The sequence below is a fragment of the Maylandia zebra genome, linkage group LG9 (genome assembly GCF_041146795.1).
Source record: "Maylandia zebra isolate NMK-2024a linkage group LG9, Mzebra_GT3a, whole genome shotgun sequence".
Classification (NCBI taxonomy): Eukaryota; Metazoa; Chordata; class Actinopteri; order Cichliformes; family Cichlidae; genus Maylandia; species Maylandia zebra.
The window spans coordinates 14,267,848-14,375,443 of NC_135175.1; the positions used below are offsets into that span (position 1 = coordinate 14,267,848).

The window sequence follows — 107,596 nt, forward strand, 5'->3', positions numbered from 1 at the left end:
AGTGGAAATATTTGACCACTTTAGCAAAAACCAAACACATTATGTCAACACAAGCACCTACCACATGCCAACTCACGGCCAAGCACAGTGGTGTAGGGATGATGATTTGGGCACTTTACAGTCATTGTGTCAACCATGAACTCTACAGTATACCAAAGTATTCTAGAGTCAAATATAAGGCTGTCTGTCTGGCAACTAAAGCTTGGCTCGTGCAACAGGATAATGATCCCAACAGTGGCGGTCCTAGCCTGTTTGGCGCCCCGGGCGAACACTCCCTCTGGTGGAGTTTAGTCTGTTACTGTTACTGTTTTTACCATTTCTCTTTGGAGCAACTGTAACCCACATTATTTCCTTAGGGATTAATGAAGTATTCTGATTCTGATTCTGATTGTTTCAGGATGACCTGCCATTATCCAATGACACATCTGCTTACCTGTATCTTTTGCTCGTTTCTCCTCCTCTTCTTTTCTCTTTTTTCTAAACTGAGGACCTGATGGCTTTGAACTTTTCTTGTCCATCTTCCATTGGTTTTAATTTTGCACTGCAGTATGAACACAAATCCCCCAACTCGAGGATCACCACAACATAACCTAATAGACCTACACCTTAGTTCACAGATTCACTTTGTCTAAGGTTTATTTCTGGGATTTCACACAACCCAGGATTCAGATCATGAATACATAATGGGCTTGGATTTACAATATTATGAATGAAATGTGCTCTATCATCAGAGACCCCAGTCACCCATCACATGGACTCTTCACCCTCCTGCCCTCTGGGAGGCGCTACAGGAGCCTCCGGACTAAGACCACCAGGTACCGGAACAGCTTCTTCCCCACAGCTGTCAGACTCCTGAACTCTGCCTCCTGACATCTGACCCACGTTAACTCATGGACTGAACATACACACACACACACAATGGACAACTGTACCCTCAAACACACAATAATAACATGGAGTGAACCACCACTCACAACCACTAGCACTTTATATAGCCTCTGTAGAAATTATCCACACCCTCACTTACCTTAACTGCACTACTGTATAGCTCTGTGTAAACAATCATTCTGTACATACGATAATTTTTAACCCTACAACTGTTTACAACTTGCATAGTTCCCATTTCTGTATAACTGTATATCTCAGATTTCTGTAAAGTTATTTATTTCATATTCTGTATAGTTTTTCATATTTATATCCTGTTCATATCCTGTACATAGCTTGTACTCACTACAGCCTGTACATACTTATAGTTATAGAATATTCACAACATACTTCATACCGTGTACATTATAACATACCATAATAGACCCATTTCTGTAATATACTCACATATCTATATTATTGCTAATATATATTGTAATATATCTATATCACTAAGCACTTCTGGATGGATGCAAACTGCATTTCGTTGCCCTGTACCTGTGCATGTGCAATGACAATAAAGTTGAATTCTATTCTATTCTATTCTATTCTATTCTATCTGGAAGCAGCAGGTCTCTCCTCCCCTTTCGACGGGTTGTGTGTGAGATAATCAAACTGTAAATTATAAATTTTAAATTGTTATTGATCCCTTTACTCCTGGTCCTAAAGTGTATGTTTATTTTCTTACTCTTCTTATATATATTGTTTGTTTACTTGCACTGCTGTAACTGGAGCCTCGTCGTCTCGTCTCTCTACATACTGGACTGTATGTAGCAGAGATGACAATAAAGTTTACTTTGACTTCAGCAGCGAGCAGGCGCACCGAGGGCTCTCGCGCTCACTTTTCGCATATAGAATTTCAAAAAAACATCGGTGCAAATTATAAGTCTGTATCATAATGTCTCGTGTTTTCGTGTTTGTTGTTTTGTTTTGTTTTTATTGTTTTATTTTGCGAGTTGGTTATTAGATGCTGCTCCAGCCAGCCAGAGAATCCCCCGCCGCCCCGCCCTCTCCTCCCTGTGCCGCAAGCAGCAGGCGCACCTCGCAAACGGAGGGCGCCCTTACTCCCAGCAAATGAGCGATAGCAAACCGATCGGTGCCTATGCCATTCCCAATATGCGCTGGCTGATGTCGGGGCAGCATGAGTATGAGAATTTTTTTTTTTTTTGCAGATGCCCATGAATCCGGCCCCCACCACGATGCCGCCCCGGGCAAATGCCCGTGTCGCCCGTATCAAAAACCGCTACTGGATCCCAAGCACAACGGCTGCAAAAGGATAAGAAGGTGTGACCGAGTCAAAGTTAAGTCAAGCTGACTGAAATGCTGTGGCGAGACCTTGAGAGAGCTGTGCATAAAAGAATGCACAGAAACCTCAATGAAGTGAAGCACAGTTGCAAAGAAGAGTGGGCCAAAATCCCTCTGCAACAATGTGTGAGACTGATAAAGTCAGAGAGAAAGTGATTACGTCATGTTATTGCTGTTAAAGATGGTTCTACAAAACACTGAATCACCGGGCAAACTTAGTTTTTAACAGGGCTGCATGAATTCAGAAATGCATGTTAAATTATCACCTTAATGGTAAGAAAATTTTAGTGTCATCTGGCTCTTCTGGTATGTGCATTACTTGCTGTGCGCAGTATGAAACAATATACATAATACGGTGCACTAATGGAAAGACGAGACGCATCACTGATGTATCATACAAACCAACAGTAGTGGAAAAATTAAGTCAATGCAGAAAACTTACATTCTATCTGAAGGCCATCAGATAGCAATAATTGTGGCTACTGAAATATTTACATTTCTATAGAAGTGTATTGAAGAGCCAATGAGCATGAAGCAGAGCTTATCACGTTTTTTGTTTTGTTTTTTGCAACCAAAATGGTGACATAGGAAACGCTCATCTCAAGGCTTCAAAACAGATCTTCATTAACCAGTGGGTGGCCTCACAGCAGCTACACCCATACCCACCCTAAAAGACAGATGGATGGATCGTGTGGTTCATGTGTTTCGTCCATATGTTGTCATTTCAATCAGACAAAATTATATCACTTTTATTTTAAAAGTGTATTTGTTTTGCCAGTTGTAAATCTAAAATGTTTACAGTGGTAAAGCCGCTGCACACTGAAGTTAAGTGTGCGGCTTAATAAACTTGGCAAAAAACTTAATTTCATGCCTCTATGGTTTAGTGCACTTTGGATAGATCAGAGATTGGATGTGTCAGCAGCTTAGGGAATTCATGTCAGTTTTTCTGTGGTCTGTACTCCAGCTCGCTGCATACTAAAACACCAGTGTGTTCAAAATTAGGAACATCAAACTGGGACAGCATCCAAAGTTCCTACTTTTACTGGAGTTTGTATTTTTGACCTTGAAGTGTTCCTTTTATCCTAATTTCCAGCTCAATAATTTGATTCTTGGACTCTAATGAAATTGCATGATTCGCAGTTCAAAATTCTCCTTATTTTTCTTATGGCGTGCCTTGGTGCAGCCTCTCAGTTCATCCTCCAGTCATTTAAAGTCAATTTTCTTCTGATTGGCTGCTTCTCAGAGAGCGTAGATATAATCAGCAGGCAGTTGTCTTCTTATAGCTACACTATTTTTTCACTTAGATTATTTGTCTCTGTCACCCTACAGAGCAGAGAGTAGAAAGAATTGCCAGAAGCTGTGTCAGAAAGTCTGAAACCTGAGCTTTGGACTCACAGCCATTACTTGTACATATGCTGAGCTCATTATTTGAAACTGCATACACACATTCAGACACCTTTCAGATCATAGATGACACAAATATATATTTAAAAAAGACGCATTAAATAACGAAGGCAGGTTTTATTTGGAATCTGGCGCCACACAGACGAGCGGAGCAGCCTCTGCTCAGACTGATGCAACTAAAGATGGATTTATTTCACAGGAGAAAATGTATGTGGACCATGGGATCATTGACAGTGAGAGCGTGTGAAGGTAAAGGGATAAAGATTGTTAAAACAGTCAATTAAAAGAAACATTTAAAGGCAAACTAAAGAGGGAAGATTTAGTCGTGAGGCTGAGGCTTCTTAGAAATCGACTTAAATGTTTGCACTGGGTTTTGTTGTGTTAAAATCATTAATTATGCCTACACTTTGCACATCATATATTTAGGAAATAAAGACTTCAAAGACGGGCTTTTTTAGTAGTCAATAAACCGAAAGCAACATAAGTTCACCTGTTCCATCACAAATGTTTTTTAAAAAGATCACACAATAAATGATGAACCAGTTTTTTCAAGAGAAATTTGAAATTTAATGAAGGGAAGTTCTTGTTTCCACAGACAACAGCTTCAGTGAGACACAGTGTGTAGGTGCTGGCAAAGAGATGCCACTTTAAAGACAAATAAAACAAGCAGCGTTTTGCTCGGTTTGACTCGAGGCTGGTGAGGACTGTCCAAAAATAGGCAGATGAAGCAGGTACATTAAATTAAACCCCTATCGAAAAGAATTCAGTTCGACGCATCGGGGTGTATGTTCACCAGAGTTGAGCAACGATGGAGAGGAGATGCACATACAGTAGAGAGCACAGGCAGAGAGCATGACTATACAATAAGAGGTCTCAGCGTCAGTCCATAGCTTGAGAACCCCTGTTTGTGAATAACAGCTGTATTTTAGTCAACAGTATCTGATAAGTTACACTGTTTTAAAACAGTCTTTTGGGGCTCAGCTACACACACAAGAAATTCAAGTCCCACAGTGTCGCCTTCTCTTTGGGCAGTGTATCCTTTCCAGTGGTTAAAGTCCATTCAGATAGTCATCAACAAGCATAAACTTTGTATCTCTTGAAATGACAGTCTGGCCTTTTTCCTTTTTACCTCTTCCAACAAATCACACAGTATCATGTTAATATATTTAACAGCAATGTCCTTGGGGAGTCGTACATCCCACCAGTTCAGAGGTCAATCACTGACTTTGATGCTTGTTGAGTGCTTTGGCCTTCAAAAGTGATACAGTGCTGTAACAAGATCAAAAGTCTGTATCCATGAGGTTTAAGAATGCATCCAAGATTTGGTCATTTTTCCGCTGGTCAAATTACCCCATGACAAATAAACAAACAAAATCCTCTGCATCTCAGAGGAACAGTTCAACCTTTTTGGGAAATGCTTATTTACGTTCTTGTCAAGAATCAGATGTGTTGTCTTAGAATAAAAAAGTTACAGCCATCTACTGGTTAGCTTAGCATAAATACAGGAAACACTCCACACGGATCCGCACAAGAACTCTACGTACAAGGCCATGCATCACTCACTACCTCACACACTTCCTTAATCCAGGCAAACTCCAGTGTCAAAGTTGTGGTTTTATTAGGTTTAACTGAATGATATGGTGTTATGTATTAATCACTGGATTTTGTTTTCATCCATGTTTGAGCTACACTAAGGTAACCAGCATCCACCTGTACTCACCACGCAGACATGAGAGCGGTATTATCGTTCTCTGGAAGAAAGCAATAAAACGCATCCCCTTCAGCTTCTACTCGATATGGACACATTCAACATTGAACAGTTGAATAATAGACGATCCAAAATGTGGGAAAAGTACATATAATATACAAAAATATTAAAGAAAACACTACTTTGCTCTACCATTGGTTCCTTCATTTCTACAACAAGTTGAGGTGGTTTGCAGTGCCACTTACAGGATAATTTGGCCAACAGAAACAGTCCTCTGTGCGCTCCTGTGTTGTGTACAGTATTTACTTAGTGAAGAGACTGGGACGTTAAATTCAGTCCATTACTCCCATCTCTTCCATAGTCGTGCCCTAAGCCAGGATGTCACTCCGCTTGCTGCACCAGACCACCAGGCCAATCATGGCCAAGGTGAGGAAAACGGGGATGAGGATGAGGATGGTGAGGGTGTCGTCCGGGGGATCCAACCACACCGGCTGGTCTATGGTGCAGTTGGAAAAAAAGTGCTTGTGTATGTGGATGATGTAGCGCTCCACCAGCGGATTGGGCCAGTAGCAGTCGACGATCTGGGACTTTGTCTCTGTGCAGAGGGTGAAGAGGTGGTACTCACTGAGGAGAAAGACAGGAGAAGGAAATGTAAAAGAGGAGGAGAAAGTCATGACTCTTAGTTATAAGCATGAAAATATTAAAATACATAACACAGATGGCCTCCCTCCTTCCTATCATAGCTCAGAAGTACATTACTTATTCTACTGCTGTTACTCTTAGGAGCGCACCGGCATTTAAACCCTTCTGTGGTTTAGCTAGTAATAACCTTAGCATCAGCAATTTGGTATGTAATCCATCATAGTGATTGGGTACACGCTGCTTTTTCTGGCCCACTACCTTCTCTATTTCACCAGGAGCTTTTTAAAAACTCAGAGCTCTGCTTTGACGAATACATTGAGCCATTTCTAATCCCTCGTTCTCCGTCCTGCATTCTCTATCAAAGAGGTCCAGCTTCTTTTCTCATGACACACTGAGAGCTGCTCCTATCCTCAGCAGGTGAACATTAAACCGAGCGACAGTATTCCCACGCTCCCTGCTGATCCGAAACTGATTTGTCATGTTTCGATGATGTGGATCTGACACTCTATGTTATTAAAACTTACAGACTGGCTGGTAAAAAAGACTGTGCAATGGTTCATGAACCAAGCACTATTGTTGCAGTCGCTTCTCAAAATACTATACTAGCAACTGTGAGCTGTCATGTCATTAGCTACAGCAGTACTGCGAACAGTTTCATATTTTTGCTTCCTAATTGATGTCACTTTTATAATTATTTTCCAAAAAACTTTGTTCTGTCGTTTTGGCACCACTTCTGCTTTGTTCAGATTTATTTTTAAACTGTATAATGCATTAATTATGGCATCTTATGCAATATTAGCGTGGGACTTATATAGCCTGGGGAATCATTTGAAATAACTGCACAGGTCATCAGCGATCCTAATGACGAAACTGCACTGCCAGTTACCCACTATATTAAGCTCGTGCTTAATTGTGGTTTTAATATAGAATCAGAATCTTGATGATTTGAGGACAAGTTTTTGTTTTTCATCTGATTTTCTGAGGCCACCAAAGTGAATATATACTCTACACTGCATGTATGTTTAAAGTTGCGAGGCAGCTGAGCTTTCTTTTTCTTGATGTGCAGTCTTGTGAAAAACTCATCGCAGCCATGACAAAGTAGTTTGTAGAGCCACCTTTAGCAGAAAGAAAATGAAGTAAGAGTTCTCCACCGTGCTGACAGTCGGTATGAGGTGTTTGTGCTAATGTGTCTTCAGCTTGGTGTTCACCGACTGTGATGTTGGGCATTATAGTCAAACATCTCCACTTTGGTTTTGTCTGTCCAAAGAACATTCTTCCAGAAGTCTTGTAGTTTGTTCAAATACAGCTTTGCAAACCTAAGCTGTGCTGCCATGGTCTCTTTAGAGGGACTCCTGGCACCCTTTACAAATAAGCCATACTTTGTTCAGTCTTTTTCTGGTTGTGCTGTCATGAACTTTAACATTTAATATGCAGAGGACTGCAGTCTGAATTGTAGCTCTTGGGTTTTTTGCAATATCTCTGAACATTGCACAGTCTGACCTTTGGGTGAATTTGTTGAAACACTCAGTCCTGGGAAGATTGCACCATTGCCAAAACATCTGCTCTCATAGAGGTGCTCACACTTGCTAATGATCACCGAATCAAGTGTATTTGATTAGCACCGACTGGCTGCTGCTTACCCTCATAGTTCCTGTGGAATCATGTAGTCACGTAGTGTCCAATGAATGCTTAGTAGTGCATGTGCATGTGTGAGTGCGAGTGCATGTGATTTGAGAACATTGAAAGTCCACTGACAAAAACCGAAACACATGAACATTAGTGCTGACAGTAAATCTCTGAAATACAAGGTAACATCAGCAACATTATGTCAAACTGCTACACAGATTTACCAGCCTGCCACAGGACAACAGCCAAGAGCAGGAACAAGGGCTCATTAATGTGCTATCTAACATTTAGACCGCTTCACCCTGCTGCCCTGTTTATAGCACATATAAGTTCGGTTCTGACGTCAAGCTGCAGCCATTGTTTTCTGAATGCCCTTTGCTTAAGTGCCACAAATCAAATAAGCCCTGCTGCCTGTGTGTTTACACTGTGTATAGATGCATATAGTGCGCTGCAAGCAGGGCAAGAAGGCACCACATGTCAGATAAGACGAGTGCCCTGTCAAATCTGAACTCAGCAGCAGTATATTATTGGAGGGCCATAAGCTCATATGTTATGTTTGAAAGTTACTAACTCTTTAGAAATATCTGCAGATGCAGTTATTGTGATTAGATTGATTGTGGTAAGATACTGGGAGTCATTAAGGCTTACGAAACTGATGCTTTTAAAATAAAATGTGTTTTACGCCACTGGCAGAAGAACCTGAGAACGTGATGGCAGAGAAAAGGCTTTGATGATTGGAGAAAACACAAAGGCAGAGAGTACAAGAGCTATTAGACAGAAGTGATCAAAATGCAGACTGAAACCGTAGGGAACAGCAGACTTTTGAAACTGTTCCCAGATGTAACGCACAGCAACATGTTTTTAAACTCTCATCCACATGGGATCATCGGTTACGAGGGTAGAAAAAAATAGTTTGATCTGATTCACAGCTGATGTCCCAATGATTGCATAACCATGGAGATGACTACACACAAATGTGAATACACAATATAACCAAACACACTCACGTGTGACGATACAGATAGTTGTATACCCACATGACAGTTTTGAGACTGCAGACAGATACTGAAAATTGCTGGTAGTTGGTACCAGTTGGAGTATTTTAATGCCGAGACATAAAGCTTCACTAACTGTGTTATTCTAATTCTTTCCCTGAGATATTGTTAAGCCCCGAGAAAAATCCAGGCCCATAAATCAATTTGAACGTTTAGCTCTGAAAGGCAATAGCTTGTAATTTGTTAAATAGTAAGGAGACTCCACATATTCACATTTCTAAATGTTGTTACAGGGTTTTTTAATATATTTAATAGTGTGTATTATTACACTCAAGACAAGGAAAGTGGGGGAAAATAGCTTCCAGTAAGTTTTAAACCATTGTAAGTTTTAAGATTTCCTGCTAACTACTTCCTCTTACTTTTTAAAACATCAGGTAGTCTCCCCAAAGCTACACAGGCTGCCAGTTGTTTGACAAAATAAAAGGTATCTCTTACATAATAATGCAATAATTATTGTAGCTTCTAAATGTCCAAAGTGAGCAAGAAGTGCGGCAGAGTACCTGCAAACTCTTCAATAAACATAGTTTGAGTCACACAGCTTTCCAGTTACTGGGCTTATACAGTTGCTTAGATTTCTGTCACACTTACATGTTTCAGATCATCAAATACATTTTAATATTAGTCAAAGAAAACCTGAGTAAATAGAAAAAAGCAATCCAAAAGCACCTGTCCCTGTGTGATCAACGGTGTGTGATTTTTTTGGGAAAGGTGAGTTCAACTGTCACGCAGGCCTGATTACTGTCAGACCTGCTGAATCAAGAAATCACTTGAAAATAACCTGTGTGACAAACTGAAGCAGGCTAAAAGCTCTTCAAAACTAAAAAAAAATCTCACAAGACATCCAAAGAAACAGCTGGGAAACAAAGTCTATCAGTCTGGAAAAGGTTACAAAGCCAATTTTAAGGTTTTGGGACTTTAGTGAGCCACAGTGAGAGAAATTATCCACCAATGGAGAATACCCGGAACGATGGTGAACCTACTAACCTAATAAAATTACTTCAACTCATCCAGGAGGGCACAAAAAACCCAGAACAACATCGAAAGAACTGCAAGCCTCACTTTCCTCAGAGTCAGAATTATACAACAGTAAGGAAGAGACTGGGCACAAATGGCATCAAGGAGAAAAAACACTGCTCACCAAAAAGAACCCAAACGCTCGTCTCACATTTGAAAAAAACATCTTGATGATTCCTCAAGATGTTGGGGGAAATATTGTGTGGACTGATGAGACTTAAGTTCAACTTTTTGGAAGTTTTGACTCCAGTTAAATCTGGAGTAAAACTAAAAGCATTTCAGAAAAGGAACATCATAATAACAGTCGAACACGGTGGCAGTAGCGTGATGGTCTGAGGCTTCTGTGCTGCTTCAGGACCTGGTTGACTTACTGTAATTGATGGAACCGTGAATTCTGCTCTCTGCCTGAAGGAGAATGTCCGACTATTAGTTTGTGCCATGAAGCTCAAGCACACTTGGCTTATGCAGCAGGATAATGATAAAAAACACACCAGCAAGTTATCAAAGGACTCTAATTAACAGATTTCAATCAACTATAAAATAATAAAGTCCACCTCAGAGTGATTAAAAAAAAACAAATCAACCAGGCTTTAGAGTGGTCCAGTGAAAGTCTGTACTTAAATCAAACTGAGATACTTTGACATCACCTTAAAGAGGCTGTTCAGTGTGGCTAAATTAAAATAAATCTCCAGTGAAGATTTGGCCAAAATTCCTCCACAGTGATGTGAAAGATTCAGGTGTTTTGACACAGCATCATGTAGGTTTGGGTAGTTTTTTGTTGTGTTTTTTCCTTAAATGAAATCATCATTTAAAAACAGCGCCTTGCATTTACTCAGGTTATCTATGACGGACAGTAAAAGTTATTTGATTATCTGAAACATTTAAATGTGACAAACATGAACAAAAGTAAGAAATTGTTTTTTTGTACTTTTTACCTCGCTGCACTTCACACACATATTTGGAGCATAAGAAAACTCTTAAAATATTGCCGTTAACTATTTGTGTAATAACTTTTTTTTCTTCCAAAGACTGGGATTTTATAATGAGGCATTTCCTTTTTCCAAAGAAAACCCCTAATATGAATTCTTTATTCCTCTGGCTCCATGAAGGATGACTCCTCTGATTAACAATAGCTCACCAGACAAAGAAAGTTGACCTTCACCATTTATATGGTCAAATACATGTAATATATGGAAAGGACATCTTTAGGAAATTAATGTTTGATTTTTTTTTCCAGAGCCATTTTGATAATATGAAAGGTCTTATTATAACCTTCTGGCCAATGTCTTGAAGAATACTTTTCTATCAAACCAAGAGGTAGTTGAAGCATTTACTTTCAATAGAGTTAATAATACACAGCTACAACGACCGCAATTAAAACTTAATCAAGAACCTATTTTGTTATTTATGCACTGCGAAGGATCCAAAGACTGTTATTAAAGACAGGTGACTGATCCATACTTGGACATTGTGTTGTGCAAACATCTAATGCAATGCTGTTTCAACATTTGTAAAAAAAAAAAATTACATTTTTACTGCTGAGTGGTGAATAGTTGTAGTTCTTTGGTGATTTCACAAGAGTGACAAGGTAGCTATTAAATTAAGCAAGAACTTAAAGTCTCAGTGAAACGACAGGCTTGTTCATTTTCTTCATTCAGATGTTTTTAAATCAGGAGAAAAGAGGGAAAGGCAAATCATAGAAATATGACAGTTACATTATTCATGTTTGAACGAAAAGAAGTGTACTCCACCACCTACACATAAAAACACCCTTTTCAGCTTAACAAGGTGCAGGAAAGGCTGTTGCTCTTTGTCCACGCTGCCTTACCACAGAGAGGTGGAGATGAGCTACTACTACCTCCACCCCCACCAAAACCTTAATAAAGAGTCAACAAAGAGCTGCCTTTGAAGTGCACAGCTGACACTTTTCCACCTGTCAAATTCATGGCAGATGTTAGAAAATGTGTTTTGTTTCTGTCTTAACACAACTTGACATTTGACTTAGACTTACATTTTGCAACTTGAGAGCTCCTTTGGTCAAAGGGGAGAAACGATGTAACAATATTTAAACAGCTTCACCTTTTCATGGACTTCAAATGAGTTTAACCGTTCCCAGTCCTCTCTCTTCACTCTCCAGAAGGCTCACAGCTGTTGGTATCAGTGGTGTGTTATGACAATATAACCCACTTAGAATAAGGTTTCCTCATCTAAACGGTCTATCGCTTATCATTAGTAGCAGCCCGGAAAAAAAGAAAACCTCTGATGACTTTAGAGCAGCATCTGTTCCACACAAAGACCAAACACAACGGTGAATTCATTATTAGAGGTCCAGACCATCACCGCTGTTCCTGTGTGCACAACATTAAGTCTTACAGTACGGATTCTCCCAGAGCCGTAAACTGCTCGGGGCAGAAAATTAATATGTTATTAGAAGTAAATGATTGAAGTGCATAAATGCACGCACAGTACACACAGCCTCTCAGTGGTCTATCCATGCCCTTCTCTGTGACCTGACAAGCTTGTACTGTCTCATTTCAAACAATAACAGTTGTGCTGGCTGAGTGAGTGGCCAGCAGCAATCACTGCAGAGAGGCACGGCTCATTTGTCAAATGGAGGAAGCTCTGCAGGGGTCACCGCTTGTTTAAACATGAGGCCGCTCGCTCTCCGAGCTCGATCCCTCTCACCACTTTCTGGCTCCGCTCGTGTCGTCCCTCTCTCCCTCTCTCGCTTTCTCTCTCATTCTTATCGCCTACTTCCAGGCTCCAAAGTACACTGCTGCTGAGAAAGTCATTTTATCCTTCACTGTCATGTAAATGAACTGCCGTACACAAATGAATCGTCTCGTAAAATATGGACTCACACAGGAAAAGATTATGGAAAGGCAAAATAAGGCAAAGTGATTTCATCTCTCTATCACTCTTATATGTCAGACATCACTGGCAGATCAGATTTAGGATTAAAGTGACTTCGACTCTTAAAAAAATCAATTTCTACATCCTTCAGTTTAAGTGAGCACGACTGGAACAGCAACGGGTGAGCAAAATAAGAAGAAACCAGACATTACGCCACCCATCCTGCACTTCAGATTTAAAATAGCACTTGAAAGGATCTGCTAAAAAAACACTATTTAAGCTTTTTTTATTCAGAGACAACTTCCCTGATCAAAACACACAAGCTAATTATAGCCTTTAAATAATGAATTTGGCTCGTTTCCAGCCCGTGTCGTATTGTGTCTGGTTTACAGTCAGGAGTTTTCATTGTGAAACCGGTCAGAGGGTTTTGACACTGAGCCAGGGGAGCTGTTAGCTTGACTCACCATTATAACTTTAATTTAATGGATTTAGATGCAAATGATTATTTTGATTCATCCATTTCCTGCCATTTATGTGGGTTCGGGGTCGGGGGTCGGCAGCCTAAGCAGAGACCCCTAGACTCCCTATTCCCAGCCACTTTCTCCAGCTCATCCAGGGAGACACCAAATCAAGCAGCTTTGTTGTCCTGGGTATGCACTAGGACTCCTGCCAGTACGACATGGTAGAAACATCTTATCTAGGAGCCATCCTGGACAGATGCCCGAAGCACCTCAGCTGGCTCTTCATTGTGTGGAGGAGTAGCAGCATGAATGATCAAGCTCCTCCCCATGTCTCTAAGGACGAGCCCATCACAGGAATCTAATTTCAGCTGCTTGTATCCACAGTCTCCTTCTTTTGGTCACCACCCACAGCTTGTGACTGTGAGTGAGGGTAGGGTGTAGATCAACCTTCTCTTCACAACAACAGACACAACATGCACATTACTGCAGAGGCTTTACTATTCCTATTATCTCCCTTATTCACTCACTTGTAAACAAAACCTCGAGATACTTAAACTCCTCTACCTGGTGCAGCAACTCATTCCCAACACCAAGTGAGCAACAAACCACCTCATTGTAAAAAAGAAGAGAACAGATCCTCAACGCCTCAGCTGCACCTAGAAATTCTGTCCATAAAAGTTGAACAAAATGACAAAGGGCAGCCTGATAGAGTCCAACACCCATCAAAAAATAGTGACTGAGAGTTATAGCTGGGATTTCAAACCAAGTTCTTGCTACAGTTTAAAAAGAACTAGATCATCTGCAACACACAAAACAGAACTGGTCCAGTGTTTGGGTCTCCCTGAAGTTACAACACACTCTACATATTATCTTCTAGAACCACCACCCAAGTCTACCAGTCCAGAGGCACCACCCACAACTTCTGTAAGATGGTGCGACCAAGTCAGCCCCACGACATCCAGAGCCTTAAGAAACTCAGGAAGAGTCTCATAAACCCCCGGGGTTCGTTCAGGAGTTGTTTAACTGGGCCTAGACTCTGTTTTCTCTACAGAGGCTGTATCAGTGGGAATGAGGAGATCATTGAAGTCACCGCCTGGCTATGTCCTCAGGTTATGTCAGCAGCACTCTATCCCCCACTGTGAGCAAATTATTAATTTAAAATGTTTCTCTTGTTAAACCAGTAAATCCACAGTTTCTAAGTTCTAAATAAAATGAAATTAAATACAGCGTTGGTTTGTTGGTTTTGGTTCTTTAGCTACTAATGGCCACATTTGTATTAAGAACATCAGCAGTCATGTTTTGTCAGTCTGTTAACTGGTGCTGAGCAGTTCATGAGAGCCGCAGTAGTGAAGCTGAACAATAATGTGAAGGAAATCCAAAAGAAAAAGCCAAAACTGTCTGACTGAGGGACTGAAGAATCCAGTTATAAGTCTTTGTGGGAGGCTTCTTTCACAACTGTCTACAAGCTACTTGTACAGCCAATTTGAATTTAAGTTAAGTTGCTTTTTAAATTAATTTCTATGTCCAATCTTCAACATGAAAAAAGAAAAAGTCTTCAACGGAGCACAATTTGACAAAGCCATCCTGATTTGTTAATCAGGACTCTGCAGCCAACAGCACAAATATATTTTGCTTCAGGAAAATCACCATGAAGCTCTGACAAGTCTTCCAAGAAAAACAGAGAGAAAACGATTTAAAATGGAAAACACAGGATATGACCAGTTGGTGAAGGTGGTGGCCCTTATTCCCAGAAATCTTGCCTCATATCAGTGACTCAGACCATTATTTAGACTCCGGTGTGTGTGTGTTATTATGCAAGATACCGGTCTTATAGCTGACTCCTGCGCCTTCAGCCTCTGCAGTTGTTGTAAAGGGAGGGGGGCAAAGACTGCAAGAGGTCAAAGGTCAGAGAAAGGAATGAGATGGAAAAGCTGGATAAAGACAGATGCAGACGGGTGGTCAGGACTTTTTCTTTTTTTTTTAAAAAACACCAAAAAAAACCCAGCTCCAGCTTTGGAGGCATGCCTCCAACGGCTCTCCAACCCACAGACATTCAACCAGCTGCAGAAGGCCGAGATGGATTACAGTCTATCTGTCTGAGTGTTGTTGTTTTTTTTTTGGAAATTGGCATCAATGCACAGCTAACAGCTCACCAACTGAAATTACAAGTATACAGCACTCTGACAGGAAGAGAACAATAGTGGAGAAAAAGAGGAATGATAAAGATAAAAGCTTTAAAATGTGGGTGGCTTTTTGGTGTCCAGATGTATTTTATCATTAGCAGCTGCTTTGTGCAAAATGACAAATATCCTCTGGCATACCTTGTAAAAGCAGCTTCCAGTGCGCTTTCCGGAGCGCACATGTGCTATTTTGTCATTGTCAAATTAAGGTTGCGCTAATGTAAGGCGACACTTTCATTTACTCCAAAGATGTGCGTCCGTAGCAGAGAGTGTCCACTATTCTCAAGATCACCACTTCGTTTTAGGCGAGCGGGAAGAATTTATGACCTCAGTCTTTAAAAAGAGGAAATCTTTCCTCTGTTAAGAGAAATGATAATTAACAAACAAATCTATAATAAAAAGCACAAATTTATTAATTTACAATTATATAAGAGGCAGGCAAACAGGTGCAGGGCTGAATCTCCTTGGGAACATATGGGAGGAGAACAAGTGCTTAGGATGAGCCATTTGGGGATTCTACAAAAACAGATCCAGCTGCGATAAATTCCTTAACCTGCGATTAAAACTGAACTTGTGTGTGTCAAACACACACAAATACTGTGTGTGTTTGACACACACAGTATTTGTGTGTGTCAAACACACACAAATACTGTGTGTGTCAAAATTAATGCCTGAGATACTTGATGCACATAAGTGCACGACTATGCAGAATGCTGAAGAAATACTGGCAGACATTAAACGTGCACAGATACTCAGCATTACCACCATCAACTCACTGATTACAGGTTGATTGATATAGTTTGACACAAATATTGCAGCTCCCTCTCACTTGCTTGCAGGTCTTCAAGCAAAAGGGTCCATAATTCCTTCTTTTATATCCTCCAGTCTTTGCAGGCTCTGATCGTTTTTTTTCCTGTAACCACACTAAACTGTAGGTCATTACTAGCTGGACGGATGCTGCACAGACGTTTCTTTACCTCAGCGATGACGGCTGCAGCCCGTCTAGCTTATGTTACATAAATAAAACAACAGTAGAGCTTTTTAGATCCCTTGCAGATGGTTTTTGATGTACATTATACACTTGTGACCCTTTACTTTTTTCTTTGCTTGTTTCTACAATTTAATGGCAGTTTTGTATTAAATCAGCTTAACATCATCCAATGCTCCTCGCACAGCATATACACAACTTTGTTTTCGTTGCCAGCCTCAGATTTTATTCCCGCTAGGCTTATCAGTAGTTTCCCTTTTTCGACAGGAGTCCTTCATTGTGTCACAGCATAGGCATGTTTTTAGTGGCCAGCAGGGGGCGACTTGTGCTACTGGAAAAATAAAAGAAGTCGAGCTGTAAAGAAATCTACGAGAAAATAATGCTTCTGCTCACTTGATTTATGACTTCAGTAAACATTTTCCTGATGAGTTTGGGTTTTGTGATTAAATAAAACATTATGATCTTTTTTATAAATTCTGACCCCTTACTGTGTGGTCCAACTGTAAGTATAAAGTTTCTATATTTGAAGACTTTAAATGTGTTAAAGTTAATTTATTTAGTCTTAATCTACTTTTATAAAGAATAAAATTGGGGCTACAGATATCTCTGTTCCATTTGTTTGTTGCTCTCACTGTGAACTGACTTCGCCTGCAACCTGCTAACAGCCTATCAGCGTCAGTCTTCAAATGCGGTGGTACCTGATGAAGTGTGTGAGGTTACACCAGTTCTGTGGATCTATGTGAGTCATGTCCTCCTTGAATCCCTCTCCACAGACCTCCACCTCCCACTGCAGACGGGACTCGTTGCAGACTTTCCTCACCCGCGGGGGAGTGGGCTCTGTGCTGAAACTGTCGGAAGCTGAGAGGAAAGACAGCAGAAGACAAAAGTCCTGTTTTGTGTGCGTGACTTTGGAAAAACTGAACAATAACTGAGATGAAGCATGGTAAAGATGGACGCTCATGCTTGTTTGGTTTGTGTTCATGTATCGTTTATGAGCTGTCTCATGTTCTGTCATCAGCTGAACCATCACATTCAATATGTCTCATTTGAACTGTTTTTGCTGACCCAACTGTTACTGTCCTTCTTACTGATGCATGAATAGATGCTCGGATAAATGGATGGATATTCTCACCTGACAGTCCTCTCATCATCCCGACATTGACTGTAAAGAAAACCAAACAAGAACACGATTAGAATAAATTCATTTCTACACTCTCCCTGTTGTTTCTTAACTATGACCTTTGACCTTCCCCGCTTGTTATTCCATCTTCTGCGTATGGTCACATATGTCATTGTTTTTGCTACAGAGCATGTGACCCATGTCTGGACTCTATAAGGTCATCATAGCGCTTGTTAATATTCAGCGAAAGTGAACTGTGGCGCTTTTTAAGTACACAAAGGTGAATTACATTTTTACCGTTGCGCACTCTTTTTTCTTTTTCTTTTTTACTTTATTTCTTGAACGTTTTTGAGCACTTTTGAACCAGTGTCTTAACAGTTATCAGTCTCACCTTTTCAAAGTTTTGAAGGAAACATATTGAATGTCAGGACCAACTTATTTGAAGACGTTGTTGTACGAAGGGCTTGACTTTAACATCACACTCCTATAAGTGGCTATGTCCAAGGCAGAGGTCAGAGGTCAGCAGCTTTTACTATGAATAGAATTATTTTTAACCAAAGTTCTGTATTCATATATGAGGTATATTGCACCATCGGCCCCTCTGGCCATCACCAGTAGGCGGTAGGTGAAGTGTCTTGCCCAAGGAGCTGGGGATCAAACCGGCAACCTTTCGGTTACGAGATGAGCTTCCCAACCCTTGGACCACGGTCGCCCGTTACAATAACAGTAACAGTAACATTACAATAACACAATGTTTTCTTGCATTTATGGTAAAAAGTAAGAAAACTTCTCTTAGTTGCTTAGGCGATCGATTTCACACAAGAAATCCGCCGGATTTCACACAAGACTGATGTAAGTCTCTCAGTTCATGTTTCCTCACAGTCTTGGGAGTCTTTTGTGTGTTGCACAAATATTTTAATCACTATGCTACGGAGGTGCTAGGATGACAGGCAGAGAAACAGGGGAATTAAATCTAATATGATGTGTAAGCCCGCTCTGAAACATGGTGGCTGTAAAGCTGTGCAGGTCGTTGTGAGTAGCTGTACTTGTGCAAATGACTCATATTAAACTGAGCACATTTTAGTATTACATAGAAGTTCAGGCCTGTAAACACAGATATCTCGCTGTTCTTGGAACATCTTTCCACATTTACTGCACATCAAGCATAACAGTAAGCCAGCAGTGTCGGCAGTGAAAGCAAACAAATCTTCACACATGCTCTTATTTTCTTAATTCTCCTCCACAATTTATTGTTTTCATATTTGTGCTTCAATGACTTTTCCTTAATTAAAGAAACCTATTATCATTTTCTAATATTTACCTAATGATCTTATACTCAACACACGTGGATATTATTTCGCTTTATTAGCAATGTTCCCTCTATCTTGGCATTTCCTTTAAAATCTATTTCATGTTTCACTTTGGTTTTCTTTTTGGTGTTCTTCATATTTATTGTTTCTCAGTCTTTCAGTGAATTTCCAGAAGTCTAAAAGACAAAAGACAAAAGACAAAAATAAGCAGAGACAAATGCAAACTAACATCTGAAGCCAGGTATCTCAGTGACACCCTGCAGTACAATAGTGCACAAGGGATAAACTTCTATTTCCCTTCCTTCTTTTTTTCATCCTGTGACTTTCCGATTCAGAATCCTGCACAGGGCTGCCCATTTTTACTCCAGCAGCATGAGGAATGACCAAAGCTAAACATGCTGCTGCGCAGGAAGGCACAGCTCCCTTTGAAGTCTCCTGCTTACAAAGCAGTGGATCAGTTTAAGAGACACCCCGGAGGGAAAAGATTGTTACCAAGTTAGCATGCTAAATATAGAAACTGCTATGTTTGAGCATGTAAGGATATTCAGATTTGTGGGATTGTCAGGGTTTTTTTTCCTAGTGTGTGTGTTCTTTTTAAATACTGTGGTTAGTACCTGTAAATGGATACAGCTGCAGGGTCCAGTTAGCAGAATATTTAATGAAAATGTTTCTGCAGGTAGTTCTGAGCACACAGCAGTGTTTTATGGCAAATTCTCACGTTACCGACACCTACAGGTTAAAGTTGAGCTGCACTGTGATGACACTTTTATGGCCGTATGAGGTGCACCCAACAGCAAGACTGGATTTTTTTTAAACTGACTTATCAGTGCAGATTCGTTAGAGTAATACTTTTTTCTTTTCTTTTTTTATAATCCATCAAAAATTGTTTAACATGTATGACCTTCACTGCCAGGGTAATATTTTTCTTAACATTCTTCTCTGCTCCACTCCAGAGATTTCCCCAAAAACCTTGAAAAGGTTTCAACACAAATGTTCAAAAAACTCTGCCTCCTTTGGTGATGTTTCATTAACATAATAAGAGTAAAAGATGCAATAAAGACATTCAAGTCAAGATTTGTGTGTGTGTGTGTGTGTGTGTGTGTGTGTGTGTGTGTGTGTGTGTGTGTGTGTGTGTGTGTTGGGGGGGAGCTCTATATCGTAACAGCTCACTGGACTGTCACTCCCAGATTTCTCAGACTGGATCCAAAGACAGTCACAGACTCTGGCCAACAATCCCCCAGCTAATGCCGGTCAAGTCCATCACTGTTATAAGAAAATCAGAGAAGTGTGAAGTTGCAAATAGAGACAGAAAATCATTTTTCATCATCCTCCAAGCCATCAGCTCACCAAGCAACTCCTTTATGTCTACAGATCAATACATCAAATCAAATAATATGTACAGAGCACAATAAAAAACTCTTTGAAACTTCCCCTCTCTGATTTCAAAGCTTGGCTTTCAGCCCTCATGTTCCCACAGGTCTCCTCTTGCATTTCATTATTCCCACCATGCCGGCATATCCTAAAAATAACATTCTCTGTATAACACTCAACATAAATACATAGAGTACATAATCTGCTGTGCAGCAAACTCAATCCCTCGTAACACATATGAGCTCTGTGTTCGATTCACACTTAAAACCACTCGGAAAGTTACATTTTCCAAAATGCACAATAACATACACGTTATTGTGAAGCCTCAACCCGCTGAACTCAAACTTAATCAAGTTGCTTGGTGAATAAATCCAACCAGCGAGAGACAATGAAAGTGAAAACCAAGCAAAAACAGAACAAATAAGCGAAGACACAGAGCTCCAACACGGGGAGCGGAACTGCAAACAAACTGACTTACTCCTCCACTAACCCTCCGATCCCCATATCCAATATCGACAATTACCCCATATTGTCACGGCTGCTGCTTCGAAGCCTGCCGTGCCTGCAGTGTGACAGAAGGGTAGTATTTGATTCTCTGGGATGAGAACACTTTGGAAACCAGTGCACTTCTGCATTAATCAATCTGCTTCAAATCCTCATACCTGAAGTGGATGGAAATTACTGGCAGAAGCCATGTAAATGGAAACAATGAGTATGTTTTGGTATACCACTGCTAATTTTACTCGCTTATTAATTGAGTAATAATCTGTAATATTGTAAATCTGTGCAGTTTTACTCATTTGACTAGTCTGGTTTTTAATATAATGCCTCAAGCCACCTAAAGGAACTTTACTGTGCTGTAAGATAAAGACCCCACAATATAAAAGTGAAAATGAGACAGAAACCTGGCTCAGGGAGGGGCAGCCATGTGAGCTGCTGGGGATGAGGTGAAAGAGAAGGAAAAAAAGGAGACAGGACCAAATACACACTACAGGAGGCATCTGCTTCATTTAAGACTGCTTCAGTAGCTGGTATCAGTTTACACACATGCAGGTGTTCTTCTCATTTCCATAATATCATTTGTACATGCCGCTGTCAAATAAGCCAAAGAGAAGTCCAGAATAACTTCTGAGTTATTAAGGAATTCAAGCTGGATGGAGGATCTGACGAACCTGCAGCCAACAAGCTAACAGCAGGTCTCCCTCCAGTAAGCGCTCAGGGTAACAGCAGGAGAAGGTCTGAGAGTAAATCCCCTGTATCAGCTTTATGAACTGGAAACACAAGAGAATTGGCATCATGACTACATGTGTGCATGAGAGATTTGGATGTTATGTAATGATTCGTGATTATGAATTATAGCAGCTTAGTGAATTTCTCGTCCTGGCATTTGACAGATAAACAAACTCAGTATTAGATTTAAAAGGCAGATGAAATACTGCCAGAGTGGCTTTGAACAACCCCCCCCCCCCCCCAAGATTTTTATTACTTGTTTGGGAACATCTTATTTGCAGCAAAACAGACCACAGAGCAACATTAGCTGCATTTGGAGCCAGCTCATGAGTTTTAAAAAGTTCCTATCACATTTTGGGAAATAGGAATCAAGACTGCTGTCAGCTTTTTAGTTTAAGTAGAGCATAAACTAATAAGCTTCTTCTCATCTAAACCTAATATTTCTTCTTTTAGCAGCTTAATGCCCCATTTTATTCACCTGCTTGATGCGGGGCAGGCAGGTTGATGAGAGCGTTTTTAGTGAACACAATTAGCTAACAGATGCTAAACTGAGCTGTAAAGCAGTGACTCATTTTACCGCTAATTATCTAAGCCAACAACAGTGAATTTTTAAAGTTTGAATCCAGATGACTCTGTGGAGCAGTTGGGCACATGTGTAGAAAAGTGCAGACTTTGAAAAACAAATTGGAAGTGAAGCATACCAACGGGTTCTTCTCCACTTCTGCAAAGGGGATGAATAGAAGCAATGCAAAATACAAAATACTGTACTGGCTGTAAGATGTAGAGCGTGTGAAGTGTACACATGCCGAGATGAATTTCTTTTATGTGCAGACTTACTAAAGATTACTCTGACTCTGTAACTGTGTGAAACTGAAGGAGCTGAGCTGTGAACCTCGTATGTCTGACAGCCTGTGTTCATCATACATGCAAATGGAACATTTCAGCAGAAATCTATTTATCATTAATTCTTTTATTCACAGCCTCTCATTACAGACAATCGAATCGTTAAATGTCTCATCAGTCACACATGCAATGATAGTAATGCATTCATTCACTCAACCAGCCGCTTGCCTGTTTTCACCCCATTCATCAACCCTTCAGGTTGCACTTCACAGAGGTTCACCGGGGCTACGACTGCTGCTGATGAGAGCCAGCTTGTCAGGACAAGCGGCACACACACACTTGTATGCTAATGAGGCCTTTCCTGGTTGCTGTGGATGGAGCTGGTCAAACATCAGACACAGATCATCACAATATAATCAAATCAATGCGGTTATGAACAAAGTCAAAGAATCACAGAGTATAAAGCATTTGTCACAGTTGCAACTAAAATAGGCAGTTACATCCTTAAAGGTACAGTAAGTCATTTTAAAGTTTCACTTCTACATCTTCCTACAAACTGATGCATTCTCATAAACTTCGAATGCGTGCATTAAAAATACATAGGAGCAGGCGCCAGCTTGTGGACGCTGTATTCCCAAAGCCGCCATCTTGAATACAGAGCCCGAGGTGGACATCGCTGTTCTGTCTAATTGTGTTTTATCTATGTATCTAGTGTACGGCCACACGTGTAGTGTCTTTATAAATCATGTTTTCATTTAAAGATCAAAGTATGACCATTTAACATTTATTCACGTATATTTTCATCATCTCTTTCTTATTATGGCTTTCTCCTCCTCCTCTTCATCTGCCCCTTCCTTCAACACTGCTGTTGTTCCTCCCTGATTTCCACCTCATCCTCTTCCTCCTCTTCTATCTCAAGCTTCATCTCCTGAACTGAAATCACAGCTTCACTGACTCGCAAGCTCGTATCGAACCCCTTTCACAAAGTTTTACAGCCTCCTCCAGAGTAAATAGATGTGCACACACATTGAGAGAGATGTAAACAACAGTGGACCAGAAGTCTACATTCACCACCGAACGGCAGCCACAGTTGTTTGTCCTATAGCGGCCACCATAGATAAGATTATTCAGAAAACAGAATTCATTTGATTGCAACCTATTGTCATCTACTGCTAAGATTTTACACACTGTGCCTTTAAAATCAATGAACACGTGAAGTGATAGATTATTTTTTTTCACCTATTAACTTGGGGAAGCAAAGCAGACGTACATTAGTGGTATTCTTCCAGGATAAACTGTTTACTAAGTGCAATACAGCTACAGAGCCATCTGACAGCATTGTCTGCAGAGCACCTCGGCTAAACTGCTAAATGCTATCAAGCTAACAGTAAACCATGTGGAAAGCAACAAATTCATTCAACATTCAAGTAGTATACCTTTGTAGTATACCATCTTTGAGTGTTTCAACAGATTCAGCAACTCACACAATTCACTTCACCTGAATATTTTTTACATTTGCTCCTCACCTCATTTGCTTCATGTTTCTATTACCGTGACATGAATATGCTTTAAGCAATTAGCTTCATATCAGCAATTAATATCGGTCATGCATTTCTGTTGTTCACTACTTGAAAATAAATCTCTCCCCTCACTCATTACAGTGAGTCACTTCTTCACCTCTGGCATGTCTCTTCAAAGTCTTGGCCACGGTAGGCCTCAGACCCAGTTAGCTTCCAGCCAATCCACCCCAGCAGGTCACTGCATGCTTTATTCTTACTGGCTACAGTCAAGAGATGCTTTTAAGTCACAAGTGGACTAACAAACTAATGTGAAAATAAAGGAGTGGACACAGTTTCATTTACTGCCCCTTTAATTTGGAAATGCAGCAAAGCTGTTATTTATAGCTAATAATAACCAACTAGCTGAAAAGACACAGGCACCAAACATAAATGTAATAAAACTGGGATAATTAAGTCTGAGCATGTTCCTTGTTGTACAGCCAAAGGAATTAGCCATAAGGCAGAATATTCATTAAATTCTCCGCATGTGGGGGTTTAAATTAGCAAAATGCTAACAGGGTGCAATTATTAGCTTTCCTTTCTTTAACTTAATGTTATAAGCAATGATCATTAAATACTTGTTTTGCCATCACAGTTTCAACTGCTTTTTATCCTTTTTTTTACCTCCTGCTCTCAAACCAAAAGGCAACTACATAAAAACAGCATTAAGAGAGTAAATTATGCAGGCAAAGCTGAGTTATTTTGAAGTGTGAGAGTAATAAATGGAAGTGTTAGCAGGTGGTGGTTGACAGCTGAGCATTGGTTGGCTCAGTCTGTGCTGTCATCTACTATCTGTTAGATTATATAAATATAGGTGAGAAGAAATATAAGATGAAATAAAGTAGATGAGCTGCCAAAACTGTCCAGAAAGATTTAAACCATAGCCGGAAGTGATAGGGATTAAATAAAAATCAGTCTTATTTTAGTTCCTCCTCATCATTATCACTGGGACAGAAAGGTAATGAGTTTTTTTTAAGAGATAATTAGGTTAATTTCACGACATGACAAAAAACCTTCTGTTAGTTTGAACACAGGGAAAGATTATATAATGCATCCTAAACAGGAAATTAGGGAAACCTTGTCTGACTCTGTATCTATGCCTGCAGCTATATTGTGTCCTGTTTTTTGTTTTGTTTTTTTTGTTTTTTTTATCTCATCAGAGAAATTTAAAAGGGAAACAAATCAAGTGTCCTCTTTGTCATGCTCTCTATCTACTGCAAGATGCCTCGCCTTTCTTTCCATGCAGCAGATAAATGGTTCGAGATGCTGAGGTTTGTAAAGATAGATGTAGAGGAAGAGGGAAAAGACAGGACAAAGGGTGACTAAGAGCGATGAAAAGACAAGTGAAATGCGCCCTGGCCAACCAACGATGGGGATTTGTGCACAATTAACTTGGGGTAAACAAGATTGGACAGGAGTGTGCCGGTTTAGGTCAGTGGGATGAGCAGACAACTATATGCCGAATGACTGAGAGCAACCGGCCCGGGTTGGAGTTTGACTCCCAGTCCTTTGCTGCATGTCTTCCTTCACTTTTCTGTCAGTTTTCACTGTACCTGTCCAAAAGAGAAGAAGCCCCAAAATCTTTTTTTTAAATAAGATTGGACAGAAGCACACAGCTGGAAGCATACTTGAAAGATTATATATGTATATGCTAATTATAATGGGCCTACAATAGAACCCTGAGGTACGCCCTTGAACAATAAACTAGATGTATTGATTTGCTGGCTAATCAATTCCCAACCTCCCTGCTTTAAACCAACCCAGCAAAAGATTTCAGACAAATTCACACCCGAACTCGTACAGTATTAAGTTGTTCAATTTAAAAGCTGCTTCTGGTGCTGAGTGCTGTAAAAACACAGTGAAAACCCGTTCAGTGTTTCTGTGGAAAAAAACCACTAAAGGTAGATGAGGTGAACCAAGTAAAATTTGCGTGTCTGAATAATTTTGAGTCTTATTCTTATCTGCAAACACCATTTAGTATGCATGACTGAATGATGTTTGCACCCTCTCTACTCTTTGAAGAGACTTTGAAGATCTCTCACTTTTTGGCTTTTCAAGGCATGCCGCCCCCCTGTGTTCACCAGCTGCAGGAAAAACAACTAATGCAAGCTAGATCAATGAGCACATAACACTCAGAAGGAAAATGTCTGTTTAGTTTGCTGTGACTTCTAAGGAAGAAGCAAGAGGTTAGTGGATTTTTTTTTTTTTTTAATTTTAAGATCAGAGATCTGTGAAAACAGTTATTTTCTGATTTTTCTTTAAATTATAATCAGTGTAGAAACAAATTTGGCAAAATCAAAAGTTAGTTGGGGTTGGGGGAGGGGGTAAAGCAGTAGTCCAACAGATGGTCCAAAATTAAAGCCACCTGTTTTTGGGAAATACTTCTTCCCTGTTTGGTCTTCCTTCTGTGCTAAGATCCAGGAGAGCAGCTCCTCAAACAGTGACTGAGGTTATCGTGCCAAGGTCACCAAGACAGCTGTGGAGGTGATAGCTTTTCCTTCACTTAAATAGAAAGCTTTTTAACTACAGCAGAAGCAATCTTAAAGTGAAGGCCAGAAATGGAGCTGAGATTTGAGCAAACACTGAGGAAATGGATGGAACGGGGATTTCTGTCAAATGCTTTAAGTAACATTTGCTCCCATTATTGTTGAATGAATTCTGAGACCTTTGGATCCTTCCTATAGTCAAACAAAACTTGGGGAACAAACAGATTGAGATGATTAGTAGCCTCAAATGCAGTGCTAGCACAAGTGTTTGTGCCAAGAGGATGTTGCTACTTATCTCCAACCCTCTTTCCTGATTTAGTTTATTTTCTCTTTGACTCAGAAGGTTACCCACACATTGGTTGTTTCCCTTTGGTTTCCAGAAAGCTTCCCCCAACTACTGGCAGCGCTTTTTGACTGTGATAAAAAAAAATTTAAGATACTAAAGCCAATGTGCCAGAAGTACTTCTCCTTCTTCCTGAAATTAATGCTGACCTGTTCTCAGAGCAGAAACCAGAATTTGTAATCCATTAACACTGATTTCCCTAGCCCTTTCCAGCAGTAATAACTGTGACACACAGACAGACACGCTGTCAATCATTCTTATTATCGCTGGAGCTGTGTGACCTTCTAACAGGCAGCTGGAGTGCAGTGGCAATTGTGGGGTACTGATCCAACAAAAAGGCAATGGGAGGATGTTGTTGTAATAGAAAGGCTGACCTGTTTGGGTCATGTGAAGTCACACCACAAAAAACTCCAAAAGAAAAGCTGTCCTGGTGAGTTTTTTTTGGCGCTCCATTGTGTGATCCCTGGGATAAACTGTGAGACAGTAAATCCTGTATCGATTTTGCTCAGTGCGTGCTGTGTCTGAGAAACTGGCCTTTTATAGCAGACACAGAGAGTTTATGCTCCCTACACTGTTTTTTTCATATTTCATTAATAAGTTCAGAGTATATATTTACTTGAAGTGAAAGTGCGGATTCAATTCTGTGCCAAGGTCCTTTTTTATTTGTCACTCACTCATTATACACTGCAGATTTTTCAATATTTCATTGTTAGCCTCCAAAATGCATTTTACTCTCGCCGCTGGAAATTTCACAGACGGCGTTCTGCACCGGTGGTGACCTTCGCACTAAAAGTTGACCTCGACTGGCTGATATTTTAAGTATTTCCACATTCATTTTCTGTTTAAAATTGTCCCATATGAAAACAGGGGACTGTTTTCAAACAGGTTTATTCAAGGATTTCTAATTAATTGCCTCAAGGCAACGGTCATAGTGATTTGGTGTTATATAAATAATAAAATTGATAAAACTGAAAAAGCTGAAGCTGCTGGCCAAACATCCATAGAGTTGACAGTGATAATTGTCTGTTGGTCTGTTAATATGACATTATACACAGTTTGAGCCACATGACCTGTTTGAGCTCTAAACGTTGTAATTACATGTTCTCTTAAAGGGAACTCAGAGGTTGCCAGTATAAACTCCTAACTCAAAAAATCAGCGGATGAGACTACCTGCCATATGTCTCTTACCTTTTTCCGCTTTATGCTTCCGCTCTTCCTCGTTAATTAATAACTTGAGCAATAACTTTGTTGCAGCTAGTTTGAAAATTCTTGTTTGCAATTATGAACTCATATCCATCAAATATTGGTTGCCATATTTGGAGACATCGCTCAAAGCACAACGTGGCATCTGTCAATGACAGGAGGGTTCCTGCTAAAGTAAAATAAATCTGGATTTCTCAGCAGTCAACCATTGAAGCCAGCTGCTGCTGCTGCTGCTGTTGCAGAAGGCTCAGAATTGATGAAAAGCTTCAGATGTTTATTGCAGATCTGAAAATGCCCTGGCAGACACACATGTGACTTTTTTATGGATTCAGCTTTCTTTGGAAAGCCTTTTCTTTCCCAGTCAAAGGAAATCATTTTACACCGAGAAGTGAAATTGCAAAAAATGGTGATCAGTTTCTATTCTCACTCGGCCCCCATTGGAACAAGCCTTAGGGATTTATAGTGAGGCACAGCCAGAGTGACAGACTGCTGAGTGATTATTATGCACCTACCAGCTGAAGTGCCAGGTGAGGCAAACAGAAATTAATTCAGTGACTCTGTCAAGGAGACTAAACAATAGAGATGTTGGCAGAAAAAACCACTGGGGAGTTTGAAAAGGAACAAATGAGGTAAATTTGAAGGGAGGTGATTGTTCAAATGTTGGCACCATTTCTTTCTGGATCCCAAACTGGTTTTTCATGGCTAAAATTAAACAAGAGCAAAGATTAGAAAGTAATACTGTTAGAGCCCGACCCATTTGGCTGATTTTATCGGCCAATAGCAGCTTTGCTGGTTCGGCATTTATAACAGACGTTAAATGAAAATTTAAAAATCAAAGAAGAGAATGACTGTAAAAACAAAAATATGTAAAAACACCTTTTACCACCAGAGTGCACTGAGCAACCTGTTGGAAACACATATTTGGCACAAACAGGATAACCAGCTGATCCGAGCAGATTCTGGCGAAGCGCAAACCAGTGAATAAAAACATTATAAATGTTGAGAAAATCTGTTTATGTTTATTGTATATGACAAAAACGAAAATATTGGTCAATATCTTGTAATATTAGATTTTTAAATCAACAAATATGGATATCAGTCTTAAAAATCACCTCTCTATAACTGCTTCTTCACTTCAGTACAGATTAAACCCAGGGGGGGTTTCCACTCTCCTAACGGGTCTGAACTGTTTCCCCTAACTGATGGAAACTGATGGAGTTATGGAAACTCCCATCCAAATATCCATCCATCATTTTTTCAACTTTCCGAAACTGACCCGTGATTCCCACCCACTTCAAGCCATGCCTGGACAGCACTACATGGGTGAGAAAACAAGCTAAAATGCTTCCACTCCTGGTGAGACTGTTTACAGAAGGTATAAATAATTGGTCTGACAACACAAGCTGTTTCTCTGCTCCCACCATAACCCCGTCTAGGCTTGAGAAGGAGTGTCCAGGCTGTTTCTATCAAGAGTGGAGTCTTCCCTCTGAGGGGATCTGAGGGTCAAGCAGGAGGGAGAGGAAGACGAGACTGGAGAATGAGACAGATGTGCAAGACACAGAGGAACTCTGGGTACTTGGCAAACAAAAGCAGGAAGATGAGGAGGAGAAGAGGGGGACTACTGGATGGCCAGGACGGAGACAGACAGAAATAAAATACCAGTGATGGAGAAGGGAGAAACCATGACAAGGGATTTTCCGCAGATAAATGCTCTTCTTACCCTTCCCATTATACTGTTTGTATAAATGTAGGGCACCAGCAGTTGAGGTGGTGGAGCAGCATGTTGTGGGTGAATGTGAGACACTGCAATGGGCTTCTGGGGTAACGGCTCTATATAAATGCAGTCCATTTACCATGTGGAGAGGAAAATTACAGCCAGGCTTCAACAGAAAACGGGCCCCTATGGGGGCAATCTGTCGATGAGCTATCACGGCTTGTTTGTGGGAGCGCCGAGCATTCGACATTTCTGTCTGTCGGGGAATATCTAAATGAAGTGCTTTCATTTAAAGTGGACCCACTGTGCTTTTCCTCATTTTCTGCCATATATACAGTGTGACAATTGTGGATGCTTACATTAAACAAAGTTTCAAATAGTGAGGTCAGTGAATGTACGATAAATCCACTGAGCCGAACACTGAAGCTTCAGATGGATCCAAACACGCCACCGATCGACAGGTTATCCTCCTCTTTGATATCTGTGATGTCATTTATGATGAAGATATTCTTAATAGCTTGGACAGTCTCGGTCGTTGTGTCCTTGGGCAAGACACTTCACCCGTTGCCTACTGGTGGTGGTCAGAGGGCCCGGTGGCGCCAGTGTCCGGCAGCCTCGCCTCTGTCAGTGCGCCCCAGGGTGGCTGTGGCTACAATGTAGCTTGCCATCACCAGTGTGTGAATGTGTGTGTGAATGGGTGGATGACTGGATATGTAAAGCGCTTTGGGGTCCTTAGGGACTAGTAAAGCGCTATATAAATACAGGCCATTTACCATTTACCATTAATATGGTTGTCACACAGATCTGGAGTTTTTCCTTCACTCTGTCACTAAGTGCTTGCTCAGAGAGTGTCATTTGAATGTCGGAGGATTTCTCTGTATTATTAAAACTGAACTCAATGAACTGTAAATCATACAAAGTTACTGTAACAGAGTCCAAGACTAAAATAAAAGTTATGCCCAAAGTGCTGAGTTTAGCTGTTTGATTACATAAAACGTGTCCATTTAATTTTCGTACATAAGTAAAATGTTACATTTTATGGAATCTATTCAAATGAAATGTAATCGGTTAGTAATAAACTGAGTTTATATCAAGTGCGTTTTCCTTAATGATTTTATTTTTGAGTTTATATAGTTCAGCTGCATTTTACTCAGAAGTATTGCTCCACGTGTGTTGAGGGTGAAGGATATTTTTGAGTGCAGATCTACTTCAAATGCTTTATTTTCAGCTTACATGAGCATTAAGAGTTGTGCCCTTACACAGATCATCAGTGCAAGCTGCTGGTTATGGATGGATGCTGACGGGAAGATGGATGTGATGATTAAAAAAATCTGGGAACACGCAGAAACAGCACAACTGCTCTTCTTCAATTGTAAAACCCACACTAGAATTCAGACTTCCATCTGTTTTTCCTCACTCTACAACCTCAGACAAGCATTTAATTTCAAAACTACAAAGATTCAAACAGCCTGAAGCCACTTTGTGTCTTCTTATTTGAAGAAAGACAAAACCAGCGTCACACCATCGGGACACATCAGCCACTTTCTGTCGGGTTTGAAACAAACGTCAAATGGCATGGAGACGGAAAACAGTTGCATAGATACAAAGAACAAGACAAAGCTGTAAATCCAGAGGTCTGCTGAAAAAAACCCACCTCTACTTCCCAAATAAAAGTCCAAAATTGGCTCAGTGACAAATCTGAGATCTCTGGCCCCATGATGAGATTCAAACAGGTACTCATGCTCGAGCTAACTGAGTGTTTTAAATTCAATTTTCTCTCCCCTTCAGTCAGAATGGGAAAAAAAGTTGCACTTTTTCTCAAATGTCCAAAGTTGTTGAAGGACTGCAGCAGTAAACACACACACACACAGCAGAGATCTGTGGTAAACATGTCAACTTGTCCTGGCCATTAATTAGAGCCCTTTGGCACCGTCTTTGCAGTAAGAAGCCAGCACACAGCAGAGGACTGCATTACCACGGTGACTGTGGCCAAAATCTCATCCTGGATGTGATGGATATACAGCTGGACAGATAAATAGACATATGACGTGAAGAAATTATGTGTACATCCAGACAAATCCCTTTATTAAATTCCTCCATCAATCCTTGTAATTTAGAAAATGCTGTGACACGGTGGTGAGCTATGTCAGCATCCAATCAGTGATTTACACAGTGCTGAAGAAAGCCAGATTAACATTTAGCCTCGTTCCCCACAGATTATATTAAAGGGCTGCAGCTGTAAAAAGCTCTCTTTCTGTCAGCTGGTTGTCCAGGACTGTGAGAGACCTCTGCCATGGACAGTGCCAAAAAAAATGCTCATCTGTCTGCCTGAGAGACAGGAGGGTGTAAGAGAAAGGACAGCAGAAGAGGCACAGAGGGGAAAACACAGGCAGAGAGAAAGTTTGTCATGTGAAACCCAGAGTCACTCTATCACAACTTTAAATTGAGAGGCTTAGTCAGAGGCTCGGCACAGACCGGAGTGCTCTGAGGGTATTAATGAATCCAAGACCTTTAATGATCATCTTTCTTAGTGCCCGGTACCTCAGAGAGCGATGGCACGAGTGCAGGAGTCCTTCTGCAAAAGTGTTCAATTAAAAGTTAGCCGAATCAAATTCTGAATGCAAATACGGCTGGCCACTTAGCTTATAATAACCAATTATGTATTATGAATGAATATTAATGCAGTGGACTGCTGGGTGCTGAAAACACAGGAACGTTAAGCTGACTGCTGTGAAAAATTATTCATTATATTTCCCATTTAATGTTACTTTACAAAAGAAAGCCTGACTGTTGCATGTGCTAAAGCCCCAGTGCCCACACATTACACCTGTATATGTTAGCTTTAGAAACACAACATTTAGACACATTTAGGCTCCAGCCATGCCATCTTTTCAGTGAAGCCTACCAGTGTGTGGGTTAGTGAGCAGACTATTCAGGAGTCCTCTTGTTAGCTAAAAAACAAATATTTATTAATATGTAGGAAATAGAAGGAAATTCTAGAATTTAAAATTTACTAATGCCAACTGATGCCTGAAAAGATGAATCCCATCATTGTAGAGCATGACTAAAGCAAACTGACATGAGGAGCTGAACAAGGACAGTGCAGAACTTCTACTTGAACTTTGCAATTAGATCAGTGAAATAATCTGCGTACTTCAATACCTCAGTTAAGAAACTTTAAAAAGTCTTTAGATATACTGGGAGCACACGTAAGTTTTACTGGGGATGTACAGGTCAGTGGGAAATCTGCACTGTAACTTTGTCATATCCGCAAACCCATCTGAAACCCTTAACCATAACCTACAGCCTGGCCTTGACATGCACCTCCCAAGAAATGTGACTACACATTAATTACACATAATCTCGCGTGAAAATGCCGACATTAAACGTCCTCGCTGAACTTGTGGGTTCAGAATGGGATTCAACAAATCATTACAGTGGTTACTTCTATCATTTATATACAGTCTACGACACAAATTTGTATCAAATAATTAAGGCAAATTAAACATAAAGCATGAGCTTTTCCTTCATTTTGTGTGCCAGGTTTCTATTGGCCAATCGCATCCTCATCACCGCCCGAGCGGCACAAACCATCGGGAATAACTTCAGAGGTCGTTGTCACATCCTGTCTGAAAGCCCTTTAAGGGACCGGACAGACATTAAGCAGGTCTGAACATTAAAAGCAAAGCCCTCCCCAGCATTATTAATATTAATAAACTCCTCTTTACTACAAGAAAAACTCAGCTGTGGACTCCAGTAACTCTACAAGACTCCAAATGGAAAGGTCAGAATAGGGTTTTAAAATATGTCGAACAGAATCAGAGAAATCATCATTTTCATTTCACAATCTTCTTCCTTGTCAGAAGCTGACAGATAACCCCACACACACACACACACACACACACACCGCTGCAAATAAGCCACGGGGGGCTCTGTTGCAGACTTGTGTTACGCAAGCCGGGGATAATTTATTCTCCAGGTTTTGCTTCAAGTAGAAATGAAATGAGGAGGGAGATGAAGAGTTCTTGTGAGGTTTCTTGGCTCTGCGTCCACGACCACAGATTTCTTCTCCTTTTTTTGGCCATTTTGAAACTCATTCTGATTCAAGTGGCAGCACTCGAGGGGTTTCATCAGACTTCTTTCACGTGTCCAGTTCTCACTGCACAACTGAAGCTGACTTTGATTACTTTGACTGAAATCTTTCCCTGTACATAGTTTAATGGCAGTAGCCAAAATCATCACAAATACAACAAAACTACTATAAGACAAAGTTTGATTGACCATAAAACTTTACCCAATCCCTGTTCAAGGCCCTCTTCCTCTATAACATTTCTAAACTGTCTCTTCCCTTTCTAATGTCTTAGATCTGCACGATACAACAGTTTGTGATATCATCAGCATCGCAGATCTTGCAGGCCTTGTGAATGATCCCTTCTCACAGCTGCTGCAAACCCCTTTCTGTGCTGAAGAAACCTAAACAAACAGCTTCGACACAAGCAAACAGCCATGCTTCCTTTCAGGCTCTGGTGAACTGTCCTAAAGATGTACAGTTATGGTTGGAGATAAGCTTCCTCAATCTGAACAAAACCAACAGAGAAATTATTTACTTCCAGCAATCCAGCCTGTTAGATGGGTATGACAGCTAAGACAGGCCTCTCAACGTGTTACTGCCACATGTCACTGCTGTGATTTTTCACTGTGCTTTAAAATCCGATGAACAGATTAGATCTGTTGTTAAGACAAGTGTATTTCAAAGGCTCTTCTGTAAGGTGAGGTACGCCTCCAAGCAACATGACTTTGAGAGAGTAATTCATGCTTTTATTACCTCTTGATTAGACTATTGTAATCCTTTAGATGTTGGCTCAGTTGTGACTTTGTCAACTGCATTATATAAAGAGCACTAAGGTCTACAACTAGCTGGTCTAAAATATTCCTAGATCCAAGTTTAAAAGCAGAAGCGACAGAGGCTTTTCTTGTGTCACATAAGAGCTGCTCAGTCTCTCAATCACTTTAAAACACTGTTAAAAACCAGTTTACCGGTTCTAGTTCAGCAGTCTTGTTTTATTTGATTTTTGTACAACTTGTACAGAACAATGTGCTATAGAAATAAACTGTATGTATTTTTACTAAGTGACTGGGCGACTGAAAATATTTTGTCCTCTGTGGATAAAATGGCACATTGTCATTAAGCCTGGCTTCAGTAACTGGTGTCGGTCTATCATTACACATTCAGCTTACTTCCCATTTCCAGTCGAGCTCATTAGAGCCGGATCTGCAGGCGAGAAACCTTCCCTCTGTCCGGTCTCCAGGTAACTCTGCCCTCTTGCTGTGTAGCTGTGAAACAAGCAGCAATGACGGCTGCTGTAAATATTAGCTAATGAGCTGCTGGTTTGCAGTCCTCATATTATTTGACCTGCAGGAGCTTTTGTGCCTCAAAGAGCACATCGAGCTTTTCTTCATCTCCATTAAGCTTCAGTCCTCAATCGTGCAGTTTTTCCTGTGGGGCTGCATCATTTAGATCGGTGAGAAGGAAAACATTTCAGCATTTTTACTACATGATAACCTTTATGTTTACTTGTTTCATCTATGAATCACTAATGCACATGTAAATAGGTTCTTTGAGTGAAAAACCTTAAAGAGACAGACATGACTAATGGGTCCATCACCAACACTGCACAGTAGCCCGGACTCAGGAAGACCTCGGCATTAGACTTTGATATGAGCAGGATGAGCGGGGAGACAAAGTTCAAGCCCCTCATGGTGCATGAAACTTTAACAGGCATCTGAAAGATTAACAACACTCTGAACACGCTGTCACCGCTGTTACAGCTGAGCAGTAACAGCGACTCGTTCACGAGCAAAACTGAAAGCTTTCTCACACCATCGGTTTTCACTCAAACGTGCCCTTTCCTGAGTATAATGACGTCAGATTAACCCGGCAGAGGACTGCAGCGTCGGACAGTCTTATGACACTTCACCTGTGGGAACAGCTGGTGTGTCTCACCATTGTAACCGATATTTTTCTTAACAAATCTCATAAAAAGATGAAAACTAGCAGCGTGTTACTGTCAAGCTTGAGGCCATTCATCTCTGCTAAGGACACGGGATTATTTTTAAATTGGCTGGATCTTGTGAAAAGCATATATTTCAAAACATGTTTGTTTTTTTTTCACAACCTTGTTTTAAGGCAATACCATGATATCAAATAAGCCAGTGAGCTTTTAATAGCCACACTTAGCTTCAGAAATAAGAGGTTGGGGTTTTTTTGGTAAACGGACTGGTTCTTATATAGTGCTTTTCTACTCTGTATGTAACATGGCTCATTCATGAAAGCACATAGAGTACTTTTCTAAGTGTAAGAGCTCTCTGCCTTAAAGCCATGCACATCAAATGTTTCAGTATCTTCCCCATGTAGACTACAGAGCCAGGGATCTAACTACCAAACTTCCAACTTGCTTACCCCATTCATACTTTCTCACTGCGAAGGAAAACACCTCAGAGCTCTCCTTCTCCTGAACCACCCACAGTCTTGCAGCACCTGGTATCCCCAGGCTGTCTCCCATCCTAGTACTAACCAGGCGCAACACTGCTTAGCTTCTGGGACCAGCTTCACCATGGTGAAGCGGCTTTAATCAGAGCACATCATTTTCAAAATCAGTCAAGTCAACTCAAATCCAACAGCTGGCTTTGGCTTTTTGTGGAATATGTTGACAAGAAAACAAAAACAAGCTTAATTTTTTTTTATTCACCCCAGGGATGAAACAAATATTTCAGCCTAAGCCTGGTCTAAGCTGAGTTTGGCTTTGCTGACTGCTCCCACCCTTGATGACACTGACCAGTGGCAGTGGCATTTATTTGTTCTGTCACGTCAGTTTTGCACTAGTAAAATGTTCGAAGATAGTGTGAGCTAGAGCTGAGGGAGCCTGTAAAAACATGGTTATTGTTGGTTCCCTGTCAGTGAATGGTGAGAAAATACTGTAATGAAAATATGCTTCCTCTTTTTTTGCCTTAAGTTGCATTTTCCTTTATTCCTTATTTGCTTCAGCAGTCAGCATTAATAAAAATGACTTCTCTTGATTCCTAAACAGCAGTGAATGTCTGCCTCGTCTAGATGATAAGACAGCAGCCGCATGCATTAAAAAAAGAGCTCCATGCTATAATCTCCCAGCAGGTCTATGAATAGCATTTTAAAAGAGCTTTAAAACACATCTTCACAGCATTTTTTTCTTCGTTTCTTCTTCTTCTTCACATGGTGCTGAAACAGAGGGGCCCCGGGGCTTTTTCCCCTCACTGTCAGAAAGTATGAATAACTGTTTACTGGGCTTAGCAGATGCCTCACAGTCAGGGGGAATCACTCTCTTTCTGCAGCACAGATGGGGACCCTCTCCTCTACTTTCGGCTGCACCCAATACGCCAGACCTCCACTAAAAGAAAACAATTGGTGGCAACTCAGTGCAGTGTGTTCGGGTTTTCTTTGAACGCACGGCATCTGCTTTCTCTCCCTAATAGGGAGCTTGATGGGAAAATCTTTTGGTGCAGACAAGAGCTGTCACAGGAAACCGCTGCTGTGCGTCCTTACATCATGGGAATATAACTTGTTGTAGCAGCATCTGCGGCTATTCCGCCATCTCTCCAGTCTGAGTGCATGCATAATAATATTTATTTTTCTTTGGCTTTTTATTGCAGCAGACTGGGAATTTTGGAAGGATGATCTTGTCAGAAAATGTCCATCTAAGTTTTTCTTGGCCTTACAGCCCTGACAGCTGTTACATGGCAGAGGTCCAGGGGACTGTGGGCTGAAGGTCCTGGCAAGACACTGACCACATCCTTCAGCATACAGCAAGCTTAACTGGCATTAAAATGTCATTAAAAAGAACTTTCTGCAGTGTGTTAGACACAGCTTTTTTCTTTTATCCACCTCAGGTGTACAGAGGTAGCTACTAGAAAAGAAGTCCTTAAAAATCAAAACCTGGGTATTTTCAGTGAGTGTCAAGATGGTGCCAAAACAATATAACAGCTCAATAGATCGTGGAAAGAGTCTCTGCAACTGAACTCCTCTTCATCACCGAGTCATTATGTGGATTATACCTCCCTGATTTTGATTGTTATAGGTTATAGGCTGTCAAAAGGGCTCCGTCACAACAGCAGGTTATTGAGGTTCACATTATAACTGATGGCAGCCACCACTGAGCACTCTGTCAGTACAGAGCAAAACGCAACCCATCCATCAGAACATCTACATTTGGCACCCCACGGAAACCTGATTTCATACATGATTTTATTGTACCAGAAAAAGAAATAAAAAAAACACTGGCCCTGATATATAGGTCAGGTCTGTCCACTGGGGCATGATGCCGTGATGCAACACTGCTTATCCTCCCTTCAGTGCATGAGTTATGAGATATGATAGATGTTCCTGACACTTCCTAGAGAAGAGACTGTGTACGCTCTGCAGCTGGGCAGTGCAGAGGAGCGCATTAATATAACAGACCAACGCAGGGGTATTTGCATTTGCAGGTGTAAATGTGCAGCACGGAATCAGAGAATAGCATCCTGCTCCAGTGCGCATATATGAAGATACATGGAAAACAACTCTGGCTGCAAAGAGCTGTTTTTATGTGAAGCAATTTCTGTTACAGCTCAGACAGGATGAGGAGGAGATTTCAATGATAGTTAAATAAAAACAGTCAATCAAATACTCACTTAAAACCCCAACAACAAAAAGTTTCAGCACCGCGAACTCATTTATATCCATCACGCTGCGAGAATCCAGTCAGCCTTGAACGAAAGCTCAGCTGCAGCTCCGCGGAAATGTACATTTGAAGCGATCCATACTTGAAATTATCCCAAAAGAGCGAGTTCCTTCATGCTGTCAGAGAAGAAGGGTGTTTTTTAAGGGGGGAAGAAAAGGCGCAAGAAAAAAAAAAAGAAGAAAAATAAAGAAATTAAAAGAAAGAAATCAGATGCCAGAGCGCGATTATGGACTGTCCTCGTGATGATCGCGGAGCTTCTCTGTGCCGTCAGGAGTCAGAACTCAGGACCGTAAACCCGTCCTGCATCCTCGGGAGGGAGGGGAGGGGCGCAGTCACACCGGATCACACAGTGGTTACCAATTAATTCTCAGCAGGCGACTGGAGACATTTAAAAGTGAGACGCGGAATTGTAGTTGATATGTAAATGACATAAGGATTCATCAGGAGCAAATAAAAGCAGGTCACCTCCCCACCACCATCTCTCCAATAATAGGCCTATTCTGTATTTGAACGCATGCTCACATAATGCGGCTTAAAAGAGCTTTCATAGTCTTTTCAAATGAAATGAAATAGTCATATTTGTACGTTTTAATTATCGTGTAGCTCCGATGGTCTAAATGTTGCTCCACTTTAGGTCACAACGACCCAAACTTTCTTTCGATGAAGCAATACTGACCTCGTATGGTTTCTTTTCACACTGCACTATCAATCAGTCTGCCTGGATTAAAAACAGAAAATGATTAAAGCCTTGTGTAACATTAAGATTACGCAACAGCCGAGCGCACTCAAATTCAAATTAAACATGTCCTGATTGTGTTTGGATTTAAAGGATTTTGACGGAAAGCCCTTTTGCCTCCCCCCATTTAGTCTATTTAACAAAGTGGATCAGCCAGTTTAATTAGAATAGAGTATTGGCATTGCTCTGTAGTTAACTGTTAAGGTCTAACAGTAGCTCTGTTTTGCAAGCTTAAGGTGCAGTAAATTATTTTTTAGACTATAAAAAATAGTTATTGCACTCATAAATATAACCTGATTACTGTCTTCTAAAAAACTGATGGATTGTCTCTAAATCTATCTCTAAAATTAGAAATATCCTGTCTCAGAGTGACGACTCACGGACCGGTACCGGTCCGAGGCCCGGGGGTTGAGGACCGCTGTATTAATAGACCTCTCTGCATTGAATCATATCTGTTATTAACCTCTGTCTCTCTTCCACAGCATGTATTTGTCCTGCTTTTCTTCTCTCGCCCCAACCGGTCGCAGCAGATGGCCGCCCCTCCCTGAGCCTGGTTCTGCCGGAGGTTTCTTCCTGTTAAAAGGGAGTTTTTCCTTCCCACTGTCGCCAAAGTGCTTGCTCATAGCGGGTCATATGATTGTTGGGTTTTTCTCTGTATCTATGAAGCGTCTTGAGGCGACTTTTGTTGTGATTTGGCGCTATATAAATTGAATTGAATTGAATTGAATTGTCATAAGCTTATTATTAATCCATTGAAAATACATAGGAGTAGGCACGGTTTGTAGATGCCATGTTAAATATAGTGGTCAAAATGGATATCTGCTTACTTATGTTTTATGTATTCGGCTAGAGACTGGCGACCAATATCCTCGTTATTGTGTCATTTATAAATACACATATGTTTATCCATCTATTACTGTTACACCGTGAGCAGCTATCACTGCTGCTACGTCACTGAGAGCAACAATCATAGTCAGAATTTTGGTATTTATGAAGGAAGATTAATGCTATAACAATGATGAATTAAGTACTTGTTAATGCCTTATTAATACCCTAGTAAAGCTGAATAGTGTGACATTATTATAAACGCCTACCCAGTTTGATTTAATTCTCACATCAAATGAGAGTTTATTTGCTACGTGCCCAACAACGGTAGCTCTATTTCAAATAAAATTTGTGCTGGATAAAAGCATCTAGCAGAGGCTAACAGCTGCAAAAATATCAGTTTTGACCTACAGGAAAATGTAGGATATCCTCAACAGCTCACCTCACCGCTGCTGTCATTGGATAGAAGTGAGCTTCACTGACTCATCAACTGGGACTCCTTTCACAAAGGTTTACAGCCTCCTCCAGAGTAAATAGACGTGGGCAAATACTGCGAGCTGAGGTAAACAGCAGACTGACAACCGAACTCACTACAGATGAATGGCAGCCAGTTATTTGTCCTACAGCAACTACTGTAGATAGGATTATGCACTTGGCAGGGGTAAGAAAAAAGAACTTAGCTGACAGTGAACTACTAACATCTAGTGGTGAGATTTTTCACATTGCACCTTTAATTTATAGTGAAACTGGTTCTACTCTGTTGAGGTTTTAGCCCACTAACCAGACCTTTTGCAGCTTATTTTCATATTTTGCTTTTGGTTTTACGTTGATTGACACCAGTAAATTTACATTTTCACTTTGATCCTTGTACAAACAACAACCTCCTGCATTCCTTCTCACATGGGCAACAAAATGTTGCAACAATAGTGTGGCAGAGCAGGAAGATGGTGCTGTTATCCATGCAGAAACTGTTTCTGGCAGTTGGTGTGAAAGCTGTGAGCCTGAAAGGACGAACAATGAATCAACAAAAAACCAGAAAAGCCACATGTGAAATGATTTTGCAAAGAAATAGAAAGAGAAAACTGTTGAGTGAGAGAACAAATAACCCAGAACACCTCTTTGGAAAAACCCAAGGACTGACTGCAACAGGAAAATGACTGCAATACTATTTTTCAAAGAAATTGAAAGAATAAACCTAAGTGTGTGTTTTTGTATCATAAATAACCTCAAATGGAGAGTTAGGCATTGTTTGGCACTGATCCGATATCAAGTGAATACAAGGCCAGAATTCTCAGAGATACCAAATCCTTTATCCTATAAAGCCTGCTCATATAGGGGAGAGCAATGTGTCAGGATTTGTGAGATGAATCATCATCAGTTTGCAAATTTCTGAACACATTTTACCGACCACAAAATCACTGTTGCTTTTACTTCTCACAACAATTAGTTAACCACACCTTTTAGCTTTTCATGCATTTTGAAACTTGTTAATTAAATGTGCTATAGGCTATAAATACAATAGACGTGACATCACACAATAGTGTCAGTTTGAAGTATATTTTCTTCATTTCCAAAAAAAAACCTATTTAATGTAACACAGTTCAGTGGGCTACATACTGGGTTTAGAAACAATGAATCAATCCTATCTGATACCAATACCAGGTTAGTAACAATGCTGTCATATCTGGATCAATCTGCTCCACCTCTACCACATAGCACAAGGTCTGCAGAATGCAGGGGTGCGTTCAGCAGTTTGGGCATGGGGGGCTCCACCTTAGATTAGTTTGAAGACATTTTTATGGACATTTGTAATGTTAGGCCAATTAAGCAGGATTATGACTTTCAAGTAAAAATTAAATGTTGCCAACTGTACTGTAATCCAATTTTTCTACTGTACACTCTTTTTCTGATCAGCTATTCAGATTTCTCTTTCTTCTTTGTACTGTCACCCCATTACAAAATAATCCTGCAAACGCCCCTGACAGAGGGCCTTGTAAAAGTACTTTCCTTCTTTGTTCAAAGGTGTGCCTCCAGGGCATGCTGCCAGGAAGCATTAATGGCAGTTTTTTCCTCAAAGTGACCAGAGAAGGAAATGATCCAAGTGGGTGACGTTTCTAGATAAGAGCCTCAGCAGCAGGTCTGTTTGCCCGGGCTCATTTGCCCGCCGCTCACCTGTTCGTCACGGGAAGAGTTGACCTTTAACCAGCAGTGAGTGGTTCTCCCGGTCACGGGTACCTGGGCTGTTCTCATGGGAAATTTGGACTAAATTCCGCACCAAATTTTTAAGATGTTCTCTAAATCCAGTCTGAATGCTGAAGGCTTACTTAACCGGTTAAAATAGGATGTCAACAAGTGACGCAGGAGAGCTCAGAGTTGTAGGAGGAGAGACAGCTACGCCTCTGTACGGGACACCACCAGCAGCAGCAGCAACAAGGACACGGGCTACAACTGCAAGGTAGGTGGAAAGCTCCCGAAAGTCAACTTTACCAACCACCCTGTGTTTATCTAGTATTTATGAGGCTTTTAAAACGACATGTTAGCCGCTCCTGTATGCCGTGTTAGCCTCGTTTTGCCTTTTTAACTGCGAAGCGAGAGGAAAGAGAAGCCTCCGTGCCAAACCGCGTTTAAAAAACATCTATTTTTACAGAAGCAGCGGTGTGCTTGAAACGCACAAACACCTCACAGCCGAGAGAAACGTTGTGAACATTTATCACATTATTGCATCGTATTCGGCACTGAGATATTTCACTCGTTTCGCCATTTATACGTGGTTTACAGCTGCTTCGCGCCCACCTGCTGCTTTAAACAGAGTAAAGAGGCGGGTGGAACTTTTTGAAGAGAAGTAATATCAGTGATTATTGTGTGTTATGTGCTGTTCTGTATAAATGACGACTTCATATTGATGTAACGACCGTGTAAAGCTCCGTTGGGGTGGTTGGATGCAGGGCGTTAGAGTTTTGAACAGGATTTGGTTGGTGACACGCTCTTTTTCTTACTCATGAAACGTGACACGACTGGGCTCAAGCATATTTCTAAAGACTGAGTGCAGAATGTAATGAAAGGAGCTTTTGAGCATAGGATTTATGCTTCTTCCTTTTTTACTGAATGCACTTATGAATTCACTGCGCTATCAAGCTGAGCTGCCTTTTATATCGTGTGTGGGTGCATGCCTTTGTCATTGACTAAACTAAACCACACACTGTGGCATCATCAGTGTTGTACTTCTGTGCAGCTCAGCTTCTCAGTCTTAACAGGCGAGCTCATACATGCACACCCAGGCCCAGAGTTCACTCTGAGGCACACACACTCCTGCTGCCTGTGCATGTCCACGGCTCTGCCTCTGTTTATCTCCACATCCTCCTGCTAATTCCTCCTAAGTCTATCCACTCTGTTCCTACCTATGGGCTGAAAAATAAACAACACCACTGGAAATCTGACAGGGACTCGAGGCGTGGCAGCAAAAGAACAAGTCTCACTTTGTCTCGGCCAACTTTGCATGCAGGCAAAGTGATTAAGTTGTCTTTAGGTGAACCTGAAATAGAAGTTTGAGGTGTAAATCATTTGCCGGAGTTGGAGCATCACATGTGATTGTCAGTGCTGAGTTCACACCCACACTTGGATCCTTGCGGTTATGTAAGTGTTAGTTGGCAGATATGGACACACACCCACAGCAAAGCTGACCTAAAGTGAAGGGAACACACCAACATAATTTTACGAGCGTCTCTGTGCACAACACTGTGGCTCAAAGAGTCTCTCACGGATTACAATTGCATTACTCATCAGCTCGCAAAGCCATCAAAACAAACAGAGTCCCAATTCACAGCACGGGGTAGCACAAGCATTGTGCATCTGCAGACAGGGGATCAGAGGTCGCTGATGCCTACACATGAGGTTATAGATTTATTATTTCATGCATTTACACGGTCATCCTGGACAGTTTATAACAACTCAGCTAAACTGAAAAAGAAATTGCTAATTTGTCTTCTTGTTAGCAAAAAAAAATACACCATCTGTAAGTTGAATAAGCAATTTGAATAACTGCAATTGAAAATAACTTCAGTTATTCAACATGGATTCAAATCCATCTGGTTTTTAACCAGAGCATGCTACCAAGATTTAGTTCAGTAAAGACGTTTTCAAGTCATATTTTCAAAAGTACCAATACTAAGCATTTGGCATTTCTTCCATCTTGAGTTGTTCACATTTGGAGCGTTTCGTGGCTGAACAAAACTACCCAGTGACAGCTGGGGATGTGTGAAGACTTGCCACAGTTTTTTTTAATTATTCAAAGACAATAACGTAGGAATGCACAAATTGTGAAATTCTGAGGCAGTACGTGTTTTTTGTAGGACAGCCAATATCTGACGCCAATAGCAATAATTTTTCCAGTCATTTAATTTTGTGAAAAACGAAGAAATAAATTGTAAAAAAATAAAATAAAATTCACAGCTGAAATACAAGTCGAGATGATTGGGATTTCTGAATAGGACGCCTCAGGGATGCCTCGTAGGTGAGGTATTTCAGCATGTCTTAACACATATTCTTGTATCAATCAGCAGCCGGACCGATTTTAGCCAGAACTGATATCCAGGACGCGCTCAATTAACAGAGGAAATAACTACCTTAGTATTGAGTTATTACATGTCAGCAATTCCATCTACTGAAAGGGAACAGTGAAAATTTAGCCCGTGACAACGCCATGTCTAACCCTACTGTATCCCTGGCTAATCAAATTATGCAGTTTATGTTTTTGTTGAATTTATTGAATTGTTCTCCTAAGTCAGGGGTGTCAAACACAAGGCCCAGGGACCAAGCAATGACTCCAATTTGTCCCACAGAAAAGCTTTAAAAACATTTCTGTTATTTATTTATTTACATTGGGTTAAAAAAAACATTTTCAGTGATTCACAAACATTTTCTTTAATAATTATATATATTTTATTATAATTATAATTGCAATTTTATACATTTGTTTACGATTTAAGCACCAAAGAATCATGCTGACAGATTTCTTTCATTTATTGCATCACCATTTCTCAAAATTGTATTTATTTTTCCTATATTATCTTGTGTTTTCTATTTTAATATAAAGGACCTTGGTGTAACTGTTGCTGTGAATAATTTGTGAATAAGTCCGACCCATTTAAGATCAATGTAGGGTGTATGTGATGATGAGTTTGATGTCCTTGTCCTAACTCTTGGCCATCAGGGAACAAACAAAATATCCATTCAAAGTGGCACCAAAGTCCACGTACATCATTTTTCAGTTTGTTTCAGTTAATGGAGCTACGTGGTGGTAGCGGTCTGGAGGCACCGCAGTGCTCAATCGATTTCATGATTACTTCAGCAGTTTGTGTGACTGCAGCCGTCAGGCTGTACCTTCGTCCTCAGGTGGACAAATCAGCACATGTTTATGTAACCACGGAGCTAGTGATGCAGATAATGATTAAAAGAAAAGCCATATACCTTTCACTAGTCACATAAATTAAAAATATACTTTCTAAATTGGGTCTTGTGCTTGTGATCACTAATCACAGACCTGTCACTTATCAACCAGGGCTCTTACAGGTTGATAAGCACTGACAGAGCCGTGATGTGGGAAGAGTTCTGCAGCTGGTTGGGGTTCACTGAAGGTGTGTTATCTTTGGCTCTGAAATGCTGTAGAAGAGCGCGAAGATCTCCTTCCCTGCCTTCCTCATTTCTCTCCGCTCCTCTCTCATGTCATGTCGTGGCAGGCTTTTATAATCTCCTCCCAGCACTCTAATGAGGCCAATGAGTGGCCCCTGAAGGCAAGGTGGATAGTGAGAGCTACAGCTTTCTATGATGTGCCATGTTATTACAAAAAAAAAAATCAAAGGGCTTCATTTTGTGATCACAAAAAGCACCACAGGTTAGATAAAGACTCCTAAGCAACAATTTCCATCCACTTCCAAACTGCTGAATGCAATAAAAATAGAGAAAGTGATCCCAGAATGTCCTGTAAGAGATAATTGTTGCCATTTCGTTTGTTCTGTTTACCGAACAAAGGTTGCAGCGACACGTACATTTCTGTTTCAGTAACCGCCTCATCTTTGTTCTGGTGTCATCATCGTGATCGGTAGTTGGCACGCCAGCGTGGGTTCAGCGTTGGGTTGCGGCAGTAAATGTGCATATGCATGTTTGAGTGAGTGGGTGTGTTAGCTCTGTACCCTGGTTGTAACAGAAAGTGTGGAACGAGATGCCGAATAGTTATATAACCACTGCTTATCGGTCCAGCACTGCCGGAATGATGAGATGAGAGAAGCACGGCTGCTTGAATTTCCTTCAGTTCTCAGTTTGATTTCATGCTGCGGAAACTAGATTACAGCGGACCAAACAATAATAATAATACGGCTCTTTTTCAGTTTTAGACTTTTGAGTGGACAGGAAAAGATGTTGTAGATGGAACTACACACCGACAGTGACGATCTCTTTTTGCGTAAAAAAAATAAAGGACATAATTTGCATTTGGAAATAGGTGATAAATCATCATTGGAATGCTAAGCAAATCGCAAATTGTTAAAAAAATTGCAATAATATCATAAAGTTGGTAAAAATATTGCAGTATTACTGTGTCTGGTGATGCTGCTTTTAGTCATCATCATACTAAAGGGGGGAATCACATCGCTTCTTTATTTTTGAGTATGTACGTAGTTTTAGGGTTTTGTGTGAAATCCAGTTTAGGATAAATTCTTCTTAACTTCCTGTGACTGCTGGTGGGTAGATATGAAACCACTGATGGAGCTGTTGAAAAAAAGTACGTAGTTATCTTTATCTTTTTTTGAAGGAGAACAAGGAAGGCTGTGTTTCTGCAGAGCCCGTTCTCGGTGTGACAGAGATGAACAGACATTATTACTAAAAAATGTTTCAAAGTGTTGAGTTTGCGCAGAGAGAAAATGCTCAACGCAAAAATTGAATAATCGAGTTCAAGTTTAGTTATTTTGCATCAAGTTTTTATTTGTTCATTTACTTATTTATTTATTTTTAGAGAACAACAAGATGAAACATTTGGTGAAACATTCAAGCAGGAGGAACGCCATGGTGACAAACGCCCAGCTGAGCAGTTCTCTCACCAATCAGCAATCACACAGAAGGAAACACACAAAGGTGAAACGTGCATCTGACATTTAAGCTATAGCTCTTAAAAAGTTGAGTCAAGAATCTCTTCTGTTTTGGGTTTCAGCTGTAAACACCTCATAATCACTGAATTCTGAATGTGTTGCAGCACTAAGAAAGGACCAAACTTCTTCCTGTGGTGATGCAGATATCCAGTTCCAGCAGTCCAGCTTCACCTCCTGCCACGTCCTCAGACTCTCCACTAATCCAGGCATAAAACACAGCAAGAGTTTATACAGGTAAGCAAGGGAAGGGATACATTTACTGACTGGCCTTGATTACTGATTCATTTAGACACTTTGTTTCTGGAGCACACGTCAGTGAACAGTCTGTTCTGCTCTGGCATTCAGGACAGCATCCCATAATCATGTTACTCCCCATCTGTCTGTATGATAGGGCTGCAACAATTTGTCACTATAATTGATGACGTCGGTTATAAAAATTAATCTGGACAAAATCTTATTGTCGACACATCATACACAAATACCTTCTAAATGTGTTTTTGTAACGAGCTCCCTGGAGCTATGACATCAACTATGAATGGTTCAGCTTTAGAGAGCTAATTTAGTGTGTCGCATTTATACCTTGTTTATGTAAATGATTGTACAGTAGTGTTTATGTTAGCCTACCTGTCAGAAACTTCCCATGGATGATGCTTGCCACGTGGACACAGTTTTTCAGTTTTGTTAGCTAATGAGTGAAATGTGATAGTAAAGCATTAAACAGGATTAGCTACTCTGCCTCCTAGTTTGTTTGTTTGTTTTCTCAAATTAAAATGAGCATTTATTCTGGATAGTAAACCTTTTCCATCTAACGTTAGGTTGCTAATCTGTGGGTTGGACCGTATCAGTAATTAATTATACATATAATCAGTAAAGAGTATAAATGGCTTCGAATACTACACAATCTGAGACACTATGCTATCTAACCAAATTATTAGTTATTATTAATTAGTGATTTCTAATTCTGTATTGTTCTGTTTTACTAGTATTAAGCAAAGGTGTATAGATGAGTTTGTCCTGTAAAGAGGCTCACTGCACCTCTGGCTGAAGTCTTGACAGAGAGCATCTTTAGCATGATTAGCATGGGACGAGACAACAGGGTGACCTCACAGGTGGACAGACTTGAGCAGGTGAGGTACTAGAACCTAGAACAGGAGGTTTGTCAACATGAAGGGGAGAAAAGAGTTATTGAAATAATCATTGACTAATCAAAGAAAAATTAGCAGATTAGTTGACTACCAAAATAATCTTTAGTTGCAGCCCCTACTGTATGACATTAACAAGTGTGGAAAACTGGTGTAGAAACCACAATCTTCAAGCTCATACACAGCCCTGCATCCTATTGTAGATTTATTATGTGAAAAGTGCAGCTGCACAAGAATTTAAACAGTATTGTGATGGATAGTTGCTTTGCAACGTGGAAACATTTTTTTTACTTAAGTAAAAGCTATATAACTTGATCTATAATGCAATATTACACAAATTACACAAATATAGATTTCCTGTAAATACTTAAATGAAGCAAAAGTTTTTAAGGGAGGGACGAGTGCCACCCTATTTCAGACACACCCATGGGCGGAGCCTTCAGAGTTTGAAATGACTGAGACATATCAGAGAACCCTGGGATTTGATTCCTTGTGTGTTTTGAGGTGTATCGCTGCTGAACTGATCTTCCCTACATTTTTTTCCAAGTGTGTCTCCTAATAAGCGGTAAATCTACATCTCACAAACTGTTTCTGAGGTCTGCAAAGAGGAACGCCGGCCACTGATCACATTTTAATCACTCGATTTACAACATCCTGTCAATCAGTAAACGAGCTGTGTCTGCATTCTTTAGTCTGAGACAAAGGACCTGGAAGAGTCAAGTGTTTGCATAAACGCGGACGTACGCTTAATAAAGTGTGTTAGCTTATGTCTCAGTAGTACGAATGCATTGTTTTTCTTGTTTTAAAATATTTTAAACAGTGTTTCCTCTGGAATTCGGAAGAAGAGAAGATGTGTAGCTCTTGCAATCCTATGTGTGGAAGTCTGTATTTACATTCTCAAAGTCAATGTGACATGTTTTATTAATCATCTACCTGTGGTTTCATTTGTTATACAGAGAAACGTCCTTAAATCAGTCATGCAGGAGAATCTGAGGTTATTTTAGGTGAAACTTGTTGCCTTGGTTTTGCCTCAGGAAAATATTTACCTTTTCTATAGTTTAATCTAACATTATATAATAACTGCTTATAACATTGTGTCAGAGGTTTTTATTAGAATAAGATAAGCCTGTCTCAGATCAAACACGCTTTATTGGTTATGTCAAAGCCACACCCCCTTTCACTGTGTACTAGTTACCTGCGTTCATGTCAGTCCAACATGGCCTTATATAGACAACTTGTGTGTGAACTGTACTTGTACAACGTGTTCCACATCAATTTAAAAAAGTAAGTAAGTGTTTGCATGATTGCTTAGTAGGTGTGACTTTAGTTTACATCTGCCGGTGAGAAAGTTGTGTTTAGAGACGGTGATTGATGTGAGGAATGCGAACGTTCCCGTCGATTGGCATTGCTGTGGCAAATTCTAGATTTAATCCCTCTAATGTTTCATTCAAAACAGTTGGACCGTCTGACATTCAGAAATGAGACTTGTAGCAGAAATTAAGAAAAATTAAGTTTACACTGCACATTCACCACTAACAAAATCAAAGATTGCCCCAGTTGTGTGTGTCTTTGTATGCAACAAAATTTGCACTGCAACACTAAAAAAGTGCATTATTTTAGAAAGTTGTGACAATGTCTCAGTTTCCTTTTTCACAGAACTGTCGCAGCTGCAGCATGCACCCAGAAATCTAATACACTGTGTCTTCTCTTTGTATCAACAGATTGATTGAACCACAGCGATTTGAGATCAAGGACAGCAGTTTTCAGGTAAAGACTACAGTCTAATAGAATCAAGCACATTACACACACGCACAGTGTAAACCTGATATAGACCAAATGTGAAATTGCAAACTTTGCTCCCACTGATCCAGAATCCAGAATCTAATCAAAAGTACAGATCAGAAGTTTAAAGTGTTTAAAAATCTTTGAAAAGTCACATAAAGCAATGGTGACACCATGTTAAAAATATGGTTTTAGATTCATTGTTATTTTAACAGTTATAAGTGACAGGGTGTGTTTGTGTTCCTTGTGAGTGTGTTTCCCTGCTAATCTTTCATGTCTTTCAAGATAACCTGTTTGTCAAGGATCTCTTAAATAACTACTGCATGGGAACAGACACTCAAGAAAAGCTTGGGCCTCAGTGCAGGCAATTTAAAATTCTGAAAAGCCGCTACCATTGATCACTAGCTGTCAAAGTTAGAAAGCTTTTTACATTCCTGTGCACAGAATTTGCATTGGTATAATATGATAAGCCCAAATTTAATGTGAATATGAAAATCATTGGACTTTAATGATACAGCTAGGCAAATGCAAATATATGTTATTGAATATTCTAGTATGGGTCATAGGAATTGTTTTGTAGAACTTTTTTTATTTATATTATAAATATTATAAAGTTTAAAGTATTAAGATTTTAATTGTTGGTGATGGCAGGTGTTCAGAAAATTGTAATTTAGTATGCAAAAAGTGGGTCCTGTCAGTAAAAGTTTTTATTTTAACAGATTAATGGAAGAACGTCTGCATCACAAACCTCTATAGAGGCACCCAGCATCTATCGATTGTCAGAGGTAATACCATTTCCAGCCAAGGAGAAAGACAAGGTCATCACTGCTGATTGCAATGAACTGGAGATTACCAGGGACTTGAGCAGAACTCAGGCTTGTTCAAATAGTGACTTTGGGACACATAAGCTTAATGCCTTGCACAGACTTCCATTTGGATCACAACCAAGGACTTACACTGGATCTCTAACTCGAGCTGAGTCAGAGGGAAATATACAGGACCGTACAAAAGGCCTTGCAGACCGTCTTCAGGAATTATCTGACCCGCCCAGAACTATGTTGTCTTCCTCCATGGTCACGGTTCTCGCTCCTCACTGGAGTGGCCGACTGCGACGTTCCAAAAGATTTGATGGAACCGGCAGCTCTGAAGCCCAGGGAAATACGCAAGATGTGACAGGTGCTGCAGCAAACCGTGGTTTTCAGCAGACTCGAAGCCAACATGGTGTGGAGAGGGGGTTTACAGGTGGACTGGGAACCCAACTGAGGCCCCCATTTTCAGATCTCAGGAGGAACACAGTGGACTGGTCAACTAAAAGTGATCCTTTGAGCTTGGAATCTAAAAGGGAAATGATTAAAACTGTTTCTTTGGACGTGAACTCTGGAAGGATGGACAATAGAAAAATAGACAGAGGTTCTTTAAGCGCTTTAGCTACCAGTGCCTCTGTATCGCAGAGCCAAAATGAACAAAGGCAAAATCCACAAACTGTCCATCAAGGCGGACACTCATCTTCAAGCTCCAAACCAACAACCAGCAACGTACTTCTTTCTTTAAGGAGAGGCAACATCGGTGGCAAGAATCTCTCACAGAGCTTTCTCAATAATAATGAACAAGAGAGGCCAAAGCCGCTCCTCTCTCCATCATCTATTTCTTACAGGACAACTGAAACTAGCCCTGTCCTTTCCCCATCACCCTCCAGCCTGAGAGAGCAGAGCACCTCTGACAGGTTCATCTTTGCACCTTTACCAGTGGACAAAAATGCAGACGGCAAACCCTTTGTCCAACAGTCTCAGACAATAAATAGGATTCAGTCCAGTCTCACATCCTCACAGACATTTTTAGGTAAAGGACCATCAGAAAGTCAACAGAACTACAGGGACAGAAGTAAAACTCTATTTTCAGAGACCCCAGTCTCCTTGTCCAGACAGCCCCCATTTGACTCTTCTGCCCAAGTGAAAACCCAGTCCTTTCCTAAAAGGACCACGCTGAAACAAACTTCCTGGTGGAAGCAAGTTACCCAGGAAAGCAGTTTCCCTTTCACCCCAAAAGACACAACCAACAACAAAGACAAGCCAAACACAACCTTAATTCCACCCTCCAATAATAATAGTGACATGACATCTCCAAGTCAGCCTGATAACAAAAGCAGGGGTAGTCCGGTCAACAACAACAGAGACAACAATAACACAGCAGAGTCAGTTTGCACAGGTAATATGAACCTTTTTATGAGGGCACAGGGAGGAACTCACCATCTCGGACAAAGAAATGCTGGGAATTCACCTGACTGTGATTTGCACAGGTCTGTCAAGGACCAGTATAGCTCAAATGTAAACAACAGAGAATACCCAAAGCCGCACAGTGTGCCAGATGTTTTGTCTAGTTCTAAAATTAGCAGAGCTACAGCACAAACAACACTGTGTCAACCTAAAGATCCAGGCAAATATGATTTAACCGATAGTTCATATACAGCAAATATGTCTGAGTTACCATCTGCTTTGCAAAATCCCAGGAGCTCAGATACACCCACAGAGAGCAGCAGCAAGTACAAAAATAATTATTTCCCACCAAAACCCAACAACACCTCCATGCCTCCTCACAGCATAGACTCACACAGGTTTATCAGCACACCGCTCTCTCTTGATATCACCAGTACTGTCAATGGTAAAGTTCATACATGCCAAAATGCCTCTGGTCCCCAAACCTCAAAAATGAAAAGTAGTCCTTCCTACCATTCTCAGTCTGTTCCTTCTCAGACCAATATTCATACCTCGGCATATGCAACCTCCACTGGCTCTTTGTCCCAGAAAACAAAATTTACCAACATTTCCTCTGCCACACCTCTTGGATTTGAAAGAAGTTATGCTTCCATTCCTAAACCTTTCCACCCTAAAAGTATGTCCAGTCTGATTTCCACAGTCGGTTCTGTCTCCAAAAAAGACTATAGCGCCACTGCTTCCAACTCTTCTTCCTCTGCCACTGGCAGCCACCCTGTAGCCACCACTGCCTCAAGTTCTTCCCTTCTCAGTCCTGCTGTCACCTCTGCCGTTACCTCTCCTACCTCTGCCACTGTCTCCACTCTCCTAACGCCTCCTGCAACCCCAGTTATTACCAACTCCACTTCAGAAACTTCAAGCCCTAAAAAAGAGGGGAAATATTCCAGCAGCTTAGAGAAAGAGCCAAAGAAACTTGAGAAAAAGAAAGTGAGAAGAGTGACATGGGATGACTCAGTGGATCTGCAACAGTCAGAGTCCATCGCTGTGGAGAAGCCAGAGTCGTCAGAAGTCCAAGCGACCCCTCAAGCTACATCTAAGCACATGCGAAATGCTCCATCCATCTTCTCCTTTCTGAGATTGAGCAGTTCAACAAGTTCTTCTGTTTGTCCCCCTAAACCCAAGACCTCCAGCATTGAGGTGGAAAAACCAGGAAAGTATAGATCCTTATCATCTGACTCGGCTGATTTAGCATTCAGGGAGTTTGAGCGAAGCAAGCAAAGAGCTGGTGATACTATGATTTTTTACCAGGGAAGACAGGACTTGCCCACACCAAGGCATGAAAGGACACTATCAGTGGAATCTGGCACAGTTCAGTGCCGTACTTCAGCTCCTCTCTCCCTCCCTCCTGACTTTTCAAGTGGCTATAAGGTTCGTTATAGCTCTCCTCCTTACTCCACGCTCATGTCCGCAAGGATGACACAAGGGGAGACAAAGACGAGAACGACCAGACCAACCCTCTTCTCACAACCCTCCCAGTCAAATTACACCCCACATCTCTCTGTAAATACTGACCCAGTTTCAGTCATGACCTTATCCACATCCAAACCTCCTATGTCACCTCCTAGACCCTCCCTTTCCTTGTCCTTACCCTTCCAAAAGAAACCTCCCAAACAAGAAAGTCCAAATGTTGAGGTTTCAGAAGCTGATCGAGCAAGCAACAATAACAGCGGAGATAAAGGCCAAGAGCGAAAGCTATTACTTGTAGACAACAGAATTCACATCAGACCTCCTTCCCTGCAAGGTGATAAGGCAGACGGCTCCACATATGTAACTGAGACACTGGTTTACAGCCTTAAATCCAAAGTAGATGCATCAACAGCCGCAAAAAACACCACACCTAATGCTTTACAGCATACCAATAACACGCCGGTTTCCATGGAGACCAAATTTAGTCAACAGTCCCTGACAGGGCAGAGTATAGGAGCAGCAGGTGAACCATGTCGTCATTCAGGTCAGAGCTCCAACAGCAGCAGCTCAACAGAGAGTCAGTCCCGGGAGACAGAAGACTCCAGCAAAAGCATGAAGGAGACTATAATGGGGAAAAGCAGGTTTTTCTCAGTGGACGTTAATAATGAACAAAACACAAAGAGAAGCCGATTTGCACTGAAGAAGAGCGTCAGTACACCAAACTCCAGTTTGACAAGGTCAGAGTCAGACAGGGCCAAGAGTAACAACAAAGTAGACCAAGTCTTTAGCAAACTAAAGCAAAAATTAAGCACAAGATGGTCAACCTCACAAGCACCTTCTGTTAGCGGATCGAGCGATGTGAGTGTTGAGAGTAGCAAAATTCCAGAGGAAACAGTGCCAGAGAAAGTAATGGTGCTGAACGACAATCAGGAAACAGAGGCTTCGAACAGGTGGACGCAAGATAGATACATTCTGATACCGTCCTCGGCTGCTGGAAACACAAAAGTTGGAAATCAGCATTCCAGCTGGACCGAAAAATCATCTCTAGAAACAGACCGTGACATGCAAAATGCTTGTGCAGAACAAATTTCTGAAAAGAAAGGCCCAGTTTATCTGACGGTCCACGGTCCAACAGTTGACCAGTTAGACCTTGAACAAGACCAAGTAGATTATAAAGCAACAAGCCTCTCTTCCAGAGATCCAAGTCCCAGTAGAAGTCCAGCTTTTCCAGCTTCATTCAGGAGATCCACACCTAGTCCCAGGAGTCCATTCTCTCCCTTCTCCTCTCTTTCACCAATGTCCCCATTTTCCTCGTCTGATGTAACAGACGACAGCGTCTTCTACAGCCCAAAGCTGCACCGCCGCAGAGAATGCTCCTCTCCGTGCGAGCACGGAGAAGGGATCAGCTTGGGAGTTCCGAGAAAAAGCCGGGCATCCGTAGGTCCTCCATGTGTGAGCCCAGGACATGACAAGGAAAACTTGGCATCCTCTTATGCAGACTTAAAGTATGGCATTGAGCCTGGGAAGTCCTTTTCTGTGAGTTCTGTTCTCTCCAGTCGACCCTCTGGACCGGGACGTATTTCCACAGGATCCAGATTCATGAGTGTGGGTGACCTCTCTCAGTCTGCCTTTTCTTGTGGAGGTAATAGTGGAGATTTGGATCAGTGGTCTGTCAAATCCGATTGGAGCACAGTGTATGACTTTCAGGCTTCTGAAGATGGTCGAAAATCATATTTCCCAAGTGATCCTGGTAAAATGCGATCAAGATCTTTGCCTCGATCGCTGACCAGGTGCTTGGCAAACTGGAGCTCTGGAGACTCTCCTCAACATGTAAATGCTACAGCTTCCAAGCCTGCTCACCTCCGGAGTCCAAACATGAACATTTGCCAGTTTGTGTGGGATGCAGAGGCCCCACCCACTCCTCCTCCAACACCTCCTCTGTCACCAGTGTCCAGGCGCATGTCCAAAGCACCCAGCCTTTCCTCTCCGACCTTTCCTAGCTCGCCAGGAGTACTACATCCAGGGGACAGCCAGTCCAGGGGGCATTTGCCCTCCAGAGGTTATGTATCCAGCCTCAGCACCTTTGATGAGTCATCAGACAGCAGCTCGGACACAACAACTGATGACGAATACTACTTAGAAACAGATGATGAGGGAGAAAAAGAGACAGAACTGTAAAAGCAGAACAAGTGCTTTAAAAATGCAAGTTTCTGAAACATCCATGAGGGAGGGGATAAAGGAGGTGCTGTAATCTTTTGGTGTGTAATGACATCTGCATCTCTCCTGCTTTTGTTTTTTTGTTTTGTGTTTTTTCACTCTGTTGAGACCTGAGCTCAGTCGGGACACCAGGTATCCTGCATGATTTGGTTTTCGGAAGTGGTTGTTGTGGTCAGGGTAAAAATATACACAATACAAGTAAGCATGGATTATCAGCATAAGTTTAAATACGTTTTAAGTATGTACCATATGTTGTATTTGAATGCAGACCTGTAATTCCTGGATAACAAATAGACATTTATAGTTTGAGTGTCGCATGGCATTAGTGAGGTATATGCTGTATCTTTGTAGTTGTTTCAAAGAACAAACTACTCTGTAAGCTTAGGCTTTTTGCACAAGTCTTTAGGTTTGCATTTCATCCTAGTAGGTAGCAATAAGTACTGAGGTAACGTGGATAAATGTGCTGTCATATGATATTCCATCATCTCTGTTCTGCTATGTTTAAGAAATGAAATTAGTTTTTGGTAAATGTTCTAATCGTAAAGCTGATATTTTCTTAGCACTTGTTTTGTTTTTCAAAACAGGAAGAGTTTTGATTTTTTTTGTACTTAGGGATGAAATATAATCTTGATATGATTAACATTTGTTTTCACCCTTATAAAGTGCTCTATACGGTGCCTGCTCTTATTTGCACAGTGATAAATTCTTAATATATCTATTTTATAAATAAATGTAATATTTCTAACAAGACCTGATGTTTTGGGGATTTCTCATCACCTTGGTTACACTTTTGTTGTTATGTCAGATTATATAACCATCATCGGCATGATTTGTCCTTGAGTCATTAGTTTTGTCCATTGCAGTGCTCGCATGCTTTAAGTGAAAAGGTATGTTGATAATTGGTATGACAAAAGATTTGGTTGTGAATTCCAGTCTGTAGGGAACGTCAGTGATCAAATCAATCACAGCGCTTTGGTGGATGCTAATTTCTTAAAATAATGTGTGCTCTAGGTGGGGCTGTTCAACGGTCGCACATTGTTCAAGCGGGTGTTTCCTTTTGTTGTCAACACACTGTGTGTTGATCATTAGATAAAACATCCATTAGAGTTCTTGCTGGCAGTGTACTTGTATCCCAGACTTCCTCTCCCATGCATGTCGAATTTTTCCCGGAGAGACTCTCACTAAGATGCCACAATCTGCTTTGTGTTATTAGCCATGACATCACCAGGGAAGGGCATGGCTGCTTCACGTCGTGTGTCATACTCTTCAGAGCAGTTGAATGTGGTTTTCCATCTTATGTCTTAAAAGGGGAAAGTGTAAAAAGGAGGTGAAACAACAGCCTCGCCCAGAGCAAAGTCAGGCCTAGAACTCTCTGATAAAGACACAGATAGGAGTCTAACTGATAAAGTTTAAATTAGTATTAAAGTGCTGAATCAGGCTGTTGCACATGGGAGTGTACCGGAGGAAGTGTAATTGTACACCAAAGGTGTAAAGGGTCAGTATCTACAGCAATCAATGTTTTCGTTTTTTTAGATGTTCAGTACAGGGGGCTGTATTTATATTGGACTTCCTTAGCCTCACAGACCACACAAAGACTTTTAGACTGACTATGGAAAGAGAGCACCCCAAGGAAGCCCACACAGAGCTCACCACTGCACCACCATTATGAAGTTTACGCCCCCAATGTAGGCCCGCATGAAAGTCTGGGATCTGCAATGGAAAAATGGAGATCTGAGTCACTGTAGGCATCTCGACACTCAGAGTGCCTGCCGGCTGTTTGGTATGAGAGCTGCAGATCACACGTGAGAGCAGTATTAGGTTGCACCTGACAATAAACAAACATGTTTTGGTCTCTTTAATATGAAGCTCCAGCATGGACGCAGCCATGTTGGCATCAAACAGGAGAATGTTTTGTTACTGCAGGTGCAGCTATTCAGCAGAGGTTAACAAACGAGAAGGACTGCTTTGGAAACGGTTTCAGTTACAATAATGTTTTTTCTTCTATTGTTTTCTTTATGAGATTATGTTGTAAGGTAGGTAACCTTTATATCATGTAATTAATACATTTACTTTGACCCTATTATATCATCAATATTGTAACCCTCATGACAAGCAGTCTGTTTTTGAAGTATTTCCACTCATTGTTTTTTCTGTTTTACTTGGATTCAGGTAGAATTTAAGATTTATTCACAAATTCACCCTAAACTTTGTAGTTTAGAAAATTTAGAGAGGAAAAAAAATGTTTTACTTCATTTCCTCCTTCAGTATCATGGAGAAATGAGTCCATGTTATTTGGCTATCCAGTGGTGATTATGTGCTCTTCATTTCATGCACTGCTTTATGTGCGAGACTGCAGCGCCCTCTGGGGGAGTCATCTGTTACTGTTAGAAAGAAATGCCATGAAGTCGTAAGATAAGCATGGCCGTTATCGTGCTATAGTTGGATCACAGGTGAGCAAAGACACGCTTTAGTTTATGAGCAGAATAAACTTGAGGTTCAAAGTTCAAGTTCATCCAGAGACTTAATATTTAAATCTTCACTGCCGATGCATAACTAAAAAGAAGTTTATTCGATTTCTTTTTATTGGTCGTGTCTGACTAGCTGTGCTGTTTTTACAAGTCTGCACTCTTATTTTCTTATATTTCAGAAACATCCAAAGGTTTGTGGAGGCTCGAAGACTAACTCAGTTGTCGTTTCACGGTTGTGTTACTGTGGTGGAGGTTTTGCATGCTTTTAACTGTATTATACAAATACACAGCAGAGAATAGTGGTGCATTCAGAACTCGTTTATTCTTTATTGCACTCAGGCTACATGGACAATAAGAGCTACAGCACTACATTTTAACTGCAGCCATGAAAACCCGGTGAGTGGTGGGTTTACTCTTCTCCTTTCTGTAAAGACAGAAACGATGATCACATTTTAAAGTGTTTTCTGTTTGTTTTCAAAAGAATTACAGCTTTTTAAATAAAATGTTGGACCTATTTTGCATGACTGACCTTAGCTCCGGAGTCACGGCTCTTCGCTCTCAGCTTGTTGACCTGAGACTCTGCTATGTCGGCCCGCTCCCCTGCTTCCTCCAGCTCGTGCTGCAACTTGCGCAGCTTGCTAAGGTTTGCATTGGACTGCTCCTCCTGAAAATGAAGACAGGAGTATGTAACTCCAGTGGAGGCTCATCCATGAATATTCCATAAATAAAGCTTCTATAATTTTGCTTACAGCCTCCTCTGCAGCCCTCTTGTAGGATTTCACTTTCAGCTGCAGTTTATCCACCAGGTCCTGCAGGCGGTTCAGATTCTTCTTGTCCTCCTCAGTCTGTTAAATCATTACACAGGACGTGCTGCTCATTATACCAGAACCTTTATTTATTTTTTGCATCACAGAGGAACAGAGCCTGGAGTTTACCTGGTAGGTCAACTCTTTGATGCGCCGCTCATACTTCCGGATGCCCTTCACAGAGTCGCTGCTTTTCCTTTGCTCAATTTCCAACTCATTTTCCAGCTCTCTCACCTGGAAAAGAAGCCATCAATTTATCCTTTGTAAGACTGTTAAAGTCACCAACTCCTCTATTTTACAGCACTCCAAGTTCTGAAACATTTACCCTGGACTCCAGCTTCTGGACCTGCTTCTTTCCACCTTTCATAGCTATCTGCTCGGCCTCATCCAGGCGGTGCTGCAGATCTTTGATGGTTTGCTCCATGTTTTTCTTCATACGCTCCAGGTGGGCACTGGTGTCTTGCTCCTTCTTCAGCTCCTCCGCCATCATGGCAGCATCAGTAACGGCCTTCTTTGCCTTCTCCTCAGCATTTCTGCATTCCTGCACAGCCTCCTCCACCTCATTCTGAAGCTGAGCTGTGTCACTCTCCAGCTTCTTCTTTTGGTTCAAGAGGCTGGTGTTCTGCCGGGAGAATCAGGCAGCTTTAGCATGCAATATTATCTTGCAGGATAGCGTTTGCAGTGTTGCAGACATACCTGCGAGTGCAGCAGCTGAACTCGCTCGCTGACATCCAGCAGCTCCTGCTCGGCCAGCTTCCGACCCCGTTCGGTCTGCTCCACCAAAGCCCTCAGCTCATCGAGCTCAGCCTGCATCAGGTTGTTACGTCTCTCCACGATGGCAATGTTCTCCTTCAGGTCATCATTGGCACGGAGAGCTTCATCCAGCTGCAGCTGTGAGTCCTGTCGTGATAGAATTTAAAATGATAACATTTTCCAAAAATGTATCTCAGGCTTTATCTTGTTTCTCGGTTTAAAAATGCAAGTAAGTAACTGAAGCATCACCTTCAGGTGAGCGTGGACTCCCTTGAGCTGCTTCTGAGCCTCTGCTGCCTGCCTGTTAGCCTGGCTCAGTTGGATCTCCATCTCATTTAGATCCCCCTCCATCTTCTTCTTTAGTCTAAGAGCCTCGTTTCTGCTGCGAATCTCAGCCTCCAGCGAGCTCTGCAGAGTGTCCGTCACCCTCTGATGGTTTCGCTTGGCCTGCTCCATCTCCTCGTCCTTCTCCGTCAGCTTGCGCTCCATGTCAGCTTTCATTTGATTGAACTCCAGCTGAGCTCGAAGGATCTTACCCTCTTCATGCTCAAGGGTACCCTGTCGGAAATAGTAGATGATGGTCTCTCTCTCATAGCATTCGGAGTGAGAAAATTTAAGAAAGGCAATAAAGCTCATCCATAAAGTCATATTTAAAAAAGAAAAAATCACCTCAGCTTCCTCCAGAGCAGTGTGTATCTCTGCCTTCTCTTGCTCCAGCTGTTTGCGGATCTTCTCCAGCTCATGGATGTTTTTTCCTCCCTCACCAAGTTGCTCAGTCAGGTCAGAAATTTCCTCTGTAGAGCAAAGATTCATTTAGTGGTACCATTTACTCTGTCCACTGCCACGTGAAAGGATAAATCGTGTTCAAATGATATCTTCCAACCTTGGAGATTCTTGTTTTCTCGTTTCATGGTCTCCAGATGTTCCAGAGCCTCTTCATAGGAGTTCTTCAATTTGAAGAGTTCAGTGCTGAGAGAACGAGCATCCTTCTGGGCACCTTCCAGCTCAGCTTGAGACTCCTCATACTTCTGCTTCCACTCAGCAAGGACCTGAGTGAATACCACAAAAAGTAGTTCATTTTATATGTTCAATTTTTAGTGGCATGCTAGTTTTTCTTTCTCGTGTGATGTTACCTTGTCAAAGTTTCTTTGCTTCTTGTCCAGAGCAGCAGCAGCAGCATTAGATCTCTCCACATCCACCATCAGATCCTCGATTTCACCCTGAAGCCTGTGTTTGGTTTTCTCCAGGGAGGAGCATTTTGCATTAGCAGCTTCCACAGCTTCCTCAGCATCCTGTAACCGTTGAGCTAGCTTTTTCCTAATAACAAACATACAACAGAAGTTTCAGATCATCACAGATAAGATGGATAAGATACTAATAAGATATCACAGGGAATTCATACTGAGTCCTTACTTTGCTTCTTCCAGCTCCTCTGTCCTTTGGATGGCATCAGTTTCATACTTGGTTCTCCACTGAGCCACCTCAGAGTTGGCTTTGGACATGCTGCGTTGGAGCTCAGCTTTGGCTTCCTGCTCTTCCTCAAACTGCTCCCTCAGCAAATCACAGTCATGGCGAGCAGACTGCACTGCATGGGCAAGTGCATTCTTGGCCTAGGATCAAGCAGTAGTAAGTCAAGTCATTTTGCCAGTAGATATTTAGTTTTGTATTTAAAAAGAAACAGTTCTTGAATACCTTGACTTCCTCCTCCAGCTGCCTCTTGAGGTCTTCAATCTGCTGGGTATATGAGAGCTTCGCTCTGGTCAGCTGGGACACCAAAGAGTTCTTCTCCTCCAGCTGCCTGGTGAGCTCACCTGCAAAATGAGGGTTTATTTTAGTTTTTTTCTCTCACTCCTATCCCCATTGTTCCGAATGTAATGGTGCTCTAGCAACTTGGACCTCTTTAGTTACCATTTTCAGTTTGAAACTTTGCTTTTTGCATTGTGAAGTCATTGATGGAACGTTGGGCCTCCTCTGATTTTGTCTTGTATTCGCTCACTTGATCCTCCAGAGTGCGACACATTTTCTCCAGGTTGCTCTGAGTGAAAGGATTTCCATATTAGAATGTAAGCTGTTATATCAACATGTACCATTATACCACGAATCACATTAGGAAAGCTATTGTTTCCTTATTTACACCAGTAAGATTGTCAGCAAGTTAGAGCTAAACCCAAGACAGTTAGCCTAGCTTAGCATTAAAACTGTAAGCTGGTAAACTTAGCATAACAATGTGCTGAATTACACACTGATCACAGAAGGCTAATGGGCCTGTAATGACAATGTAAGCATGCTAACTTGTTAAGAAAAAAGTTTTACTATATAAGTTTGGTTTGTCACCGCAATAATCACAACTGAAGAAAAAATACAGAGGCTAAGGGAACTGGTGTCAGTTTTGGAGGGAGACTGTTTAAACACCATCTTAAACAGCCATCATAAACCAAAGTACTGAACATGTCAATATGGGTTGACCTGCTTATGCTTATGCAATCAGTGTATAAACACTCTTATGTAACTTAAGTCACTAATATTAAAATTGAAAATGCTCATCACATTGATATAAGAGTGATTTTGATCTTTAGGGGTTACATTTAGTAAGACAAATTAAATTTTTACAAAAAAAGACAGCAAAAAATGTAAAACATTGTCAAAAAACCATTTGTTTGCTTTGGACATCTTACTTTAGCTTTGGCAAGCTGCTCCATGTTGGAGACGACGTCATCCAGCTCCAGTTTGAGCTCGCTCTTCTCTTTCTCCAGCTTCTGCTTGACTCTTTGCAAGTTGTCGATCTGCTCACCCAGATCAGCCACGCTGTCGGCATTCTTCTTTCTCAGTGCGGCAGCAGTGGCTTCATGGTGCAGAGTGGCCTCCTCAAGGTCCCTGCGCATCTTCTGGAACTCGGCCTCCCTCTTCTTGTTCACCTCGATCTGGGCAGCGGTGGCTCCTCCAGCCTCCTCCAGCCTTTCGCTGATCTCCTCCAGCTCCCTGGCCAAGTCAGCCCTCTGTTTCTCCACCTTGGCCCGGGCAGCTCGCTCTGCCTCCAGTTCTTCCTCTAGCTCCTCAATGCGGGCCTTGATTGAATTTACCAGATTCATTAAAAAAATTAATATAGGACTCACAAAATAAAGACAAAATAAGACATAAATAAAAACCCGCTGTTACCTGTAACTCCTTCAGTTTCTTCTGGAGCTGAGCACTCATTGCCTGCTCATCCTCAATTTTACTGAGATGCTGACTAATTTCAAAATCCTTCCTACATTCAATGACAGTGTTTTAGAATTAGTAAGCAGCTTTTTTTTGTCAAACAGTGGGTTATTTCTGTGATTTTTAAAGTGTAGTGTTACTTTTTGAGTTTTTCCTCTAGCTGCTGCTTGTCATTCTCCAGATCCATTATGTTTTCTTGGGTTAGCTTCAGGTCCCCTTCCAGTTTTCTCTTGGCTCTTTCTAAATCCATCCTCACCTTCTTCTCTTGTTCCAATGATCCTTCAAGCTAAAGGGCAAAAGAGTTACTCCATAATCTCATTGCAAGAATTTGACAGCTTATCTCAGTGAAATATCTGCGTTTAATAGGCTTACGTCATCGACTTGCTGCTCCAGCTTGACTTTGGCCTTGGTCAGAGAGTTGACTTTGTCTTCCTCACTCTGCAAGTCATCCAGCGTTTGCTGGTGGGCCTCCTGAAGAGCTTTCTTCTCTTTGGTCAGCTTAGCAATGATTTCATCCAAAGCTGCCATTTCTTCAGTCAGATTTTTCACCTTAGAATAAGATCACAGAAAGAGTATTTACTCTGGTACATGGAGACGTTTTTCACCACATAAAAACTCTTTTAAACGCCAATGAATGATTTGTAGTCCATCCATGATAACAATAATCTGTGGACATTGACGTGACAATTCCACCTCATAGCTGAAGACAATCAGTATCAGCATTCATTCAAATATGTGTTTATGGCAACCGGATCAAAGTCCAGTGATACTCGCTATCAAATCCAAACTATTTTAGTTTTAGAATAAAGAACAGTTAGTCTGAGACTCTATAACACTGAGCTAAAGGGTGGTAAAATACTCATCATTATAAGTCGTTTTATATTTTGTGAACATGATTGGATGTGTTTCATACCTTGTTCTCAGTGGCATGCTTTTCCTTTTCCACTTTAGACAGAGTCAGCTCTAAATCATCAATGTCCTTCTTAAGCTCTGAACACTCATCCTCCAGCTTCCTTTTCTTAGCAGTTAGCTCTGCATTCATCTCCTCTTCATCCTCGAGTCTCTCTGTCAGCTCTTTGACTTTAGCCTCAAGCTGAATCTTGCTCTTAATCAGACCCTCACAGCGCTCCTCAGCATCTGAAAGATTGTCTTGCTCCTAAATGCAAGAAATTAAACAGTATTGTTATTTATTACAGTTATGTATCACGTCCACGTACGTTTTAGATGACTAATGTATCTTACAGATTGGACTTGGAGCTGTAAGTCATTCTTCTCTTGGAGAAGGGTGACCATTTTTTCCTCCAGCTCCTTCTTGCGGGCTTCAGATTTGGCATATGCCTCTTTGAGCTTTGTAAACTCCTCTTTCATGTTTGCCATCTCCTTCTCAGTCTCAGCTGATTTCAGCAGAGGTTTAATCTTAAAGAACATCTTCATCCAGGGCCAATTTTTGACGCCCATGAAGGCACGAATGTTCCACTGGATCACGAGTAAGGCATCCCTGTGGGATGTATCAGACAGTTCAAGTTCATTTTTATCTTAATGTAATGTTATCTTCATGTTAAATATGAAGACTTTGGCACCAACCTGCGCTCAACAATTTTCTGGAACTCAATCCTGGCGAGCAGTCCTCTGGATCTTGCTTGAATTCCAGTAATGATGAGAGCGAGGCGATCATCTCTCATCTCTTCAAGAACACCAAGCAGACCAGCTTTGAAGAACACCTGATAGTGACAGAGTGGTTTTCATTGTTTTTTTACTGCACAGAAAAAAAGTTCAGCCTTTTCTTTGTTAATATAGCTGGCGAAACAAACCTTCGTGTGCCCCAGCTTGTACTGCTCGTGATCAATATCCAATGACCCCAGAAGTTTTTCTGAGGCTTTTTTGTTGTCAATGAACTGCCCTTCAGGAATAGCACTGGGGTTCAAGATGCGATATCTGAAACGATACAGCCATAGCATTATTACAATAACTGAATGAAGTGGAAAAAAAATAAAGAAGAATAACAATAGGAAGGCAAACAACCCAAAGTGTGGGGTTACAATGTGTTTCCCAGCATTTGCCAGCAGCGCCAGAGAACAGGATTTCTGAAAGTTAGTGTTTTTGTCTAAAAGCCCCTTGAGAAGGGAAACTACAATGTTGCAAACAATTGCTAAAAGCAACCAATAGGGAAAACGTGTCAACCTTAAGCTGCCAGGGGAAAAACGTTTAAGGACTAGAAATATATGAAAACCTTCTATCGCTGCTATTGTACAAAAGAACAACAGATGATGTTTTTCTTGCCTTTGTTTGAAGTCTCCATACTGAATCCTGTTGGGAAATCCCTTCCTGCAGATCCTGATCCCTTCCAGCACACCGTTACAGCGTAGCTGGTGCATGACCAGAGGATTCTCCATCGCCCCAGGAGTCTTGGTCTCATTGGGGATGATGCAGCGCACAAAATGAGGGTGAGTTGACCTGAGGTTGGTCATGAGTTTATTCAGATTCTCCTGTAAAAGTAAGAAGGAAATCATCAGTAGGTCCGCACTGTAGGCTAAACCTACAAAACCTTCCCAACTTTAGGCATTTTTTACCCTGTGCAGCGCAGACACAGTCTGGAAGGAAGAACCTTTCTTCTTTCCTCCCTTTCCCTTGCCTCCTCCATCTTGGGCTGCATGGAGTTACAAGTTATATAAATATCACTGTGATTTTCTTAAATAATGGAAAATTTACAGAGCAAAAAACCCAAAAGTGCTTACTGGACTCTGCACCCGCATACCCCATGAACAGCATTGAGAGTAACTTCAGAGTGGACTTCTGATAGAGTCCAACCACGGTCTCATTGAGCGGGTCCTTGTTCTTCTCCAGCCAGTTAGTGATGTTGTAGTCAACAGTACCAGCATAGTGGATGAGAGAGAAATGAGCCTCTGCTTTTCCTTTAATAACTCTGGGCTTCTGGAAGTTGGGACTTTTACCCAGATGGTTGTCATACAACTTGGCTTTGAATGTCGAATCTGAAGCTTTGGGGAACATGCACTCCTCTTCAAGGATGGACATGATGCCCATGGGCTTTAATAAAGGATGGATAAGATGTTAGACTATTATACACAAAAGCTGTCAAAATGACCAAGTTTGAACACACCAACCTTTTCAATGAGTTCAATGCAGGCTGCCAAGTCCATGCCAAAGTCAATGAACTCCCAAACGATGCCCTCTTTCTTGTACTCTTCTTGCTCCAGTACAAACATGTGATGGTTGAAGAACTGCTGCAGCTTCTCATTGGTGTAGTTGATGCAAAGCTGCTCGAAGGTGTTGAACTAAAAAAGTGAGAGTCAGATTTCATATACATTATACAGGAAGGACATTTTTCCATAAATATTGTGTAAGATGTCCTTAAACCCTTTAACACTCACATCAAAGATCTCAAATCCAGCAATATCAAGCACACCAATGAAGTACTGACGAGGTTGTTTGGTATCCAGAGATTGATTGATTCTCACCACCATCCACAAGAACATTTTCTCGTACACTGACTTGGCCAGAGCACCGATAGAGTAGTACACCTTAAAAAAAGAAAACATGAAAGCAATGAAATCAAAGTTTAAATTTGTTGTATTCTTTAAGTACTCACAGAACTGTGAGGTTCCTTTTATTTCATCTCACCTGCTGCACACTTTGACCTTTGGTGACCCACTCGTTGCCTACTTTAACTCTTGGGTGGCACAGCCCCTTGATGAGGTCAGCAGAGTTTAGGCCCATAAGATATGCCGCTTTGTCGACATCTGTAAACGGATGTTGTATTAAAGCATTATTTTCTGTAGTTATACTGTTATATAGTTACACTGCTGAGGTTTTATTTCTGTTCTGACCCTCAGTGCCATCAGGCTCCGCTTGTTCTTCTCGCTGCTTCTGTTTGAATTTCATGTTTCCATAATGCATGATGGCACCGGTCAGCTTGTAAATGCCATTCTTCTCCTCTTGGGTGAAGCCCAGGACATCAAAAGCTTCCTAAAACAAGAAAATTGCATTTCCGTTTGTTATTGCTGAATATGTATATAGATTTGAGGATTTGTATTTTCCACTATGCTCTGTTTCACTCACATCAGTAGCCATCAGCTCTTCAGAATCATTGATAGAAGCTACGGTTGTTTCTCCTTGGGAGATGTAGGCGTAGTCATAGGGGTTGTTGGTGATCAACAGCATTTCTGCCAGAGAAAAGAAAGATTGCAATCTATGTGACTACGTTCTGCTTTATTCTGGTATGGACAGTGGATAAAAAGACAGGAATTACACATAGAATACACGGGTAGTTTGCAGTGGGAAAATACAGCCATGCTATTGGATCTGATCCTGACCACTTGGATTTTGGATCACCCTTCTACCCAGCCTATTATTCAGCACTCACCCAGCAGCTCTGGTTTCTGCTGGGACAGAATCTGGTAGAAGATGTGATAGTCCCGCTCAGCCTTGAGCTGATAGGTGACACGAGACTTCTCCAGCAAATCTATAAAAGAAAAAAAATGTAAAGGTAGAACAGTAATTGAATGCCACTTTGTTGAAACCTACAGGAAATCTCATCAAAATAGGAAACTAGAAAACAAAGTTAATGTAATTAAGTAGAACACATAGTGTGCTCTAAACACAGCACCATGCAAATCTTGAAAAAATTATTTGGATTATGATGATGTCACAGCATACTCACATGTCTCAATGTCAGCAGAAGACAATTTTCCACTGACTCCGAAGTGGATTCGAATAAATTTACCCTGTGAGGATATGTAGGATTGAACCCAGTGAGGACAGTGAAGAATGAAGAGGATATCCAGGATTTTGTAAAGCCTGCCTGAAATGTTCACTTAACTCACTGTTGGTGTTTTGTACTCTGTACTTAAATGTGTTGACATTTGTTAGCATAAAGAATGAAAGTGGAGCTGGCATGAACTGTAGAGCAGTTCCCTCAAAACAAGTGAACTCACAAATCTGGAGGAGTTGTCATTCCTGATGGTCTTGGCATTTCCAAACGCCTCCAGAGCAGGATTGGCCTGGATGATCTGATCCTCCAGGGTGCCCTGCAGATGTAAAGCATAGAAAGTTTTAGTCATCTAAACTGTATTTATAACGCTTTCAAAATATCACATCACACCGACCTTTTTCTCCTGTTTTTCATCCTTCTTGCCAGAAACCGCTGCAATGCTGGCAAAGTACTGGATGACTCTCTTGGTGTTCACAGTCTTTCCTGCACCAGATTCTCCACTGGGGACAAAAACCAGTGAGCTTGTGAGACATCTCTGTAACAGCTTAAACACAGTCTTGATAATAAAAAAAAAAGATCTGGTTATCGGGACTGACTTACGTGATAAGGATTGACTGGTTTTCTCTGTCTGCAAGATTTATGAGAATAAATGTTAGAAGTTATCTTTTTAAATGTCTCAGAGAGACCGTTACAAAGTCCTGTATACAAGGTGAACATACCAGCAAGCATATACTGGTAGGCATTGTCAGAGATGGAGTAGATGTGAGGAGGAGCTTCACTCCTCTTCTTTCCTCTGTAGGCAGCGACCACCGACTTATCGTACACTGGCAGCCACTTGTAGGGGTTGACAGTTACACAGAACAGTCCTGAGTAGGTCTGTGGAAGAAGATTTACGCAAGTTTTATTTGGTTTCTTTTAGATTAAGCTACAGATTCCATGCTATGCAGATATCTCCGGGCTTGTGGTTACTACTCACGTAGATCATCCACGCTGCGTAACGCTCTTTGAGGTTAAACAGCACAGCAGGTTCATGGAGGAAGGTGAACATCGCCATGTCCTCAATCTTATCGAACTTTGGCGGGTTCTGAGGATGGATATCTGCCTCCTTATGGGTGACGGTCTAAAAGGGTTTAACAAAAAGCTTAAATCAAACTGTAAAACCCGTCAGGGGTGTAAGTTCATAATCTCAACTAATGTTTCAGTTTTTATTCAGCTGGTGTAAATATGACACACTAACCTTTCCAAACTCAGTTTCAACGGTAACTTTGTCACCGTCCCTGCTCATGACTGAGGCTTTGACGTACTCCACCTCGGGGTCGGGTACAAAACAAAACTTTTTCATGTCGAAAGGTCTGGTCTGAGCTTCCAAACGCTCCTTCTCCGACTTTCTCAGGAAGGAAGCTGCCGACCCAAACTCCGCCATGATGGCGTCACTTGACATCCTGAAAGCTGCGAGGCAAGAGTGTGGGTTTAAAAGCGTGTTGGTTACATCTTTCTTGGATGGTATTGGGAGAATTTGTAAGCTGATTTAATTGTAATGTATTTCTGCAAATAGTTTAAAGGTAATAATTAGTAATTATATCATAAAAATGTTGTTAACTAAGAACTACGACCACAAGCTACAGTAGTACAGACATAAATGTCATTCTGAGTCTAGTATAACTTTGTTTTGAAACAGGAAAAGCATGGAGCTGTTTACCTGTTTTCTCTTCCTTTCCCTTGATGAAAGTTTACTGGGTCTCTAGAAAGACAAGACGACAAAAGGAAATGCATTTTCAGTACATGTCCTTATAGTTATGTTATTATAAAATGTGTGTATGCTTACCTGTAGATGGTGTGATTCTGTCCATTCTCCCGTCTCTCTGACCTCCTCTTTTTATACATCCAGGAGGCAGTGCCTCAGCACACAGCCGCCCTAAAAGGCATGATGCCAGAACACAAAGGGATCAAAAAAGAAACACCTGTATTTGGAGATAAAGGTGTGGACAAATATAGCCATCGGCTATTGTAGCCGAAGCTTAATTAGCTTGTCCTCTATCAGCATCTGTTTTAGTTCTGTCCTTCAATTGTGAGAAAAGCAAGAAAATCACTTAAAAAAAACATTAAAAATAGCTCTGACTCTTATATGAATCATTTATGTTATTTTCATTATATTAAACCCATTTCCACACATTTTATTGTCTTAAATGAGAATCATTGACTCATGTTTTTTTGTTATTAAAGTCTAAATTCTGTTATTAGTTTCTTACGTGCCTCGTCACTGCTACTGTAAGCACTGTCTGCGTGTCTTGTGACTGTGGTATTGTCTTCTATTGTCCTGGAGGACAAAGATAAACCCTGTGAATTTTTGACTTGGATTCCTTCTGGTAGTCCTTTGCCTCCCAGTGGGCCTCAGATGACCCTCCTCCATCTATAGTAAAAGGTCGGGAGTGACAGCTGCTTGCTTTCAACGGTCTAAGTGGCCATGCTGTAAGGAAATACATTTAGCACACAAAGGACACTTACTACCTCCCCCATATAGGCGTTACTAATGACACCGCAGCCAGTGCTGTAAATAAGTGTCACATTAGCAAGAGAAGATCCTTAAATCACACGTTTATTGAATGGACCACCTGAAGCCCTCCTCAAGAAGCACAAAACCTTTCGACATTAACAACTTCACACTTTGAGGTTCACCGTGACCTTGTGGGTCTTGACAGTTGGCTGTCTGCACCCAGCGCACCACTCCTCGGCACATCGCAGGCGGTGCTGAGTTTCATTCCCAGCTGTCTTGTGTCCTTCTGCAGTCAACACTTATGAGGAAGCTTGACAGGCCTTCCTATACGCAGCAGCCGCCCTGGTGGGTTGTTCGAGCTGCTGCTTGAACATACAATGAGCAGCCGAAACATCAAAGCCTGACAGGTGACGTGAATAGCGTCAGTGTTAAAGTGCATTGTTGTGGATGTTACTTGATTACCCAACTAAGCATTGTTGCAAACCAAACATACACACACAAACCTGAAGGACATTGTACCAAAAAGGAAAAACAGAAGAAATTTTCATGAAAATTCAAGGAACACAACAAAGAGCTGTAGGCCCACACTCCCCAGATCCCAGTCCAATCAGGCATAGAGATGCACTCTGCAGCCCACAGCACCCAGCAGGCTCGATGCCAACAAACTGGTGCTAGACACCACATGACAGGTACATTGTTCATCAGTCAGAATAATATTACACATGTTCTTGCTCCTCTTGTTCTGCAGATTAAAGGCCTCTAATCAGAATTTCAGGTGTCTATGAAGCATGCATTTTTTAAGATAGTGAAAGTGCTGGTAAGCATTTTACATAAATTCATCATGAATGTCATGATAACTTTGGTAACTTTATACAAACACTCACTTAAATCTTTTAATTAAGGGTGCTGAACGTTGCACATTGCCTGTTAACTTTATCTTAGTGATCATGATCGACTACAACTCGTAGTGTTTCTTTAAAAAAAAGGATTGGTTGGCAGCACTCATTGGATTGACCAACACTCAGAAACATGCAAAAGTCCAATGAAACCAGTGAAGATCTAAGAGGGAGAATTGTAGATGCACAAAAGTTTGGATGGTCTCTATGTGCCATTTCTTCTTCACTGAAGAAGAAGCTCCTGCTTCAAGCTCGACTGAAATTTGCGACTGCCCACATGGACGAGGCAAATGGCTCGTGGAGAAAAGATTTATGGTCAGACCAGACAAAGGTTAAGCTATTTGGCCATAATGGCAAGAGGTATGTTTGGAGAAGTAAAGGTGATGTTTTCAGTCCTAAATACACTGTACCAACTGTCAAGCATGGTGGTGGTCCTGTTTTGCTGCCACTGGTACATTGCACATTGCAAGTGGATGGAATAATAAAAACAGGAATACCACCAAATTCTTGAGCTTCAACACCTCAAATCAAACGCTAAATAGTTTAACCACAACCAATGTTGGGTATTCCAAGAGGACAAAGATCTCAAACTCAAACCAAAACTGTTTTAGGATGGATAAAACAGGCTAACATTAAGCTTCTCTAATGGCCTTCCCAAAGCCCCGACCTCAACCCCTTTGAAAATGTGTCAACTGCAATCATTCCACCCTATGACATTCCTGCCCACGACACTTCTCCAGTCCATCTTTAATAACCTGAAAAGTTGGTTGATTCCCACCTGACTCCAGTCTTTAAACTCTGTTATTTTTATTTTGCTTTACTGTCAAGGAATATACAGTGCCAGCATACTACAAGTGGAATACAATAAATATACATCAGGTTTACTATTAGTTGCTGCTTCCCCAGCACAATAATCTTGAAAACAAAGTGGGCAAGTGTTTATAGCCTGTTGTTTTCTTCCTTTTGTCCTTGAGCTCTGAGATGGCAGCATGACGTTCATAAAGCCTCTACAAATGTCACTGGCACCGAAACTGACAGCCAAGGCATAGTGGCACACGATGTCAGACTTACTTAGATCCTCACACTCACTGGCTTTGTGCCATTTCTCTCCACTTTGCATAACAATCTAGCTAAAAGAGGAGTCGATGAGATACAAAAAAGAATCTGTTTTATATTCAAGTCGAGCTTTTGTTCATTTTTCTGCATGTTCACACTCTAAATCCAATCCAAATTTGAGTGTGAGCATTATCGTGTTTGCAGCTGTTGTTCGGCAAGGCCAGGTCACCACCCTATATACTGGTACCGTAACTGCTACTTCGTTCTGTCACCCCCACGCTTCATCTTGTTGGCCTGACATTGTTTCCTTCCATTTACCCTTGAGGACAAAGATAAACCTGTGAAATTGTTTTGGGATTCCTTCTGCCGAGCTTAAGTCAAAGCAGGCACTCCATACGGCCACAGCCCCTCTCAACAGTGACGCAAACCATCGTGTGTGTGAGCGCGTGAGTCCTTTTCAGTAATCATCACAGCCTCTTGAGTAAAAGATCAGTTTCTGTCATTGTAAAGATAAATACCTGATATGATCATGGTGGAGAAATCGTTTGAATTCACAAGTGTCTGCTGCTGTCACCAGGATCACAAGAAGTATTTCTTCACCGTGCAAAGTGTGAGACTGTCTACACAGTGATAATTTCTCTTAGACTTAGAGAAGGAATCTTCTCTTCCAAGACCCCTGCACTGTATAACAAGACTCTTTCAACACTTGAATGCTCCACATTCAAGGGCCTCACCTCAAGTAGTCTTATTAGCCCTTACATAATGTTCCCTGTCAGTTCCACACTCAGCTCTCAGCTGTCCTGTACTGTTTGAAGGGTCAGCTAACATGCTCTGATGTTCTCCTTACATCAGCTACCTTGGCTGTCTGCTTTATGTACAGCAGCTTCAACTTCACCTTGTAATGCACCTGAGTGATGATACAGTGGGGCAAAAAAGTATTTAGTCAGCCACCGATTGTACAAGTTCCCCGACTTAAAATGATGTCAGAGGTCAGTAATTTGCACCAGAGGTACACTTCAACTGTGAGAGACAGAATGTGAAAAAAAAATCCATGAATCCACATGGTAGGATTTGTAAAGAATTTATTCGTAAATTAGGGTGGAAAATAAGTATTTGGTCACCTCAAACAAGGAAAATCTCTGGCTCTCACAGACCTGTAACGTCTTCTGTAAGAAGCTTTTCTGTCCCCCACTCGTTACCTGTATGAATGGCACCTGTTTGAACTCATCATCTGTATAAAAGACACCTGTCCACAGCCTCAAACAGTCAGACTCCAAACTCCGCCATGGCCAAGACCAAAGAGCTTTCGAAGGACACCAGGAAAAGTATTGTAGACCTGCACCAGACTGGGAAGAGTGAATCTACAATAGGCAAGCAGCTTGGTGTGAAAAAATCAACTGTGGGAGCAATCATCAGAAAATAGAAGACATACAAGACCACTGATAATCTCCCTTGATCTGGGGCTCCACGCAAGATCTCATCCCGTGGGGTCAAAATGATCATGAGAACGGTGAGCAAAGATCCCAGAACCACACGGGGGGACCTGGTGAATGACCTGCAGAGAGCTGGGACCAAAGTAACAAAGGTCACCATCAGTAACACACTACAACGGCAGGGAATCAAATCCCGCAGTGCCAGACGTGTTCCGCTGCTGAAGCCAGTGCATGTCCAGGCCCGTCTGAAGTTTGCCAGAGAGCACATGGATGATACAGCAGAGGATTGGGAGAATGTCATGTGGTCAGATGAAACCAAAGTAGAACTTTTTGGTATAAACTCAACTCGTCGTGTTTGGAGGAAGAAGAATACTGAGTTGCATCCCAAGAACACCATACCTACTGTGAAGCATGGGGGTGGAAACATCATGCTATGGGGCTGTTTTTCTGCCAAGGGGACAGGACGACTGATCCGTGTTAAGGACAGAATGAATGGGGCCATGTATCGTGAGATTTTGAGCCAAAACCTCCTTCCATCAGTGAGAACTTTGAAGATGAAACGAGGCTGGGTCTTCCAACATGACAATGATCCAAAACACACCGCCCAGGCAACAAAGGAGTGGCTCCGTAAGAAGCATTTGAAAGTCCTGGAGTGGCCTAGCCAGTCTCCAGACCTCAACCCCATAGAAAATCTGTGGCGGGAGTTGAAAGTCCGGCGACAGCCCCAAAACATCACTGCTCTCGAGAAGATCTGCATGGAGGAATGGGCCAAAATACCAGCTACTGTGTGTGCAAACCTGGTAAAGACCTATAGTAAACGTTTGACCTCTGTTATTGCCAACAAAGGTTATGTTACAAAGTATTGAGTTGTATTTTTGTTATTGACCAAATACTTATTTTCCACCCTGATTTACGAATAAATTCTTTACAAATCCTACCATGTGGATTCATGGATTTTTTTTTCACATTCTGTCTCTCACAGTTGAAGTGTACCTCTGGTGCAAATTACTGACCTCTGTCATCATTTTAGGTGGGGGAACTTGTACAATCGGTGGCTGACTAAATACTTTTTTGCCCCACTGTATACAGTTGTTTGGAGATAATACAGGATGTCAGAACAGGGACTAGGAGTGAAGGTTGTCAGGTCTCCAGTTTTCCAGTGGAATTTAGCTGCTTTAGGCATATTAAATATTTCCTTTTTGGGATGTATTTCATTTACATATCTATTATTTTCTTAAACACCAATGACATTAGATACTTTATGTAACCTTTTGTTGTCTAAGTCTTCAAGAATGAAAACCCCAACTGGAACACTAGGTGATCAGAATATATTATTTTTGTTTATAATAATAATGGATACTTTATTGATCCCCATGGGGAAATTACTTGTTTTTCTCTGCATTTGACCCATTCACTCAGTGAAGCAGTGGGCAGCCCACTAAGCAGGCGCCCGGGGAGCAGTGTGTAGGGACGGTACCTTGCTCAGGGGTACCTCAGGGTAGCCGTTAAGTGGATTCGAACCGCCGACCTTCCGATCATGGGGCGACCACTTTACCTACTGAGCTATCCCTGCCCCTTTATCAATATTCTTACCAAGTCTTAGCAATTAGGGAACTAAGAGCACATCAAAAACTTGCTGTTTTTTGAAAGTCCTTATTTTGCCATCCTCCAGATTACAGGGCTATGATCTATGATGAAGTTTGGAGGCTTAAACCCCAACAAACTTTGCACAAACACAAACACCTGCATGACATTTATACTGGCAATATCTAACTCACAATACCAACTCTGAGTATCCATTCAGTTAAAAGGGCAGGGATAGCTCAGTAGGTAGAGTGGTGGCCCCATGATCGGAAGGTTGGGGGTTCGACTCCACTGAACGGCTACCCTGAGGTACCCCTGAGCAAGGTACCATCCCTACACACTGCTCCCCGGGCGCTGAACTGGTGGCTGCCCACTGCTTCACTGGGTGAATGGGTTAAATGCAGAGGAACTATTTCCCTATTCTAAAGGGATGTCAAATGCTGTCATTTTTCTGTAAAGCAAATTTACCTTGCCTTTAGGTATAAATAAAGTTACCTTACCTTACCTTATTTTTCTTTAACTGTTATTGATTAAGAACAGCAGGTGCATGAGATCCCAGCTTTACTGGGTGAAAGGCAAAATCTGGATGGATCACCAGTCCACCACAACGCTAACACAAAGTAGTCCAACTGCAAGTGGTGTTATCAATCTGATCCCAAGTAAATACAGGGCGAGTGTTGCCAATAACAATACAGATAGCATTATTATTGACTACTAAAGGCAGCTTGTGTAGGGCAGAGCCATGTGAAGGACTTATGAGAAGAATTATCAATTTGTATGCCACTGTCATTTTTACTTTTCACAATATTTGCCAAATATTCAACAAATAAACTTTTTCATCTTTTGCCAGATAAAAAATCTGCTATAGTGCATCCTACAGAAATGCACTGCAATTGTTTGTCCATTTGGAAGAACTAAGTAGTGAAAAGAAGTGAGCAGTGGGAATGTGCAGTCACTTTATGAGGTGATAACGTGGTCCTGCGCAGGTGGAGAGAGGATGACAACCCGTGTTCCCCATCTTGCCCTGAGTTCTTCATAAGACAGCGTTAACAGTGTATGTTTAGAGCAGCACTCTAACCTTGAGGGCATTGTTGCACTACAAGGGTGGAACATACCAATCTTTGTTAAGATCCTCAACCTCAGCTGTCATCATAGGCCTCTGGTGCCGGAGCTGTCTGTCTGCAGAGACAGACTGAGCCAGGTGACGTGCTCAGAGACGACTTCCTTTCTGCGGCTGCACTGAGATGCATGTGAACTGAGATTGGGTATGACAGAGTATTAGGGCCACATTAGTTAGAAAACTATATTGCTGATCATTTCGAGACTAAAGTCGAAAATGTATTTTGAGAAAAAAGTTGAAATGTGGAGATTACCTTTGTTGATTCAAGAAAAAATTGCACACTTGCTGTACACTCTACAAATGCCTTGTTTAGGTGATTTAGTGAAACAAATCGATCCTCTTTATTGGGTGTAACCATCGACAACCTTTCATCTGTCCATTATAATCCATTTCCAGCTTTTATGGTTTTAAAAGCAGGTCTGTTCACAAACCAGAACCTGATCAACAGCACTGCATCCCATCATATTCACACAGTTTCTAAAGTTGTATTTTGCCATTTTGATACTATAATGAAACCCATAAAGGCTGATGCTCCACACACTCAATAAACTACATTTATTGCTCTTTTTTTAAATTCAGCATGACAGCTGTTGTAGCTGTGCTAAAGTGATTGGAAAGATATTTTTCTACTGATCAAGTCAGATTAGGAAGCAGTGTTTCTTTTAAAACCCAAGTGTTTTTGTTCTGAGAAATGAAGCCTGTTCCACTCAGCAAGCTGCTCTGCTGCACAGCTCAGCCAGATGACAAATGCATTTAAGACCGCAGTCAAGCCGACAAGGGCTGAGGCTCCATCCAGCCAAATGCATTGCTTTTTTAATCAGCACAGGTATCAATTAGCCGTGATGAACTTTGAGAGGCAACACAAACACTGTCTCTGTCTCTTTGGTCGACATTCCACAAAAAAATCATTCACGTGTCATTTGAAACATTTATGATCAGTTTCAGAATTAAAATGTGTTTTTCTGTTAGTACACAAGACCGTTTCTAATGGGTCATAACAAAAATCTTTTGATTTGATTTTCCTGTTACTAACATTAAATACTTCAATGTAAAATGTGTTTGTGCTTTCAGAATAAATTATGATTTTAAAAAATGCTGTAACTGATAAGAGTGGCTCACTCTTGGAACATCTCCATCTTGTGGTCACAGATTGCATTTGTGCTGATCTGAGGAGGAGCTTTCTGACAGATTTGTTGATGAAATAAGTGGAATATTTGGTCCCATGCACATCATAGGTCTACAATAACAAACAGTTCAAATTAAAATAGCCAGTTTGCAGCTTTAAAAATCAGTGTTTTATAGTAAAAATGAGAGTTTAAAAAGACTTAAACTGATCCATCACCCTGTCCAGACACCTTAAAGGACCCAGAGGATTAACAAGTTGTTGAGAGGCTAGATGACGATAGCTGTCACTGTCCAAGGAAACAACTTACAATGTGCTAATTGTGAATAATGTAAAGGGATTTCTTAGCAGGATCATGTTGTATCACTTGAGAAAGTCTTTCAATGCCACAAATTCACACCTCGGGTTTAGCTTTGACCTGGCCTCCCAACAATGTCTCAGCTGTCTGCATGCTTCTTTGTAGCCTTATACATGAAAACACTGCATTGTGGTATACTGAAGAGAGGGCTGTGTTTGACTTGGGATTTTAACAGATGTTGAGGGTTTTTTTTATTTATATATATTTTTTCATTTTATATGTTTAAATTTTCATCAGGCTAAACACACTAATAGGAAGAATATCATATCCCCAGGCAAAACGAAGCCCTGAACCTGCATTCTCGCTTTAAGCCACCAGATGGCGATAGCCGTGGTTGCAAAAAGACTTGGTCCTGTAGACGTCTAAAGGGGAGAATAGCTTTTCTCTCTTGACCTCTGTAAACATTTTCCTGCTGAGCTGACCATTCTTCCAGAAGCACATGTGTGAGCTCAGACTCTGACACTTGATGAGAAGGCCTGGCTCGCACTCTCCGCTCTAATTCATCCTAAAGGTGTTCTGTCAGGTTGAGGTCAGGACTCTGTGCAGGCCAGTCAAGTTCTTCCACATCAAACTTGCCTTAATGGACCTTGCTTTGTGCACTGGTGTGCAGTCGTGAAGGAACAGGAAGGGGCCGTCCTCAAACTGTTCCCACGAAGTTGGGAGTATAAATTGTCTAAAATGTCTTGGTATGATGAAGTAGCAAGAGTTCTTTTCACTGGAGCTGAGGGATGAGTCCAGCTCCTGAAAAATATTATTATTATTGATGCAGGAATAAACAACAAGTTACCGTTTCAACGAATTTTAGGGTGTCTTCCTCTCTCTTACATGCACATTTATTAAAATTATTACAAACATAGAACAGTCTTGCCAAGAGGGGTCACCGGGGGGAGCAGCACATTTTTTGGGGGGGTGGGCATATTTAGAAGTGAGGAAGTTGCACCTGGACAGGTTTGGATGGGTGAGTGAGAGCTGCTGCTACCAGATGTGTCTTAGGGCTGCAGGAGCAAAAACTGCTATTCAGAAGAGAAAGAATGTGTCAGTTCACTGAAAATTACATTTTACACTAATAATTTAATTTCTCTGTATTACATTTTAAATGCAAGTACTTCCAGTTGAGTTTGCACTCTTTGCAGTGTCAGATGGTTTACAGAAAGACATGACAGTAAGTGACCCAGCCCAACTTCTGTAAAGAAGAGCAAAGCTAAGACCTTAAACATTAAAAATTTTTATTATCAACTTAGAATGTTAGTTGTGTCCGATGCTTTATGAGCTTTTGGACCGTAGTTCTGACACGTCTGACTTTCAGCAGCTCTTATTCACTGAATGAGCTGTTGCCATTCTTCCTTTCACTGAAGCGTAACTCGAGCTGGCTTTTTGACGATCTCCTTGCTATTGTCCTCGATGACAGATAACTCACAGAGTCTCAGTGATGCCTGTCAGAGATGCCCATCTAGCAGTTATGAATAAAACTTAAAGTCTATTCACAGCTTTTATCTAAAAATTGTACCATGTATACCAGTGCGTACATTTTAAAGTTTTTTTCATAATAGAAGTGAATGAATAAATACAGAAAATGTAGATGATAAAATCGACATTGAATAGCTTCTGATTCCATTTTATTTGCTTTCCTTTTCAGATTTTTGTAGGAATTTTGGCTTCTTCTAATATTCTGTTATCATTTTTAGTTTGCATGTCCTGCCTCTAACTAAAGAAGACCAACTATATACTGCATAGACTCATAAAGACCAAACCCTTACACTATAAAGTATATTGTGTCTCATGCTATCATCTTATGTGCCCTTGCTACTCGTTCTTTCTCATCATAGATGGGTGGTCAGCCTCCTGGAGAGCGTCGCTTCTAAGCCAGCTGGCAGATCAGATTTTCAGAGACGGCGAGAGGTCTTTCCAAAACAGATCAGAGAGATTAAACAGCAATTCACACTGAGATATGATCAGGCCACCGCTTTATGTGCCGTCACCCTTCGCAAAATATAGACCCAGCAGAAATAGTCATGTAGACTGATGAGTTTACATTAATGGAAAAATGTTTTATACCTATAATCACATCATTCAGTTAAACATCAAATTTAAGACTGTGTGTGTATTTCATTGTTTTTCTATGTACCGAGAATGAAAATCGCACCAAATGTCAGAACAGTAAGGCTGAAATAATCACTCAGTTTTCACTAAAGACCATCGCTTTATTTTCACGACTTGATTACTCAGCCACTTATTTAATTTGCTTAGTCAAGCAGCACAAAGAGACAACATCTGTTATACAACCCTGCGTATAATGGGGATTACAACGATTCATTCATATTTTAATCAAACTTTGTTTGCTTAGGTTAGCTGATAATCCTTTCTATCCGCATTTCAAGAAAATCAGTTTTCCACACATCCATTTTACAAATATGCCTCCAAAATGTGTACAGAATAGGAAACGTGGATCATTGGGGTATTGATTTGGATATAGATAAACCCAAAAAGCCTTGTTAGCAACTGTGACGGGGAATATGTGAATAATATGACACCAAGAAACCTCTAGGCCAACTAAACCCAGAGTTACATGACCTCTAAAACATCATGGAGCACAGGACGAGGACAACATGCATGAAAAAGGAGATGCTGAAATTCCTGCAGAACAAAGAAGAACGGACAGGAAGAAACTTTCAAAGTGATTCTTCAAATGAAGTGTATACATCAAGGTTGCCCGAGTCAAAACTGCTCACATCATACGTTTTTTAATCAGTTTTATTTGACATGAAATCAGGCTATAGTTAATTGCATCACACTCATCATTGAACACATCATCAATGTTGTCAGACATAACATTATTCGACCCAAGTTAATCATAGTGATAATAATTATCAGTGTATAAGTGTTAGGATTTGAGTGCAACGTACACAGGAAAAGAAAAAAGATGTACCAAAGGCTGACGGGGAAAGAGACCATCAGCTGAGGTGTGCGTCCTTCATAATTAGTGCTCAGAGTCCAAATTAACCAAAACCTCCATCCTGTTTAAAATCACACACACACACAGATTCACACAGGTGTGAACTTGAGGGGGGAAAATACACTCATACACACACGGTTGAATTTGTGCCATACGTGATACGGCTTCAGCCAGCATACTAGAGACTGAAAACCTCGCAGGAGCGTGCTTGAGGAGGAGGAGTCAGGGGTTAATTTGGAGCTCCGGGGCCCTCTGCAACTCCCATTCAAATCCAATGGAGTGTAATCATCAGGTCCTTTCTCCAGCATGAATAAACATTCATTTAAAAATAACAGACGACCTCCATCATAACTCCACGTTCAGCTTCAGAAAAAATAAAGTAAGTGTGCCGTTTAAAGCACGTTTAAAAACTTCTACTAGAGTTTGTGGTACCCGTCTGTTCTCTTACAGCTGAGACTGGTCATCTAGAGACGTATTGACTATTAGCTTCTGAGGACATACATAAAAAAAGCCCTTCAGTGATTTCAGACATGCAGATAGGAATGTTGTGACGGTCAACAGCTTGACTGTTATTGAATAATGACACCAGAGAATGGAAGGTTCATTCCATGTCAACCCAGTTTAGCTTAATGCTTCTGGATAATTTACTAATTAAGCTTAAGAACAACATAAATATAAACAGACATATAAACACCGCTGGCTCCAGGCCAGAGTCAGTGAGTGGATTTCCACCATTTGTTCTCTGCTCAGAGAAGTTTTAGCCTTTGTTCCAAATATTTATAATAGCTGACTTGTTATTCCCTTGATTTTGAAGACTTCAATCAAATGATTCAACATTATTTTAAAAAAAAAAAAAAAAAAAAGGAAGAGAGAAAAAAGATTCAAAGTGCTTTTCCTCACTGCATAGCATACTGTACTGTAAGGATCCAGCCACAGGGTCTGCTTTAACACAACTCAGATGCCCCAGGAAGTTAAAGAAACTAACTCTAGAGTATTTACAAGGCGTTTAACCCCAACAATCCTGTCAAGTGTTACATCACACATCTGAGAACTGTGGTTCCTCCTCCGCTCGGAGAGCTAGACGGTTTTACGACAAAGGTCACAGAAAATGGTACAAAACTGACTTTTGTACAGCTCTGAGGACATGTTGTGTCGTCATACGCAGCAAACACACGCAAAAAAAAAGAAAACAAACACATGATTCCAGGTTAAAACAAATGCTAGGAATAACCGACGACCACTCTTCAAGTCAAATATGCTAAGCAGCTAGCATCTCTGTGATGGACACACTCAGGATGGAGGATGGCGTGCAGCAGTGGGTGCTGGTGTGTTTCACGCGGCGGGGGCGGGAGCCGCCGTCCGGCCAGAAAGAGATGGAGATGCGTGTGAAGATTGTGTGTCTTCACAAGGACATTAACACACATCTGAACGGCGGGAAAAAGAGAAACACGAAGATGACGGCAGCTCCACCCAATCGCTAACGTCTGTAGCGATGATATGTTAAAAAGCTGAAAGTCTGATCGCTGTCATCAGTGTCGTGGATGCTGATCGGTGATGATCTGTTGCAGCCCTTTTCTCTCCGTCGCTCTGGGTTACCTATTAGGTTTTTATATTGCTTTGTCTGTCCTCTACATGAACATGATTGATGAAAAATGTCCTGGCTGTAAAAGTGAGTGGTGTTAACAGAGTGTATTTTAGGTCTCTGGGTTGGGGGTCGCCAGCAGCGGCACATTGTCCCGTCTCCTCCTGCCCAGCGGGGGGCGTCTGTACTGCTCACCGTCGGCCAGCGTCTGGGGCAGTGGCTTCCTCTTGCTCTCGGGCAGCAGCAGGATGGACAGCACGGCCAGCAGAGCCAGAGAGGAGTAGACGACGTGGTGCAGGAAGTAGCCGTAGTGGTTTCGCAGGTCCATGAGAGGGGAGCTGAGACGGCCCACGCAGCCCAGAGCGAGCACGGCTCCTACACCGCTCCCTCTGCACACACACACACACACACACACAGTTAACTGACAAGATTTACTTACACTTAATACAATTTCTGCTTATCTTTTCATCAATTATCATTTTTAATAATAATAATAATAATAATAATGGATTGCATTTATATAGCGCTTTTCTAGGCACCCAAAGCGCTTTACAATTCCACTATTCATTCACACACTGGTGCAGGCAAACCACAGTTGTAGCCACAGCTGCCCTGGAGCAGACTGACAGAAGCGAGGCTGCCATATCGCGCTATCGGCCCCTCTGAGGAACACCAGTAGGCGGTAGGTGAAGTGTCTTGCCCAAGGACACAACGACCAGGACAGAGAGAGCTGGGGGATCAAACCGGCAACCTTCCGGTTACAGATGAGCTTCCCAAAACCCCTGAACCACAGTCGTCCCATTTTTCCAGTTTTCTTTAATGGTAGTTTCTTTAATGGTAAACATGGTGACTCAGTTAAGCCTTTTGTTGATGACTAGGTTCAGCTGTTGTGTTAGCCCAAGCTTATTGTAGTTAATTACAACTAAACTAAATGTGAAAAAAACATTTTAAGTCAAAAATAAAATAAAAAAATTTGAAAAAGAATCTAAAATTAAAATTTTGTGAACTTAAAAACTTCTTAGTTTTAGTATCTGTTAGTTTGGCCAAATTTATTATCCCACCTTGCCTCATGAGGCTGCCACGCTCGCGATTATTGAGATTTTCAAACAGTGTGTTTTTTGTTATGCCTGTACTGATGTTCCTAAATCTTGCCTCTGGTATGACACATTAATACTTGATAAATAAATAAACAAATAAATAAGCAAAAAATAAATAAAACTAAAGGCTAAACTGAAATGACTAAAGCTGCTCTGGAAACCAATTAAATTTAAGTGAATTAAAACAAAAAGTCAAAAACGAAAGAAAAAATATTTACAAAATGCAAAACGCACAGCTATAATAACTATAAAGATTTGATGAACCCAAACTCATTAAAAGTCTCAGCTTATTACATCTGTTACAAATAATGATTTTTTTTTAGGGGGAACCGATGCGTCCTTTTCAGGCCTCGGGGAGGTTTTCGGAGCAGGTCGTCCTTCCCGTCGTCTGTTGGGCGCTGATTGTTTTGCCCTCACACAGAGTTAGAAACGATGCTTGTTTGTAGATCTCACTGTACTTCAAAGTATTCTCATCTCTCTTCTCCACAAAGTCAATTATTTTCTTAGATAACAGATCGATTTTTTTATACTAAATCTGGAAAAATACTTCCATTGTTTTTGAAACTCCTCCTACTTAGAAAGACAGCTGTTGTTGTGGTATCAAATTGTTTAATTTCCTCTCTTTAACATTTGCTGCATTTCACATGTTGTGATTCATTCTGGCAGCCCGCACACGCTCTTACTGACAGAAAAACATCAACGCCTTCTACGCTGGCATTTCTTTTTCACCTACACTACAAGAAGGACAACATCGTAGTAAAAGAGCTGCAGAGTGACTGTAGAGTGCTGCTGTGTTACCTGATGATGGTAGGCATGACCTCTGCAGTGAAGAGGATGCAGAGGGAGGCGGTGGCTTGGGAAGAGAAGAGACCCAGCACTGAGAAAATCGTGATGGCCGTCTCACTGAGATCTAACAGGGAGGAGGAGAGCAGGGATAACCTTTGAGGTGTAGCATTTCTACCATGCATCTATTATGACATTAGTTTTTCTAATTTATGAATCAAACTGCAACATCTTGCTTCCATGAGCCTTTGCAGATCATAGGGACCAATAAACATCCACTGAGAGGATCCACAACACTCACCACTGTCCTCTCAGGCTTTGATGCATGATTAAAGCTCAGGGCCGGACACAGCTTTGACTTTGCTGTCACTGCAGTGTCCTACATAAACTGAAAGCCATACTCGGTTTCAGCCACAAGGGGGAGACCAAGATTTGGGCAACAGCAGATTTTCCATAGACAATGTTGTCGAGGGGGAGCAAAAATTAAAAAACACAGGTCGGGTTTTTCCATTAACAGGGCTGAGTGGTTTGCTCCTAATACACTTCATAATGCCTGAAGTGAGAGCAGTAGGATGTGTGAGAGGGATGGATCCAACATGGCCCCAGAATCAGCATCAACTTAAATTCCAGTCAGGATTTGAACAAACAAAGATTTTAATCCGAACATAATGGCTCTCTAACAGCAGGGTACTGAAGTGAAACTGTGCCCACCTTGACTTTTATTAATAGCCTTCCTTACTTGACTCTAGATTTACTTGGAGAAAACTATTCTGCTACCAAGTAAAGCCGGCTTACACTCCATGAGTCCCAGGAGGATCAAAGAGGCCAGCCCCGTCATCGTCATGGAGAGAAGCAGGATGCCGCGGCGACCGCACCTGTCTACGGTCATCCAAAGCAACAGCCAGGCTCCACCGCCTGCACACACAGAGAGCAGGTACGTCCAATAGAAGCTGGGGGCGGTGCCCCTGACGTCACCTCGGAAAGAGCTGTAACAGTGACTAATGCCGTGAGAGATGAATCTGAGGGAGGAAGGGCAGAGAAACAAAAGAGTAAGCACTCGTGTTTCCAAACAGGTTTTAAATAGAAAAGATGAGCGAGCAAAGGTGAGTCTCGCAGCACTTTAAGCATGAAATATGAGGCAGCGGCAGCCAGAGCTGTAAATGAGACACTGCGCAAACACAAAGGAGTGACTCCAAACTGCTGCGTTGCTGAAATAATGTCAGGAGTGTGAGATGACTTACGAGGTGAAGCCGAGCACGCACATGTTCTTCCAGATGTTCCTGCTGTGGAAGAGCTCAGGGAAGGACAGGTGGGGCTTTGAGGAGGGGGCTGGCTCTGAATCCAGCTCTGCAGAGGAGAAAAGAAAAATGACAGTCGGGTAACACAGACGAGGACGGCCTGACCTGGTTGCTCGCTGATCAATCGCTCGCTGTCAGCTTATTACTAGGGGGAAAAGAGACGTGCAGGAGGACACGCGTGGAGTCTCAATCTGGCCATAAGGAGGCCATTTAATAAACCGTACAATTACAGTAGGAACCACAGTGATGTGTTCATTACATTAGCATTTGTAAGCTGTGCAGAAATGTTTAATAAAGGATCCAGAACATGAGACAATTTAACTGTAAGTCAACAGCCAGCTGTGAGGTTTAAGAGGAAAGTCTAAGAGAAAGTGTCTCGTTGATGTCAGAGATCAGAGGAGTTCAGCCAGACTGCTCTGAGTTGATATGAAGGAAACTGAAGCTCAAATAACCGCTCATTACAACCAAGGTACGCAGAAGAGCATCTGAATACAGCTAAGAGCAGCAAACTGAGATTACAATTGACAAAGCTCAGCAAAACTGCCTGCTCTCATGGGACGGGATTTCTGCCGTCACATACAGAGGGACGTGTCCGAATTTGATGTAAACATATACACATCGATCCGTCCTGCCTTGTGGTGATGATGTAATGGTGTAAAGGATATTTTCTTGGCACACTTTGGACCCCTTAGTAGCAAGTGAGCATGCCTGAGTATTGCTGCTGACCCCGTCTATTCCAGAGTGTCTGACGGCTACTGATGGCTGCTTATCGCAGGACCACGTCACAAAGCTGAGAACATCTGAGAACGTCTCAGACTGGCTTCCTGAACATGAAACATGAGTTCACTGTCGTTAAATGGCCTGCACAGTCACTGCAGTCTAACAGACAAACATGCACGTTTGGCTTGTGGTAAAACTGGAAATTCGCATCATGGTTGTGCAGCCGACAAATATGCAGTTATCAGCCAATCAGGAACACTGAGTGTGTAAAAGCATAGGACTAAGTGGAGAGAGAAATTCAAGGCCTTTAATGGATCATATGAAACAAATGAAACATGATGTTCTTCATCACATCATACTGCTACACTTTTTCCGACTGCAGCGAGACCTCACTACAGAACTGTGTCCTTGATCTGTGTCTGCCGCTCACAGACGTCAGCTATAAAAACATACAGGGAGTGCAGAATTATTAGGCAAATGAGTATTTTGTCCACATCATCCTCTTCATGCATGTTGTCTTACTCCAAGCTGTATAGGCTCGAAAGCCTACTACCAATTAAGCATATTAGGTGATGTGCATCTCTGTAATGAGAAGGGGTGTGGTCTAATGACATCAACACCCTATATCAGGTGTGCATAATTATTAGGCAACGTCCTTTCCTTTGGCAAAATGGGTCAAAAGAAGGACTTGACAGGCTCAGAAAAGTCAAAAATAGTGAGATATCTTGCAGAGGGATGCAGCAGTCTCAAAATTGCAAAGCTTCTGAAGCGTGATCATCGAACAATCAAGCGTTTCATTCAAAATAGTCAACAGGGTCGCAAGAAGCGTGTGGAAAAACCAAGGCGCAAAATAACTGCCCATGAACTGAGAAAAGTCAAGCATGCAGCTGCCAAGATGCCACTTGCCACCAGTTTGGCAATATTTCAGAGCTGCAACATCACTGGAGTGCCCAAAAGCACAAGGTGTGCAATACTCAGAGACATGGCCAAGGTAAGAAAGGCTGAAAGACGACCACCACTGAACAAGACACACAAGCTGAAACGTCAAGACTGGGCCAAGAAATATCTCAAGACTGGTTTTTCTAAGGTTTTATGGACTGATGAAATGAGAGTGAGTCTTGATGGGCCCGTGGCTGGATTGGTAAAGGGCAGAGAGCTCCAGTCCGACTCAAATGCCAGCAAGGTGGAGTACTGGTTTGGGCTGGTATCATCAAAGATGAGTTTGTGGGGCCTTTTCGGGTTGAGGATGGAGTCAAGCTCAACTCCCAGTCCTACTGCCAGTTTCTGGAAGACACCTTCTTCAAGCAGTGGTACAGGAAGAAGTCTGCATCCTTCAAGAAAAACATGATTTTCATGCAGGACAATGCTCCATCACATGCGTCCAAGTACTCCACAGCGTGGCTGGCAAGAAAGGGTATAAAAGAAGAAAAACTAATGACATGGCCTCCTTGTTCACCTGATCTGAACCCCATTGAGAACCTGTGGTCCATCATCAAATGTGAGATTTACAAGGAGGGAAAACAGTACACCTCCCTGAACAGTGTCTGGGAGGCTGTGGTTGCTGCTGCACGCAATGTTGATGGTGAACAGATCAAAACACTGACAGAATCCATGGATGGCAGGCTTTTGAGTGTCCTTGCAAAGAAAGGTGGCTATATTGGTCGCTGATTTGTTTTTGTTTTGTTTTTGAATGTCAGAAATGTATATTTGTGAATGTGGAGATGTTATATTGGTTTCACTGGTAAAAATAAATAATTGAAATGGGTATACATTTGTTTTTTGTTAAGTTGCCTAATAATTATGCACAGTAATAGTCACCTGCACACACAGATATCCCCCTAAAATAGCTAAAACTAAAAACAAACTAAAACTACTTCCAAAAACATTAAACTTTGATATTAATGAGTTTTTTGGGTTCATTGAGAACATGGTTGTTGTTCAATAATAAAATTATTCCTCAAAAATACAATTTGCCTAATAATTCTGCACTCCCTGTAGTTCAGTCTTATTGTTAACTTTGATATGCCAATCATGTGTAGGTGGTGCCGTGAAGGATTATTTTATAGCATGTCCTTACAGCACATCTTTATCATCTTGTTGTGATAAATATAGGTCAGAGTTATGTAAGCCTCATCTAGCCTCAGGTGCTGAGATACTTCTCCAGGAGAGAAACACGGCCAGCAAATACATTCACACCATTTCTCTTTAAGACTTGTTGCTACATGAAACATTTCCGCACGTCATCAGTATTCCTGAGTGTCCTTCCTGCTAGCGTGACAGCATTACAGTAACCACCCAAATAAATCCCCATTTTAATTTGATCTGAACTGTAATCACAACAAAAGGGGATGTTCTTTGATCACTTTATCTGTGAATGAGAGCTCGACATAAAAGAATATGGACAAATTTAGGTTAAAAGCTTTGTGGGGGGTTTTAATACACTCAGAATGGAAACATAAAATGTAGATTTTGCAACTATTAACAACTATCAACCTCAGTACAGCTAATGCTAGCAGAACACAGAGGTCACTGAACAGTGCAAAGTTGACACTACGTAGCTGGAAACATTTGACATGTAAACAGTGGCAGAGCTCAGTGGTCGCCTGGCCTTAGGCCATCTTTTAACAGCAAGTCATTACGTCCCATTATGTTTCCATTTTAATGCAGGAACCATCCGCTCTTAATAAATCATGAATAGTAATTGAGCATCATTACCGCTCTTGGAAGTGGTGCGTGAGAGGGTCATATACATTGAAACACACGGCCACAGTTATTCCATGAATAATGCAGGCTTCGTAAGCCGAGCGCCTGGCGCTGAACCCTGCAGTGAGGTAAAGTGGGAATTTGTTCTCCGTTTACAGAACGAGGATCTAACGTCAGTGCTGCAAACACACCTGTGAAGCTCTCGTCGTCCCTCACGTCTCTGTTGGAGTTTCTTCTCTCGCTGAATGCATTCATGTCTGAAGATCGCTCCGACAGAAGGAGCCAGCGAGGAGATTCTGGAAACACCCCAGGAACTCTGCAGGAGGAGGAGGAATATACTTTAACTCTTTGATCTCAGGTGACCTTTACTCAGCACTAAAACTATTTAGAAGCTTTAAGGTTTTGTTGCTTTCACCTGAATTTGCTGCTTCAGTATAAAAACTAACCAGCACGGGTCACAAAGAAGCAAAGTTCTATAATCCTCTCTTATTAAAACCTGCAATTCACTGCCAGTAATCTTTTTATAATCTCTGATAATGCGGTATGTTACCCAGATCTGAGAGGGACTGCGGACCTTAAACAAAGGAGCTCTAATATGTTCTGACACCAGCTCAGTGTGAAAAGGGGATTGGAATCAATACCATCTAACAAAGCTTTTAATAAGTCAGCTGGCATCAAGGCACTACGCAAAACCACTCCCAGGTTCCTTCATGATTCAGAAAGTGAAAGCCTGAGTAAAAATAACAAGAGACACATTCCTACCCGTAGCTGAGAAAGAGTGTTAGTGGGGCGGACCCAGCTCCCAGCAGGCCCCTCCAAGATTGGCACCCGAGGGCCACGGCCAGCAGCAGCAGCTCCCCGGCTACAGTCGTCAGGCCAGCCAGCGTGGTGGCCATCAGCCTGAGAGACGGCTCACACAGCTCCAGACCTGAACAAACAACACAATGTCAAAGCTAACTAATCTTTTATTTACACTTTTCAGATTCTGAAAGGTTAAACATTAAAAAAAAACAAGAGAATATAAATATCATGTGCCCCAAAACTTGGTTCCATTGAAATATAATGCAAGCTAGAAGAAGTAGATTTGATCACTAGGCCTCATTAGCGGCACAAGGAAAAGGAGAGAGGAATTACTGAATTGAGACTCTCTGAGATTTTAGGTGAAGTTCAAGTAGGTGACTGTACTGTGGAGGAAACCATCTGTGCATGACTGTTTGCATATTACAGTGTTTGTTCCTGTGTGATGATCCGTGGGTTCTGATGAAACAAATGACGCCCATCCTTCAAGGCTGAAACACTCACGGGTGATATACAGAGTAAGATAGACTCCCGCGCTGGCCGCCGCCAGACAGAAACGCATGACGATGAAGACAGAAGGATACGGGGAGACACACACGAGCACCCCGAACACCACCGAGAGGGTCAGAGAGGTCAGGAGGGTCTTGGACCTGCCCAGCCTGCAGGGAAGCACAGAGATACAGACACACGATTAAAACTCAGCAAAGTAAGCAAACACAGATTCAAATTAACAGGGATAAATTAAAACACATGTACAGGAGCAGATGCACAACAACAAATCACACTGTACATGCTGATAATGCAGCAGCTGCTCGTGTGCTTAAATATTAACACGGAGAGGGAATAGAACAGAAAATAGGACAGGAGTCTACTGACAGAGTTTAGACACAACAGGGAGCCACCCTTTGAAGTCTACACTTTTACAGCATCATTAAGCATTAATGCTGCCATTATACTTCCAGTTTCATGTAGTTTACCAGACAAACAAATTAATCAGAACAATTTAGAGCTCGCGAAGAGTTTAGAATAAAAAAAGAAATAAAAGAAAGAGCCTAAGAAATGCTGCAATCACAGAGGCTTAGGGAAGCTGCGTTTCCAAAAACAGCTCAAGTGGAAAGCACGACTGTTCACTAATGAACGATTAGCCAGTTTTTGTTTGCTTGTTTAGTTTCTAACATGCAGCTTAGCAATGCTCCCTTTTCTTCTTCATGTGCCCCCAAGGAGGCACCATTAAGTCACCGGTCTAAACAAACAAATGCTATGCTCAATTGGTCAGCAAATTAATGAGAGCTGTTAGCTGTGGCATCATCTCCCTCGCAGTTGCCCCCAAAAACTAGAGCTTCCCCTTCAAACGACACACACTGGTTCACTTGTGTGACTCATCCGAGGCCACTGAGCAAAATAAAGCATGCAAATTTAGCATAAATGTATTTGCCATTAATTGCTTGTGGGAGGTAAATTGTTTGTAATACAGCCATGAGATTTTCTTGAGTAAACAGCAGTATTTTTCCTCCATCACAAATTATATCTTACTGTGATAAATAAAAAGAGTAATAAATTTCTCTTTTGGCCTGAGGCCACAACTTGCTGTTGGATAGAGGAAGCACTGGCAGGCCACAGTAAATCTATAGAAAATTTCATTCTGCAAACCGTGCTACTTTTTCTGAGTGTGTCTCTGTGTGCTGCATGACGACTGTGAGGTAATGAAACTGCAAAGTAAGAAGAGGACAGAGAATAATGAGGAACAAAATGATCTGACAGCACAGATGTCTGCACACAGACGGGCTGGCTTTTATTGGAACATGTTCCCAGGAAGCATGCCCATGTGGGCCCACGGAGGGTAACTGTGGGTGAACTGTGGGGCTGTGCACAGAGCATGCTCACATTTATTGTGCACAGATGCCACAGCGGTGTTGTCCTTCAGGCTAGTTCATGGAGGTCACGGTTCAGTTTTGTCCTTTTGGGTCCCCACTATGGACACCCCACAGAAATGGGCCCCTTGTAGGTTAGCCCATAGCAGTTTGGGGTCCCTGTAAAGGGTTTTCTGTGGGAAACCCATAGTGGGCCTACAATGGGCCCCATTGGATGCTCCTCTCTGCTAAATGTGGGCAGCCCACAGTCAGCCCGCACTATGGGCTGCTTCACGGTGTCCAGATGTGCCCTACTAATCACCCCAGTACTCAGCCCACAATGGGCTGCCATTGTGTGCCGTGTGGGTCTGTCCACAGTGACCAAACAAGAAAGGCACAAACAGTCTCTCCAAACTGCCTCAGTAACTTATTAACTCACTTTTTGGCTGTATGTGTTGTCCTTCCGGCTGCTGAGTGTTCATTCCTGATGTTTGCTTGCCATGAAAAACAGACCTGCAGGAAACCCTGATGGGGGTGTGTGTGAGCATACATTACCTGTCAGCGGCGTAGCCCAAGCAGAGACAGCCAGTCAGGACGCCCAGGATGAAACACACCTCCTCCACTGGGACCAGCCAGTACTGACCACACACCAGATCCCACTGTGAAGGGAGAGAGGTCTTTCAGTTAATATCCAATCAAGTTAGCAACAAGCAGTTTCATTTTCTTTGTAGATGGTTGGTCTTCCATCATTTCCAACAAAATCTGCAAAGCTTGTGACTGTTTGGTAACTTGTAACATTTCCTAATGGGCGTGACAGTAGACAGCCTAGCCTCCACTGAACTGCAATAAGCCTTCTCTGCTTTCTTCACATGCATTGGGTAAAAGGCCAACTTTAAACAACATCCTGCAGAACTACTCAAAATGTGGGACAGGGAGACAAGAAATAAAAATGGTGACATCTGGTCAGCCTGGGCAGAGGTGCAGAATCGCCATGTAAAATTACTGAAATAAACTGTTAGAAACAATGATCCCATTATTGTCCATTTTGAACCCAACTCCGAAGCAATATATTTATACACCTCACAAGTTCAGGGGACTGGTTGAATGCATCAGTTGTCAAAGATTGCTTCACTGCTGATATTTTGGGGGCATTTAGCAACAAGACACCTTGTTAATTATACTTTGCCCACTTAGTGCTTTGTCGCTTTTACAGTTTCATTTGGTAAATAATTGGCGTATTCAGCAAAACTGCTGAATGGCAGCACAAGACAGTACCTCCTTTTTTTCCTCCTGTCCAGTTGAGCTAAAGATGAATTAGGTTTGATTAATGGTTAGTACTGTACAACATGGCACCGGTGTGGAAGTCTCAGATTTATAAGCTGAAAAGCAAAAAAGATTTTTGCTTGTATAAAAGTCTCTTTCAGTGTAGTTTAGAGAAATCAGCCTTTGGCTCCTTCAACTCTAACATCACTAAACACTTTCGTAATTATTTGATGGGCTCACTCACTAGTTTCAGGTCATTAGAGGGAAAAATGCTCAGCTCAGGGATTAATAATTAACCTCACTAACCAATGGATGACATCGAGGTGACTGCCTCCATCTTGTTTGTGATCTGTGTTTTTCTTTAACCCCCTGATCATTTAACAGCATGTTATCCCCACATTTGTTCATTTAGAGGCTGCATAGTGTCTGCCATCTACTGCAGTGTAAGTATAAAAATAAATAACATCAGCCAAAGTAATTAAATCTAAATTGTTCACATCCCTCGGTAATAACCACCACACAGCAGTGGAGTTAAAAGTGGCTACACCACCCTCAAAAGACAGCTCAGTAGCACAGTCTAATAAAGGGAGCCAGTACGCTTGACTTACTAATTAATAAATGTGTTATTTGACTAATTAAATTAACAAAGTCAGAGATTTTAGTTTACAAAAAAAAACAAAGTTTTTTTCTCTGACATTAGTTCTGGTCCATTTATGCATTTATGCAAAAATGATATATACACTCCCTGGTGTAAACACAGCTGTCTTACAATAGGGATGAAAAGCCCATTAGACAAATACTAGAAACACAGGAAGATGTAACGACATTACACACATGCATGTGTGTGGTCACGATACATATAGTGGGTGTATTGCTATAATCACTCGTTAGCACCGCAACAATAAAATGGTACGAGGTTCACTGAGTGGATTAGAAAACAAATGCCCGTGTGACTGCATGAGTTAGCCACACAGAAAGTCAGCACATCTGTTAAAAAGGAAATAAAAAAATAAAGATCTCTGCTCTCAGATCTGAGTTTAATCACATTAAGCCGACCCACTGATTTGCATTTACAGCTGAGTCCTGCTAACGTCGCTTCCTGTTGGCTGCTGAAAGCAAAATGGTTTTAATGATCTAGAGGGAGACTGAGCAGAGGGCCGTGATTTTTTTTGTTATTTAAGCGGCCTTACATAATTGGAACCCGTGCACAGAAACATTAAAGCCCGTCACATAACATCAGCTGTCCCGTTGCTGAGACACGCAGTCACAACAGTGAACACCATGCAACTCTACGCGTGGAAAGCTGTGGAAGACGAGGATGAGGCGAAAATGCGCACAAACAAGTCCTGAAAGCTACCAGGCTGGTTTAGAGAGAGAGAGAGAGAACCAGAAAGCAGCAGGTTTGTGCCTCCAGTAATAAACAAAACCTGCAAGCATGTCCTCATAATATCAACATGAACAACCGCTCTAACAAACTCGCAGCTCACACGTCACAAATTCATAGTTTTACATTAAACCAAAGACAAAGGATGTTAAATATCACTGTTTTATATTTCAACAGGCATGGCAGTTTGTGTGCATTCGTTTACAGATCTACAGCATAGAGGTGGTAAGTAAAGTTTGCCTGTATTAAAGTGATGGTCTTTATTGACCCGTGGAAGCGATGAGGCTGATCAGAGGCGGTCCTGCTTCCTGCTTGCCAGACTGCCAGCAAAGCAAAGCAGCTCTGGAGGAACGCTCAATCACCCTCCAGCTAGCTGATGAAATATGTTAGCCTGACTCTAAAAGCTCAGGGACAGAGAAGACTACAGGCAAACACTTCTGCTAAAGTCTTCCAGTGTCTTCAGCTTGCTGCAGTGGTATGGGGTGGTTTACAAGCAAGCTGCCCTTACACCATAAATTTGAGCTGGGTGTGGTTCCCCACATGTGGGCACAAAAAAAGAAACAGGCCAAATAGTGATCAGCCTGGTGAGAAAGGTTAGCTGCCATCAAGGACTGGGCTGACAGTCTTTGAAACAGAGGTCTGGGTGAAAACGCACATCAGCGTATGTCAGAACATCACACACAGAGTGCCTGATATCAACAAAAACAACCGAGACAGGTAGAAAACAGCAGTGGTGCCGATGACTGGCTTCATTGTTGTGAACAAAACGAGCGACATCAGTGAGAAACAAACCTCCACTAGCATAATGAGCCACAGTTCTTTTTAAAGGACAAATATTATCATATTCCACTGAAGATAATCTTTCAGCCTGCCTGCTGGCTGTGTACACACAGATTACATGAGACACAAACTGCAGTGTAAAGACTGGAAGTTGTTCTCACAGCAGTGAAACAAATGATCAAGGCTACTCAGTTTTAACATCATAAACACTTAGAAAATGCACTCCTGTGCTTGTGCACGGCTTGTTCCGTCAACTTAACACTGGATTATAATGTTACAGCATACAATACGCTGTAATAGCCTTAGTTTCCAATCATTTTCTTCTCCTTCTGTGGCAGAGTTAATGTGATTGTAAGCAGGGTCTGTTCTCCTTTAGCGAGGTGTTGATCTCTGACATTCTAGGCATGGTTCTCTGAAGAAACATGTCTTACAACATGCCAATATGACGTGGGTTAACACACATTTCTGAATGAGTCACCGGATTGTCGAAACTCACTTTGCAACCATCATGTCAAGCAAATTGTAAAAACCAAAAACATCAAGGTGCTCTTCTCCTCATGGCCAAACTGGTCAAATGAAAGAGGAATAAGCACTGGGTGCTTAAAGATCCACAAAATGGGCTTTGATGTGTGAAATTAGCACCTTTGAGGTCTGACCTCTGACAATTCAGACAACACATCCCTGAAAGCCCTCTCTCTCTCTCTCTCTCTCTCTCTCTACCTTGATGGCATCGATTGAACTCACATTTGTCAAAGACTCTGTGTCTATTACCCATCTTGGCTCAACAATCCTCCACACGGCCAGAGCTGAATGAAAGTCTGATGATGCTGTGACATCATAGCAGTGGCCAAAACTCATCCCTAGCAGAGCTGCGAGGGCTTCGAAATGATACCAAACTACTCAGCTTTACCAGTGATTCAACCAGAGAAGGATAAAGACCCAGAGAGTGAAAGTGCTGTACTTGAACACGAAAGAATCGGTTAAGCAGTATTGCATAAGGAGCAAGAGCAGACTGGGATATGCTGTACACAGGTTATGGTTACAGTTATGACCAATCAACAAGCTCTGATTTCTTCACACACATGCATGAAGAAAACCTGTGGTGAGAATAAAGCAGACCTCTGAAGGGTCAAAGTTTCTGCTCCGGGCTCTACAACCTTCTGTTTGGCATTTTTTCAGAACTAAGCTGGTTCAAAGGGAGCGGTGCTAAAAGTGTTTGTTCTAGATAGAAGATAAACTGCACTGAGGCCAAGTATAAGATACGGAAGGCTTCTTTTTTAACATAAACCATGCAAAGCTACTTGAGGAGGCCCGGTAAAAAAAATCCTCCGAGCATAACCGATCCATTTAAGTGTGCAATGCTGTCAACATCATGCTTTGAAAAACGGTGAAGGTAAGAAAACAGAGGTGCCATTTAAAGTTAACAAGACGACACATTTAAAAAAAAAAGTGATCCTTCAGAGGAGCTGGCAGGAGACTTTTTGTCCAAGTCGTTAGTATATGTGCAGCTGTATCATAGTTCTGCAGGGCATTGCAAAACAGTGAGCATTCATGATCTGTAAGGCTATGGTGAAACAATATAGTATGAAAAAGGTTTTTTTATTATTTTAAGGCTCTTAAGCTACACCTGAAAAGAAGTTCATCTTCCCTTCACCAAGCTAAAACAATCATCCAGGCCAAGACCATAATTAGAGAGCTTCAAAGGATCCCACAGTAAAACTTTACCTCAGTGACGATGTTGTTCTTCAGCCCCTCTGTGACATTGTAGTCCCATCCATTCTCGCAGTCCACCACAGCAGACTGACTGCTATTGGTATACTGCTTACACTGGGACGGGCCCCCGCTGTCCCCGGGCCGTCGCCCTTTCTCCCAAGGTACTGAGGCGTTCAGCACTTCAGGCGATGGCACGGGGCCCGGCAGGTGGCAGTGGTGGTGAGGGGGGAGGGTGATGAGAGGGTCCGAAGAGAGCAGGAAGGCCAGGAAGAGGTTGGGCAGGATGGAAAGCGCAATCAGCACTCTCTGCTTCTTCCGGCCCAGAGCCAGCACCATCACTTCACCGGTGGGGGGCAGCGAGGGCGGCGCGGGGATCGAGGAGGAGGATGGCGCTGGGGAAGAGGGCACAGGGGAGGAGGGGAGGGATGGAGGGGGAGCTGGGCAAGGAGATGGGGAAACTATCGGCGGGGAGTCCGGGGATGTCATTGCCGCTGGAGTACTGAAGGCAGAGGACCAGGATGGAGGACGGTGAGCAAGCTGGTCCCCGGGCAGAAGAGTAGAGCTTCGGTAAAACTGTGTGAGCAGAAGGTTACTCGTCATTATTACAGATCAAGCACCAATATGGGACACAGATATGACGCTCTGACATGTCAACACCACACAGTCCACTTAGCTGCTTCAGTTTCAAAGCTAAGCCCATCTTAATAGAACAAACGCATCCACTGTTTATAGATAATAGATAGAGATAATGTTATCTGCCAGTGCTGCTGTGATATCGGAAGAGACTTCCTTTCCTGTGTTACAGATCCTCTCAGAGCTCTCTGCATCACGCAGCAGAGTAGCCACCACTTTGATATCATTAATATGTAATATTCACCCAATTTTTCAATATCCTGCCCTAAACATTAGCATCAGCTCAAGAAATCCAGCACTACTCAGGCTCTACCAGGAATTCTTCATCAATTCAATTTCCAACAACACGAAAGAGATCCTACATTTCCCATGATGCAACTCGTAGCTGCTCTCATCGCACCTCCAACTTTCTGTTTCTGTCTTTGAACACAGGCCCAATTCATGACAACCCCTGAAGGTATCACTGCATGCTAGTTTTGAAGTGATCACAATGTGTCTGAGTGAAACAGCAGCTCTGGTGGACTGCACGCTGCATAAGCTTTGCAAAGTTTTACGATGACAGGTCAGTGAGGCAGTGCACTTACTCCAGCCACTGCATTTGTATTTATGTGACATCGTCAAACAAAACCTAAACGCTCCGTTTAACCTGATACAATCAGAGCTGTGGGTGTGTGTGTGTGTGTGTGCAAACACCTGTACAGGAAAAGAACGAGATTCTTTCAAAACAAAGCCTGATTATCACGAAGCCAAGTATGTCTCAGTGTGGGATTTTTAGACAAAACCACCAATTTTAATAGCATCACATTGAGCTTTAGGGAAGTATAATATATATACTCATTACTATTATAATCCATAGCATAAGAAATGTCAACATAAGCCTCTAATTAGTGCGTAGAAACTGTCAGCTACTGGCTATAACACATTTCACAGGCTTTGTGATGCCAGTCACAGCCTGACATGTTGTTGTTTACCCTGAGCTAAATGGAAAAGCGGTGGGTGTTCTCAGGGACCCCACTAGCAGCCCTGAGTGCTCCCCCTCAGCAGCAGTCTCCTCTGCAGGTGCACATGGTGCCCCTCCGTGGGTCAACGTCATCGTGTTTTCCTCGCACAGGGCCAGGAAGTGTTGCTAAGAAAAAAAAGGAATCCCACAGGGTTATATAAGAGCTTTCGCGCGAGGAAGGGAAAGGACACGGGGGGGAGGGGGGTGAACAAAGAGGGAGGGGGCTGGCTGGGCTGTACGCCGGACAGAAGAGCAACGAAGCAACGAGGGAGAGAACAGCAGCGTGATGTAGGGGCGTTAGAGCAGCTGGGCCGGGCGGACTGAGCAGACACCTGCCCCGGCACTCTGGACCAGCACACACAGCCAGTGTTACACACCCCTGTGCGGCCTCAAAACAAAGCGCACACTGTTACTCACCCTTTAAAGCGACGCTAACTGTGAGCCAAAATCCTGCCACCCGTCGTCTCTCTGAAACATCCCAAACATCGCGGGCTTAAGAGAGGAGGACAGCGGATGAGTTTCACCGCGTTCACACCGTCTCCTCCGCTCTGTCTGCCACACAAACAGACATGTCTGTCCCGGAGAAGTACCGCAAGGCTCGGATGAACACAATCGTTTGCCTTTGACACAGGCAAGGACACCGGACTCTCCGTTAGTCCCTAAACACAGCCAACGTCCCTCCGCCGCGTGAGCATATGATGATGCCGCCGGAGGAGGGGTTGATGCTCCGCTTGCTCCTTCACTCCCACCGTCGGTTGCTGTGTAACGGTGTTGTTTAGTCCAAGTTTATCCCTGCCGACATGACACAGAATAATTCAACAATAACGCACAACTGTGCCCGGCATCACCTTAAAGGGGCAGGCGTCGGCAGGAAGTGGAGCGAAGGACAAAGACCGGGTGGAAAACTGCGGAGAGCCGTGTCTGTTTAAAGGGCAGTAGCTCCGCCAGCGGCGAGTCTCACTTCGAGAAGAATCGGCAAACATCGCCAGAGCGACAGCCCCCCTCCCTCCGCCCGCGCCACTCAATCAAAGATCGTGTACAAGGAATGAGGCGATGACTCAGCAACAGATTTAGCCACATTGGAGAAGGATTAGTTTTATTAACAAATGATTTTTTTTAAGCAAAAGCATGAAATTATTAGAATCAGTAGTTGTTTTAAACACTTCTGTTAGGAATTCATTTATTACAGGGTTAATTAATGAATCACTCGGATAAAAGTCTTACCGGGAGGAAACTTGTTGCTCAGTAAAAGTAGCATACAAAATCAGCAGCGGAGTGAGATATCTGTTTATGAGTGCTCTCTCTCTGTCTCCTGCAGAATGCCTGCATGGAGCTGCCTGCCGCATGGTGGAGCCATAAATCATAGAGAAGAGGCAGGTGTGAGACAGCGGCACGGCTACAGAGCTGCTTTCAGGTGAAAAAAAAAACGAGAGACAGTCCATCATAACTTATTTATGATATAATTTAAATGTGCACTCACTCTAATGGTTGATAGTCCAGAAGAAATCAGTGATCCACCATATTATCTTATCCTATTATCTTATCACAACAGATTTCATTAGTGCATCCACATGTTTCATCATGACTCCTGATAGTTTTAATCTGCAATAGAGGACAAAATATCCATTGGCACACAGAGATAACAGCACTTTGTGCTGTGTCAGCCGGTAATGACTGAAAGGCTACACATGATGGCACCATCACGGTTTGTTCCTCTGGTGATGCAGCAGCAGCAGCAGCCCGCCATTAGTGCAAGAAGTGTGACTTCAGTAAATGTCACTTGATGCTACTGTAAATGTAAAGAAGTCTGTGGCGATGCTTTAAACAGCAGGGGTTCCGCTTTATTCCAAGTCACTTATTCATGCCATGCATTTGAGCTGCGAGTCCTCATTAGGTTGTGTTTGTTTTAACCAAAAATGGCGACAGCTTCCACTTTCCCTTGAAGTGTTGCATGTGAGCTTTTCAACAGTTAGAGGGCCTCTGTTGGAAGCTGTGAATGATATCAAATAAAAACAAATGGTATAAAGTAGAAAAATTAGCCTTCGCGTCATAAAAGCACCTTCTCTTATTGATTGTCTTAGTGAGACCAGTAAAACAATAGATCTCAGCCCTTAGAGTCTTTCTAAAGCTAAGAAACAGCATCTCTGACTGCAGCGCTTCGCAGCGAGCGGAAGTACTGCAACAAGTGGTGAAACACTCATCCTGGCCATATTTGGACTACAGATCATACTGCTTTGTGTGTGCGCGCGTGTTGTTGATCTCTGGAGACAAAAGTCCAGCCAAGCCATCCAGAAAGCACACACACACCTTTGATCAGCAGCAGCTTTGAGATTGGAGCTACTTCAGTGGGGCTGTGCGGTTCGTATGGTCTGCAGCTGTTGAGTAACGCGATAGGGATTAGGTGAAATACGGTCTTTCTTCACTCTGTGGAGATGTTGCAGTCCTGGGACCACAGATTGCCCCACACAACGCTGTGGGACATTTCAACAGACATGGTCACACAAGAAATCTTCATATGCCTCTGAGGACGCAGCAGGCTTCATGAAGCCCCCATCACACTTTCACTGTCCTTTCTGATTAAAATCCAAATACATGAAGATAGTTCTACACATCTCCCCCCCGCCCCCTCCCCCTCCCTCCCAGGGGGCATATATTTACACAACTGCTCTTTTGAAATCGTTTTAGTGGGAAACAAGCAAAATCAGGGTACCAAAGTTGGGTTACTTGTATAATCTGTGTCCACGAGATACGATCTTAAAATGATGCCGATATAATTTTTCTGCTGCCCTTATGTGTCTAATAAAGCCTTCAAGTGCTGAACTGAGGTCAGCCTCTACGAGGAGGTTATTGACACATGTCCTATTGTGTAAAAATCTTTTCCCATACCACTTCATTCGGTCCCACTTATCAGTCGTGTTTTGCAAGTTTTGAATATGTGTAAAACATAAAAATACATCTGAATTTCTTCAGGGGGAAAAAGCAAATGGTTTGTTTTTACTATTGAAATGTTATACAGGACCATGAAAAAAATTAATACATTTTTTTAAGGGTCTGGCTCGTCACCCCACCCCCTCCTCCTCCTCCTCTCTGGCTCCTATCTCTGTGTCCCTTCACTACCATCACAGCCACAGGAAGGCCCTGGCAGCCCAAAACACTGATACTATCTCTGCGCTCCTCATCTCCGTCCTCCGCTGTGTCGAAATCTTTGCCCATCCCACGAAGGGAAACCGCTGGTGCACAACGGTCCATGGCAATGACGTCCGTTTCTGTGGGTAGACAACTTATGGTAAATAATGTGACAGGCGTACGCCGTGTCCCCGGGTGAAGGATGCCCCGGAGGACCAATGAGACGCATCATTTACACAACTCGGTGTTAGATAAGGCAGAAGAGGGTGAGGAGTGGCTCTGCAACTATTGCACAGAGTATCTGAGGAACCCCTCAACCTACAACCCGTGTGTGTGTGTGTGTGTGTGTGTGTGTGTGTGTGTGTGTGTGTGTGTGTGTGTGTGTGTATTCAGATAACATGACACATAGAGGACAATGACTTCATATAGGCACAAGCAATCATTTATTTATTTAAAAAAAACATTTGGCAGCACTGCAACTTTTCACTTCAACAGTGTATTACTCGCTACACATTTGAAAACATTTCAAGTAGTCACACATGTATTTAGTCACAGCTATTCTATTTACTGGTGATTGATGCTGTATTTTAGAAGAGAGAGGCTCTTTTCTCTGTTTCATCGAATCCTCTTCAAACCACAGGTTGTTGTGCAACTCCGTTGGGCAACAACACTTACAATCAGCTCTGACGAAGACGGTAAAAGTCAGGTAGATGATTAGGCAATGTTTATTAAATCAAATCATATCCTTCCGGTCCAACGCACATAGCGGGACTCTTTCCCCCCCCCGTTGTTTAAAGGGGTCCACGAGTTATACCCATATGTGAACAGGAACCACCATTTCCAATCTGGAGATAAACAAATGACCAGGTTGTGTCCTTCAGCGCACTGTTTTACCTTTTATTATATCTACACCTGCATTTTAGTTTAAACTCAAGTCCTCCATCACATGACTAAAATTCGCTATTGACTCTGTCTCTTTTTTTTTCTTTTTTTGCTGTGTGCCTCAAGTTCCTGCATTAGAAAATAAATAGCCTCTACATTCAGACCAAAGAGTAACAGTACCTAAAAACGCTGCTGTGCAGCTACTGAGGCTATTTACTAGCCAAACTTTTATTATTCCAATTGATTTCATTTTTCTACTGATCTAATTTCCAACAAAACATGCTGTTTTCCTACACTAAACTACACTCACTGACTTTGATTGTCCAATCACAGGAGGTGTATCAGTAGCCAGTGTATCTACATGTTCTATATTCAATAAAAATGGAGGATGGTATAATATTATTTCTGTGAAGGTTCTCAGTCATCCAGGTCATCGTAGTCAAAGGAGCTTGGAAAGAAAAGCGTCTGGACTTCTTTAAGTTGCTTGAAGACGTTTCACCTCTCATCCGAGAGGTGAAACTGAAGAAGCTTCTCGGATGAGAGGTGAAACGTCTTCAAGCAACTTAAAGAAGTCCAGACGCTTTTCTTTCCAAGCTCCTTTGACTATAATATTATTGTTGTTATTATTATCATTATTAGCCTTTACAACCCCATAAACTCTCATTTTAAAGCAAAGGTTTGGTAAGGTTTAGCTAACTAACGCTTAGCTTAGCTACCAAAAGTACAACAGGATGCACTTTAACAGTAGCATCAGGTTAGCAGGTTAGCATTAGTTACATACAGATCATAAAGCCCACCTCCTGCAGCAGTCATTATAATTCACTTCAGTTCATTTTATTTATATATCACAAAACGAGTTGTCTGAAGGCGTTAGTCTACTTCAGCAGATAATCTTGGGTGCTTGTCATGAGAAGCTACATTTAGTGCTCCTTTTGTGTGACCCTGAATGTGTCAGAGTGTATCAAAGCTCTCAGCAGATTGGAAGTGTTCATTTTGCCATTTTGAATCTTTTACGCTCAACATGTGAGGTGCAGAAATGTAAAGTTTGGGGGTAAGAGAACAATTAAAAATGTGGACATCAGTGTACTAAATAGTAGCTATAACACTGCCAGTAAGCTATGGTTTCCTTTACAATATAAAACTACAGTTAACCACTTTTATACCCAGCATTACCTCCTCTAAGTGACTTTGTCATGATCACAAATGTTTGTTGGTGAAAATGCTCGAACAGGTGCTTCACTGTGACTCTCGCAGGCCTTACTGAGGCACACTGTGAAGCCTGTAATCAGACGTTAACATCAGGTACAAACGAGGCTTCGGGCTGTGCTCAGATGCTGGACTGCCCGGCTGCTCCCTCCTCGGCTGCCTGCAGGTGCCGCTGTGACAGGATGTGTTTCAGAGTGTCCAGCTCCTGTGTCAGCTGTGCTATCCTCATCTGCAGCTTCTGGTTTTCCTCCTGCAGCTGGCTGGCCCTCTGCTGGGTCATCAGGATCCTCCTGCGGGCTTTGTCCCTGCTCTTCCTCACCGCGATGTTGTTTCTCTCACGCCTCAGGCGGTACTCTGCGCTATCCTTGCTGATGCTCCTCTTGGTCACCGGGGCCCGCAGAGTGGGCAGGAGGAAGGGAGAGAAGTCCTGGAGTGAGCAGCACACATGCGTTAAAGCCGTGGGAGAGTGGGGTGGGTGAGTGTGGTTTGTATGAAACACTTCGTGACCTGCTGTTAAATGCTTCTCTCACCTGCTGAGTACTGGCGTGGCTCTGGTGGTGGTTTGTGCTCACCGGGCTGGCGGCGCTGCCAAGGCAGGACGGCGGGTACGGCAGGTACGATAGTCCCATCATCTGCTCGGCCCCTCTGTCATCGCCACCCCCCCTTATCATCCCCTGAGACTGGCCGTACGAGATCATGTCCATCTGCGTCATCTGATTGCTGGAAGCAGCCGAGTTGGAAGCAACAGAATTGAGGGTCTGGCTGTGCACCTGACCTGGGAAGGAGCTCACCCACTCCTGGATGACCGAGGACACCCTGGAATCAGACATCTGTAGAAGAAGACAGAGGAAGATTCGGTTTACTTCCAACACTCATTTAATACTTTAAGCATTAAAAAATACATATACTGCTTGAATGTTGCTGTCAATTAACTACAATATATAAAACAAACTTTCAGCAACACAAAACACTGACTTGCTTAATTACGCGGTCACACATTCTGTCCTGATGCTACACGTTGAACATGCTCGTTCGTTCAACCTTACACTGCCTGCTTGCTTTTTTTTGAGTGATGTAAGACGGATAAAGAAGTTATTTAGGTGTGGCATCTTCAGAAAGAAGATTTCAGTGTTTCTTCCACCGCTGATGGTAAATGGGGATGTTTCTGCCACAGTACACACGTTCTTCTATTTTAAAGGTTACTACACTCAGATACACCCTAACACAAAATCAAACAGCATCATAATAAATTAAACTACAAATAAACCGTGGAAACACTCTGACAGCACTGCTGTGAGCCTTAGTTTGTAAGCTGCTATTGCCATCTTCTCTTTACCCTCCCTCTTCTCTTTTAAACGTACAGTCTTTGCATCATAGACTACAAACTATATTGAAAGAGTAAATTATTTCATGCCACTGTCGAGCTCTTCTTCCTCATGATTTCAAAGAAACGTCGAATCTCTTGCGCGCTTCGTCTTCCCTGACGCTTCGGTAAGGTTGCATTTCTCACCGATTTGCTCAAATTTCTCCACAAATTCACAAAGTTACAGTTTCACTTACCATGACCGATTGCTCCACAAACTCTCAGGATACTCTTTAGGTCCTCCTCAGGCTGTGTGGCTGACAGTGCTCTGAAAGACAGGAGATAGACAGGTGGCCCTCAATTATCACAATCACTTCCCCTCTCTCTCTCTCTCTCTCTCCCTGCCTCTCTCTCTCTCTCTCCCCCTCTGTCACACACACACACACACACACACACACACACACACACACACACACACACACACACACACACTTAAATTAACAAAAAGAAACAAAGAAGTGTTCCCATTTCTTTTACATTTACACCATCTCCTCTGCACAGATACTTAAGTGATCCCATAAGGTTAAATTATTGTGTTACAGCAGCTGGATAAAGAATAAAATACTAGTGCAAAGATTTCACACATATATACACATACATAGTACATAGTATGACTGTGATTGTGCAAGAGGGTAGTGCAAATTGGATTAAGAAATAATGTAAACACTCTAAATCTAAGAAACAGCTGAATGAAGCTGTAATGCAGAAGTTTGTGTGTGGATTCTTGTGCCGGACAGGTGAGTTCATCCGTCACAGAAACAAGAGTTATTGCAGAGTTTTATGGAGAACAGCAGGAATAATTTTCTGAAGCCTTCTTCACAGCAATAGACAAGCTTCTCTGAAGTAACTTCATCAAAACCATCAACATTTAAGGCTTTGAGGCTGGTGTTGTTTAACTCCTTCTTATAAGCCTGTTTTTGTTTTAAAGTGCTTTATAAATAAAGGCGATGATGATGATGATGATGAAGCCTTGATGCAGTTGCAGATCATATCTGATGGGTTTCCATCAGGAATTCTAGGTCACCATAACACTGACACAGCACACTGGACCTCAGCACAATGTCAAACCACTGGTCACAACACAATGAGAGCACAGAGAGTGGAACGTCACTGGGATTAAAGAAAATGTGTGGCACTTGTTTGAATAGATTCTAAATTGTTTATAAAGACGATGAGCCTTCTTTACACCTTAAAGTTACTCATGGTGGTTCTCAGGGTCCTGTGCTGGGCCCGGTGCTTTTCATGGTATACATACAACCCTTAGCCACTCCAACACTGCATACTAGGGATGGGTACCGGTGGCCGGTGCCATGATGGCACCGGTTCTGACATAAACGGTAGTAACCAGACCGAAAAGCAGCGCACATTTCGGTGGTTTATTTCGGTGCTTTTTTTTCCTGAGCTGTGATACACTTCTAGCCAATCATTTTACGTTTCCCAGGATAGTAGGCGGGGCCAGGTACGTACGTTCAGTTAGAGCAGAGCTACAGATTAAAAATGTCCAAGGCGAAGCGGTCAAAAGTCTGGTTGTACTTCACAGCAAAATATGCAAACTCAGCAGCAACAAGTGCTTTAAGCTGATACTGTGATACTGTCAAAGGAAGTAACACCTCGAATCCGATGAAACACCTGGCGACGCATAGCGTTTTTTTTAAAAGCCGAGAAATGTGCCGTATTTGATAGGTTGCTGCGAGACCTCACACCGTGCACGTTGGGTGGGTTGCCAATTATCGGACCCGGAGCAACATCCCCCAAAAACCCGAAGAATAGAGTCCTGGCCCCTAGCCCTGCCAGTGTAGCAGAAATGATGAGGATGATGATGCAGCAGCAGCCGTTCTTCTCTGCATGAGTAGCTTCATGTTGTTCGTGTGTAATTTACGTTGAGTAGGCTAACCACGTTATTACATTAATGCATGTAAGGTGAACTAGCAAACATCATCATAGCTACATGCGGCTGTCTTCTTGTTTGATGGCAGATACTCCCTTCACCCTTGCCAAAAAGGCTAAAATGACCAAAGAAAAAGTGGGAAACAGCTGAACATGAGAGGTTTTTGGACAAAGTTTGTGTTTTTTTTTCCCATTGTTTAAGCACTGCTTCCAGCCAAGAGTCATACCATATATGCCCCATAGCTGCAGAAAAGGCTAACATTGTTATCTTTTTACAAAAAAAACCAAACAAAAAACAGCTGAACATGAGAGGTTTTTGGACAAAGTTTGTGTTCTCCATTCTTTAAGCACCGGTTCGAGCACCGTTTAAGCACCGGCACCGTTTCAAAAGTACCGATTTGGCACCGGTATCGGATAAAACCTAAACGATACCCATCCCTACTGCATACAGATGACACCCAGTTATATTTATCTCCACGGCCGGAGAGAAACCCAAATCACTAACATCCAGTTAAAACCATGAAATCCTGGATGACTGCTGGATTGCTTTTATTCCATATTATGTTGTTCTAATGGCTCTCTGAAAAGCCTTCAGCGGATCTGAAATGCCACAGGGAGAGTATTAACTGGGACTAGAGCGATAGATCATACTGGTCCCCTATCTTTATTCAGTTCTGTGAAAATCCTCACATATGCTCGTAAATAACCAATCTCCATCATATCACGATTACCTAATCATATCCTATTTTCAGTCAGAGCATTTTATTTGAACTTAGCGGGCTTCCTTGTGATGCCATTTTGGAATCAGCTCTCGTGTGGGGTTGAGGAGACAGACACTTTCTCCACTTTTAAGATTTGATTCAATTTTCTGATTGTGATCAAACTTGTGATTGGGCTGAATCAGAGAACCCTGAACTATTGCTTGGTTATGCTTCCCCCAAGGATGC

General features: G+C 41.9%; 5 protein-coding genes across 6 annotated transcripts; 1 reads left to right on the top strand and 4 right to left on the bottom strand.

The window, feature by feature from the left end:
* Positions 1-5,547: 5,547 nt before the first annotated feature.
* On the bottom strand, positions 5,548-38,577 carry LOC101488002 (receptor activity-modifying protein 3). Its single transcript, XM_004569538.6, has 4 exons — positions 38,043-38,577; positions 17,293-17,322; positions 16,859-17,018; positions 5,548-5,965 (listed from the first exon to the last, which is right to left on the bottom strand). The coding sequence occupies exons 1-4, from the start codon at positions 38,092-38,094 to the stop codon at positions 5,710-5,712; spliced, it is 498 nt and encodes a 165-aa protein (XP_004569595.2). The 5' UTR covers positions 38,095-38,577; the 3' UTR covers positions 5,548-5,709.
* Positions 38,578-41,830: 3,253 nt separating this feature from the next.
* Positions 41,831-56,360, top strand: zmp:0000000991 (uncharacterized). The gene is made up of 5 exons (XM_004569537.6): positions 41,831-42,108; positions 46,660-46,778; positions 46,897-47,026; positions 49,656-49,701; positions 50,436-56,360. The coding sequence occupies exons 1-5, from the start codon at positions 41,996-41,998 to the stop codon at positions 55,569-55,571; spliced, it is 5,544 nt and encodes a 1,847-aa protein (XP_004569594.3). The 5' UTR covers positions 41,831-41,995; the 3' UTR covers positions 55,572-56,360.
* Positions 56,361-58,362: 2,002 nt separating this feature from the next.
* Positions 58,363-69,419, bottom strand: LOC101463895 (myosin-6-like). Its single transcript, XM_004569540.4, has 39 exons — positions 69,390-69,419; positions 69,264-69,305; positions 68,802-69,013; positions 68,541-68,684; positions 68,284-68,440; positions 68,165-68,192; positions 67,959-68,064; positions 67,788-67,880; positions 67,514-67,577; positions 67,217-67,315; positions 66,913-67,016; positions 66,681-66,819; positions 66,475-66,593; positions 66,225-66,374; positions 65,958-66,128; positions 65,571-65,880; positions 65,406-65,482; positions 65,116-65,321; positions 64,647-64,770; positions 64,420-64,556; positions 64,078-64,333; positions 63,749-63,991; positions 63,208-63,384; positions 62,976-63,121; positions 62,794-62,884; positions 62,313-62,702; positions 61,546-61,672; positions 61,330-61,448; positions 61,051-61,247; positions 60,771-60,954; positions 60,521-60,686; positions 60,307-60,431; positions 59,887-60,195; positions 59,581-59,784; positions 59,210-59,506; positions 59,014-59,118; positions 58,828-58,923; positions 58,608-58,742; positions 58,363-58,502 (listed from the first exon to the last, which is right to left on the bottom strand). The coding sequence occupies exons 3-39, from the start codon at positions 69,003-69,005 to the stop codon at positions 58,488-58,490; spliced, it is 5,814 nt and encodes a 1,937-aa protein (XP_004569597.3). The 5' UTR covers positions 69,006-69,013; positions 69,264-69,305; positions 69,390-69,419; the 3' UTR covers positions 58,363-58,487.
* Positions 69,420-79,808: 10,389 nt separating this feature from the next.
* On the bottom strand, positions 79,809-99,183 carry slc22a17 (solute carrier family 22 member 17). Of its 2 annotated transcripts, none has more exons than XM_076888056.1 (10): positions 99,034-99,183; positions 96,565-97,125; positions 91,968-92,071; positions 90,067-90,221; positions 89,527-89,692; positions 88,956-89,080; positions 85,285-85,390; positions 84,839-85,062; positions 84,059-84,170; positions 79,809-82,552 (listed from the first exon to the last, which is right to left on the bottom strand). In XM_076888056.1, the coding sequence occupies exons 1-10, from the start codon at positions 99,166-99,168 to the stop codon at positions 82,276-82,278; spliced, it is 1,965 nt and encodes a 654-aa protein (XP_076744171.1). In that variant the 5' UTR covers positions 99,169-99,183; the 3' UTR covers positions 79,809-82,275. The 2 variants fall into 2 exon arrangements, with proteins under 2 accessions (XP_076744171.1, XP_004569598.1); XM_004569541.6 differs by having other exon boundaries at positions 98,603-99,144.
* Positions 99,184-102,991: 3,808 nt separating this feature from the next.
* On the bottom strand, positions 102,992-105,041 carry cebp1 (CCAAT/enhancer binding protein (C/EBP) 1). Its single transcript, XM_014411047.3, has 3 exons — positions 104,960-105,041; positions 103,930-104,229; positions 102,992-103,826 (listed from the first exon to the last, which is right to left on the bottom strand). Exons 1-3 carry the CDS (start codon positions 104,960-104,962, stop codon positions 103,521-103,523), a joined length of 609 nt encoding a protein of 202 aa, XP_014266533.3. The 5' UTR covers positions 104,963-105,041; the 3' UTR covers positions 102,992-103,520.
* Between the last annotated feature and the right edge of the window lie 2,555 nt (positions 105,042-107,596).

Excerpts from the sequence above, each read along its gene's own strand:
- zmp:0000000991 (XM_004569537.6), top strand. The coding sequence starts at position 41,996 with ATGTCAACAAGTGACGCAGGAGAGCTCAGAGTTGTAGGAGGAGAGACA. Across the intron at positions 42,109-46,659 it reads ACACGGGCTACAACTGCAAG|AGAACAACAAGATGAAACAT; the intron begins GTAGGTGGAAAG and ends ATTTATTTTTAG. Across the intron at positions 47,027-49,655 it reads CACAGCAAGAGTTTATACAG|ATTGATTGAACCACAGCGAT; the intron begins GTAAGCAAGGGA and ends TTGTATCAACAG.
- LOC101463895 (XM_004569540.4), bottom strand. The coding sequence starts at position 69,005 with ATGTCAAGTGACGCCATCATGGCGGAGTTTGGGTCGGCAGCTTCCTTC. Across the intron at positions 67,578-67,787 it reads ATGACAACTCCTCCAGATTT|GGTAAATTTATTCGAATCCA; the intron begins GTGAGTTCACTT and ends ATATCCTCACAG. Across the intron at positions 65,881-65,957 it reads GCATTGAACTCATTGAAAAG|CCCATGGGCATCATGTCCAT; the intron begins GTTGGTGTGTTC and ends CCTTTATTAAAG.
- slc22a17 (XM_076888056.1), bottom strand. The coding sequence starts at position 99,168 with ATGTTTGCCGATTCTTCTCGAAGTGAGACTCGCCGCTGGCGGAGCTAC. Across the intron at positions 90,222-91,967 it reads TTGGGCTACGCCGCTGACAG|GCTGGGCAGGTCCAAGACCC; the intron begins GTAATGTATGCT and ends GCTTCCCTGCAG. Across the intron at positions 85,063-85,284 it reads TGCGTGCTCGGCTTCACCTC|ATTCATCTCTCACGGCATTA; the intron begins GTAAGTCATCTC and ends TTCCTCCCTCAG.
- cebp1 (XM_014411047.3), bottom strand. Across the intron at positions 103,827-103,929 it reads GCCACGCCAGTACTCAGCAG|GACTTCTCTCCCTTCCTCCT; the intron begins GTGAGAGAAGCA and ends TGCTCACTCCAG.
- LOC101488002 (XM_004569538.6), bottom strand. The coding sequence starts at position 38,094 with ATGGATATAAATGAGTTCGCGGTGCTGAAACTTTTTGTTGTTGGGGTT. Across the intron at positions 17,019-17,292 it reads GATGATGAGAGGACTGTCAG|CTTCCGACAGTTTCAGCACA; the intron begins GTGAGAATATCC and ends CTTTCCTCTCAG. Across the intron at positions 5,966-16,858 it reads AACCTCACACACTTCATCAG|TGAGTACCACCTCTTCACCC; the intron begins GTACCACCGCAT and ends CTTTCTCCTCAG.